Here is a 144,179-nt window from a genome sequence, read left to right on the forward strand (position 1 = left end):
TGACTTATAAGTTACTTAAGTGCAGTGAAAATGGCTGTGAAATAATGTGGGCATTATTTCACTCAGGCTGCAGTGGCAGGCCTGTGTAAGAATTGTCAGAGCTCCCTATGGGTGGCAAAAGAAATGCTGCAGCCCATAGGGATCTCCTGGAACCCCAATACCCCGGGTACCTCAGTACCATATACTAGGGAATTATAAGGGTGTTCCAGTAAGCCAATGTGAATTGGTAAAATTGGTCACTAGCCTGTTAGTGACAATTTGTACAGAGAGAGCATAACCACTGAGGTTCTGGTTAGCAGAGCCTCAGTGAGACAGTTAGGCACCACACAGGGAACACATACATGCACACTTATGAGCACTGGGGCCCTGTGTGACAGGGTCCCAGTGACACATACATATAGGCCACAAACCTATGAGCACTGGGGTCCTGACCAGCAGGGTCCCAGTGACACATAACAAACATACTGAAAACATAGGGTTTTCACTATGAGCACTGGGCCCTGGCTATCAGGATCCCAGTGAGACAGCGAAAACAGTGAAAAACACCCTGACATACACTCACAAACAGACCAAAAGTGGGGGTAACAAGGCTAGAAAGAGGCTACTTTCTCACACAACCCCCCCCAAACGAAGGACAATAATGCTAACCTTGGCCAGTTGAGACTTTATTGTCTAAGTGGTGATAAGTAGAGAGTAGCTCTGCAATAGACTGGTTACTCCCTTTATCATCCACTATATGGTTACTTCCCTGTGGGGATGTGAACCACCCTGTTTGAAGTTTTTCAGCTAAGCTACAATGTGAAGATGTATTTTCAGAGTTTCTATCAGTAAGTTTTAGTTTAGAGCAGTGGGAATTGTCCACTGAACCTATTTGTAGTGATGGAAATGCCAGACAGGGATGCTGCCTCAGTAAAGCCATAGCTGGACAAAAACTTTGTTCATATGGTTGAAAGAGAGAACAGGGATGCTGTTTCTCTTTAGTTGGAGCAGGGCAGGGATGCTGTCCTATGAGCTCCACACTAGGGCAGGGATGCTGTCCTAAGTGTTGTGAGGCAGTGCAGGGTTTCTGCACTAAAGTTTCTCTGGGAGGGTTGGAGGGATGCTCCATGTTAACTAAAATGGTGCTCTTTTTCTCACCAATGTTAGTTATCCCACAGAGAGGTACTTCTACCTCAGGGAGTCCAGCTTTGCCAGCTGATGATTCCCTTGGAACAGGTGCCACCCCAGGAGAGGTTTCTCCCACCACAGGAATGGTATCCTGAATGGTAGGGTGGTTAGGGGATACTATGATACCCTTTTTACCTGTTGATGGAGAGGGATCCTGAGTTTTCAGGACTTCTCTCCTTTGCTTTTTCATTTCACTTGAAATGAGAGGGAACAATTCCTCAGGGATGCCCAGTATGGCTGCATGGGCATAAAACTCTACATCAGCCCAACCTGAGGCCTCTAGGTCATTACCTAAGAGACAGTCTACAGGTAAGCTAGGTGATACCACCACCTGCTTAGGGCCAGTAACTCCACCCCAACTAAACTGAATTATAGCTAAGGGAAGAAACTTAGTGGAGTTATGGACATCAATAATCTTATACTGTTGTCCAATGATGTGTTGTTCAGGAGCCACTAGGTTTTCAGTCACCAAAGTGAAACTGGCACCTGTGTCCCTGTAGGCCAAGGCCTCAAAACCATTTATTGAAACTGTCTGCCTGTACTTATCCATTGTAAGGGGACAAGCAGCCAGTGTGGCAAGGCCAGTGCCACTAGGTGTGACAGAAACTGTCTTGGGACTGACTACCCCAGTTTCTACTATGGACCCATAAGTGAACCCAACTACACCCTTAACTTGACTGTTGCCAGCAGTCCCACCACTAGTACCACTACTGCTAGGGGCACTAGAGCTTGATGTATTAGTGGTGGTAGGCTCAGGGGGTTTACCTGGACAGGACTTATCCCCTGGCCTATTGCCTCTATTTTTACACACAAAGCACCAAGGCTTTTTAAATTGTGTAGGTTGAGAAGAAGAGGAAGAATTTGTTTTATCTCCACCCCCTGAAGAGTGTTTAAGATTTGAAGTGGAATCTTTGGTTTTACCCTTATCCCCTTGCTTATCTTGAGATTTTTCACCATCTTTCTCTGAAGGCTTACCATCCTTCTTCTTGCCATCTTTGTCACCCCCTGTATGAACTTTTCTGTTCACCCTTGTTCTGACCCATTTGTCTGCCTTCTTTCCCAATTCTTGGGGAGAGGTCAGATCAGAGTCTACCAAGTACTGGTGCAACAAATCTGACACACAATTATTAAGAATATGCTCTCTCAGGATTAAGTTGTACAGGCTTTCATAGTCAGTCACTTTACTGCCATGTAACCACCCTTCCAAGGACTTCACTGAATGGTCAATGAAATCAACCCAATCTTGTGAAGACTCCTTTTTGGTCTCTCTGAACTTTATCCTGTATTGTTCAGTGGTTAAGCCATAAACCATCAAGGAGTGCACTCTTAAGAATAGTGAAACTGTTGGCATCACTTTCTTTCACAGTAAGGAGTCTGTCTCTACCCTTTCCACTAAATGATAGCCATAGGATAGCAGCCCACTGCCTTTGAGGGACCTCCTGAACTTTACAGGCCCTCTCAAGTGCAGCAAACCACTTGTTAATGTTATCCCCCTCCTTATAAGGGGGAACTATCTTGTGCAGATTCCTGGAATCATGCTCTTTTACAGGATGACTATGGGGAATACTGCTGCTGCCACCACGGGTATCTAAACCCAGCTTCTGTCTTTCTTTTTCTATCTCTAGAGATTGTCTATCTAAATCCAGCTGTTGCTTCTTGAGCTTCAGTCTGGATGTCTCCACTCTCAATTTATTGAGTTCCCTTTCTAACATTCTGTCATCAGGGTGGGTGGGAGGGACATGCCTAGAAACAGAAGTGTGATGAGAATGGACAGAAGGAGACCTGTCCCTAACAGATGGAACCTTAACAAGTTTACTAACAGTATAATGTGAGAGCACACCATCTGAATGATGTGAATGCCTACTTCTACTGTGATGAGAGACCACACTATCTGTGTGGTGTGACTCTGCATCATCTTCAACCCTGCTAGGCTGTCTGATACTGGGCAGGCTAGGAAGTTTCCTTACTGAATCTATCTGCAGGGGTGTCCCTGGATCAGACTGAGAACCATCAACTACTTTTTCAACAGATTGGGCACTTATGGCCTTATCTTGTTCTCTAAGCATGTTAAGTAACAGTTCTAAAGAAGGATTCTTCCCTACACTCAAACCTCTTTCTATGCAGAGACTCCTTGCTCCTTTCCAGCTAAGGTGATCATATGCAAGTTTGGACAGATCAACATTTTGGCCTGTGCCAGACATTTTTAGAAAGAGTTAAGTGATAGAAAAAGTGAAGAAAAAGTTTTTCAGAACTTTTAGAAAGACAGAAAAAAAAACTTTTAAAACTTTTTAGAACTTTTTAGAAAGTTTAGAAGTACTTTTCAGCACTTAGAAAAGAGTGAAAAGAGTGAAAGCAAAACTTTTTAGTTATGTGTACATACACTGAACTTGTTTTGTATATTTTTCTCTTATGAAAAGTACAATGTCAAGAGTGGTAAGTAGTCTCAAAGCACTTATCCCACCACTGCACAACCAATGTAGGAGGCTGGACTGGCTTGTAGTGAGTACCAAGGGGTACTTACACCTTGCACCAGGCCCAGGTATCCCTTATTAGTGTAGAGGGTGTCTAGCAGCTTAGGCTGATAGATAATGGTAGCTTAGCAGAGCAGCTTAGGCTGAACTAGGAGACGTGTGAAGCTTCTACAGTACCACTAATGCCATATGCACAATATCATAAGAAAACACAATACACAGTTATACTAAAAATAAAGGTACTTTATTTTTATGACAATATGCCAAAAGTATCTCAGTGAGTACCCTCAGTATGAGAATAAGAAATATACACAAGATATATGTACACAATACCAAAAATATGCAGTATAGTCTTAGAAAACAGTGCATACAGTGTAAAATTACAATAGGATGCAATGGGAGCACATAGGGATAGGGGCAACACAAACCATATACTCCAAAAGTGGAATGTGAATCACGAATGGACCCCAAACCTATGTGACCTTGTAGAGGGTCGCTGGGACTATTTGAAAATAGTAAGGGTTAGAAAAATACCCCACCCCAAGACCCTGAAAAGTGAGTGCAAAGTGCACTAAAGTTCCCCCAAAGACACAGAAGTCGTGATAGAGGAATAATGCAAGGAAAACACAAATCAGCAATGCAACAACGATGGATTTTTGACTGAGGGTACCTGTGGAACAAGGGGACCAAGTCCAAAAGTCACAAGCAAGTCGGAGATGGGCAGATGCCCAAGAAATGCCAGCTGTTGGTGCAAAGAAGCTTCTACTGGACTGAAGAAGCTAGGAATTCTGCAGGAACGACAAGGGCTAGAGACTTCCCCTTTGGAGGATGGATCCCCCACGCCGTGGAGAGTCGTGCAAAAGTGTTTTCCCGCCAATTGGACGCCAACAAGCCTTGCTAGCTGCAAGTCGAGTGGTTAGCGTTTTTGGATGCTGCTGTGGCCCAGGAGGGACCAGGATGTCGCAAATTGGACCAGGAGGTAGAGGGGACGTCGAGCAAGACAAGGAGCCCGCTCAGCAGCAGGTAGCACCCAGAGAAGTGCCAGAAACAGGCACTACAAGGATGCGTGAAACGGTGCTCACCTGAAGTTACACAAAGGAGTCCCACGTCGCCGGAGACCAACTTAGGAAGTCGTGCATTGCAGGTTAGAGTGCTGGGGACCCAGGCTTGGGTGTGCACAAAGGATTTCCACCGGAAGTGCACGGGAGCTGGAGAAGTTGCAAAAGTCATGAAAACCAACAATGCAGTCTGGCGTGGGGAGGCAAGGACTTACCTCCACCAAACTTGGACTGAAGAGTCACTGGACCGTGGGGGTCACTTGGACAGTCTTGCTGGATTCGTGGGACCTCGCTCGTCATTGTGAGAGGAGACCCAAGGGACCGTGACGCAGCTTTTTGGTGCCTGCGGTTGCAGGGGGAAGATTCCGTCGACCCACGGGAGATTTCTTCGCAGCTTCTGATGCAGAGAGGAGGCAGACTACCCCCACAGGATGCACCACCAGGAAAACAGTCGAGAAGGCGGCTGGATCAGCGTTACAGTGTTGCAGTAGTCGTCTTAGCTACTTTGTTGCAGTTTTGTAGGCTTCCAGCGCGGTCAGCAGTCGATTCCTTGGCAGAAGGTGAAGAGGGAGATGCAGAGGAACTCTGATGAGCTCTTGCATTCGTTATCTGAGGAATCCCCAAAGAAAGAGACCCTAAATAGCCAGAAAAGAGGGTTTGGCTACTTAGGACAAAGGATAGGCTAGCAACACCTGCAGGAGCCTATCAAAAGGAGTCTCTGACGTCAGCTGAGGGCACTGGCCACTCAGAGCAGTCCAGTGTGCCAGCAGCACCTCTGTTTCCAAGATGGCTGAGGTCTGGAGCACACTGGAGGAGCTCTGGGCACCTCCCAGGGGAGGTGCAGGTCAGGGGAGTGGTCACTCCCCTTTCCTTTGTCCAGTTTCGCGCCCAGGGAAGGCTGAGGGGTCCCTGAACCGGTGTAAACTGGCTTATGCAGAATTGGGCACCTTTGTGCCCAACAAAGCATTTCCAGAGGCTGGGGGAGGCTACTCCTCCCCTGCCTTCACACCATTTTCCAAAGGGAGAGGGTGTAACACCCCCTCTCTGAGAAAGTCCTTTGTTCTGCCATCCTGGGCCAGGCCTGGCTGGACCCCAGGAGGGCAGAAGCCTGTCTGTGGGGTTGGCAGCAGCAGCAGCTGCAGTGTAACCCCAGAAAAGGCAGTTTGGCAGTACCAGGGTCTTTGCTACAGACCACTGGGAGCATGGAATTGGGCCAACTATGCCAGGATGGTATAGAGGGGGCAATTCCATGATCTTAGACATGTTACATGGCCATATTCGGAGTTACCATTGTGAAGCTACACATAGGTAGTGACCTATGTGTAGTACACGCATATAATGGTGACTCCAGCACTCACAAAGTCGGGGAATTTGCCCTGAACAATGTGGGGGCACCTTGGCTAGTGCCAGGGTGCCCACACACTAAGTAACTTTGCACCTAACCTTTACCAGGTAAAGGTTAGACATATAGGTGACTTATAAGTTACTTAAGTGCAGTGAAAATGGCTGTGAAATAATGTGGGCATTATTTCACTCAGGCTGCAGTGGCAGGCCTGTGTAAGAATTGTCAGAGCTCCCTATGGGTGGCAAAAGAAATGCTGCAGCCCATAGGGATCTCCTGGAACCCCAATACCCTGGGTACCTCAGTACCATATACTAGGGAATTATAAGGGTGTTCCAGTAAGCCAATGTGAATTGGTAAAATTGGTCACTAGCCTGTTAGTGACAATTTGTACAGAGAGAGCATAACCACTGAGGTTCTGGTTAGCAGAGCCTCAATGAGACAGTTAGGCACCACACAGGGAACACATACATGCACACTTATGAGCACTGGGGCCCTGTGTGACAGGGTCCCAGTGACACATACATATAGGCCACAAACCTATGAGCACTGGGGTCCTGACCAGCAGGGTCCCAGTGACACATAACAAACATACTGAAAACATAGGGTTTTCACTATGAGCACTGGGCCCTGGCTATCAGGATCCCAGTGAGACAGCGAAAACAGTGAAAAACACCCTGACATACACTCACAAACAGACCAAAAGTGGGGGTAACAAGGCTAGAAAGAGGCTACTTTCTCACACACAGGAGTCCCACAGCATGGAGACAAAGGAAAGATACAAACGGAGGCCCATGCAGCACTACGACAAAGGCTCCCACGCCGCCGGAGAACCACTCAGGAAGATGTGCGTCGAGTGCTGGGGGTGGGAGCTGCACGGTGCATGAAGAACTTAATGGAAGGATGCCAAAAAGCCTTGGCAACTGCAAAACATGTGGTGCAATGGGGGCACTGTCTTGTGTGGGGGGGGGTAAGCTCTTACCTCCACCAAAGTTGGACAGTAGGACGTCAGGACCGTCGGGACCACTTCAGTCCACCACCTGTTATGGAGGATCCACACAGCTCAGGAGGTGAGGGGATCCACACAGCCGGTTGTCGTTGCAGTAGTTGCCTGCAGAAGCAGGGGAGTGACTCCTTCACCCCAAGGAAGATTCCTTCACTCTTCTGGTGCAGGCTGAAGACAGGCTGTTCTCTGAGGATGCAGTTGCAGTTGCTGGCAGGAGCTGAAGATACAATGTTGCAAAAGTCATCTTTGCTTCTTTGTTGCAGTTTGTAGAGATCCTGGAGGGTTTCGATGCTGTTTTTTCTGTGTGAAAGTGAAGTGGTGGGTGCAGAGGATTCCTGCTGGAGTCTTGCAATCCGAATCTGAAGAACTACCCAAGAGAGAGACCCTAAATAGCCCTGAAAGGGGGATTGGTCAGCTAACTAGGTAAGCACCTATCAGGAGAGGGCTCTGACATCACTGCTGGCACTGGCCACTTAGATGCTCCCAGAGTTCTCTGCCAACTTGGAATCCAAGATGGCAAAGCCCAGGGACCCTCTGGAGGAGCTCTGAGCCCCACCCCTTGGGTGGTAATGGACAGGGGAGGGGGTCACTCCCCTTTCCTTTTTCCAGTTTCTTGCCACAGCAGGGTCTGGTGGTTCCTGAACCTGTGTTGAGTGGATTATGCAAGGAGGGCACCAAATGTGCCCTTCAAAGTATTTCCAGTGGCTTGGGAAGGCTACCCCTCCCAAGCCTGTAACACTTATTTCCAAAGGAAATCCTTTGTACGGCCTTCCTGGGCTCAAGCTTTTCAAGCAACAGGAGGGCAGAAACCGGTCTGTTAGGTGGCACCAGCTGGCGCTGCCTGGAAAACCTCCGAAGGCTGTAATGGCAGTACTGGGGGTCCCCTAAGGAGCCCCCAGAGTGCATGGGATCATACAACCAATGCTTGCAAAAGTTTGGAATATGATTCCAAAATGTTTGATACCAATCATGCCTATGTTTGGAGTTTCCATTATGTAGCTGGACATAGGTAGTGACCTATGTCCAGTACACACGTAAAATGCCCCCCCGCACTCACGAAGTCCAGGAAAATGGTCCTGAAGGTCGTGGGGGCACCTCTGCTAGTGCAGGGGTGCCCTCACACACAGGTACTCTGCATCCTGCCCTCTGGGCTGGAGAGCCTGCTATAGGGGTGACTTGTAAGTGACCTGGTGCAGTGTAAATGGCAGTGAAAGGTTGCATGCACCTTTTCACGCAGGCTGCAATGGCAGTCCTGCAGAAGCCTTTGCATGGGCTCCTTGCGGGTCGCAAAAGATATGCTGCAGCCCATAGGGATCCCTTGGGAACCCAATGCCTTGGGTACCTAAGTACCATATTCTAGGGACTTATAAGGGGGCACCAGTATGCCAATTGTGGGTGAAATACTGGGTTACCAGTATGCAAGAACCATAATTTAAGGGAGAGAGCATAGCTACTAGGGTCCTGTTTAGCCAGAACCCAGTAGACAGTCAAACACACTGAGAAACAGGCCAAAAGTGGGGGTAACCAAGCTAGAAAGAGGCTACTTTCCTACACGTGGTCTCAGCCAAATGCTTCTCTGGGCTTTAGTTTGCCTTCTTTGCAACCAAGCTATCTTAAGGTAACCCTTCCCCTTCTGGATCCAGCAGACTTAGGTGTAGCTTCTGAGAGTCAGGTCCTTGGTGCTGCATGATGATGGGGATCGGTGATCTGGTGGTCTGGGCTACCACTTGCCCTTAGCAGAGCTGTTGTTGCTCTTTAAGCAGGCTGATGCTTTAAATCTCTTGCTTTGGCTGGGCTTGGGAAACAAATTCTTTATCAGCAGAACACATCAGGCACAGTCCCTTCTCGTTTGCTAGTCACCAGGTGCAGCCTCTCTTCACTGTATACCTGGTGCAGCAGAACAGTCCTTCTACTTCCCCAGTTGAGGTCAGAGTTCAGGGTGCCAGGAGTGCCCTATATATCTTAAGAAAATGCCCTCACTGTAGGATGCGGTTGGTAGCCAATGGGCTACCAGGTTCTCTCCCTCCTGATTACCACTCCCTATGAAGTGTGACATCTGGCAATCCAAATCCACCCACTTCTAACATGGTGTCCAGAGCTCCCTAGCTCAGCCCAGAGTCGTGGCTACCAAGGAGCTACCTGCCCCTGGAAAATCAGTTTGGCAAATGGTTTCCCCTTTTCTGTGCCTAGTGTCAGCCTGTCTACACAGACAATACAGCAGCCCCTCTCCTAAGTGTTTCCCATTTGCCCTTCAAAGGTGGATTTTCCTTTGAAGCTCACCTTTTGGACCAACACCTGTGTGGCTTCCTACAGGAGGGAGATAATGTCTCCTTCCACTATCCTTTCCTGGGAGTCGTTAGCATGTTTCCCCAGGAGAGCAAAAAGCTATCTCAGCGACAAGACCCGAAGTGCAACTGTAGAAAGCACAGGGGATTAAAAACAACACAAAGGCAACTTGGTAAAAGCACACCACAACTGGTTACATTAATTTCAACTTGAGAATCAAGTTGAGCTCAATGTAATGATTGTTTGACACCTTGGAGTGTCAACTTTGTGGTCGCACCTTCCACAGTTAGCACAGCTGAGGGCTCTTCGTGTAACTCTGCACTCGCCACTTGGGTGACTGAGACTTACCACAGTAAAAACGTCAGATTCACATTTTTACTGTCAAAACATACATGCTCTACCCATGAAATATGCTACACCCTGGCTTGGGGCTCACTAGGCCTGCCATAGGGGTGACTTACACATAGGACGGGGGACGATTTGGCTTTGCCATTATTTCAAATGACAAAAGGTGGGCCAGCAGTTTAAAACTGCTCCTCCAGTCTGCAATGGTGGACTGGGAAGAATCGTTTTACTTGTGTCACACCCAGGGTGGCACAACTAGTGCTGCAATCTCTGGGGTGACCCTCTAACTTACAAGCCCTGGGTACCATATACAAGGCACTTACAGCTAAGTTAGATTATGCCAATTGGGTACAAGCCAATTCAACATACACGTTTTGGGGTCAGGGCACTGGCAAGGAGGTCTTAGTTAGCAGGCCTCAGTGCACTCCTGAGTCGAAAAAGCACCAGCCTCAGTCAAAAAACTTGGTGGTGGCCATACAAAAAGAGGCGTTACCTTAGTGTGGTTTGAGTGGTTGTATAGCAGATAGGGACAGTTGGAAGGAGGATGGGACCCTGACAGGACCCATCTGCTGTTCCTATAACATAAGAACCTAACATGAAATAAAGAAGATATCTCCTACCTGTATGACTCTTGTATGAAGACCCTACTCTCCGACAACAACATAGATCTTGACACAGAAGTGAGGGGAGTGGAGGCAGGGCTCCTTCTGTTAGTCCATGAGGCATTTTAGTTAGTTAGGATCTGCTCATTGGTCTTCCACAGAACTATCATTTGGTGGATGGTAGGAGTGATGGGTGGGACAGCAGACTGTGTTGTGAAAGAGGAGAAAACCCTTTGGCAATTCCTACCTATTGGTATTTTCCTGATTACACCTTTGATGGGCTGATTATAGTCAGGTGAGAAACCTCACACCTCTTTGTGTCTCTGGTGTGGGTTCTCCAGAAAGAAGATGACTCTGCGGTGAGGAGCATCACTCTACACAACACCTGTATCTGTAGAACCGCCTGGAATGGACAAAACTTTAAGGGCTGGATGCCCAAGTCCTTCTTCCACCAGGGTTGGGGGAGATCCAAGCTACCCTTTCCAGTAGGCACAGTGCCGTCCAAAGAAAGCAGTCTCACTGGACCACTGGCATCTTCCACAATGAGGCCCCCAAGAAGAAGGTAAATTGCACAAGTACACCAGCATACCTATCTAGAAATTCTACTGTCCACTGCACCACCGAATTCTAGCCTATTTAGGGCTATATTCTCACTCTAGCAATGATATCTTTAGCTCATGGCATGACGGTCTATCTCTCAGCAAACCTAATATACTGTGAAATAAAGTTGGGGCCATACTTATTGAGCCCAGCAAACCCTGCACAACCACACAGCGGCCCTCTACATCACAGAATGTGTCGAGAGGCCTAAAATACAAACCTCGTTCAACCAATATGGCCACTTCCCTAGCGAAGGAGGAATAGGAATAGAAATAGAGGTACTGTAGGAAGCTGGCTCTCTATATAGTGTACAAAAACAATGTACACTGGCAGAGATTCAGAGCAACCACTCCCTTGTATCCAGAGGCAAAAATAGATCACCTAATGCTCTATTTGTGTGGTAGCTTGGTCGAGCAGTTAGGCTAATCCAGGAGATTTGCTAAGCAATTGTTATACTCACAGCATCAATTAATGTGGACACACCCTCATAAGAGTAAATCAAGACCAATTTAGAAAACTACATCAGATTTTTATAACATTTTAAGACCAAGATCATCAAAATCAGGTAAGTACTTTTTAAGTTATGGTTTTTCAAAGTTTAGAAAATGTTCTTTTTATGTGCGTAATCACACACCATAGGAATAAATGAGAGAAAACTTTAAAATTGCATTTAAAATCAGGCAATGCTCTCACAAGTGTCACCTTTTGTTTCTCAGTCAAGGTTATTGAGATGTCCTGTAGCCCAGCCGGAGAAGTTAAGGCAAATCCCGGTTCTGGCAGGAGCAGTGGCTGAATGTCTTGGAGTTTGTGAGCCACAGGGAAGAGAACCATTTAGAAACAGACTGCACAGGGGGACCTAGAGGTAAGTTCAGTGGGTCCCCTTGGAGAGTCGAGATCACAAGGGGTTAGCAACCCCAGCACAACTGGGTCTCCGATGCAGGGACCAGAGAGGCTGGGTGCAAAGCAGGTAGGTCAGCTAAGTGTTGTGCGTCAAGGAGTTTCTGTAGCCAGGTGTAGGTCACTGAGGTTGTACTGTAGGACAGCAGGACCACGCTGGGAGATGTTCTTGGGTGTCCTGACGTCCTTTGACTGGTGCTTGCTTCTGGTTCTCGGAGAGTCCAGAGTGGACTTTTCTTCTGGGTGTCCGGCATTGAGGTTCCAGTTCCCCAGCGTATGGCACATCTCTGCCATTGGAGGTCGCAGTGCCACCAAACTTGGCACACTTGCATGGTTTGTCCACCGAGTCTGTGGGGTGGAAGTTGGTCAGGCTGCTAAGTTCGGTTCATTGGTCAGGTGCCGGTCAGTGAACTGGACTTCACTGGTTTCTTTCCTGCAGGTTGCAGTGAGTGATGCCTTCACTTGAAGGTTCTTGGTGATTTTTAGAAAGGTGGAGATCCTCTGGGGTTTCTTAGAGTCTGTCCAATGTCCAGTCGACCCCTTAGTGGCAATTTTTGAGTCCTGGGTGTAGAAGACAGGGTTTGGTGCCTTTTCAGGACTTCTGTTCTCGAGAAGTCTTGGTCTTCTTTGTCGCTGGCCTTCTTGTGTCCATGGAATCTGATTTCCATGTCTAGGGATGCCTACTAAATTAATGTATTTAGTGGATGTTAGGGGGAGTTCCTGGTAACGACCAATGAGCCACTTACCTCTGAGTGGCTACACCCACTATGTGACCGCTTCCTGTGGGAAAGGGTCACATCCCTAACCCTGGTTGGCTATTTTCCTGCCATCCAAGATGGAGGAAAATGAAATGGAGTGGCCACTTCATCTGAGGGTGGTCACTCCCCTTAACCTTTGTGGGTTTTACCACCAATCCTCTCGCAAAAAGTGGGGTGGCCATCTGCTGCTAGCAGCAAATGGCTGGAATGGTGCTTCAAAGGCGGCATGGACTTTGAAGCTTCCTGGCAGTGCAGGGCACACTCCTGGGGGAGCAGGTGTGACACCTCCACCCAGGAAAGGCTTTGTGTTCTGGTCCCAGAGGGCAGAAGCACTCACCCCGGGGATCCAGAATCGTGTCTGGTCGTGGCAGGCCAGTTTGGACTAGCCAGCAACCCTGCCAGGGTGGTGTAGGTTTTAAAGGAGCACCTCTAAGGTGGCCCTGGGTACATGGTATAATAAATCCAGCACTGAGGACTTCTTATTCTGAGCTGTTTGGTACCAAACAAACCTAGGGTTAAGAGTAGCCATCATGTAACTGGGGAACTCATAACAACCAGTGTCCAGCACATGTGCTTGCTATGGCTCCCCTGTACACTTAGTATGCCTTTAGGTTTGGTAAAGACACAGAAGGGGCATATTTGGTCCTGCAAATATATCCCCTCACATGCATTATAGTGAACCCTTCCTTAGTGCCGCAAGGCGTGCTAGAAGGGTGACTTACCTATAGTGCATGCAGTGTTAGTAGATGAGGCACTCTTGGTGAGTGCCATTTTGAGGATTTAACTTTTAAATAGACCTGGTCATATACCTGCAATGGAGGTCTGCATGAGGCTGGTGTGGGGCCTCTTAGAGTGTCGCAATGGGTGCAGCAGCTCTGGGGGTCCTCTTCAGTACCCATACCCTAGGTACCAGGGGTACAATTTACTAGGGACTTACAGAGAGGACTGAAGTGCCAATACATATTACAGTTTTAGGGAAGAGATCTGGTCCAGGGAACCTGTTTAACAGGGGCCTAGGGCACTTACAATTTTGAAACCACATCATTTTCCAGGCAAAAGGTTGGGGGCTAACCATGCAAAAAGAGGCCTCTCTCATAGGTATGAGCTCCAGATTTTTGAAAAATTATTAACTCTCACATAAGCAGCATGCATCTCCTGAATTAATGTAAAATCCATCTCAAGTCTATTGAGGTATGCAATCACCAGTTGGGCCTTGTGATGGTCATTCACCCCTCTCAAGTTCCAGGCAAGCAGCCTCATCGTACGTCCAGGGCCGGCCCCAGCCATATGTGCTGTATTTGCAGTTTTGACCCTCTCTTTCTGCTAAGCTGACCTGTCAGATCAGAAGGATTTCTGACATCAAACCCTGGGCCACCTGTTTTCTAGTAATAGTCGCCCGAACAGCCCTTCCAACAAACCCCTACACACATGAGTAACCTTAGCAGAGCATTACAGTCTAGCCTCAGGGTGGATGAACTGGCATCAATCACATTGTTGCCCAGACTCATGTGATGCTCCGCAGTGTTGGGTATAACAGTAGTGTTAGACGTCCATACTTTCATATCGATGAGAGATGTAACTTGTCTTTAGAGTGTGGGTGGTTATTCGAGGATTAGCAGCTGGTGAATGGTGGGGGGGGACCTTTTCTAACACACACTGAGTGCCTCCCTCTTTTACAATCTTTAAAGCACAAGAGAAAGCCTTGTTCACTGTGGAATTAACAACAGTTCGCCTTTCATAAACAAGTGAAGAGAAGCTTCCAGTTTTTAACAGTTTCTATCCAAGTATCAATGTCTTCAGGAATGTGAAACAATGACCTATCAATTGCCCCTTCTGTCCATTCATGGCCTGAGGATTCATCTTTGTATTCTTCCGACTGTGGCTCTACGGTCACCAGATCGGCCCATTCAGTTCTGTAATATTTTGTTTTTTATCATTGTTACTAGGTGGGTGCCTAGTTAGATACCAGTTCGGACAGGAGTGTGGTACAGCGCTGTTTGTCATGACAGTTAACTGTAGTTGGATCTGGAACAGGAAACAGGAAAAGGGCTTTGTCAAGCTGCACAGTGACCATGAGTCAGCTTTGTAAACAGGAGAAATCACTGGAAATGTTATTCCCATCACCACACTCAGCAGTGACATTGTAGACCCCTCAATCTAAGTTCGTGGGCATAGAGTTGATAACATTAATACAATGCCTCTCTTGCAGTGCGCCTGATTCACAAAGGTAAACTTGCACTTTTGGTCCAAGTTTAGAACAAAAGTTTAAGTTTACAAATTTTAGGTATTCACAAAGGTAAGTTACAAGTAGTATCTTTACGTCCACACTCAGGGCTGAATCTCGCCACCCAGAGCTGAAATCCGCCCCGAGTGCAGAGATTCACTCCGAGTGAGGAGAGTACACTCTGGCCCCGAATGGAATCTCTGCACTCGGAGTGGAGATTCTGTCCTGAGTGCAGACGGAAGTGAATCTGACCCAGTGTGTTTATGGTTGAGAAGTGGTTTGGCAGAGGGGATTACTCGATCCCAAATGTGGCGGATATCCAGTCTGCCATGTTAAAAGTTCCATAGGATATAATGGAACTTGTAATAAGGCGGACGGAATATCCGTCACATTTGGGGCGGAGTAATCGCCTACGCCAAGGTTGTAATCAGGCTCAAAACCTTTGATTGCTCTTTCCCTATTCAGGAAAACAGATTTATTCATTTGTTTTGTTTCTACTGTGCGGGCATGGCCTGAATGAACATTAGAGTGTGTTAAAGTAACTAACTACTTACACAGTACGGTATAAGAAGGTTTACAGCGTTCAAACATCTAAGATTGCTGCCAGTACTTTCAGCAGATGTTCATTTTATTACAGATCAGCAAGTTAAGAAAATACACTGTACAGAAGCAGAAAGAGTACTGTTGTTGCCTACACGTGATATGGGAGATTGTAATCACTGCTCTAAGTAGAGGCCTCTTATTCACAGGTTGTCCAGCAAACTGTCCTGCAAAGTCTGTACAAATGGTGGCAGCTCCTGTCACCCATGAAACCATAAACCGGATGCACACAAACTTCAGGGGCTGCAAACCTCTAAGGCCAGTGGCTTCTAACTTCCAACCAACCCCAAAACTCCACTTGTCCTCCCCCAGGCAGTAATGTTAATGAAAGAAATAAAATATCAGCCATAAACAGCAAGAACATAAGATCCTAAATAACACACAATGTCCCCAAAACTGTGGATATGAGGACCTTGCAAAACAAATCACACATAACTGAGGAAATAGGCAGAGCCAGATCTTATCACTACGAAGCCAAAATAGTCCTTATTCCATAGTAGACTAGGAACAGAGAAAGAAATCTGGCTGTTGCTTTCTGTAACATCTGCATTCTGTCGAAGTTTAATACTCTCTGAAAGTTGCACGTCACCTCTGTGGGAAAGAGGTAAGTTGTCCTGGGACCTTTTCCTGACTAATCCTTTGGCACCTATGATGACTGTCTATTTCTGTTCCTTTGTTTCACATTTTGTTCAGGTATTTCATCTCCTATATCTGTGTGCAGGTGTGGATTTTTTGACAGAGCAACTGGTGACTGTTTCACATGAAAGACATTCCAATCAGTACATCTTAAACACTGGTGGTCTTTTCATGCCTCAGACTGTCTGGTAGGAAATGCCTTTTCACATTTATAATTTCCAAATGGCTTCTCCTTTGTGTATAATTTCTGATCAAGCGTTAATTATTCCTTTGTAATGAATGTCTTGTCACAATAAAGACAGATACAATTTCTCCCTGGAATGCATGTTGACACGTTAGGTTTCTCCTGTGAAAAAATGCTTTGCAAGAAAATTTTGTATCTGCCAATATGACTATCTGATCAGCACCTGGTCACATTTATTGCATCAGTTACTTCCCAGCGTGGATTTTTAGATGTTGCATTAATAGTCCCTTTGTAATGATTGCTTTGTCACATTCAGTACATTCCTATGGGGTCGCTCCTGTGTGGGGGACACATGTCCCACTAGTAATGACTTTCCGATGTTGCATTAGCTTTGACTTTGTAAAGGATGCCTTGCCACATTGAGTGCAGTGATATTCATTCTCCATCGCCATGACTTTCTCCTCTATCATGACTTATTGTTATTGTGTCAGATGGGCCCTGCAAATGAATGAATTGTCACATTCAGTACATTTATATGGTTCTTCCCCAGGGTGGAGTTTCTGATGGTACATTGGTTGTGCCCTTCTTATAAATGCCTTGTCACTTTCTGTACATTCATATGGTTACTTCATTAAGTACACTTTGCCATTCTACAGGAGCTCACCCCAGGTTCTGCCATGCCACCTCGGACTTCATCGCCCAGCTCGCCACAGTCTCTGAACACTACGTATTTTTAGCAGATCTGAACTTCCACATGGACGACCTTAGAGACAACAGCACCGACAACCTTATAGAAGACATGAGCAACATCAGCCTCCACCAACTCGTTACTGACCCAACACACATCACAGGGCACACGCCTGACCCAAACTTCACCTCCAGCGAAAGAATCAATTAACACCATGTCACAGAACTCACCTGGACCGACCACTCCATCGTCCACTTCATCATCACAGAACACAACGCCACGGAAACCAAAGCCAAACCACGCAAGGCACCTCAGCACAACTGGAAGACTGTCTCAGAGGAGAACTGGAACAACACTCTCCATGCCAATCGACCGAACATAGCTCCCGACCTGAAACAGGCCATCAGGAATTTCTCGGACCCGATCACAGACTGCGTCGGCGGTTACCCCCACCAAGTCGACGAAGATCAGAAGATCCTCAAAGAGGGTCAACTAGTTTACCCCGTAACTTCAGAACTCTAAATGAGAATGTCATTGGCTAGAAAGAAGATGGTACAGCTGTAAGGATCCAGAGCAGTACACCTCCTTCAGGACATCGATCAACCAGTACCACCTCCTCCTTAAACAAGCAAAGAAAAGCGCACTCACACGCCACATAGAGACCAGCTCAAACCACAGCAAGGAGCTCTTTGCCATCATTATGGAATTCAGCAACCCAGTGGCCACCGAGAATATCATCACTCCCTCCCAGGATCTGTACGACACACTCGCTGACTACTTCCACAACAAGATCACAGTCATCTACAGGGGCTTCAAACCTCAACTATCTGCCAATGACAGCCTTGACATCCTCATACACTCTGACACTAACCCTGACCTCAGACTCGCTACCTGGAACCTCCTCACCACGCAAGATATAACCACCATCATGAACTCTATGCACTCGGGGGTACCCAACAATCCATGCCCCCACCATATCTTCAACCTCAGGAGCAAGACGATCAGCTTGGCGATCACAAACTTCCAGACCACATCCATCACCATGCCTCCTTCGCGGAACAGTGGAAACACGAAGAAGTGAAACCCCTCCTGAAAAAACCTTTGGCAGACCCAGAACAACTGAGGAACTACGGACCAATATCCCTGCTCTTGTTCCCAGCCAAAGTCCTCAAGAGGATGATCAACAGTCAGCTGACAAGACACCTGGAGCACAACAACCTCCTGAACTCCTCCCAGTCCAGCTTCAAACCAATCCCAGCACGAATACCGCCCTGATAGAAGCCGATGACGACATCAGAGCCCTCTTGGACCTTAGTGAGACTTCAGCCCTTATCCTCTTTGACCTCTCGGCCACCTTCGGAACAGACTCCACCAGATCAGAATCCAAGGAGATGCTCTCAAATGGATCACCTCCTACCTTACCGGAAGAATTCAGAAAAATCTGATTCCCTCCCTACTATTTGAAGCCCAAGAACATCATCTGTGGCATCCCACAAGGATCCTCCCTCAGCTCCACCCTCTTCAACACTTGCATGAACCGCCCCCACCAGCCAACATCATCAGCTCACCCAGGCTGAAGATCATCTCCTATGCCAACGACACTCGCCTGTAGTGCTTTTGCTCTTATCTAGTTTTCAGCACTTACATAACATATCAAGAATGCACTTCTGAGTTCAAAGAAGACTTTTATTGTTGTTAATTCCTCTTAACCCGCGATTTTCGTGGATGACGAATTATTAGATTTCAAGCACAATTTAATACACAGTTTTTATATACACAGCAGGTTATAGTTATAAGATATTGAATGCAAAGCAAAACAAATACATCACTGTGTGAGAAACTATTTACAGCTTCATCTTTCTAAGATCTGCACGTTGCTGCCCCCTTTTTCAACGGCGAGAAAGAGATTTATCTACCCACACGGGAAGACTGGCAACTGGCGCCAAGTTCCAGTCCGAAGGCAGGGAGACTCCAATCTCATTCTCTGAAGCCTGTGACATCCCTTACAAAGGTGTGCCCCCTCCTCTCAGACTCGGGAAAACTACGCAAGCCTTTGGAGACTGGCCAGATCTCCTAGACTGCTCCTCTTCCCAAGCTCAAGCAGAGAGAACAACACTCAATGTACCCTCTCTTATCAGGTCTAGTCTACTGTGAGAAGAAAACAGCTTGGTTCATCTTGTGCAAAAACACAGCTTGGAAAAATACAGCTTGGATTCTCAACTGCAATGTCTAACTCCACGTTAAAGGCAATAGGCAGCTAACCTAAATAGACAATGCAATGTCTAATGTCATATCAAAGCCAATAGGCAGCTGAGCTGAATACAAAATGCAATGTCTAATATCATGTCAAAGCCAATAGGCAGCTGAACTGAATACAAGATGCAATGAATAATATCATGTCAAAGCCAATAGGCAGCTGAGCTGAATACAAAATGCAATGTCTAATAGCATGTCAAAGTCAATAGGCAGCTGAACTGAGTACAGCATGTAATATCTAATAGCATGTCAAAGCCAATAGGCAACTGAGCTGAATACAGAATGTAATATCTAATAGCATGTCAAAGCCAATAGGCAGCTAGACTGAATACAACATGTCAAAGCCAATAGGCGGCTAAACTGGATACAGAAAGTCATGGCTAATGCCATGTCAAAGCCAATAGGCGGCTAAACTGAACAAAACATACAATGTGCTACTGGTGAACATTGAGCAACTAATATGCGCAGTGGTGAAACACAAAGTCATTGGTCAAACTCCATTAATCAATGGCAGGACATTCCACCCTTTGACCAATTAATTTTTGTTTCACATATCTCTTATTTCAAAGCAAACAAAAAAAAAAAAAAAAAAAAAATCAGCACAAAAAAAAAACATTATTCACATTTGAATGATCAAAGCAATCCCTGTAAAACAATAGAAGTGGATTAACATATAGATCTCATAACCTTTCACATCAGATACATCTACATAGAAAAGATTGCAACTTTTGTACTCTGATTGTGATTATAGTGTCTCTAATTCAACAGTGTTAGCAATTTGATGTGGCATGAGTTCTACTCATGTAAAGGTGCACGGTCCACCTGAAAGGTTTGCTGGAAGTTAAGCGAAAGTCAAAGTTCCATACGAAAAAACACAGACAGTTAGCTGTTAAGGTTGATTAGTTCCAGTGGAAGAATGCAATCAAACAAGTTGAACTTGAGCTGAAGGCGCATTTTGCGCAAAATGGATCCATGGTGCTGGCACTTTACTCAGCCAGGTTCAGGTTGGGGGTTCGGTCCCTTCCCCGACCCCACACGCACACACCGGAAGGGGGACCACACAGCACACTCAGGGACAGTGGCGAAACGTGATAGGATCTGCAAAAGAAAAAAGTATGACTTTTCTTGCAAATAACATTTTTCATTTAAAATGTGCTCTTCCTCTTTCTTTCCCTGTTTTATTATCAGCAGGACGTTTTTGGGGCCCTTTGTTATTTTTTCTGCAGATTCTGGAGGATTATCTGGGACTTTAACCCACACATCAGCACTGAGGTTTTTATCTGCTGCACCACAGCTTCCCTTTTCTTGCACTGTCAAAAGGGCTGGGGCAGACTCATTCTTTACCAAACCTCCATTCACTGCATTTTTGCCAATTTGGGCCATTCTGTCTCCAATTTGTATGAATAAATCAGATTCTTTTCTAGGTATCAGCATAATTTCGATTTTTCCTTGGTAATCTGCAGCAATCACTCTCCCTAAAACCTGATCCATTTGCCATTTCTGTCCTGGTAACTTTCCTCTCCCCAACTGCTCTATGACTGCTTGCATGACAGATTGCTTTTGTGCGTGCTGCACAGTTTTTATCAAATCTAGGGGAATGTGCATCTCTCTCATCTCTGCCCACCTGTAAGTGGCTTTTTCTCCCAGCTGTTCACATTTCTGGGGCACCCACTTAGCCATGCCCACTAAGGCAGAATTCTGGGTGTACACTTCTCTCTCTGAATTTTTCTCATTAACATCTGCAAGGAAATTGAACCAGTTAGGTGCAAGCCATGTGAAAAACCAAACGGCTAAACCATTGGCAGTGAACCAAGAATCAGTGTAAAAATGACACATCTCACGTAGCTCTTGCTTTAAAATCTGACACACATTGTACAACTCTGTTCCTTCCCCTGCGCCATAAAACAACATTTCAGTCAATGAATCATCAGTAAAACAAACATGCTTTTTATCCTCAGTGGACACGAGTTCAAATGGTGCACACAATATCACTAGTGACTCTTTTACCTGTGATACTCTAGCTCTGTCTTGCAAGTACCAGGTCCAGTGTATGATTCTAGCTAGGGGCACTATTTTCTTCCCTTGTTCTTGAATTACATGTACATCAGTTTTTGCACTCAATTTCACTGCGCAGAAACCTAAAGTCTGAATTATTTCATTTGCAGAATCACAAGCGCGCAGCTGCATATTATTTTTCACAGTGACCATATACCAAAGTGTTAGGATTTCACTCAAATGAGGGCTATTCAGTTTCCAAAAATCAAACAAGCTAATGAAACTCGGTGTCTCTTGCTTAGTACAAACAATTAAAATCTTTCGTTTTACTTGTGCATTTTGCAACGGTAACTCGTACATCACATTCTGAATTCTCTCATCGTTCTCGTCCGTGTTATCAGTTAAGGAATGCATTTTGTCTGCCAAAAACCCTGGCTCACACAGAGGCTCAGTGCAGCTGGAAGCTGTCTTAACCCCCTCATTACTGGAATGGGAAAAGAAAGATTCTTCTAAAACAGCATTTTTATAACTTTCAGCATTATCTTGAATTAATGTATTCTGGCTAAGTTGCTCACGTAAATTCTCATTTTCATGTTCCAACTGCCTACATTTCTCCTGCATTTCTCTGTAAGCAGATAAAGGTATCCAAACATTTCTGTCATCATTACTTCCAAAAGGCACATTTTCTACATCATAACAAATATTTCTCAAAGCACCATCAGGCAGTTTAGCTACACATGCATTTTCAAACATGGTCTGCCGTGCTTCTGTAATTCTCCATACAACAAAAAACAATTCCTGTAATTCTCCAAACAACAAAAACAATTACACTTTTAAAGTGTGCACATAGAAATCTATTAATTCGTCAAACCCCACTCCTGGTACCAAATGTAGTGCTTTTGCTCTTATCTAGTTTTCAGCACTTACATAACATATCAAGAATGCACTTCTGAGTTCAAAGAAGACTTTTATTGTTGTTAATTCCTCTTAACCCGCGATTTTCGTGGATGACGAATTATTAGATTTCAAGCACACTTTAATACACAGTTTTTATATACACAGCAGGTTATAGTTATAAGATATTGAATGCAAAGCAAAACAAATACTTCACCGTGTGAGAAACTATTTACAGCTTCATCTTTCTAAGATCTGCACGTTGCTGCCCCCTTTTTCAACGGCGAGAAAGAGATTTATCTACCCACACGGGAAGACTGGCAACTGGCGCCAAGTTCCAGTCCGAAGGCACGGAGACTCCAATCTCATTCTCTGAAGCCTGTGACATCCCTTACAAAGGTGTGCCCCCTCCTCTCAGACTCGGGAAAACTACGCAAGCCTTTGGAGACTGGCCAGATCTCCTAGACTGCTCCTCTTCCCAAGCTCAAGCAGAGAGAACAACACTCAATGTACCCTCTCTTATCAGGTCTAGTCTACTGCGAGAAGAAAACAGCTTGGTTCATCTTGTGCAAAAACACAGCTTGGAAAAATACAGCTTGGATTCTCAACTGCAATGTCTAACTCAACGTTAAAGGCAATAGGCAGCTAACCTAAATAAACAATGCAATGTCTAATGTCATATCAAAGCCAATAGGCAGCTGAGCTGAATACAAAATGCAATGTCTAATATCATGTCAAAGCCAATAGGCAGCTGAACTGAATACAAGATGCAATGAATAATATCATGTCAAAGCCAATAGGCAGCTGAGCTGAATACAAAATGCAATGTCTAATAGCATGTCAAAGTCAATAGGCAGCTGAACTGAGTACAGCATGTAATATCTAATAGCATGTCAAAGCCAATAGGCAACTGAGCTGAATACAGAATGTAATATCTAATAGCATGTCAAAGCCAATAGGCAGCTAGACTGAATACAACATGTCAAAGCCAATAGGCGGCTAAACTGGATACAGAAAGTCATGGCTAATGCCATGTCAAAGCCAATAGGCGGCTAAACTGAACAAAACATACAATGTGCTACTGGTGAACATTGAGCAACTAATATGCGCAGTGGTGAAACACAAAGTCATTGGTCAAACTCCATTAATCAATGGCAGGACACCGCCTCATTCATTCTTTGTTAGAAGCCTCACTACCTCCAGAGGCAACTTCCATAGGTGCAGGGCCAATGTCGCCGACTGGTTGAAGCGCAACTGCCTCAAACTGAACACAGACAAGACAGAAGTCTTCATCTTCGGTAACTACGTCTCTCCTTGAAGCAACGCAAGGTCGCTGGCAGAAATTGGACCCTTCCCCACCCCTACCAACCCCGCCTGTAACACCTGCATCGTCCTGGAAAACAAGCTCTCCATTAAGAAGCAAATCAACACAATCTCCACCGCCTGCTTCCTCATACTGCCCATGCTTGGCAAGATCTTCAGATGGCTCCCTGCCAGCACCAGACAAATGATCACCCAGGCCCTTGTGATCAGCTGGTTTGACTACAGTAACTCTATGTACGTAGGGATCACCGATCACCTCCAGCAACGAATGCAGATAAAACAGAACTCAGCAACAAAGCTAGTCCACCACCTCCCGAAGCAGAGCTACATCACGCCCCACCTCAGGAAACTCCACTGTCTCCCAGTCCAGAAGAGATGCAAGTTCAAGATGCTACCTACGGTTACAAGGCACTCCACAAGGAAGAACCGGCCTACATCAACGAATGCTTATTCTTTCACCAACCCACCAGACACCTGCATTCTGCCTCCCTCTTCCTCACTTACACTCCTAGAGTCAGACACATCAGGCACAGTGGCTTCTTCTCCCACCTGGTCACAAAGATCTGTAACAAACTTCCTCTGCACCTGGGAGCCACCTCATCGTTGCATCTGTTCAGGAAAGGACTCAAAACTTGGCTGTTCAATTGATTGCTCCCTCCAGACACCAGCTTCTTCCCCAGTGCCTTGAGACCCTTGTGGGTGACTTGCCATGCTTAATAAATACCTAATGATTGATTCTGTACATTCATATAGATTTTCCCTAATGTGGACTTTCTGATGTTGTTTTAACTCTTCCTTGCTAATAAATGCCTTGCCACAGTCAGTGCAATCTTCAGGGTGGACTTTTGATGTTGCATTAACTCTCTATTTCTTATGATTGCATTGTCACATTCAGTACATTTATATAGTTTCTCTCCTGTGTGAACATTCTGATGTCAAAATAAATGTTGTTTTGCATAAAATCCCTAGTCGCATTCTGTACATTAAAATGGTTTCTCCCTCGTGTGGATTTTTTGATGCTACATTAGCTTATTTTTCCTGCAGAAGACTTTATAACATTCTGTGCGTACTTAGGATTTCTCTACATGTGGATTGTCTGATGTTGCTTCAGCCCTCCATTTTTGTTATAAATGCTTTGTGAGATTCAATACATTGATATGGTTTCTCCCCTGTGTGGACTTTCTGATGTCGCTTCAGCTCCCCATTTGTTCTCAATGCCTTGCCATATTCAGTGCAGTTAAATGGTCTCTCTCCAATGTGAACTTTTTGATGTCGCTTTAGATTTCCATTAATTACAAATGCTTTGTCACATTCTGTACATTGATATGGTTTCTCCCCAGTGTGGATTTTCTGATGTTGCTTCAGCTCTCCATTTGTTATAAATGCCTTGTCACATTCTGTACATTGATATGGTTTCTCCCCAGTGTGGATTGTCTGATGTTGCTTCAGCTCTCCATTTGTTATAAATCCCTAGTCGCATTCTGTACATTAAAATGGTTTCTCCCCAGTGTGGATTGTCTGATGTTGCTTCAGCTCTCCATTTGTTATAAATCCCTTGTCACATTCTGTACATTGATATGGTTTCTCCCCAGTGTGGGTTTTCTGATGTTGCTTTAGCGCTCCATTTGTTATAAATGCTTTGCCACATTCTGTACATTGATATGGTTTCTCCGCAGTGTGGACTTTTTGATGTCGCTTTAGCTTTCCATTAGTTACAAATGCTTTGTCACATTCAGTGCATTCATATGGTTTTTCCCCTGTGTGGATTTTCTGATGACATTTTAGCTCTCCATTTGTTATAAATGCTTTGTCACATTCAATGCATTCATAGGGTTTCTCCCCAGTGTGGACTTTCTGATGTTGTGTTAGATGTGACTTTCTAATAAATGATTTGTCACATTCAGTGCAGCTGAATGGTTCCTCTCCAGTGTGGACTTTTTGATGCCTTTTTAGCTCTCCATTTGTTATAAATCCCTTGTCACATTCTATACATTGATATGGTTTCTCCCCAGTGTGGATTGTCTGATGTTGCTTCAGCTCTCCATTTGTTATAAATGCCTTGTCACATTCTGTACATTGATATGGTTTCTCCCCAGTGTGGATTTTCTGGTGTCGCAATAGTTGTCGATTGATAATAAACGCCTTGTCACATTCTGTACATTCATATGGTTTCTCACCAGTGTGAATTTGTTGATGCTGTTTTAGAGTCTTCTTCAATCCGAACACTTTATAACATTCTGTACATTTATATGGTTTCTCCCCAGTGTGGATCTTTTGATGCTGCTTTAGATTCTTCTTCCATCCGAACACTTTATTACATTCTGTACATTTATAAGGTTTCTCCCCAGTGTGGATTTTCTGATGTCGTTTTAGCTGTCTATTTGTTTTAAATGCTTTGTCACATTCAGTGCATTCATAAGGTTTCTCCCCAGTGTGGACTTTCTGATGTTGTGTTCGGTGTCCATTGGTAATAAATCCTTTGTCACATTCTGTACATTTACACGGATTCTCACCAGTGAGAATTTGTTGATGCTGCTTTAGAGACTTCTTCAATCCGAACACTTTATTACATTCTGTACATGGATATGGTTTCTCCCCAGTGTGGATTTTCTGATGTCGCTTTAGCTCTCCATTTGTTATAAATGCTTTGGCACATTCTGAACATTCATAGGGTTTCTCTCCGGAGTGGATTGGTTCATGATGCTTTTGAGTCTGCTTCCTTCCGAACACTTCATTACATTCTGTACATTCATACGGGTCCTCACCAGTGTGGATTCGTTGATGATGCTTCAGAGTTTGCTTCAATCCGAACACTTTATTACATTCTGTACATGTATGTGGTTTCTCCTCTACGTGGACACTCTGATGCTGCATTAGGTCGTTCATTACAAAGAACACCTTTCCACAGTCAGTCCATCGATATGGTGTTTCTCCAGTATGTAGTTTCTGATGTCTCTCTTGCTCTTTCTCTGCCTAATAAATGTGTTGCCACATTCTAGATATTCATACGGTTTCTCTCCTGTGTGTTCTTTCTGATGCCAGGTTAGCTCTTCCTTCATAATGAGCAGCTCACCAGACTTGCTTCAGTATGTCAACGTGTTATGTCTTCTACGTATATCATCTGATGCCTGAGAGCCAAGTACAGACCTTGTTGGGCAGTTTGGGTTTTCTGCTGTAGAAGAAGACTTTGGCGAGGCATTAGCCTTCAAAGGAAGAGATTTCGAGGTATTCTGTTTTTACATCACTTCCTACATAAGTGAAGCTTAATGGCTTTAACTTTTTCATTTATTACTGCATTTATTTCACCTGTTACAATAAGAAAAAGAAACACTGAATAAGCTTAAATGCAGAATCCACCACAAAAATCTATTGCCATTTAATAAGACATTTAATTGTCCTAATAGACAAGTACGCTGAAGAAATTCTAGATTACACTTTCAATGTAAAGATGCAAAAGGCAGAGAGTAAGGGCATACGATCCTTCCGTGATCTCCTTCTAGCGCGGAGTGTGGACTCAAGAAGTAACCAAGACACCAGAGAAGGTTCAACGTTCAGTGAGTAAGACCCTCTCCCCAACACACTACAATGTTAAATCCATAGCGACAAGATGTCTCCCTTCTTCTCTGTATGTATTTTAATTGAAGACTATTGCTGTGCTTGTAAACCAGCTAAATCTGTATGTCTCGCAAGTTTGCTTTCACTGCTTGTTTGTCGTGCTTATATAGATATTTAACTATTATATTCAATACAGTCAACCATCCAGCATTACTGGAGACACTCAATAACCGCACCGGTATCAATGGTAATATCCTGAGATCATTCTCAACAAATATAAATCCACAGCCGTCTCTCGAAGCCTGCACCAGTTCCACAAGGAGTACCGCAAGGTTTAATCCTCTCTCCAGCCCCATGTAATCTCCCATTTAAGCTGACCCTCACAGTTATTCTGATCTACCTGGAGTCAAATATCACCTGAATGCTGATGACACACAACTCTACTACAAAACATCACCCAGAAACATCAGGCATTTGATTCCACACTAAATAAGATACAAACACCTCAAGAAAATCTAACCATTTATTCCCCCGACGATCGTAAAACCGTAGTACAATCCCCAGTCCTCCCGATACTTGACTACAGTAACGCCATCATCACTGGAACCCTAAAGACACCTTGCGCTTCCAAGAACAATTCTTAATGCGGATACCAGATTCCTCACAGGAATTAAACGGTCTGACAACATCTCACGTGCACTCAAGAGCCTCAATTGGCTCCCCACTGAAGGAAGATGCATCTTCAAGACCGCATGTATCACCCACAAAAAGCTTCATATAAGAACGCCAAATACCAAGAAACCAAACTATCGAGAGCAGGAAGAGTCCGGGCTGACAAGCTCCTACTCACTTCTTCTCATACCTTCAAATGTGAAGAGGGAATCCTCCCAGGCGCACTCTCTCTCAGGAAATGCTCAGAGGATTTGGAACTCATTCCCTAAGGACCTCCGCAGAAACCCCTCCTTTTCTTGCTTCAAACAGGACCTCAATTCTTTACTGCTTAACAACTCAACTTGCCCACAAGCTGATCCACGTTTCCCAAATATCCAACCCCCAGCGACACGATCCTCCAATGCGGGCACCTGACTCATGTAGGTTATAATTTGTCACTTACGCCATTACCTTAACGCTGTATTGTTATTTACTTTTTATTGACTGTGACTACCCTAATGCTGTATTGTTATGTACGTTTTATTGTCTGTTTGACTACCTTAATGCTGTATTATTACTTACTTTTTATTGTGTGACTACTTTAACGCTGTATTGTTATTTACTTTTTATTGTCTGACTAGTTTAATCCTGTGTTGTTTTTTTATTATTTCTTGTTTGACTACCTTAATGCTGCATTGTTTTATACGTTTTCTTGTCTGATTACCTTAATGCTGTATTGTTATATACTTTTTCTTGTCTGACTACCTTAATGTTGTATAGTTATTTACTTTTTGTCTGTTTGACTACCTTAATGCTGTATTGTTATTTACTTTTTGTCTGTTTGACTACCTTAATGCTGCATTATTATTCACTTTTTATTGACAGTGACTACCTTAATGCTGTATTGTTATATACTTTTTCTTGTCTGACTACCTACAGAAAGTAACAGCTAAAATAAAAAAATATTGAAATTGAGGTAAAAAAAAAAAAAAAAAAAAGAGTCATTTCTGTCCACGTTTTCTTCTATAACTTTTTCCAGCTATGGCAGATTCTTGAAATCAATATACCGTTACGTCTACTGGACTCTTCTGGCTGCGGGGATATATAGTGCTTGTAGGTTCTTCAAGAACCCTAGGTACCCAGAGCCAATAAACGAGCTGCACCTTGCAATGGGTTTTCATTCTGTATCCGGTATACAGCAATTCATTTGGTAAAATATAAAAAGTGAAAAATAGGTATCAAGAAAACCTTTGTATTTCCAAAATGGGCACAAGATAAGGTGTTGAGGAGCAGTGGTTATTTGCACATCTCAATTCTGGGGTGCCCAAAGTAGCATGTGAATTACAGGGCATTTCTCAAATAGACATCTTTTTTACACACTGTGTTACATTTGGAAGGAAAAAATGTAGAGAAAGACAAGGGGCAATAACACTTGTTCTTCTATTCTGTGTTCCCCCAAGTCTCCCAATATAAATGGTACCTCAGTTGCGTGGGTATGCCTAGTGCCCCCGAGAGGAAACACAACATGGACACATCACATTTTTACATTGAAATCTGACGTGTTTTTTGGAAAGTGCCTAGCTGTGGATTTTGGCTTCTAGCTCAGCCAACACCTAGGGAAACCTACCAAACCTGTGCATTTTTGAAAACTAGAAATCTAGGGAAACCCAGGATGGGGGTGTCTTGTGGGGCTCTCGCTAGGTTCTGTTACCCAGAATCCTTTGCAAACCTCGACATTTGGGGGGGAGAAACACTTTTTCCTCACATTTTGGTGATAGAAACTTCTGGAATCAGAGAGGAGCCGCAAACTTCCTTCCAACCAGCATTCTTTCAAGTCTCCCGATAAAAATGGTACTTCACTTGTGTGGGTAGGTCTAGTGCCCGCGACAGGAAATGCCCCAAAACACAACATGGACACAACACATACAACACATTTTCCTAAAGAAAACTGAACAGTTTTTTGCAAAATGCCTAGCTGTGGATTTTGCCCTCTAGCTCAGCCAGCACCAAGGGAAACCTACCAAACCTGTGCATTTCTGAAAACTAGACACCTAGGGGAACCCAGGATGGGGTAACTTGTGGCCCTCTCACCAGGTTCTGTTACCCAGAATCCTTAGCAAACCTCAAAATTTGGCAAAAAAAAAACAATTTCCTCATATTTCAGTGCTGCAAAGTTATGGAATCTGAGGGGAGCCACAAACCCTCTTCCACCCAGCATTCCCCCAGGTCTCCCGATAAAAATGGTACCTCACTTGTGGGGGTAGGCCTAGTGCCCGCAATAGGAAATGCCCCAAAACGCTACGTAAACACATCGAAATTATCAAATACAAAACTACCTGTTTTTTCTGGGGGGTGGGGGGTCGGACCTGCGTTTTTGGTTCTGGGCTCAGCAGCCATCTAGGGAAACCTACCAAACCCAGACATGTCTGAAAACTAGACATCTGGGGGAGTCCAGGGAGGTGTGATTTGCGTGGATCCCCCAGTGTTTTCTTACCCAGAATCCTCAGCAAACCTCAAATTTAGCTAAAACAAATTCCCACATTTCTGTGTGGGATCACCGCATCGGCACACATTTCCTACCACCCAACATTCCCCTCAGTCTCCCAATAAAAATGATGCCTCGCTTGTGTAGGTGGGCCAAGTGCCTGTGACAGGAAAGAGCCAAAAACATGTCAAAATTGAGGGGGAACCAAAGCGGTTCCAAAAGGGCACTTTGTAAAAAAACGTTTTTAGGCTGACAAGTGGGACAGAATTTTTATCAGTATAGATGCAACAATGCTGGATAATAGGAATTTTGTGGATTCCTGCAGATTCCGGAAGGTTCCCTCACAAAAATGCTTGGAAAATGGGTGATTTCAAGCAAAGTTGGAGGTTTGAAAGGCATTGGGGTTGGAAAATGGCGCGGGGTGCTTGTGAAGCACACCACCCTGGACTCACCCAGATGTTTATTTTTCAGGTGTGTCTTGTAGATTTTTCTACATGGCAGTGTCCCAAAATCCAAAAAGTGCAGCCCTCACCGTTCCAAGTGGGACGATTTTGAGAGTTAGACTAGCTCTCATGGCCCAAATGTAAAACCAAAACCCAAAATAATGAAATGTCCTTTTGCTTGCCGTTGGCCTTTTCTTTCATGTCCTCTGCCTGGCCCCACCCCTCCGATCGGAAGAGAAATCCAAAGCATTTATATATGCATATATATATATGAGACTCTATAGAGGAGAAAAATCTCATCATATATATATATATATATATATATATATATATATATACACACACACACATATACACATATATGTACATATACATACACACACACACACATACATACATATATGTACATATACATACACACACACATACATATATATATATATATATATATATATATATATATATACACACATACACAATTTAAAAAATGTTCCTTCCGGGTTTGAGGGGTGGTGCAGAGCAGACCGGTAGTAAATCCAAATGATCACGTGAACAAGGCTACTGCCAAAACGCGTTCTGTGTTTGTTGATTAAACTTTTCACTTTTCTGCAACTCTGACATCCTGAGTGTGCGTTTGTACTGTGTTTTGTTTGGATCTATAATATTAAGGCACAAAATTCCCCGAACAGCAGTCTCTTCCACCTCGCGGGACTGGTGCGATACGCAGGAACGGGGAACCCACTAATATACAAAATTGGGCACCATGCTAATGTGCACAATCCTTAAATAAAATGCTTTATTAGCAACGTGTTTCGATCTAAAAGATCTTCTTCAAAAGCCATTATGGAACCAGAGCCCAACCTCCCTTAAAAACCATTTCCTTGCATCATAGAGGGAAAGGGTCAGACTAACAAATTCCATGGTGTAAAAGAAAGACTCTTCACATGATGCGCATTTAAAGACAAACATGATATAAATTCATGAATTTCTGTCAATAAAAATTATTTTTAAGCAAGTAAGGTTAATAATTCAAATGGAATAAATACCACTCCTCATTATCCCAACACACAGTTGATTTACAATGCCTTGTAAAATGAAATATATATATATATATATATATATATATATATCTATCTATATATAAAAAGTAAAAAGATAATACTCGCACACTCAGGACTCAGGGAAAATCAAAAATTAGTTTAATACAAACACAACGCGTTTCGGCTGACCAAGGCTGCTGTGTTTGTATTAAACTCATTTTTGATTTTCCCTGAGTCCTGAGTGTGCGAGTATTATCTTTTTACTTTTTGATTGACCGTCTTACTCGTGCCGGTTCTCGCACCACCCCTCTTGGGCCGATGGAGTTCTACTTCGAGCATGTGGAGATATATATATATATATATATATATATATCATTTAGCCAGCTTAACATTCAAGTTGAAGATGCCGCACTCAGTGCGGCATCTTTAACTTGAATGTTAAGCTGGCTAAATGATTTACGGGAATAGGTCCTTCCCTGATGCCTGCACCGACGAGCAGAGCGCACCTCTTTCTGTGGATCTGTTGGAGCTTTATATATATATATATATATATATATATAAATATATACATACACTTTTGTTTCTTTCACATGTGTTACAAAACCAGAAATAAATTGTATGTGCCATTTACTTCGGATTACAATCATTCAATATATAAAACAAAGATCACATAAAGGCCAAGTGGCCATTGCACAGTCCTGTCTCATGATACACTTCTAACTCATAAACCACGTAAAGTCCAAGTGGCCTTGTAAACCACTCCTCTCTCATTCTGTCCCTTGCATCCTATTTGGCCTTTATGTGATGCCACTTGGCCTTTATGACACACAGATATAGAAGTGATCTCTTTACATAAGGATATAGAGAGAGAGCGAGAGAAAATATATATATATATATAAAATCGTCACTGGTTGTCTCACAGAGCGCCTCTTCAAAGCAATGCACATACTCCAACTGATGCATTTCAACCCTAGCTTTTAGCCAGCAATAAAAATGTCAAGGTATATTTGGTGATTATGTTCCTGCTAGAGAAAATGAAAGATCGGACTTTTGTCTAGTGGCAGTTTTGATTCAATGAAGTAGCGCAGAAGGTTTATATGCTTACTGAAAAGAACAGATCTCTATTTTATGTGAATAGCTGTTTGATTAGTCAAGCTGTTACATTTCATTTGTTTTAAAGTGCAGGTTTGTGTTAGGGCGGCTATGAAGAGATGAAGGGCACTTTTGCTGGGTGGAAGTGAGGGAATCCAAGGAGGAGGTCATGGGAAGGGAAGAGGCAAAAATGATTGCTGGACTGGGCGCCACCAGTGCTGAAAGCACGAATGATGGGTATGTGGCAAGTTGAAGTAATAGTGTGCGTCTTTTGTATTTTTCAGTGTCTTTAAAGAACGTGCTGATTGAGGGAAGAAGCGAAGGTAAAGGGGCTGACACTGTTGACCACATCACTCACTCTCACTAGCAATTTTGTTACCATATCTGCCTTCTACATAGGCTAGTGTTTTAGAGGAACAGTTCAGCCAGCAGCAGAGATGACGGCTCGTTGGATGACTGCTTCTCAAGCCCTAACTCGGCTTATGGAGGACAACTCTGTAATGCTATCTGTATTTACCAATGACTCCATTTTGACCATGGACTCCATTTTGTACTTAGCTTCAGACACCGTCATATCTGTGGCGCAGGTATTTTTCCAAGCACAGCTTGTTTTCTATACAGAACGTTTTTATGTTCTTCTTCCTAGCACAAGGTTACACTGTGTTGGAACAAAACTTGGGGGATGTGGAAGGTACATGATAAGAGAAGGCTTTAGCCTGGGAATGTTTCCCTCAAGGGAAAGTGCAGCTTCTCTGTCTCGAGAATGCGCATTGTGGCACAGCCTATTCCTCTGCATGGTTTCGACAAAGACCGAGCACAGCCAGCACTTGAATTTCATAACTTACGCGAAGGGAGGAGGAGGCTGCCAGAACCTTCCTCTTGGGTTTGTTTAAGGAATATAAAGTGGGAAGGCTTGGTACTGAGTTTGAAGGCGTTCTCCTGACGTGAACGCACGGTTCAGGGTAAAATATCCCATGTTGAAAGGATCTCCTACTGCCTCAGCTGTCCAGGATCCCTCTGCTTGATGTTGGCAAGGATGAAGAAGTTAGCCCCCATGGTGATGCATTTTAATTCTTAATTATCTAGCTTTGCTGTGCGCATACATATATATATATATATATATATATATATATATATATATATATATTCACTTCATACATATTGTTGTTGATGTATTGCACTTTTTCTGTCAATCATCGTTTAACTGCTGTGATTATTTTGGCATCTACACGTGTTTTAGTGCATTCAAGTGAAATACCCATGTTCATATTTTTGTGTGCTTTCGTTTGAGACCTGGGAAGTGCCTTAATAAATTCATTACTCAGACAAAGAGTGCTGCATTCTTTGGCTTCGTTCCCTCTTAGTTTAAAGCTCAGCAGAACAATTTGGCGTGGTCGTTTGCAGGATACAAAGTGAAAGATTTAAAAGTGAAACTGTTTGGCAAAAAGTCAAAGGCAGTGTCCCAGGTGCCAAATGACATACCAGGGTGAAAAAAAGTACCTCATGATGTTCTTGCGAATGAATGGTCTTGTGGAGCAGGGTTATGTGAGAATTGGGGTGGATGTCTATTTGATGTTGAACCAAAAATAGTTTCACTCTGTTTACAGAAAGTGCCAGTAAAACAGGGATGTGATTTATCTAATGAGGCAGAAGGGGCTGGATTCTGATATCTGCCTATAGAAAAATGCATGAAAAGTGTGCTCAGTTAGAACAAGAAAATCAGCAATTTGCGAGGCAGCTAGTTGAAGCTAAAAATAATGTAACCATGCTGGCTTTTCCGAATAAGTTATTGCAGGTTAAAATGGAAACTTTTCAATCTGTCACAGCAAAGGCAGCTGTTCGCGTTGCCCAATATAGATGCCGTAAATGTAGGGGTAGAGTCAATCAAAATAAAGTAAATTTAGCCATTGCTAAAGCAGGGATAAATTGGGACCCTGATTTTTGGGATTCCACCAATATTTCCGATTCCAGTGATGAGTCAGTTAAAAAAGGTGGGGTCCAGCTTGAGCCAGACAAAGTGGCTTGTGCACAGCCTATATTTAGATGGAAAATCCAGGGCACTCCACAAAACCCAGGAGGGGGTTGAGATGCACTCATTAGAAGATTATTCTAAGCAGGAGATTAACAACATTATGGATAGGTTTCATCAAAAACCTGGGGAAGCATTGCTTACATGGATGGTGCGGTTTTTTGATACAAGAGCTTTTGGGGTAGCATGGATGAGGGAGATGCGAGGATGTTTTGCACTCCTAGTACTAACCTCATAATACAAGAGCAGTTTAGAGGTTATGGGAATCAAGGAGCGACTAACTTGTTGCAATTGGCAGTTGTGGGATGTAGCCAGAAATATCGTACTGAATCAGACGGGCAGCCAAATGATAAGCCTTGGTACATGTTGAGAGATTTTATGCAGAGAATTAGAAAAAAGTATGAAAACTGATATTCTCTTGGATGAGGCTCACAATTTGTTAGATGCTCCACTGACAGTTTCAGTACTAAAGAAAAATCATTTGTTTGGCTCCCCCAGCTTACAAGCAGGTAATAATGACTCTCCTAATTAATCAGACAGGGGAGGCATTAAAAAATTTACTGGAGGCAGTTTGTGAGTTAGGAGAGCTTGGAGCCTGGACAAAACCTCAGAGAGCCTCTAGGTCTGAGGGTCACACAGACCCTACATAGTATCTAGGAGAGATATGTTTATGGTGTTGCTGAAGGATGGTGTCAACAAAGAGCAGATAGATGGGATGGATACTAAGAGTCTGTGGGAGATGTACTATAAGCGAGGGCTGGACAGAAAGGAGGGCAGCAGAAAAGTAAATAAGCAGAATAACTATATAAGTGACTCAGGGCAAGTGACAGATGCAGGAGGGAGGAACAGAGAGGGAGAAAAATGTTTCTTTACCGGGGAAGGAAGAGGAAGATTTGGACACCGATTGGTTAACTGCTGAAAACAGGGAAGTTGAGGAAGCTCCTCGCAGATATGAGAGCATATTTCCAGACCTGACTTGGGCAAAAGTTGACAGGTTTAAATCATATTAGGAAACAGGCCAAGCTCCGGTACAGGGATGGGCTTGTAAAGATAACAGACCCCATGTTGATTTAGAAATTCACTGGAAGCCTAAAAATGTTCAAAGGGCCCGGGCTTTAGTTGACAAAAGAGCAGAGGCCTCTTTGGTCTATGGAAATCCAAAAAGGTTTACAGGTCAGCACTACACAATCACAGGGCTGGGTGGAAATCAAACCCCTGCAGTGCAGACTACTGTTCAAATGAAAATAGGGAGCACGCAAAAAGAGAATATAGTGTTTTGATTTTGCCCCTCCTAAAGTATATACTGGGAATTGACATTCTGAAGGGGATGACTTCTGGATGATGGCTATCAGTTTGGATCAAAGAGATACATTTCAGTGGCAGCCGTGAGGATGGGTCATCTAAAGATACTCCTAGTGAAAGTGCCCCCAGCAACCAGCATGGTTCACTTGAAACAGTACCGGGAGGGCATGAGGAAATAAGGAAGACTGTAAAGGTTTTGATGGAGACAGGTGTGGTGGCCCCAGTCACCACTGAGTGGAACAATCCTTTGCGGCCGGTTGTTAAATCTGATGGGAGCTATAGAATAACTATTGATTACCAAAAATTAAACAAATAGGCATATGGTCCCTGACACCATCACTTTGATTGAGAGAATGCAAAAGCATAAAGGGACCTGGTATGCCACCATTGATATTGCCAATGTTTTATTTTCTATATCATTGGCTCCTGAGAGTCAGGAGCAATTTAGCTTCTCCCATGGCAGACAATTCAAGATGTTTAAGGCTCCCCCCAAGGGTATGTACATAGCCCCACCAACTGTCACCGGCTGGTGGCAGAACACCTGGATTAAGTATCCATCATTCCAGGAGTACAATTATCTCATTATACTGATGATATGATGATTCAGGGAGAGACACAAGAACAGGTGCAGAATCAACTGGACAGGGTTGTGGAACTCTTGCAGAACAAAGGGTAGATTATCAGTCCAGATAAGACACAAGGACCCTCTCAAAATGTGAAGTTTCTAGGAATTCACTGAAATAAGGGACTTAGAGAGGTGCTGCCACAGGTAAAACAAAATATATTGGAATTTGCCACACCCCATAACAAGCAAGAGACTCAGCGATTTTTTGGACTGTTTGGCTTTTAGAGACAGCATATCCCTCACTTGAGTCAGATTTTGGCCCTTTTGTACATAGTGACAAGAATGAAGCATGAATTTGAATGGGGAGAGCAGCAGCAGTGTACGTTTGAAATGGCAAAGGAGGTGAATCAACAGGCGTTAGACCTATGGCCAGTACAAGAAGAAGACATTGAGTTACATGTAACCGTTCAGGGGCAATATGCAAATTGGAGGATGTAGCAAAAACATGGAAGAAAGATGGTGCTGCTGGGCTTTTGGACCAAAACATTACCAGATGCTGGAGAGCGATATACTCCCTTCGAGAAACTGCTACTAGCGTTTTACTGGGCTCTAGTGGATACTAAGCAATTGACCCTAGGTCATAATGTAATTCTGAGACCTAAGATCCTAATAATGTAGAGGGTGATGAGTTCACCTAAAACTCAAGGACATGCACAGAAATCTAGTGGTATAAGATGGAAGTGGTACATACAGGACAGGGCCCAAGTGGGACCAGAAGGAACAGCAGCCCTGTGTAACAAGCCCTGTACAGGACGATCAGGAGATGCAGGAGGTATCCAAGATAAGAGTCACCAGTTAGGTGGGGTGAGGCATTTGAATCCTTGTCCCCTGAGGATAGGAAGCATGTATGGTTTACCGATGGTTCAGCCAAGTATGGGGGAGGGCAAAAGACATTAGAAGGCAGTGTCCTATAACCCAGTCACCAGGAAGTTGCTGTCCACTACAGAAGGGAAGAGTAGCCAATATACAGAATTGTATGCTGTATATCAGGCACTGAAAGAAGAATTGCCTGGGACTTGTCACATTTATACTGATTCTTGGTCTACCGCCAATGGGCTAGCGATCTGGCTTCCCACATGACATGCACATAACTGGCAAATACATTCCAAGAAGGTGTGGGGCAAAGAATTGTGGCAAAAAATTGGGGAAATGCTAGAGGAAAGTACCATTACTGTGTATCATGTAGATGCCCAATGTCCCACCGACTCACTAGAACAATGGTTTAGTTCCCTTGCAGACGACAAAGCCAAAATCTCAGAGGCACAAGTGGTGGCACAGGATTCTGACTTGGTGGGGATGGCTAAGTGGGCGCACCAAAAATGTAGACATCTGGGAGAGAAAGCCACTAACAGGTGGTCAGAGATTAGAGGGATGCACATTCCCCTAGACTTGATAAAAACTGTGATCATGCAGTGTCCTATTTGTCAACACACACAAAAGAGATCTGTCCCTTAAACTGTCAAAGGTCAGTTGGGGAGAGGGAAGTTGCTGGGGCAGATATGGCAGGTTGATTACATTGGGCCACTACCGAATAATCATGGGTGTCAACACGCCTACACAGTAGTGGACACTTAGGCCCTGCTTACAACCCTTCCGGTTGGTGTTAAAGTGGCGGTAATACTGCCAACAGGCTGGCGGTGACTACTGCCAAATTATGACCATGGCAGTGTTATCTCCGATAGACAGCCAATGTACCACACTGACCGCCAGGGCGGAAACAACAGCTACCACGGCAGTAGCCACCTACAGCTAGACGGAAGTCAATGTTCTGCCCACCATATTAAGACACTGCAAACCGCCACCTCTTCCGGGGTGGTACCAATGACATCAAAAGCCTGGCGGAAACAGACCTTAGAAGTAAAGGAACTCACCATTGGAGACACTGGGAACAACCATGCCGTCATGGAACCAGAACTGCATGTCTTCTCCATGATTTTCTACGTTCTGCTCCACCACGAACACCAACGCCGGTGAAGACGACGACGGTGAGTTCAGCCATCTAGCACACAAGGGAGGGGGGGGGAGGAAAACAAGAGTGACACACACACACACGCACCACACACACCCCATGCGCACAACCAGATGCATCATAAAAATAATTTTACCCCGTAACTCGGATGAATAATGCAAGGACAAAACGATTTCGGAAAAGTGAATGTAATGACATCAACACAGCATGAGAAATAAGTTAGTCAAGATAAAAGATATAAACATATGTACACAAAAAGGGACACAGCCCAGTCCACAATGTTCGTAGGCCACATGGCCACAGGCCAAAATCCAAGGCTACACATGTCACCTGCATCAACACGGAGGGAACACTGCAGTGGCATCAGTTGGTAAATAGGCAGGCCCCTTGGGGGGACAAGGGGGCACCTCAGCCGGGAGATGGAACAAGACCTCTGGATCCTGAGGGGGCTACATGCCCTGTACTTGGTCCTGGGGAGTTCAAGGACACAGTCTGTCGAGTGGGTGACTTGCCCACTTGCTCTGGAGGGGGCAACATGCCATGTGCTTCGTCCTGGGGAGTGTTGGGCATGTGGGTGTCTTACCCACTGGTTCTGGAGGGGGCCTCGTGCCCTGTGCTCTTAATCTTGGGGAGTGTTGGCCATGTGGGTGTCTTACCCACTGGTTCTGGAGGGAGGGGACCTCATGCCCTGTGCTCTTGATCCTGGGGAGTGTTGGCCATGTGGGTGTCTTACCCAATGGTTGTGGAGGGTGCCTTGTGCCCTGTGCTCTTGATCCTAGAGAGTGTTGGGCATGTGGGTGTCTTACCCACTGGTTCTGGAGGGGGCCTTATGCCCTGTGGTCTTGATCTTGGTGAGTGCAAGGGCACAGTCTCTCAGGTGGGTGTCATACCTACTGGATTTGCAGGGGGCAGGCCGCACATTAACCCATGGAGGCAGGCTCCTGCCCATCCCCTGCAACCTTGGATAGCTGCTCAGTGGAGGTGGTGATGCTGCTGGGGGGGGGGGGAAGGCTTCTGCCCCTCCCCTGCATCCTCGGACGGCTGCACAACCATGGTTGGTGGTGGGGGCTCTGTCACAGTTCCTGCCCCAGGCCCTTTGGCCTTCCTGGCAGCTGGGGAAGGCTCCTTTCCCTTCTTGGCTGCTGGGGCAGGCTCCTTGCTCTTTCTGGCAGCTGGGGCATGCTCCTTTCCTTTGAGGCTGCCTGGTGCAGGCTCCATCACCTTCAGGACATGTGGCCTGGATCCCTTTCCACCACGAGTGGGTGTAGTGAAGACTGGGCCCGTCGACTGGGTGGCTGAGGTGCTTGGATGGGTTTGTGATACCCTGACCATACGTGCAAGACGGGGGGGTTAGGGAAGAGGTCAATGGTGGATAGGAACAGTTTCTTTAGGGACATTGGGGCGGGAAGAGGGAGAAGGAATGGTAGTGGAGGAAGAGGGAGTGGTTGTTGGAGGTGTCCGTCAGCTGCTTTTGGCTTTTAGGTGCCTGGCCTGTATGCTGTTGTGAGGTGGATGGCTGTTGGGTGTCTGAGTGCTTGTGTTTGTGTACCTTAGGAGGGGGGGGGACAGACACAGTGGGAGAGGACACAGGGGACGTGTGCATGGCTGTTGTGAAGGTGTCTGCTTGTGAGGTGTGTGTTCTGCTTGGTGTGGTGATGATGCTGGTAGTGGATGATGATGTAGTGCATGCAGGTGTGACTGTAGACAGAACTGGAAGGGAGGTGGAGGAGGAGGAGACAGTGGAAATAGTGGATGTTGGTGTGGCTGCATCTGGATGGTGTTTGTGTGAGTGCCTGTGGGATGAAGTGTGGTGCTTGTGTTTGCCTGTACGACGCTTGTGTGTTGTCTTGTGAGCATGCTTGTCTGGCTGTATGCTTTGGATGGGTTGGAGTTGAGGAGAAAGGGACTGGGCAGTGGAAGTTGGAGGGGGGAGGGTAGAAACATGGACAATGGCTGCCATCAGAGAGGAGGCCAGAGTCTGGGTCAATCTCTGTTAGGCCGCCAAGCCAGTGTGACTGCCCTCCAGGAATGCATTAGTCTTTTGCATCTTGGCTGCCAGCCCCTGGATGGCATTCACAATGGTTGACTGCCCTACAGAGATGGATCTCAGGAGGTCAATAGCCTCCTCCATCAGGGCAGCAGGGCTCACTGGGGCAGGACCCGAATAGCCTGGGGCGAAGGAGATGCCCATCTTCCTGGGTGAGCGGGCACGGGCAACTCGATGAGGGGCTGCTGGGAGGGGGTGGCGGTGGTATCTGTAGCTGGGGTGGTCACAGAAGTGTCCGCCACCACCAGGGAGCTTCCATCGGAGGAGGTATCAGTGTAAGAACTGTCACCTCCAGTCTCCGCCGTGGTGCTCCCCTCACCCTCCATTCCACTGGTGCCCTCAGTGTCAGTGGACTCTGCCTCCTGGGTCCTGTGGGATGCAGCTCCCTCCGTCGACAGTGCGTCTGCTCCTCCACCAGATGATGCTAATGCACAGGAAAGGATGACAAAACAAAAAGGGGGGGGTGGAGACAAATGATTCACTTGGTCAATGGCTGCACCAACACCACCGTTGGCGTACACAGCACCCTCACACACACCACACAGGGAACAGCCCTATACAATATGCGATAGCACTACCAGAGAAATTGTTAGCAGCCAAGGCATGGGGAGGGTCACACAACGCTAATTGCAGCATACCTGGGTCCCATGCAGCCCTGACCAGTAGTGGATGCCTACGAGCTAGGTTGCAAGATTTTCCCTTCTGAACCCCAGCTGCCAGGGGACCTACGCTGCAATGTCAAGCCTGGCCTAGGGGCACCCACTGAAACATCCGCCACCCGGATAACACCCTACCATGCGTAAGTTGTAATGATGGGCACTGTACTCACCCCCTTGTGGCTGCTGTGATGCCCTCAAGCACCCATCCAGCTCAGAATAGGCCACCGCCAGTATGCAGGCCATATGGGGGGTCAGGGTTTGACGGGCACCCCTTCCTTGTTGGGAGGCCATCCCCAGCTGGGCCTCTGCCGTCTTCCGTGCCCAGCGTCTCAGGTCCTCCTACCAATTGCGACAGTGGGTGCTCTGTGTGCCATAGTCCCCCAGGGTCCGTACCTCCTTGGCGACGGCACGCCATATACCCTTCTTTTGATGGTTGCTCACCTGCAGAGGCAATACACACAGGAAAATAGAATTAGTCAAACAGTTCTGCCTGTTACACTTATGGCCCACCATACCCCTTCACATCACCATTTACACACACATGGCTCAGCACACAACCTATACGCCGCCCAGAGGACATCCACCCACCCCTCTTCCACGAGGCCTTCACACACACCACTCCATGCATTCCTGCCACATGCATCGTGCCCACATTGTACTCACCTGTTGGTCTGGAGGCCCATACAGCAGTCCGTACTGGGGTAGGACCCCATCCACCAGTCTCTCTAACTCCTCCGAAGTGAAGGCTGGGGCCCTTTCCCCAGTCACACAGGCCATGGTAGGTTCCAGACACAGGTCACAACAGCACATGAAGTGTAGGTCCTTTCCTGTTGAAGATCAGGTAGCAAGTGAGGGATCAGAGAGAAAATGGCGGTCATGTCCGCGGCGGTGCATACCATCACCGCTGGCATACATCACCATTGGCCACTGTACCCCATAGCGCCAATGATAACCAATGAGGAATTGCACGGCGGTTCCCGACCACCTCCCGCAACGGCGCACAACGGCAGCGGAATTACCTCACTTCCAACTGTCCCTCCACATATGACAGGCGGACGCCATTTCATGGGTGGGTGTGGCACAGGCCCTGAAAATTGCTGCGTCACTGGTGAAATTAGGACATACTAGACAAATCACACTTATCCATTAAAAGTTAACAGCATGCAAAGTTCTGTTGTAGCTCCATTGTTTAGTTTGTCACCGGTTCCTAACTCTTTTGCCCCATAGATTCCTACCACTGCAGATGAATAGGAGATGGAGACAGACCCCAGGTGGACTTGGCAACAATGGAGGACAGGCACATCATCCTCACCTATAGACTGGACATGGCCACAATCACAGAGCTGTGTGCCCAATTGGAGCAGGTTGTGCAAGCTGGCAGTTAGAGAGCACCTTGGGGCAAGTCATCAGTATTAGAAAAGACCTAGTGAACACTTCCACTGCTTACCCTCAGCCTGTCCAAACTGAAGGACCCCTCGAGCAGACTATTCCACTACCCTGTATACAGACTGACCAATCAGGAAAAGGAGTATGAGGTCAGGTAAAGCACGAAACAATGCCACCAACCAACCCACAAATCAAACAAAGAGGAAAAGGAAAAGAGAATTGGCTTTGGATGAAGCAGTAGCAAAAAGGAGAGCGAGTAGTGACTTGGATCACCCCACTCCGTGCAGGAGGCAGACCCTAACCAACGAAATAGGTAGGCCCTCGGCTGAGCAAAACTCCAGCGTGGAAGAAACAAACTGCCCCACTCAATCAACGTAAGATAACTATTTCACTGCTGTAAGAACCCATGCAGCTGAAAGAAGGACTGAATCGCCGGCACCAACCCTACTAAACTCAGGGGGTGGCACATCACCCATCCACGAACTGCAAACTCAAGCAAGCTCTGGAAAGAAAACCAGAGTAAATCTACCTGCCCCCTTCCTCTATCACCAACAGTAGTGATTATGAGAAAGCAGCCTTTGAAAGTAGATGCACCGAGCATAGCCCAAATAGCCCCTACTCCCGCAATAGGAGCTCTCCACATCCTCTGAGAAGAGAAAATCATAAGGAACACCTGCTCAGATCCCGCTAAGTACCACTGGACATCCAGTCCAGCTAATCTATCTATTCTGGATTAAAGAGATGGTAGCAACTGCGGAAAACCTAGAACAAGATTCCCAGCAAGGCGGCCCTTTGTGTCAAAGCCCCAAACTCCACTCCTTTCCAATGTATGGATGTGAAAGCGAGGAACAGGAGCTCTGGGATACAGAACGGGTTTTTCCAAATAGAACATCAAAGGAAGAAATAGTGATAGCCTCACAGAATGATCTCCATAAAGCAATACAAATTGAAGGAGCTTCAAGCGGGGACCACAAACCCAACTCACAATCACAACGCCTGGTGGCAATCACAGCAGACGATATGTGGGCCGCAATCCTGAATTCAATGCAAGCAACGGTAATAGTTATATGCAGTTCCATTCAAACAAAATGGACATCCAAGTAGACTTGTTAAATACAATGGCGGTGTTTGTTTCCGGAATTGACAGCAAGCTGGAAGAATTAAATGCCTTGATAAGAAGGGCGCAAGCTAAACAAACTAATGACTTTACTATCTGCTCCTGCGAGGAGGTGGTAGATAAATGATCTCATCTGCCACTAATCCTAGAAGGAATATTGAAAGAAATTTGTTCCGCCTGAAATGATGATCACACATATATTAACCCCCTCGCTACTATGCTAACATCTGTACCGCTTGCTCAGAAACAAGAGGAGATGCTCCACTCCACTCAAATGCCCTCATCGTCAACCATAAGAGAGAAAATAATGTTTGCAGAAAGTAATACTTCAGCAAGCCTCAGTATGGAAACCATGGAGAATCATTTTCTGTCACAAGCTGCCAACAAGACCGGGAACTCTGAGAAACCCTTAACTCGGATTTTATCAAAAAGAGAACAAAAACGGGCAAGAAAAGGAAGGAAGTCTGCACGATCTCACCAACTAACTATCTTAAAAGCCACCGAAATCATCTCAAATGAACCAAGCAAGGAGCACACAGCATCAAGTGGAAGGTACAATAGAGGCATCTCTATCCATGCAAGTACAAGTACCGACACAAAAGCAGACGTAAAGACTCCCCTTGATTTAGCAGGTGCCGCTCAGTCAAGAAGGTCCCCTTTGAGGTTGCCCGCAGCATATGGCAAATATCCAGACAAAAGAACAAACCCCCCAAGGGGCCAGCGTCGTATAAAGCCAAAAACTACTATGCCTGGACATTTCAGCCAACTATCACAGGCCAATTTAAGCAGTAAGAGAAATGAACATGGTGCCAGACAGTGTGAAGCTGGCTACCAGTCCTCTCAAACATGTACGAATAATTACGAACCAAATTAACAGCTGCTTTGGATTCCGGAATTCACCTCAAGGTCCCCCATAGATGTTGTCAATCGCTCTACTATCTTAAAACTTATAAAAGCACTTCCAGACCTACAGCACTTGGCCATGGATGACATTGCTGCAATAAAATGTATTCAAGCAAGAGGCAACCAGCATACGGACCCAACACTTACTATCTTTTCAGCGCCGGACCACCCCACACAGATTATGGAGAGGAAGGACCTATTGAAAGCCTGGGATATTCAGGTGGTCATCTATAAAGGCGAGCGATAACCATCCCCACCACTAGACTCAACACCCGGAAATGCCTAAAGGCACGTGGTCTGTCTTGCATTGAGCACACGCTGCCATCCATCACAGCAGAGTCACTGAAGAAATTATTAGTGAGAAGAGACCAGCCGAGACTCCGTTGAGAGTTCAAATATGGAAAGAAGAAGGGAGGAAAAGATTGGATTTAGGTCAGAGATCTCAGCCTGAAAGGGAATGGGCAGCGACGGCATCACCCCCAGGAGTGGTGGGCAAGAGCTAAATAGCTAAAGGCCTGCGGGCAAAGATGGAGGATCCAGCAGTAACAACATTTTTTAGTTCTTTTGATATTATACTCCTACCGAATCCTGGGTGATGGAATCAATACCGTTAATAGGATTTATGAAATATCTCAACAAAGACTCCTCAGGAAATACAAGAAAGGGAGTACAATTGAATTATCACAAACGTTTACACTTACCGCAGCCAGTCTGTAGAAGCAAAGCAGTTGTAGGTAAACTACTAAGACAACTGCGTAAATTCCCAAACAATGGATCATTATTCACCGCCTTGCGAGAGCAAAGGAAACCGCTTAAAAGGGAACTATGGACCTTTTAAAAAAAACATCAGCAGGAGACAATTTGGGCCAAACTACACTTTGCGTCCAAAACATCTGACTCCAAAAGATTCTGGAAAATCATTAATACAATGGATAAGGGTCCAAAGGCAGCTAATAATGCAACCATAACAGAGGAAGCATGGGTGTGCTGCTTAAAGTCTCATCTAAAAGAGTTGCCCACCGAAGAAGGTCAGTGAACCCAGGTGTTCACTAAAAATCGGGAACCCTATGTTTTGGAAAGTTTGAAGATCACGGCATCAGAATTAATCAAATCATCGGGAAGTTGCGAACTGACTGTGCACCTGGCCCAAACGGTTTACCCCAGGCACTGTTTAAACAGGAAACAGAAAGATGGGCCAATTTCCTGGCTCCAATGTTCAATTGTGTGCTCACAACAGAAATTGTTCCGGCAACCTGGAGAGGCTCAATAATCCACCCTATATACAAGGGAAGGAAAAAGGCTTCCCCAAGCAATTACAGATTAATCGCTTTTTTAGACGTTGACCTCAAGTATTTCTTATCTTGTGTGCTAAAACACTTAGAGACTTGGATTGCAGGTAAAAACTTACTGCCTTTAACTCAAAGTGGCTTCACCAAGCATCAAGGAATGCTAATGAACCTCATGGCACTGGGACTGATCACCAACAGAGAAAAGCAACCGGGACTCCCACCTATTTGTGCTTTGTTGACTTTAAAGCTGCCTTTGATTGTGTCCCACGTGGCATACTGCGGGCCAAAGTACAGCTTTGGGGGTTACCAGCTACTATTTTAAATGCCATTGAAATGATTTACTCTGATACATGGGTGAAGGTTAAACTGGGGGGGGGGCTCACACCTATCTAGGGCAGTTAAAACAACAGTCAGTGTTAAACAAGGCTGTGTATTGGCCCCAACATTCTTTAACTTGTACATAGCAGATCATTCTGCCAAGTTAAACAATCAATCATCCCATTCCCCCTCTCTGGGTGGCCGACAACTATCTAATATGTTATATGCAGATGACCTATTACTAATTAGCAACACCAGAATAGGCATGCACAAACTGCTAAACAAATTAGAAGAGTATGCAAGAACAAACAAATTAGAAATCAACCATAACAAATCTAAAATGATTACTCTAAATCGCAGACCCACTAGTCAGCGTAAATGGTACCTGAATGGAAAGACTCTGGAGGAAGTAAGCTCCTATAGATACCTAGGAGTCATGGTTGACGCCAGATGTAACTATGCGCTACAAAAAGAAGCAATAAAAAATAAGGCACGCACACTTGCTCACCCCTTTGGCAAGCTCTCAAATTCAATCTGTGGCCATGCTCTGAACCCATTGACAGCCATAATGAGAGCAAAATTACTGCCAACCCTCACTTATGGGGCAGAAATAATGAGGGGGTGAAGGTAGCTCTCCTGGATAAGCTTCTGATAAAGACATATAAGCATGTCTTTCGGTTACCAGGGCATGCCTCCCCAGCCCAGGTTAGACTGGAATTTATGTTGGTTAAGCAGTCGCTGGCCCGTCCTGCGGAATATATCAAATGTTGTTACAAACTGAGCTGCGCTTCAAAAGGGTCATTAGCTAATCTAGTCTGGCAGGAAATTATTTTAGAAAGAGGGAATAGCAATTACAAAAGGTATCTGGAAAAGAGTATAAGTCTTTTGAACTAAGGTGATGTATGGGACCAGTCGCTTCCCACCCAGGCTTTTAACAAAGCAGTGAATAAATCAAGTAAATTACACAGCTGGCTAGAAGACAGGGAGGTTCTGGCTAAAAGGTTGCATGGCTAGTTGATTCTTAACTCATATAAAACTTTCAAAGAATCACCACTTATGGCTGCCCCCTACTCACGGAAAATTAAGCCACACTTTCTAAGGCTTAGGCTGGGTGAAGGTCCATCGCTAGACCTCATGCCAAACTAGAAGAAGGGGCCGCGAGCAGGCACCCATGAGTGCCGCCTATGTCATCTGGCAGAAGAAAACCTGGTGCATGTGGTCTGAATTTGCCCTGCTTTGGCTGTTGAAAGAAGATGTTTACTGAAAAAAGAACTAAATGGCTTAGGGATCAGATCCTGTAGATAGACGAGCACTAACTGAAGCATTCAATCCACAAAACACCATATTGAATATTAGGCTGGTTCAATTTTTGGAAATTTGTTCCTCAAATATTACATCTGCTGAAACAAGCCAGTGATAGGGAGGGTGCCAATGGAAACAAAATCCATCTACCACAAATGAATACATCATAGAAAGGAAGACTCTTAGGTAACATTGCTGGGTATACAGCCAGCCCGGTAATAAAGACTTGTACCAGCAACCGGAATTAAGTAGGGGCATATCAAATCTGTAGAATGTATTAATCTATTTGTACTTTATAACTTTTATTGTAATATAAATGTCTTAATGCACCAATATTTTTCTGTTAAATTTTATGTTGAAGGAATATTTTGATGGTTGTAATTAACTAATAAAATAAACATTCATTCAATTGGAGCCTGGCCTGATATCTGCTATCCGTCATCCCACTAGGATCCCCCCTCTTGTGCAAGTTCTATCAGTGCTCCATTTCCTGACAACTGGTTATTTCCAAGTGACAATGGGCTAGGGCAGCAGGAATGTCACAGCCAATGTTCTCAATAGTGCTGACAAGAGTGTTGTCTGCCCTGATCAAACACATGTGCAGCTACATTGTATTTTCCCAGGTTGAAGATTTGGCCACAGTGAAGGCCAAGTTCTATGCAATGGAACATATCCCCAACATATCTGGGGCGATTGATGGAACACATATTGCATTTGTCCCCCCCCCCTGTCAGAATGAACCGGTTTTCAGAAATTGGAAGAGTTACCGCTCTATGAATGTACGGATGGTGTGCTTGGCGGGCCAGTACATCTCCCACGTCAATGCTAAGTATCCTGGGTCGGTACATGATGGCTTTGTCCTGAGGAATAGCAGCATCCCAAATGTGATGGGCCAACTACAGAGGCACAGGGTGTGGCTAATAGGTAAGCCCTGGTCCCCACCCAGTAGATGTTGGCATATGGGTATCATGTGGGCCATATGGGATAGTGTGTGGCTAAATGTTGTCCCTCAATATTTGTAGGTGACTCTGGTTACCCCAACCTATCATGGCTGCTGACCCCAGTGAGGAATGCCAGGACAAGGTCAGAAGAACATTATAATGAGGCACATGGGCGAAGGATAATTGAAAGAACCTTTGGCCTCCTGAAGGCCAGGTTCCGGGGCCTCCATCTAACAGGTGATTCCCTGTGCTACTCACCCAAGAAGGTCTGCCAGATAGTAGTGGCATGCTGCATGTTGCATAACCTGGCCCTCAGACGACATATCCCTGTTCTGCAGGAGGAGGAGGCTGGAGACGCTGTGTGCCAGCAGTGGACCATGTGGACAGTGAGGATGAGGAGGCAGAGGATGAGGACACCAGAACATCAGTGATCAGACAGTACTTCCAATGACACACAGGTAGGACAGTGTTACTTCACATTTCAATGAAATTTGTTTGAATTTCTGTGGCACTGGCATGCGGATATTTCCCACTTCTACGCCCACTTACTGTTCCCTCTGGCAATTAATTTTGCAGATGTTGGTGACTTCACATATACTCCTGGTGTGATCACTGCAGCCAGCTACAGGTCATTAATCTATGCTCATTTTCAGTACAGTTGAGTTGCAATGTTTGGACCTGTTTCAATGAATACATATTTGAAAAATATGACATACCCCATCCTTCTTTTATTTCCAAGGGTGCTTATTGAAGTGCTAAAATAGAGAGGCAAGTGCAATGGGATGGGATGATGGAGGAAAGTCCAGGGTATTGTTCCAGTCTGTTTGTAGCACAGGTGCATTGTCCAAAGGGACATAGGAAGGGGAGCAATGGCAGTTCAAGGTGGACAGGGTGACTGAGTGGGACACAAGGGTGACAGTCAGGAGAGTCTAATTTCTTGGCGGGGGTCTTGGCAAGTGTCTCTGGCTTCTGTCTGGATCGCAGGGAACATTTGCGGAGTGGTTCTCCTTCTGCATGGGGAGGGGCGCTGGTGGCCTGTGAGTCCTGTGACGGGCCTCCTGGTCACTGGCAGCAGCAGAGGTGGAAGGCTGTTCAGATGTCTGGCTAGTGGCAATGGGCCGCTGTTGTTTGACTGCCTTCCTCATAATGTTGGCCATGTCTGCCAGAAACCCTGCTATGGAGATCAGGGTGTTGTTGATGGCCTGCAAGTCCTCCCTGATCCCCTGGTACTGTCCCTCCTGCAGCCGCCTGTTCTCCAAACATTGTCCAGGATCGGGCCCATTGTGTCCTGGGAATGTTGGTAGGCTCCCAGGATCTCTGCAAGTGCATCCTGTAGAGTGTGTTCCTGTGGCCTGTCCTCCCCTTGGCACACAGCAGTCCTCCCAATTTCCCTGTTGGCCTGTTCCTCTGTCCCCTGAACCGTGTGCTCACTGTCACTGACCCCAGGTCCCTGATTGTCTTGTGTGTGAAGTGTGCCCTGAGGTCCCTGTAGAGGTGGACACACTGCTGATTGATGTGTCCTGAGGACGGAGGTGTGGGTACGCTGGGAGGGTGCTGTGGTGGTGTTACCTGATGGGGGAGACTCTGTGGTGGTGTGTGACTGGGCCTGGGTAACCGCCTGTCCAGAGGTCCCTGATGGGCCAGGTTGGTCATTTAGATCTTCAAGACCAGAGTTCCTGTCATCATTGTGGGCCTCTTCAGTTGGGCGATATTGCTGGCACCTCCTCTCCACTGACATTGGCTGGCATACTTGTGGGGATGTAAAGGATGTGGTATGGTTTCTGTGTCTGACATTTTGTGCATCCATGGCTTGCCCTCTTTGGCTGTATTGCCCTGCCAGCTTTCACTTGTGTATGTTGCTGTAAGGTGGGGTTGTTAGTTGTCTATGGGGTGAATGCTTTAGTGATGAGTGTCCAGGCAGCGCTGTGAGGGGTGTCCATGCATTGGTAGAGCATGCAGGCCTTAGCATTGGGATAATTGATATGTGATGTTGGGGTGTGTGGGAGGTGGTGGAGTGATGGGAGTAAGGGTGAGGGTGGGGGTGGGGGTATGTGATAGCATGCAGGTAAGGGGGTGGTAGTAGTAGAGAGTTGACTTACGAGAGTCCAGTCCTCCTCCTACTCTGGCCAGGTCCTCAGGATGCAGGATTGCCAAGACTTGCTCCTCCCATGCCGTTAGTTGTGGGAGAGGAGGTGGGGGTCCACCGCCAGTCCTGGTGTCTTGATGCAATGGAACGTACCTTCCCTCATAGGTCATTCCACCGCTTCCTGATGTCATCCCTAGTTCTGGGGTACTGTCCCACGGCGTTGACCCTGTCCACGATTCTCCGCCATAGCTCCATCTTCCTAGCTATGGATATCTGCTGCACATGTGCTCCAAATAGCTGTGGCTCTACCCTGATGATTTCCTCCACCATGACCCTTAGCTCCTCCTCCGTGAAGTGGGGGTGTCTTTGTGGTGCCATGGATGTTGTGTGAGGTGTGTAGGTGACTGTGTATTGGGTAAAGTGTTAGGGTGTGTGATGTGGGGTGCCTGAGTGGTGTATAGGTGTGTATAGTGTGTGGCTCTGGTTGTGTCTGTGGTCTTGGTGTCTCTCCGCTGGCAATTGTTTGTAATGGTAAAGGGTTGAGGGTAATGTGGGTGTGTGTTTTATAGTGGTGTGGGTGTGGTGTGTGTATGGGTGTCAGGTGTGTGTTGTTTCAATTGTCCAATGTGGTGGTGTTTTGTTTGTGTGTGTTGATTTTGGGCGCGGTGGTATGTACCGCCAATGGTTTACCACTGTGGGTCATTATGTGGCTAACGGTGTGGGTTTGGATGCCGCCAGTTTATCACTGACCTTTGGTGTGGAGGATTTGTGTGTGTTGCAAAATACTGACGGATTGGTGTGTGTGGAGGATTTTTGTGTGTGGCAGAATACTGACGGATTGGTGTGTGTGGAGGATTTGTGTGTGTGGCAGAATACTGACGGATGGGGGGGCGTGTGTGTGTGTGTCAGTCATAACATGGTGAACAGATATCCTCCACTGCGGCGGTAAGTTGGCGGCAGTCAGCGTGGCGGTAAGTGGGATTTACCACCAGTGTCATAATGAGGGCCTTAGTTTGGCTACCTGATTGACATCCATTGCAAACATGCCACCCACTCAGTTTAACACTCTCATAATACTGGACTTGTTAATGTTGTATTAGAGTCCCACTCCAAGTCCAAAGTGACAACGGGCCACCTTTCAAAGGTAAATTGGTGCAAGGTTACTGTTCGGAACACAATATTGAGTGGATTTATCACATTCCATATTACCCACAAGCTGCAGTACTGATCGAGAGAATGAACGGCTTACTGAAAGCCCAATTATGTAAATTATCAGATGGAACTTTGAGAAACTGGAGAAAGCATTTAAATGAATCCAAATTTTTAATAATAGACCTTTGACAAATGCAGAGACTCCTCTAATGTGAATGTTGACCCCAGCATTACAGATACAACCACATGTAGTAACAAATACCATCATCTTTTGAGAAATAAAACCAGGAGCCTTAGCTCCTTACCGAACTACACCAGAATCTGTAGGCCTTGATTTACATGCTTTGATTATGTATAATGTGAAACTAAGGGCCATATGTACAAACACTTTTTCACATAGACACAGAATGGGTAAAAACCTTTGCTACATCTGGCCCTAAGAGAGATGGCACTTCTTGAAACAGTTGCTGGAATACAGATTCCTCTGGAGCACTTCAGATTGATTGCTCCCACATCTGGGTTGGCACTCAAAAGGTACTCAGGTCTTGGGGGGAGTGATCGATGCAGACTATCAAGGAGAACTTAAGGTTATCCTTTTGAATAGTGGAGACACTGACTTGATAATACAACCTAGAGACAGAATTGCGCAGATCGTCATTATTCCAGTGTATGGAGGAATAGTTAAAAAGGGACTGCCACACCCTCTCAGAGTGTGTGGGGCGGAAGGTTTTGGATCAACTGACAAAAAGCCTGGTGCTAACGTGTGAGTAGAATTCCCAAATCGTCCTCCTGAACCAACAGAATTTATAGCAAAGGGCAGGGACAATATATTGTTAGTCATGAAACCTGAACAGGACAAGTGGGAACATGTACCAGCAGATAAATGTTATTTGTGAGAATGATCATACGTGTTTCTTTTACAGATCATACTGCAAGGTGTCTTTGTGCTTCTTGTACCTCCTGGTCGGTATTCAGGCGTGTGCGTAAAGCGTCGGGAGGGACTGAAAGCCCCCAGCTCTGAAGTGATTAATTGACACCTTTACTGCATTTAAATAAAAATATCTGGATCCATCTGGCATGAGCCGTGCTCAACAGATTGGATTTCTACATGACAAATATGAAAAGTACTGTTGATGTTATCTCAACTTGCTTGGTCACCATAGCGACTCCTGACAGCGTTTTGCAGCGAATCTTTAATGACACCAACAAAGATGGAGTGGGTCAAGAAAGTGACGTGTCGTCACACTTTACAGCTTATCAGTACTGCAGGTTTTGCCAAGAGGTAACGGATGAAAAATGGGACAATCTGACCCACATGATTACTTACAATATTACTACTGGTGATGTCGGCTACAACTTAACTTGTGATACTTACAAAATCAGAACCTTTGCTCCAATGTGCCTTGAAACAACAACAACGGGGTTTCCACATGAGGTTCCATGGGAACAACGAGTACTGTGTCAGCATAGAAATGATAAAAAGTGTAAACATATAAATAATAGCATGTCTTATTATATTTCTATAGTAGAGTATGAGTTCCAGGATTAGCTGTTTATAATACTCAAGTTATTACCAAGTTAGCATGTTTGATGGTTAAGAACATCAATCATACCTCCATTGCCTTAGTCGAACTACTGTTCGAGGGACTAGAAAAAGTGCACTGCCAAACAGGGCGACATTGACTATTTACTGTTAAAGCATGTTCATGACTGTTCAGAGTTTGAAGACATGTGCTGCTTTAACCTGTCATACCACTCTAAATCTATTGAGTCTCATATTGACACTTTACATGAATTGAGGAAATGAGAAAGACAAGATGTTGACAAAGGATAGTGGGATTGGTTATTTAACTGGTTGCCTGATTTTGGGCAACTGCACACTATTTTAGGTGGAATTCACCAAGTGATGTGTATTATAATAATGCTATGTTGCTGTGTACAATGCATACCTAACTTACTTACAATGTTTAGACCAAAAAGGGTTACTTTTAGACCAGTATGTTATGAGAGTCACTGGTCAAAGGGTCGAGTATAATGCTATCTGTATTTAACCACTGACTCTAGGTATTTTTCCACACACAGCTTGATTTCTACACAGAACATTTTTATGTTCTTCTTCCTAGAACAAGGTTACACTGTGTGGAAACAAAACATGGGGGATGTGGAAGGTACATGGTAAGAGAAGGCTTCAGATGAAGAAGTCAACCCCCATGGAGAAGCATTTTAATTCTTAACGATCTAGCTTTGCTCAGCGCATACATAATATATATATATATATATATATATATATATATATATAATGCAAATATTGTTTATTGTGAGACAACCACAGGAAGACCCGTGTCTTTCCTTGACTTCCAGTTGTCTGCAATTGAAAGCCTCACCAATGTTACAGAAGCAGCAGCAGCCTCCACCTCAAATATTCTGGAGGATGTGGCAAGCCTGCAGGAGTGACACTTTGGGGATCGCATTCCGAAAACACCCCAAAAAGGATTGTCCATGTCGTCGATGTGTGCTCTAAGCATGGAAAGCGGCAGGAGAGACAGTATTACTGTCCCCAGTGCCCATCACAACCGGGCCTCTGTGTCCCTACTTGCTTTATGCTGTATCATACTAAAGCAAAGTTCTGGGAAATCAACTGAGGTGGAGCTGCCGTTGGGTAACCCTTTCAGTGTCTGTGCATGGATACCGAACGTCCATGGGCCACTGCTTCATTAGGCAAGAAACCACAGACTTATACTTCATCTACTTCAGTAAATCATGTACTTACCTATGGCCTGCTTGACACCTATATCCACAGTCAGAACGTGATAGGTGATCTGTTCAATTGAAGTGCATTATATTCCCCATACAGCATATACTAATGGACAGAACATATGCCACATTGTCAAGGTGGCAGAATGTTAAAAGCATGACTGAATTTTGAAGTGCTTGTTAGGGAACTTATGTATGCTACACAAGGACCACCATGATTGCCAACGAGAACCAGAGTAAGTGTAATAAGCCAAACAAATGTCCTGTCGGACATAATCACCAACATTTCTACTTGTTTGAAAGTGTGTAAACTCAATTTGTAGCTTCACTTTCAAAGAAAAAAGTAGAAGTGTTGGTGAATGAGTCCCACAGGATATTTGTTTGACTTTTTACTTTGTAGACCTTAGGATTTCTTCACCAGCATGTCTGCCTTAGTTTTAATGGTAGATATGCTCGCTCATTTCGAGGAATAGGCCTCCCAAGGCATACTCGGACACCCCCAACTTGCATCCACAAACTAGCATAGGTTCACTTGGGAATTATACAGGATTAGTCTGGACTCTCATGAGAACAGAGACATGAATGGGTAAGAAAAGCTTATGGTAAGTGTGCCTTCACATGGGATATTGCACAGGTAGAAGGCAGACAGTAAAGTTAGTACAGATGTACATCATCTACACCTATGGATTCAAACCCATTGGTGTCACCCTGGCACTGAAGGACAATGACACGTATGGGTCAGTGTTTGACCTGCTTTTCATGTTCATCCTCTGTCAGAACTTTGTAGATGTTCAATTTGCTGTATGATAAGTGCATTACAGTCTCAGCACCGCACATAACATTAGCTGGGACATGTGCTACGTCTTCACAGACTACCCTGTGTGCCAAACACTACCCTTTTCTATAGCCTATGACCTTCTCTTTAGGGAACATCACAAGAATTCCCCAGCGTGTCTGCCTTAGTTTCAAAGGTAGATATGCTCGCTCAATTTGAGGAATTGCTTTGTACGGCATACTCGGACACCCCCAACTTGCATCCACAAACTGGAAGGAGTTGGATTTAGCACACTGAGTGCACTAAAGGCGCATGAAAAACATGTCTTCCTAAGCCTCGGGTGGCTGTCATGGGAATCATTAGTAAAGGTTTGTTACGCATGCCTTCGGTAGTGTTCAGGAAGAAGGAGGCAGTTACTTGACAGGTGGTAAATGTAGTCAAATTAATTTTGTCCTGTGGCGTAGGAATGTGATGGGCCTTTGTCTGGCAGAGGTAAATTAATGTGAGTCCAGTGATTGGTTGGATTGGGTCCCTGGCCGGCGGTATGAAAGGGTTGGTTGTTGAGCGTGAATGGCGTGTCAATGGACTATAAAGAGGTCGGTGCCTGGACGTGGCTTTATGGCCCACTTTTAGAAGGCTTGGTTTCAATATTCAGATACTTTGATAAGTATTCATGTTTTGAAACCATGATTTCTGGAGGTGCTAAATCCAACCAGTGTAGGTGGTGGATTAACTTTAACATACTAGTGCCAGGGGAGTCCAAGGGTGCAGGACTTGCGTGGCTCTCACCAGGTTTACTTCACCCAGAATCCCCTTGAAATCACAAACTTTCCTTAAAAACACTTTTGCCTTGCATTTCAGTGAGGGGACATCTTGGAATCTGTAAAGCAGTCACAAATTTTCTACCACTCAGCCTTCCACTAAGTCTCCAGAGAAACACGTTGCCTCACTTTAGTGGGTGGGCAAGTAACCGCAACAGAAGTGCCCAAAACGGATTGTGGAGACATCAAAATTACCTACCACAAAACAACCTGGTTTTGTAAGACAGTCACCTAAGTATTTGGTCCTGGGCTCAGCAGCCATAATGGGAAACCTACCAAACCCAGACCTTTCTGAAAACTAGGCACCCGGGGCAGTCCACGGAAGTGTAGCATGTTTGCATTTCACAAAGTTTTCATACCCAGAATACCCTGCAAAAGTGAAACGTTGATTAAAAACACTATTTTTCCTTGCTTTTTCATCACAGAAACTACAGGAATGTGCAGGGATCCACAAAATTGCCATCACCCAGTGTTTCTTCACTTGTCCTGATAAAAACACAACCTCACTTGTGTGCCTGTGCCTAGTGCCTGCGTCAGGAATGGATCGCTCTAAGGTTAACAGTAGCCCTCATGCAAGAACTACCACTGATCCTGTTGTGATCCATTCCTGTCATGGGCACTAGCCTACCCACACAAGTGAGGTACCATTTTTATCGGGAGACATGGGGGAAACACAGAATAGAAGAACAAATGTTACTACCCAGTGTCTTTCTCTACATTTTATCCTTCAAAATGTAAGACAGTGTGTAATAAAGAAGTGTATTTGAAAAATGCCCTGTAATTCACATGCTACTATGGGGTCCCCAGAATTCAGAGATGTGCAAATAACCACGGCTTCTCAACACCTTATCTTGTGCCAATTTTGGAAATACAAAGGTTTCCTGGATACCTATTTTTCACTTTTTATATTTCAGCAAATGAATTGCTGTATACCCGGTATAGAATGAAAACTCATTGTAAGGTGCACCTCATTTATTGGCTCTGGGTACCTATGGTTCTTGATGAACCTATAAGCCCTATGTATCCCCGTAACCAGAACGGTCGAGCAGGCGTAGCGGTATATTGCTTCAAAAATTTGCCATCGCTGGAAAAAGTTATAGAAGAGAAAGTGGACAGAAATGGCTCTTTTTTCTTTAGCTCAATTTAAATATTTTTTTATGTTAGCTGTTACTTTCTGTAGGGAAACCATGAAGGATCTAAACATTTTGTCTAATTTTCAGAAATGCTTAGCTGTCCGGGATCCAGCATTGGTTTCACACCCATTTCTGTTACTAATTGAAAGGATAACTTATAGGTGAGGGTAAATGTGGGGTAATGGCGCTACCTACTCTATTTATATGTTGTGCTGCATCAAATTACACGGTGCAAATGACAGGGGTCCTACCCTCTCACTCCCCTATAAAGACAACTACCGGTTGTCTAATAACATTCCAATCTATGCAAATGCACACGTGATAATAATTCTATACGAAAAACAATGAGTTCATTAGAGTATTTAGAATCTATTATGTGCATAACATAAACATAAACCACTCAATATATACAGTTGAAACATCAAACAAGATTCTAATCCAGAAATCTAAATTATAAGTCATCAATCAAAATTAGGATCCAATTCTTTGCTGAGTTCATAATGGTATCCATGAGTCCCAATCCTATAATTTTGTATGCATATTCCGCAAGTTCATAGTTCATATCCTCTTGTTCAAAAGAAATTAGTTCATTTCGCAACTTCCAAGGGGTGTCCCAAATCAGAATTTGTTGCTATAGTCCAGCAACTCCCATGCAGTGTCGCTTATAAGATCCTTTAAATACTGAATATCCTTGGAATAACTGGAATGTCTTTAAATACCGAATATCCTTAGTATGTCTGGAATATCCTTAGTATGTCTTGAATGTCAACACGTGTTTCAGTATTGTAACCAATACAATACTGAAACGGCGTACTCGCGGCCAGTTGAAATTAGAATATCTGGAATAAGCTACGGGACAACAGTGATTTGAGGATCTACATGTTTGATAAGTTATTAGGAAGTCCTGAGGAAATCCGGGGGGTATTTTGCTGTATTTTGGCTAATTTCTTGGTCTCCCCCAGGGGAATCCACAAACTCTGGGTACCTTTAGAATCCCTAGGATGTTGGGGGAAAAAAAAGGACATAAATTTGGTGTGGGTAGCTTATGAAGGCCTAAGCGTGAACTACCCAAAAAAGGGCTCAGCACTGAGGGGAGGAAAGAAAAAGCAGCTAAGGGGTTAATGCTGCATTTATTTCCTTTTTCTTGAATGTTTGACTACCTTAATGCTGTGTTGTTATTTTTTATTTATTGTCTGACTACCTTAATGCTGTATTGTTATTTACTCTTTCTTGACTGCTTGACCTCATTAACCCCATTGGTGTGGGCGCGCACACTCTCCCTGGTGCGGGTCACAACCAGTGGCTGACACCAGGGAGGGGTTAGAAAAATCCTACGGTGTGTCACATCGTAGTATTTTTTTTTTATTTAAATACCCCTTGGGAGACATGGAAGAGCTTCCGTGTCTCCCGGCGCACCCTACCCACCCCTTTGTGACGTCAGCGACCTGACGTCACACTTCGTTTTCCCCACCGGAGCAGGAAGCAGGTAACGCCCCCAGGGAAACCACACACACATATAAAAGTGAATTATATATATATTTGCCAATAGTTCCTTTGCATTTGCAGCTTGCATCTTCAAAGCAATGTACATACTTCAAGTGACGTGTTTCAACTGTAGCTTTTAGGCAGCAATAGAAAAGTCAAGTAACTCTTTTGATTATGTTTCTGCTAGAAAAAGATCTAACTCGTCTAGTGGCAATTTGGATGCCATAAAGTAGCGCAGATGGTTTATATGCCTACTGCAAATATCAAATCTGTATTTTAAGTGATAGTTGAGTGGATTAGTAAAGCCAGCCATTATCCCGTCCCCTGCCGCAAGATCCCCTAGATACAGGTACATTGGGTTTCCGACAGAGGAGGGGGGTCAGGGGTGTGTGTATGTATGTGTGAGGGTGTGCGTGAATGCGAGTGTGAGGTTGGTGTTGTTTGCATGCGTGTATGGATGTTTGTGAGTGTGTTTATGACTGGAAATGTGAATGCATGTCAGTTTGGATGTGTGCGTGGGTGAATGAATGCATGCGTGTATGTATGCATGTATGTATGCCCGAGTGGATGCGTGCGCGTGTGTGATTGGGGGGAGGTTGGAAGGGAGAGGAAGCATGGATGAGGGCCTACAGCCATGGTTTTCATGGCATTACGAACACAACGAAAACCATGGCAGTAGACAGGGTCGTAATACCGGCGGCAGCACAATAGCAGCAGCTGGGCTAGAGATGGTTATCTCCAGCCCGGCGGCTGCTACCGCTGTGGCGGTCGGAGTGGTACATTGGCAGGTTGGCTTCAGCCAACCCGCCAATTTCATAATGGGGCATTTGGTACCGCCAGCCTTTGGTGGTACTACCGCCACATTAACTGCGATCACCGTGGTCATAATGACCTCCAGTGTGTATTTTTTGGAGTGTCTTGAAAGAACGTGCTGATTGAGGGAAGAAGCAAAGGTAAAGTGACCTTTACTGTTGTACGCATCACACACACACCCACCAGCAATCTTGTGACTGTCAGTGTTTAGAGCGAAAAATTAAGCCAGTAGCAGAGATGGCGTCTCATTGAATGGCTGCTGCTCATGCCCTAACTCGGGTTATAGAGGACAGTTCTGGCGGAGGATCAGGGACTGAGACAGCAGATACTGAGACACCATCTGAGGGATATGACAATGGAGCAGACTCTGCGTAGGAAAGTGCCCTCTTTCTTGGCATGGTTACCCCCATTTCCTGCCTGTTGTCAGTATGTTTGATAGGGTTTGTCATTGTGTTTGACTGTGCCTACTGGGATCCTGCTCTCTCCCCTAAATGTAGTTGTTGGTAACTGTTACCACAGTAGTTCACCCACGAATGGCACACTGGTGCCCCTTCATAAGCCCCTAGTATATGGTACCTAGGTACCCAGGGCATTTGGGTTCCAAGGGATCCCTATGGGCTACAGCAGTTATTCTGCTACCCATAGGGAGCCCATGCAAAGGGTTCTGCATGCCTGCCATTGCAATCTGCATGAACCGGGTGCATGCACTCGGTTTCACTACAAGTCACTACACCAGGTCACTGTAAGTCACCCCTATAGTAGGCACTCTCAGCCCGAGAGCGCAAGCTGCAGGAACCTGTGTGTAAGGGCACCCCTGTACTAGCAGAGGTGCCCCCACAAACTCCAGTCCCATTTTACTGGATTTCGTGAGTCCAGGGATGCCAATTTATATGTGTACTGGACATGGGTCACCACCTATGTCCAGCTACATAATAGTAACTCCGAACCTGGGCATGTTTTGTGTGAAACATGTCGGAATCATACCCCAATACTGATTTGGAAGTATGATTCCATGCACTCTGGGGACTCCTTAGACGACACCCAGCATTGCTACTGCCAGTCTTACAGGGGTTTTTGGGCAGCCCAGCTGCTGCCACCCCTCAGACAGGTTTCTGCCCTCCTGCAGCTTGAGAAGCTCAAGCCCAAGAAGGCAGAGCCACTGGCCATGCAGATGCTCCCAGAGTTCCCTCCCAACTTGAAATCCAAGATGGGCAAACCCAGGGACCCTCTGAAGGAGTTCTGAGCACCACCCCTGAGGTGGTGATGGACAGGGGAATGGTCACTCCCCTTTCCTTTGTCCAGTCCCACGCCACAGTAGGGACTTGGGGTCCCTTAACCGGTGTAGACTGGATTATGCAAGACGGGCACATTTACAATGCATTTCCAGTGACTTGGGAGTCTACCCCTCCCAAGCCTGTAACACCTATTTCTAAAGGGAGAGGGTGTAACACCCCTCTCCAAGGAAAATAATTTGTTCTGCCTTCCTGGGCCTGAGCTGCTCAAGCAACAGGAGGGCAGAAACCTGTCTGGGAGGTGGCAGCAGCCCTGTCCTGGCATTGGAAGTGGATGTAGTAGTGGTGGTAGGCTCAGGGGCTTTACCTGGACAGGATTTGTCCCCTGGCCTATGGCCTGTACCTCTGCACACATAGATTGTGCAGAAGATGAAGAAGAGGAAAGGGTTTTATTCCCAACCCAGAGGAGTTTTGTGGACCTGAGGAGGAGTCTTTACTTTTGTTTTTGTCCCCACCCTTGTCCTGATACTTATCACCTTCTTTCTTCTTGTCCTTGTCACCCCCTGAATGAGCTTTTCTGCTCACTCTTGTTCTGACCCATTTGTCTGCTGTCTTTCCCAATTCTGGGGGCAGATGTGAGTCTACCAAGTACTGGTGCAACAAGTCAGACACACAGTTATTCAAAATATGCTCTCTCAAAAGAAGATTGTATAAGCCCTCATAATCAGACACTTTGCTACCCTGTAACCAGCCTTCTAAAGCCTTAACAGAACAGTCCACAAAGTCAGCCCAATCTTGTGAGGATTCTTTTCTGGTCTCTGTCACAGTGCCCTTTCCTCAGGATCTACACGCTGCTGAACAAAAGGCCCACCTCCCGGCGTCACCAACTCTGAAGGCTATTATAGCACAGAGTTATGATGAAGGCAGGTGGGGGGGGGGAGGGAATTAAGGTACGGAACTGCAGGGAGAGAGAGATCTGAAAACATACGGTTAGAACAAATATGCATACATTCATTCATAACAGTATAACTCACCGATAGATTCTTGAATAAAGGCGTCTCTGTGATATCAGATTGAGACCCTTTGTGAACTGGGCGTAGCCCCTTCTTTGAATAATGGAACAAGAACAAACTGCAACCTCTAAACCTAGAGTTGGCAAGAGCTTTGGACGATGGTCATACTCTAAATATCAATCATGTAACAATTATGCATTCATAAGAAACTTTTGATCTAAGCCTAGCAATTCTCAAATACTTAAATATGTATCTCACATATTATGTTTTTCCAAAATCCGATGAAACTGTAATTTGCTTATCTCTGAAAAGTTTTCTCATTTACTACCTGGGCCTGAAAGTTTACTCATTGAACTTGAAGCATTTTTTTTTGTTCATTGGTCATAAGCGCCTTGCTTGTTATTCATGAAGCGCTTTGATCATCATACATGAAGCACCTTTTTCATTATGCCAGAGAGCGCTTTTTCTTGCTTTGTCTGAAGCGCTACGCTTGTTATGCCAAGGGGTGCTTTACTCATGTGGCCTGAAGCCTTTTTTATACTCGTGCCTAGATTGCTTTACTCATGTAGCCTGAAACGCTTTGATTGTTATACCAAGGGCGCTATACTCTTGTACTCTGAAGCGCTTTGCTCGTTGTGCTAAGGGGGCGTGTTATAATGAAAAAAGATCAATGGTTCTTTAGAATCACGCTTTATTTTCATCTCCACTTTTCCTCATCAGCTCTTCACATCTCCTCTTCTCTCAGCTCTCTCTCCCAACATTCTATTGTGAACTCCTCTACGTAACAGTCAGAACATTCCATTCTAAAGGGAAGGTGGGGGGGGAACGTACCACTTATATTTAAATATGTCATAACCTCTAATCTAACAAAATCTGCCTATATGTAATTACATGTTGCTACCTTTAAATATTACAACTAAATTACAACACATCTTCCCTTCCACACACAATATATACAAAGTGATCAAAAATATATACATTCAATAATAATTTGACATACCTACATTGATGTCTTAAATATATACATTCAATAGATAATTTGACATACACTACATCGATGTTTTAAAAGAAGTTCTATTGGTACTCTCTGTACCGACGTCACGTCTCTGCTGAATCTCCTCACTCTCGCCATTCTCCATGGAATTTCCTTCACTCCTCACGAGGGCTGATGGCTGTTGGACAATCCTGTCCATACTCCAACACTGACCATTTGTTAACGTAACCACATTGTTTTTCACTTTGGCAATATCAAAAGGACCGGAAAATTTAGTGCCTCGCATATTCGGACAAAAACCTCTTACAGGATTTTTTACATAAACCTTATCCCCCACTTTCCACTGTTGTTGTTTAGTACCATGTTTAGTATTGTATCTTTTTTTGTAATTGTTTTGATGATTTTCTATTCTAAGTCTGAATTGTGGAGTTATGGCATCACTTTTTCCTCCTCCACCTAACCATGAAGGGAAGAATTTGGTACTTGGTTTCCTGCCCTTTAGAGCAGGAAATGGAGAAATTTTTGTAACTGAATTTGGAGTAGAATGGTACGCCCATAACATGTCTCGAATAGCATTTTCAATGATTATTTGGTTTACACTAGCTAACTGGATGCACTCTTTAATCATGCGGTTGGTCCTTTCGACTAAACCGTTTGCCCTGGGACAATATAGCGCTGTAGTGAGGTGGTGTATGTTTAAAGAGTTAAGAAAATCTTTCATTTTTGATGAAGTTAATTGAACTCCATTGTCAGTGATCAAGGTGGCGGGTATTCCTTCCATAGCAAAAGCATCTTTAAGGAAATTTATAACTGATTCAGTGGTGATTTGGCTTACCATTTTTACATTAATCCAATGCGAGTAATAATCAATCAGTACTAAAGCAAAACTTTTCACAACACCTTTCATGTTGATAGGCCCTGTGATGTCTAATGCCAATTTTGTCCAAGGCTTGTCTGGTACAGCCACAGGATATGTAGGAGTTTTACTAATAATTTTAGTTTTTTCACTGCACGCACATTTAATGCAATTTTTAACTTCATTTTCTATCATAGAGTCCATATTAGGAAACCAATATCTTTCTCTAACACAAGCTTTTGTGAGGCTCCTGCCTAAATGACCTTCATGAGCCAGATTGATAATTTTGTGTATCAATCCTGCCGGTGGTATTATCTTATCATTTCTTAAAACAAAATCTCTGTTTTCATTTATTTCATGTCTAACCTCCCAATAGTTTTTTCAGTGTTTCGTCCAGATCCCTCCTAAATTCCAGCCATCCCTCCTTCGCTAATGTTCTCAATAAGGATAGGGATTCATCCTTATGGTCGGCCAACTTCCATTCTTCTTCACTGATAGCCAGAGTACAAACAACCATTACTGGGTATTCCGGGGTCTCATAGTCTTCATTTATAGTCAACGGTACTCTAAATAGAAAATCCGCAGCACAATTATTATTACCCGGTAGGTACTCAATCTTAAAACAAAATCTCTCCAGGCCTAAAATCCATCTAGCAATTCTAGGTGTACAGTTTTAGAAACGTTTTGTAGAGAAAACATAAACTAGTGGTTTGTGGTCTGTACGTAAAGTAAATTGTGTACCCCAAAGGAAGAATTTAAAATGTTTTATAGCCCAGAAACAAGCCAGAGCTTCTCTTTCAATTACTGAGCAATTGGATTCTGCCATATTTAAAGCCGTAGAAGCAAATGCTACAATTTTCTCTTTACCATCAACCACTTGGGATAAAGTGGCTCCCAAACCTTTTTTGCTCGCGTCAGTAGTAAGAATAGTCTTCCTTTCATGATTGAAAGTACCCAGGAATGGTGCTGTTACAATGGCTTGTTTAATCCTTTGAAATGCAGATTCATGACATTCTATCCATTTGTAAGGTGTGTGGTTTTTTTAGTAACTCTCTTAGGTCATATGATATCTCTGAGAATCCCTTGACATATTTTGTCATATACTCAGCAAGGCCTAGAAAAGATTTTAATTCTTCTTTGTTTTTTGGTGCCTCTGCCTTCTTAACAGCTTCCACTAGTGAAGTTTTAGGTTTGAACCCATCTTTAGAAATAGTGTGCCCTAAATAATCAACTGAATCTACTCTAATTTGACACTTATCCTTTCTCAATGTCAAACCCGCCATTTTTAGTTTACTAAGTACCTTTTTTAAATTTGTATCATGTTCCTCTACATTTGCTCCATATATTAAAATGTCATCCTGAAAATATAGAGTCTTAGGGGTATCTTCCAAAACACGTTGCATGATTTTTTTAAATACGGCCGCAGCTGATGCAAGCCCGAATGGCATTCTATTGAACATATACGATCCTAGGGGTGTAGTGAAAGCTGTGAGCCATTTGGAATCTGGGTGAAGTTCAACCTGGTGGTATGCGCTGGAGAGATCCAGCACGGAAAAACATGCTGCCTCCCCCATGGTGCTTAATATTTCATGAATAACAGGAGGCGGATGTCTTTCCACCCAAATGTTTCTGTTCAAATCTCTCAAATCAATGCACACCCTAATGTCATCACAATTATGTTTCTTGGCAATTACGATGGGAGATAACCATTCTGAACTCTCAATTGGTTGAATAATTCCTAGAGATTCTAGTCTCTTAAATTCCTTTTTAAGAGGGTCTCTAAGTAAGTGTGGAATTTGTCTAGTTTTATGTACTATCGGTTTAGCCTTAGGTTTTAATTTAATTTTATGTTGGAAGCCTGCCAGTAGACCTAACTTTTCAGTAAAAATCTCAGGAAATTCCTGGAAAATCAACTCATTAGAGTTATTTTTGTCCATGAGCAGCACTTGTTCCGGATTATTAGGGTCCAGTTTGATTCCCAACTCCTTCTAATGCTGCCAACCCAGTAAACTGGATCCTTTTTCAACTACATAAACTTTCCCTACAGTGGTACGACCCTTAAATGATATTAAAGCCTTGAACATCCCTTTAAGAGGGATGGGGTCTTTGTTATAACCCTTGGGATTAATGTCTGGTTTTGACAATCTGGCGGACATTTCTTTACCAATACCTTTAAAATCCAGTTCATTTATGATTGTAAAGGGTGAGCAAGAGTCAGCGAAAACTGTTACTGGACTGCCATCAAGGGAAATATTACACTGAGGATATTGAAAAGAATTTTCCTGTTCCTTTTTAACCTGCAGTATTATCTTTTTAACTTCTTGAGAATCATCTACCTTTTTATGCTCATATTGTTTATCAAATTTAGACACCTCCCTACACACTCTGGCAAAATGGCCTTTTTTATTACATTTTCTACATATGGCTGCCCTGGCTTGACAAAAGGTAGAGTTCGCCAAATGAGTGCTGCTCCCACAGCGGTAACATTTTAATCCTGTTGTAGGGTTAGTGGTTTTTATAGTTTGTTTACCTCCAGTTTTTATTTTCATAACTTTTTCTTCTTCTGCATTTACCTTAATCTCTGCAACTTGATCAGAAGAAGCAGAAGGAGATCTGATTTCTTGTAAACATAGCTGTGTGTGCTCAATGGATTTTGCTATTTCCACTGCTTCCTGCAGATCAGGTTGTTTTTGTAGTAATTTTTCCTGAATTTTTACATTACTAGTACAACGGGCTATTTGGTCTCGAATTAGTGAGTCATTAAGATTCCCAATGTTACATAATGTACTCAATCCCCTTAGAGCAGCAACGTAATTAGTCACACTCTCTTGTTTGCCTTGGGAACGACAGAAAAATTTATGACGTTCCAAGACCACATTTACTCTGTCTCCAAACTGTTTTTCAATTTCATATATGTGGTGACATAATCATCCTGTACTTGTCCATCTGGAAAATCAGGTTCAGGTAACGTATCATAAATTTTTCTGCTGTGCGTCCCTAAATTGTGTAACAATATGTGTTGTTTCCTGAGTAGGTTAAATTTATCTCCACCAATGGCAATTAAATATGATTCAAAAATTTTGAACCATTCTTTCCATGGGATGTTAGGTTCTCCAGTTTCATTTAAAAATGGAATTGGCTGGGACATGCCCGCTGCAGCCATTTCTAAAGGATAGTGTGATTTAAATAGTTATGTATGTATAAAATATAGCAATTACTATGTACTATCAAGTGTATTCTCAAAGTGCAACTATAAACATTAAAAAGTTAGAAAATAAATATAGCAATCATCACATGTTATTAAATCTAAATAGTAACAGTTGAATGCATATTTATTAAGACATTAAAGAAAATGCACAGTCTAGTGTTGCAGCCGATTTAGAGGAAAAGCCCTGAGAACAGTAAATTTCCCACAATGCCACAAGCAGGAAAGAGCTGTGCCTGTCAGCGTTACCACCAACAGGCTAATATCATTACCAATGCTTCTTAAACGTTCATGCTGTGCCTGTCAGCGTCAACAATATGCAGGTCCAATTGCTGGAGTAAGACAATTCAGTGAAACTGCATTTGAAACCGAAGTACAGATGATCCTCAACCGTTTCAAAAACTCCACTAAAGCTGAGGTAATTAGCAAAGTACAACCTCTTGTGGATTAAAAGTTAATGAGATATGCTCCTCATGTAATTGTGCGCGCTTCCACACAGTTAAATATAATACGAATGTTCTGTTTCAGAGCTGCCTTTCATAAAATGTCATCAGAAAAAGACCTGTTTATTTTCTTGTGCATTCATTTTGCATTATTGTCAGTATAGACGATTAACTTGTGTTATTTAAAAATAGATCCTTATAGATGAAATACTTGTGTGTGATAGATTGATTTTCTTGACCTTCCCTCTCAGAAAAGGTCGCTGTTCATAACCTGTGCTTGCCTCTCATGAAATAATGCTGGTAAAAGACAAGTTTATTTTCCTTTCCTTCCAGGAATATCTGTCATGTGATTGATTGTGTCTTCTTGACCTTTCCTCTCAGAAAAGGTTCATAATGTGTGCTTTATATTTTTTTCCTTGTAAAATTATTGTTGAATTGAAAGGCTAACCTTATGAACTCTTCTTGCAGGTTTAGCTCTTCTTTCTAAATTAAGGGCCATATTTATACTTTTTGACGCAAAACTGCGCCCACGCAGTTTTGCGTCAAAATATTTACCGCCGTCTAACGCCATTTGGATGCGCCGTGCGGGCGTCAAATTTATACTTTGACGTACGGCGGCGCAACCAACAGGTGGGCGTCAGGATATTGTGACGCACACAGCGGCGTCAAGTCGTAAAGAAAAACCACGTAAAGGCGACGCACATCACTGTGGGTCGATTTACGACAGCGCAATCCTGAAAGCGCTGGTTTTTTTCACGCAATTGCGTCAACTTTTAGCGCGGAAACTGCACTTGCACCAGAGAGCCAAAATGGATCCCAGTGGACACAACAGAGCCCAGGAGGATGACAGCACACCAGGAACCAGCCAAGAGGTCCCACAAACAAACCAGGAAAACCCAAAAAAGAAAAGAAAGTGTCGCTTCAGCGAAGAGGAGCAGGAAATCCTGGTGAAAGAGGTGACGGAACACCAGCACCAACTTTTCATAACATCTAAATTGCCACTCAGTAGGAGAGAGGCCATATGGAAACAAATAGTGGACAAGATCAACAGTGTGGCTGAAGAACGCCGCACAGTCACTGAGTGTAAGAAACGCTGGCATGACTGTAAACGCAGGACCAAAGAGAAAATGGCCAGGAACAGGAAGGCAGCAATGCAGACTGGAGGTGGGAGTCCAGCACAACAGGAGGCCCTGGACCACATGGAGGAGATGGTTGCAGCCGTCATCCCCGAGGAGATCGTCACAGGGATTCAAGGACAGGACAGTGCAGACTACCACGACACAATGCACATGCAGGGTAAGTCGCATGGGGAATTCAAAAGCACTAATGTTAACTGCAACCGGGGGGGGAATACCTACTACACAATGCATGTAAGTCAGCATATACATAGAGTGGCATGGGTAAAGGGCCACAGTAGGGGGGCATGCCCAGCACACACTGAAGCTGGGGCACCACAAAACACAGCAACAACTACAGCCCCATGGGGACATCCTGTAAGTACAACAATAGAGCCAAGGGAAAGCAGCGACAGGTGGGAAGGCCACTACCGCAAACTCACATCCAGGCACTTGTTTTGTAAAATCTATCCTACATCAACTAGGTCCCTATCAGTAACCCAGTAGCCAAAGCAACAACTGCAATGTAACTGCCACAAAACCTTACAATAACGCCTCTCATCTCTGTGCAGCTACAGTACCAAATGGCAGGAACCTCCCCATGGAATATACATACCCAAATTAGGGGGTGAGATTGACATCCGCAACAAGTCAGTGTAAAAATACAAACGCACCAGTACACTCAAATGCACAATGTCCATACCTGACACATACATAAGCCAAAGTAAACAGCAATAGGAGCCACACAGCACCAACCACACACACATGCTGCATACGTCAGGGTCCCTCACGTGCCTGGATAACAAGGCTACATCACTAATGTCATACTGCTCAGACAACACCTGAGGAGGAGACATAGGCAACTGGTCACTCAAACACACCTGCAAAGTCTGACAAACAAATAGGACCTTCATACGATAAACAGGCTTATACAATCAAATACACATGACCCAACTTCATCTTCAAACATCAACAATGTTTACATCCACACCACATCCGAACATGAACATGCATAGGTAATGCCACGTAACATGTACACTTCATGCAATGTGAATCAAAAGTGAATGAGGCAGGTCCTGAGAGGCAAGTGTGCTGGCAGGGCACTCACAACACCCACAGTCAGTCAAAGTGTATTCTGGCAAGTGTAACGTATACTTTGCGCATTAGCCTCAGGCTGTAGGCCTTGCTGCACCTTACCCTGAATGTACTCTTACGCATTTGCTCACATCTAAGAGCCTCTGAGCACTTTGCACTACGTGCTTCTCATTGGCCTTCCTATCAGGAAATAAACCAAATAGCCAGTCCTAGGGTGTTGTTAATAAGTCCAATCACACTGTTTTGCCTACTTCTGCACTGGAGTGTGCCAGAACAGATACACTCTGTGCCCCAGTCAAGGATACAGTCTGGTACTTTGGGGATAGATGTGGTAGGGGTTCAGATTTGGCATTCCTGCGTAGGGAAACTATGTCATCACCATGACATATGACTTATAAAATCACTTCCTTGTCCCAAGACAGACAAGAGGGAGTCTCCAAACAGAGAAACACCAGACGCTGCCTGCCTTGCTGCAGATGCAAAACCAGATCACAGGCCATTGCTTGAGGGATGAAGTCTCCCCAGTGATTCAGACAGGCAAGCTAGAAGCTTAACATGCTGTGCTATAAATAGAACAAGCAGAGGGAGAGTACAAACTGTTAGGCACCATGATAGCTTTCGACCAATGTCTTACTCTCCTGCTGACTATTTCAAGTCTACCATGTTGTAGTTTATGCGTTATTGTGGCTCACACCTAAATATAGACAAGTCAGTTGTTCAAAGAGATCATCATATGAAACAAATACTGTCTTTGACTTTTGTGTATGAGTTCATACTGGAAAAGAGTGAAGATGTTGGGATCTGAGTGACCACAACTTCCCTGAAAAGTTCCAAAGATGTCATGCGCTTGGATGTCTAATCATTCCTTTGCCGTGGGAGACATGAGCCAATGCTAGTTAGCTAGAGCAAAATGAAAGAATCAGGGTGACAGAGTTAATTAAAAGTGGGTCAGACTCAGTCCACCACACCATTAGCTATCCTGCTGCCTCGTAAGCAAGTCATCTCAGGTAGGATAATGAGAGCCCACCCAAAAAAATGTCTCTCCATAAGAATAGTTAAACACGGAGGGACTAGTAGGACAAAAAGATGCCTATTCACAAAATGTTACAAAGCAACACCTAGAGGCAATTAGGCAGACAAGTCTGATAGCTCCATATCACACATGTGACACACAGGTGGGCCATAGGCCTACAACAATGCCCATATGAAGGACAGCAGATACCAAGAAAAAAACAGAGACCAAAGATAAGGCATCCAAACGCCTGTAACTGTTTGCAAACTTGTTACAACACAGACACACTAATTGTACCCTGTTTCATTGCAGAGGAACATGGATCTCCTGCCGATATGCCTGACCCTGATTTCCCTGATGACATCGATGACGAGCCCATCAACATCTCCCCAAAAACCCTCAACATGGTCTTTGAAAGCCTCCAAACCCCACCTTTAGTCACAAGGAGGAGCACAGAAGAAGCAGCCACCCCAGTAGACCCACCTGCCACCCCAATTGTAATACCTGCCAGCTCCAACACAGCTGAGGACTCTGACGACACTGGAACCAGCTTTGAAAGAACCGTCGTTGGGGTCCAGCGGGAGCTGGCCAAGGAGGTGCGGGTGGGGATGCAAACTATGGCAGCCAGCCTTGAGGGGGTGCGTTCGTGCATGATCCCTCCTGCTGATCAGACAGCTGTGATGCAAGCCCTAACATCGCACATGCAGGAACTTGTACAAACCCAAAAGCAAATCTGCACAGCTGTCATCCAGTTGACGGAACAACTAAGAATGCAAGCCAGTCAACGGGTGCACGAATGCAACATAGAACCCCTCAGGGCCGACCTGGCTGCCTACCATCGGGATGTGGCTGCCATTCTGAAAAACCAGCAGGCCCTCCTTGCTGCAGTATTGCCCTTCCTAAGTCCACAGGGACTAGCCCCCGGGATGTCTGCCTCCATGTGTTCTAACACTGAGGTGTGTGTTGCCCCTTCACAACCAACAACAACAAGAACAGAGGAGGCAACACACACATCAGAAGAAGAAGACATGGAACAGATAACCTTCACACAGAGGAGTACCCGGAAGCCCTAGTCCCTGCACCATGGCCTACTCTGACCAAGGTCCTACGTTTAGTCAAAGCCCAGTTTCTGAACAACTACACTCAATGACTGTTTGGCAATCCACTGTTTGACTTGTCCACATTGTAGGAGAGAGACATTCACTGGCAATTTGTTAATCCTGTCCCTCTGCACTGACACCTTCTACAGGATCACCAAGAAATGATGCCCCAGAACGGACTCAGCTAAAATGTTGAATGGACAATTTGCACTACAACACCTGTAAATAAATAGCACTTGCTCACCTATTGTGTCTCTGTGTCATTTCACACTTCAACTGTGCAGTACCTAACTCCAAAGTGGCTGTGTGTCAACCATGTTGAATCTCTATACTACTGTCCTGATGTCATATATTCAGATCCATCTGTGCATTGGCCAGGATTGCATCATAGCCTTACCATACTGAGGGAAATAACTGAGGAAGGAACTAAGCACACACAATCATGCTGTGTATGACAGAATGATGCACCATCTATCGCTATTCCAGAGAGCAAATGGTGCCTGGGAAATGTAGGCTCCATGCAATACTTAAATAAGAATGAATGCCGCTTAATGTAATGAATCGTGTACAAATTACACTGCATCAACTTCCCTTACGGAGTAGGCTTCCATGAAGGAAATTCATGCTGCTTCAGTACACACATGATGTAGCTCATCAATGAAAGCAGCAATACATGAGTGTGAAAAACTCCTCATCTACAAAGATCTCCCTGAGCTTCACATTGCTGTCCGACCTAACAATTAACCCACATTAACATGTAATGAAGCACTCTTTGTGAAGTAGGATACATATCATAACAAAAGCTTGGTGTACAATGCACACTACCAATGGGGAGTCTCCCAATTTGAAGATACTTAACAAGTGAGCACACGGGTAGATGGGATGTTAAACATCCATTCCCAGGGGATGCTGAGCATAGGACACAAATGTCACACTAAAACATTCTGCAACATGGATGTCAAGGCCATGATAAAGTAGCACCTAACGCATCAAGTAAAGGGTTAACAAAATATTTATTTCTATCTAGTACTACAAGAGGCAACTAAGGGAAAGGTACACCTACACTAATCTAACCTGACTACTAATAACCCACAACTGTCCCTATCTAACCTAAGCTAAACTTACTCTACACATGTAACGAAACGATCTAAACATCAACCCCCCACCCACCATTATGAGACAGGACACATGCAGGACAACACATGCTAACCTACACACATACTACACTATCCTAAACAAGCATATATTTTTTTGTAATTTTTTTTTTTTTTTTTTTTTTTTTTAATAAACATGAATCCCAACATTGCCCCCCATACACACAAATATTAGAGATAAATGACAAGGACCCCCCACCCTCATCCCTAACACTAACTAAGCTACATACCTATCCTTATCCTAATACTAATCCCCAAAACCCAACTAACAGGATAAAAAAAGGAAAGAGGTGAGAGGGGAGGGGTAAAAGTTTAAGAGGGCAAACGTACTATAGGTTTGCCCTCCTTAGTGTGCGCCTGATGGAGCGGACCCGGGTCTTGACATAGTTCATGTCGTCTGTCAGGTTGTCCACCTTTCTCAAAAGTCTGTCCACTTTCCGGGACAATGCCTGGAAGGCTGCAGGGTCCACTGGAGGGTCTGTGGGGATGGTTTGTGTGCCAGCCGAGGTCGAGCTAGTGGCAGGTGTTGGTGGGACATGTGAGTGTCCTGCTGCCAGCACACGGCTGGGTCCAGGTCGTGATGCATGCGCCGGGTCCATGGCAGACGAAGTAGATGGGACCACTGGGCCAGACCTGGTGGCTGTGTCGTCGGTGGCTGTAGGTGGCACACTTGTTGGAGGCTGTGGTGTGGCCCACCACGCCCCGGAGGCCCTTTCAGAGTGATACCTGCGGCCCATCCGCCGATACCCACACTGCACCTGCAGGATGTGCTTGTAACGCATGGCACGCCGCTCAAAATGTATGCGATCGGCCGCCCTCATGTTAGCAGCTGTGAAGAGAAAAGGCAGATATTTACCTTTGGATTTGCATTGGGTGGGATAGCACAATGGGTTATTTGTACATTACTAGAAATGTATAGGTTGCAGCAATTGTCACAACATAGTTCACAGAAGGGCTCAGAGGAAGTACATGTGAAGCATGCATACATAAGGGCATATCACACCTAGCATATCCAGGTCTCTACATGATGGATGACATCACCCTACACTACTCATCCTAATCATCCCTAAGGTTTTGTACATCATGGCTGCACCTCTTCCGCATACTTACTTCACTACATATGTCACTATATGTGATAACTATCACACTCCTCACTCTAAGCCATCTAGAATTGGTTGTGTGCTAAGATTGAACCAATGGGCCATAACCCAATGTCTACACTAGGGACCAGATGTAGGAAGATGGGAAATGGGACGAGCAATCTGCAATGCAGAATGGGGTATCTGACACCGTCTGCGAGTTGCTATGGGGTTGCTAAGAGCCACCTCATTAACATCAATGATGTGGGTTGCAAGTTGCTCCACCTTTGCAACTATGGGCACTCACGGGATGGAGGCCTACTGGGAACAGCAGACCTCCATGGCCGTGACCGCTTGGAAATAACGCAGGACATGTTCCCCAAGTGTAGGCTGTTTACCTCAACGGGAAATGAGCAGCACTTAGAAATAAATTACGACAATTTCAATCTTGAATAATTTAAGGCACTTAGTGGTCCCTTGGACCACTGCCTGTTCTGTACAGGATTATTTAGGTCCACTCGGAAAGGTGATGGGTTACAATGGGGACCCCTTACAGTTAGCAAGTGGGTTACCATCCACTTCAAGTGGATGATAACAGCGACTCACTTAGCAACCACAAACTCCGTAGCAAATGGACTTGCATACCACTGTCAGTTGCAAATAGGACTGGAAAAAGCCTTCATATTTAGGATTAGGAATAAAATCTTGCTTATATTTTCATGATCACCTAATACATTTCGGAATAGGAAACAGATGTTTGCAACTCACACACAAAAATTATGAGTTTACCAACTTGTACACAGTTTGGGACATCTGGCCCTAGGTACTGACTCAAGACACAAAAGGTGTCAAGTACGTGTAACATACTGGTTGCTACAGTCCAAGGTACCCTGTTTCACATTAACATCCCAGTCGTTGAGGGTGGTGTGGGAAGAACAACCAACAATCCCATGTTAAATGCACACCCAGGAGTGTATTGAACGTTCACCAAGTATGTGCCTTCACACACAACACCTATGAATGGCTAGCAACACGTTGGACTTAGGCAAACATTGTGACATCCATGGACCACACATGTCACAATGATATGACTTTGGCCAACATGACATACTATCAGTGAGGCATGTTTTACTACACACACAGAGGAGGTGGAACACCCATTCTCATGATTCAACAGAACACCTAGGCCATTGCACTCAAGTCACACACACTTCTAGTTCACCTTGTGGAAGTACATGCCCCCGGAAGATCCAACCTACAGTGTGCACAGTCCATCCTCAACTAGGAAGATGCACTTGTCATCAAAGCCATGTGCCTAAGCTATATGGGAGACTGTCAGTCTGATATGCAGACTCAGTTCATGTCAAGTCCCCGACCAAGTCTTACTTTGACCAGTGTATTCAAAATAACTCATCCCATTCCCCATTGCGGCCCAACTGGAATGACCTACAGCCCCTCAATCTCAGAGATGGCTAGGTGTTGCTTAACAGAAACATAAGTCCAATTTGATATCTCACTAAAACGACAATGGCAATGAACGGCCAGCGCATCAAATCATGATTTCTCTTGAACACACAGTAGTCCATCTTGCGTCATTGGCAAAAAAAATATCAAATAGCACTCAGGCAACACTCACTGTAGGTATCGGGGTCGTCGAAATGTGCCACCTCTCCCACGGTGTAAGGCTCTGGTCCACCTGTAAAGCATGACAGGAAGAATATACTCAGACTGGGTGGACTGACAAAATATTTCAGTTACAATGACACTGTGAGAATATGACATGGTAATGATACACTTTCACACATGCTCATACTGCATGGATGACTTTGTATTCAACATTAACATTGGATGAGTCTCCTGCTACAGTTACACACCCTACTACACACATGCAGTGGCCAGGACAGTCAGGTGTCGTCCAAGTTTACTCTCAATTATTATGCCCCAACAATATTGTTATCCATAAATCTCAGCATGTGCATCCCAGAGAGACATCCAGACACTTGTTCCATGAGGACTGCATGACCACTCACAATCAAACAGCCTATGTGGACATGTTCAACACACAGCAACCACACACACATGTGACATATCTGTGGAAAACATATCGAACTACATGTGACGTGAAGAAAACACACATGTATATCATCATCATGGGATTCAAATTTGCTTTCGAGCTATGGCGTCTACATATGTAGGTATGTTGTTTCGACATGACTTACTCATTGTCCATTATGACATGTAGAGTCCAAATAGAGCCATTAACGTGTTGCTTGACTGACACAAATGCTACACTACATTACATACAGCCATCTGGTATGTGTAGAACAACTGAGCCATCTGACTGCTAGCATAGGTCTTCATACACATTGTGCAACACGTACACATTAGGGCACATATGTAAACATTAGTAAGGCAGCATTTGCATCATTGTGTCACGCAGAGACGGGGCAAACCAGCCAAATACAGATATATGTTGTAAGTTTCTGCTGTTTGAGGGAGAAAAAGTGTTGCCAAATTGGGGATATCAATATGTATTGACAAGGGCCTAGGTTTCCCTAGCATTACACATAGGCAGCTACTTATCTAGCAGATTGGGTAACATTCATCACATGTTCACACACAGATTACTATTATGTCCATGTAATTGATTGCTACTCACCAACATGGCCACCAATCCTGACTCCCAGGTGGTCCAGCAGGTCCTGTTCCCTCGTGATCAGATCTGCCCAGCGGTGTTTCAACTGATGACATTCCGCATGCTCCCATGGACCCGGACCAGGTGATGGCGCACCTTCTCTCAGCGAATTTTCCTGGCCTCCGTGTGATACCCCTGTATCACACGGCCCCCAGCCTCCAGCATCAGTGGGAGGAAACGGCACACTAGCCAGATGAATCCCCCCAATTCATCTTCGCCCATCCTGGACAGGCGAGGCCTCCCTGACATATTGACTTATGAAAAAAATAAAAATTAAACTAGGAAATGGGGAAAGGTAGAGGTGTGAAGGTAAGAAAAAAAAGGAGAAAATAGCCCAACTAACCCCAATAACTACGCTACCCACAACAGACTCCCACAGACAAATACAGTAATGGACAAAACTAGACTTAACAGACTGAGACAATGATACACAACAATATTAGAATCAACAAAGTACAAAAGACAAGGTACACAGGACAACAAAGCAGTAATACACAGGACAACACTCTTCACTGAACCACACAGTCTAGAATAATCTGAGACTGCAAAGTGAAAGTGAAAGTTAACTTCCAATACAGATTTGGTAAACAGGATATCCTATTACATCACTTCCTGCATAAAATGGCCGCCGTTTTTTAATCCCGGTATGCGTCATATTTTCACGCATACATAATTTTGCGTCATTTTTTTTGACGCATAATATTGCACATGCCGCTGAGTGAAAAAATATGATATGAATATTAATATTTCTTTACTGTACGAGATGTCCAACAAAATGTCCATGTTGCGTCAATTTTTCCGACGCATACATGATGGGCGTCATATTTTATCCACCTACAGGAGTGCTCATGCTGCTGAGTCAAAAAATATGATATGAATATTAATATTTCTTTACTGTACGAGATGTCCAACAATATGTCCATGTTGCGTCAATTTTTCCGACGCATACATGATGGGCGTCATATTTTATCCACCTACAGGAGTGCTCATGCTGCTGAGTCAAAAAATATGATATGAATATTAATATTTCTTTACTGTACGAGATGTCCAACAATATGTCCATGTTGCGTCAATTTTTCCGACGCATACATGATGGGCGTCATATTTTTGAAACGTACAGGAATGCACATGCTGCTGAGTCAAATATTAAATATGATGTAAATTATATATTGCTGGCTAAATCTGTGAAAATCTTGGATACATTAAGATTTGACTCTGCATTCTGTGCACTCATGTACGTGACCAAAATATGACGCCCATGCTGTATGCGTAGAATAGTGCTCTAATTTTATTTTGACTTCTTCATGTCGTTAACTTGGGGAAGGTGATTTAGCATGGTCAAACGGTGCTATGTGATACACATTTGTGTTTGGATATGACACATGTCCATTGTTGTATGTATAGCAGGCATTCACACAGTAATGGTTCGGATACGTTACATAATGTCTTTGCCATTTTTGTCAACATATTTGTGGCAATTGCTGATGGCTGTTTGGAAATGATGGATGGTATACCATGATGTATTCCTTCTCCAAAATTTGTCCACACTTATGATGGTGATGCTTTTATCTGTAGTCCTAACAGGGAGTGCAATAGTCACTTACAGTTATTATGGGGATAAACATGTCCTATTCTCATTTTGTGTTTGTGCTTGACTTTTGACACGTAGGCCACACATGTGCCTTATGCATGTGTTTGGTTCACAAGTACAGGATTTGTGTATGTTTGGGGGCCCGTAGAAGTGGACTTAGGCCCCCAGCACCCTAGGATTTGACCATCCTGATTAGTTACAGTATCCATGGCTTGGATTAAGATTTTATGGCAAACCTGCAGCAGCAGGCTAATGTAAGGCCATATGGTATGTATGACTGTTGACCATTCATTCATCTCATTAGCCCATTAGAAGTTTGCAGTAATGATGATTTGGAGCTAACATGCCTACCATTTTCCAATGACTATGTTTGGAAGACTCTGAGCGTTCCGGATGTGCTGATGATTATTATTTAGTGGTTGTCTGTGTCCCTTTCTGCATTAACTGGTTAAGTGGCATGTCACATTCTTCCTGCTAGGTTCAAACTGGGACACAACTGTGATGGTCTACTTTCAATAATTTGGTTGATTGTATGACATATGTGTACATGTGTGTTGGTATGTGGATCCACTATCACCTGTCTGGGTGTATGTTGTCACTGTGACATCCAGGTCTCCTCCTGAGTTAGTGGCAGCTAATGTTGTCCCAATTGTGTTTTGCTCATATCACCCACTGGAGAGAAGCCATTGATGACATGGTGACGTACACATGGATGGTCCCACCCTGTCTCTGAACACATGTGATGTGACTTTCACATGATCTACTTTTTTTGTCTGGGTGCAAGACTGTCTCAGGTGTTTTGATCTAGCATGTGGATTTGCACATTTGTACTCATGTGGGCCTCTGTGTATGGCAATGTCTCATGTCACATCCTACCCTCTGTGCATACATTTGTAATGTTCTTTTTTGTTGTGATGATTGTTATGGCATTGTTGGTCAAGGAGACGAAAGTCTTCGTCAGCATTTTATAAGTAAAGGTGCTCAGTAATGCATGGACCAAAGCATGATGTGGTGTTTCATATCTGTGTTTATTTACAATAGTGGAATACAAGTGATTATGTAACATTATGAAAAAAAATTATTTACAAGCTGCTGGCGCCTACGCAGTCCTGCTGCCGTGTTGGGTTGTTCCCCCTCCTGTTGCGGGCCAGCATCCTCCTCTTCGTCATCCTCAGGCATGCCTGGGTCCAGTTCAAGGAGGGGAATGTTCCTTTGGACACATATATTGTGCAATATGGCACAAGTGAGGATGATTTTGCAGACCATCTCTGGGGAATAGAGTAGGCTCCCGCCAGTGATGTCAAGGCAGCGGAACCTAGACTTTAGGATCCCAAAGGTCCTCTCCACAATGCTGCGTGTCCTCTTGTGGGCGTCATTGTATGCCCGCTCAGCAGCAGTGATTGGGTTCCCGAATGCTGTCATGACCCAAGGCTGGATGCCATACCCCTGATCAGCTGAAAGAGAAAGACAGAATGGATTGAATTAGATGTAGGAGGCACTGTTGTACGGATCTTTGATGGCTGTAGTTGTCTTGTGTTGTCTGTGACTCTTTTGTGTACTAATGTGCCAACCTATGGTTGTTGGTGACAAGTTTGCTTTGATATATTTTCCCTTGGCTGAGCAAGTGTTTGTTGGCTAACCGTTTGTCAGAAGGACTGTTTTTGTTTTTCCGGTAGAGTGTTCCCTCCATAGCATTGTGACTAGTGATACAGTTGTCTGTGTGTCCTCACTGGGGGTGTGATGATAGTACCATGCAGAGTTAAAACGTGAAAGTGTATTTGACACCTTCATGTGTAAAAACCCAGGCCATCCCATACCTTTCGACTTATGCATTGTATTAGTGTACAGGTTATTGTGAGACTTCCAATCTGCAAAGTGATATTTCCGCAACCACAGTCATTGCTGTCTTCACATTAGGCTGTGGAGTAAATTCCAATGTGTGACAGGTTAAATGTTGACTTCTGAAACATGGCGAGTGATGTGAGTACCTCAGTGTGTTCCTGGCTTGGTGTTGCTATTGTGGTGCATGTGTTGTTTGTCCTAGAGGGTTTGTGTGCGGTGTGTATATGGGTTTGTTTTTTGTCCTTACCAACAAGTAGTCCATTGCCATAGCGTCCATCCTGGAAGTGTTGGTTGATGGTGGAGTGACGGAAGATGAATGAGTCATGTACACTCCCAGGATATTTGGCCACGATGTTGGTGATCAGTCCTTGGTGATCGACTATGGCCTGCACGTTGATTGAATGTGTGTGCTTCCTGTTGCGGTAGAGGTGTTCTGTAGCAGCAGGTGGCACAAGGCGTACGTGTGTGCAGTCGATTGCACCAAGGACGTGCGGGAAGCCACTGATGGCGTAGAACCCCTGTTTAATTTCCTGCTGCTTCTGCAGTGTGTTAGGGAAGCAGATGTGGCGGGGTGTCAGGCGAATGATGGCATCCAGGACTTTAGGCAGGAATGCGGAGAATGATGGTTGTGAAATTCCACCAACCAGGGCACCAGTTGTCTGAAAGGAGCCACTTGCCAGCAGGTGAAGTACGGCAAGCAGCTTTGTTTCAGTTGGGATAGTGCGGGGTGTCACTAATGTGGGGGCCAACTGTTGTTCGATATTTCCCAGCAGCTGCTGAATGGCCTGCCATTTCAACCGGTACCTCTGGATGATGTCCCGTTCCCTGAGGCCATGCAGGGTTGTTCTTGGGTGGAATATCCTGTCCTGCCTTCTGCGCTGTCTTTGGGGTCCCTGCTGTTGTTGTTGTAGCTGCTGTTGTTGCTGCAGGGCTCTGCGTCTACGTGCACGTTGAAGAAAAAGCACCTCCATGGCTCCCTGTTGCTGCTCTGCTGCTCTGTTGTTTGTTCTGTGTGTTCTGATTAAGTACAGGTGTGTTTGCCCCATTTTAACGCCTGCCCTGACCCAGGCGTTAAAATTTCACGATATTCGTGCTTTGCGTAATTTTTTTGCGCCGCCTAAGGCCCGGGAGTCATTTTTGCCCGGAAGCATAAATACGACGCACCGCTATATGCGTGTGTTTTTGGACGGGAAAGCCTACCCTGCATGTCATTAACGCAGGGCGGGGTGCCGCTTCCAAAAACTCACGCACATAGCGCCATTACCCTTGTGCGCCACCTCGGGCGTCAGGGTATAAATATGGGGCATCGTTTGCGCTGAATGTGCGTCCAAAATTTTGACGCACATTCGGCGCAGACAGAGTATAAATATGGCCCTAACTTTGCCAATATCAGGTTTCGTTTTGTTTTGTCAACACTATGCTTAATATTTTAAGACTTGAAAAATCAGTAATAGTGCTATCTGCATAGCTGCATTTTGTAGTAAAGTACTTGTTGAATAAACAAGATGATCCTTATGACTCCTAGATTATCCAGTCATTTAATTAAGAATAACAGTACCTTAAGTAAATGGTGGTCACTTTGATGAGGTTGCATCACAAGGGGTAGAGATGAAAGTGCCCCCTTTCGCACTCCAATCGTCGCCAGTGTTATAATGAAAAAAGATCAATGGTTCTTTAGAATCACGCTTTATTTTCATCTCCACTTCTCCTCATCAGCTCTTCACATCTCCTCTTCTCTCAGCTCTCTCTCCCAACATTCTATTGTGAACTCCTCTACCTAACAGTCAGAACATTCCATTCTAAAGGGAAGGTGGGGGGGGGAACGTACCACTTATATTTAAAAATGTCATAACCTCTAATCTAACAAAATCTGCCTATATGTAATTACATGTTGCTACCTTAAAATATTAAAACTAAATTACAACAGGGCGCTTTTACTTATGTGGACTAAAGCATTTTGATCCTCGTGCCAAGACCGCTTTACTCATGTGGCTTGAAACGCTTTGATTGTCGTGCCAAGGGCACTTTACACGAATGGCCTGAAGCGCTTTGCTCGTTGTGCTAAGGGGCGCTTTACTCCTGTGATCCGAAGCGCTTTGATCGTTGCGCCAAGGCAGCTTTACTCTTAGAACTGGAAACGCTTTGCTCGTTGAGCTAAGGGGCGCTGTACTTTTGGAAGTCACCACTTCCTTCAAGATTGGGCTCATAAAGACCTTACCGCTACGAGTACAACCTACTCATATCTGAATTCACCATGGAAACAAGGATACTCTGACTTGCTGTCAATCTGCCATGCAGGAAATCTGCTCTTCTTCAGAGAAACCCCCACGTGGTCTGACTGCATCAAAGTCTTCAAAATAGTGAGCAAGGTGCTTGGGTGTGGCTGGGCTTTATAGGCCTGCCACACCCCAAGATGGCCGCTGCCTCTAAAAACCTGGGATTTGTAGTCCCTTCATAGAATATCACTGATGAGTGCATCTTGTCCACCAATGTCCTGACCCTGCAGCTACATGAGCTTTACTACAGGGCAGGCAATGCTGATGACCACTTTTAGAACAGGAAGGTATGACAAGTGGTGTGCATGAAGCGCTGCAAATACGCACAGCGGAGTTTCGGGAGGGACCTGGACCGCGCACACCTTAGTCCTGACATTACACCCCTCTCCCAAGCGCAGTCCAGGGCCAGTCTTATCACGATGGAGGAGATGAAAGCGTTGCACCAAACGTGGTGCACGGACATGTCTTGCAGGTTCCCAGGAGTAATTTTCCGGTCTGTATCCTTTCCAGGACACTAAGTACCAAAGGGAAGACCCACGATGTCTGGAGTCTGAGATAGATTGCACCTCATACTCTCAATGCCCTTGGACTAATAGAGGAGCAGGTTGTGTGACACTTGAGGGCGAAGCAGGTTTAAGAAGTGAAGTGTGAAACACCGGATGAATTTTCAAAGATGATGGCAATTTTAGTTTATATGTTACTGGGTTCACTTGTCGCAGAACTTCATAGGGCCGTAGGAATTTTGGATGAAACATATTTTTATTTTTGAATACAAAGTTTTTCGTGGATAACCAAACTCTATCTTTGTCTGCATACTGAGGACGAGGCTGGTGTTTTTTGTCATAATACATTTTATATTTTGTCTTTGCTTGATGTAGATTTGTTTGCAATTGTGAATGTACTTTTTTCATGTGTGTTAACATGTCCATACTGCTGGAGTGGTTTGAGTAGAAACAGGTAGCGTAACTGGCAAAATGTGCGGATGACGCCCATATAAACCATAGAAAGGAGTTGAGTTTATTGAAGAGTGGTGAGAGTTGTTATAAGCCAGTTCTGCAAGCCACAAAAGATCCAGCCATGTTTTAGGAGACTTTGTTGTATAACATCATAAGTATTGTTTTAGAGTTTGATTTAATCTCTCTGTTTGACCATCCGTTTGTGGATGATAACTGGTGGAAAAAAGTCGAATCAATTCGTAAAGCCTTGCAACATTGCTGCCAAAAACGTGCAGAAAATTGTGTGTTCCTCTATCAGAGAGGATGACTCTTGGAAGTCCATAAAGGCAACCAATGTTTTCTAAGATGATAGTTGCTAAGGTGTCAGAGGTTGGGAGACCTTTACAGGCAATGAAATAAGCATATTTGGTAAGACTATCCACCACCACTAAAATGGTTGTAAATTGCTTTACTTGAGGAAGACCAGTAATAAAATCCATAGAGATTTGTTCCCATGGATGATTGGGAACGGGTAGAGGTATCAATAGACCTTTGGGCTTGTTATGTTCGCTTTTGCACCTTGCACATACTTCACATGATTGTAGCATTTGTAATGTAGGCCACCAAATATACCTTTTCATGTGTTCTAGTGTTTTTGAGATCCTGGATGACCTGCCAGAGGATGACTATGCAACCAATAAAAACTGTCTCTCTTAACTCCTCAGTGGGCAGGAATACTCGAGATTCATGTAGAGGTAGACCTTGATGAATGGACCTTTTAGTGTCTTGCTGTAACCACTCTTGCCACTTGGTGATGGGAAAATGATTACGAATAAGATCAAAGAACGTCTCGGCTGCTATTAAACACAACACTTTTGAAGGCGTTATAATAGGCATGGGTTTTTGTTCAGTATGTGTGATCGAAGAATCTTGTCTAGACAATGCGTCGGCCTTACGATTATCTACTCCTGGTCTAAAAGTCACTATGAAATAAAATTCTGCAAAGAATAGCATCCATCTCAGTTGCCTGGGATTTAGTAGTCTGGCGGAGTTCATAAATTGTAAGTTTCTATGATCAGAGTATACAGTTATGGTGTGTTTTGCTCCCAATAAATAATGTCTCCATTCCTTAAAAGCATGGTAAATTGCTAGTAATTCTTTTTAATGCTATGGTGTAATTTTGTTCTGCTTCATTCAGGTTTCTTGACACATATGCTATGGGGTGCAACTGTCCAGTTTTTCTGTGACTTTGGGATAGGATGGCCCCAACAGTGACCTCAGATGCATCGGCTTCCCCAATGAATGGTTCCTCCACATTGGGATGAGCTAGAATGGGAGCTGAAGTAAAAGCCTTTTTTAAGTCTTGAAATGCTTCCTCTGTCTCTTGGGACCAGTTGAAGATGGCTTTTTTCCTTAGCAATTTGGTAATTGGCGCCACCTTTTGGGAGAAGTGATGGATGAAGCGTTGATAAAAATTCGCAAAACCCAAAAAACATTGGATGTCATGTACTGATTTTGGTGTTTTGCCATTCTGATACTGCTTGAATTTTTCTTTCAGTCATTTGCATGCCATCAGGTATTAAAATGACTCCCAAAAATTCAACTTCTTTGGTATGGGATCCGTATTTACTTAATTTGCAAAACAAATTATGGTTTTGTAGAGTTTGTAATACCTTTTTTACATGTTCTTCATTTATTTCTTCAGAGTTTGAATAGATCAATATATCGTCAATATAAACAATGACAAAGATGTTGAGGTATTCTCTCAGAACATTGTTTCGGAAATATTGGAAAGCTGCTGGAGCATTAAATAGACCAAACAGCATCCCTAGATACTCAAAGAGACCATAACAAGTCTTAAAAGCCGTTTTCCAGTCATCTCCCTCTCGAATTCGAACTAGGTGATAAGAACCTAGTAAGTCAGGTTTGGTGTAAATAACGGCAGATTTCACCTGGTCTAACACGACTGGTATGAGAGGTAGTGGATATTTATTTTTTACAGTGATCTTGTTTATCACTCTAAAGTCAAGGTCTCAATTCGCCATTAGCTTTGGTGACGAAAAACAGCAGAGAAGCCGCTGGAGATCGTGATGGACGAATTAGCTCGTTGGCTAAGCATTGATCAAGGTATTCTCGTAGGACTCGATTTTCTTTCTCTGATAGTGCATAGATTCTACAATTTGGCATATTTGCGCATGGTACATGGTGGATCTGGCTGTTGTACGGCCTGTGAGGTGGTAAGGAGCTCGCTTTCTTTTCACAGAAAACATCAGTATATTCTGAATACTGTGGTGGCAGCTCAATTTCCTTCTCGACTGCAGTAGCAATAGATTGTTGAAGATTTCCTTTTTGTCTCGTCTTGGCTGAAGACAGTTTTTTTGAACAGGAAGAAGAAAAACGCAAAACCTGGTTGCGCCAGTCTATGCATGGATTGTGTAACATTAACCACGGCATTCCTAAGATAAAACCATATTGGGGTCCTTGGATTATATTGAAGCGAATTATCTCACAGTGGTTCAGATTCTCATCATCTTGCAAATCATTTGTATTCGTGAGGTTTGTTTATTAACGGGGCTTCCTGCCAATTCACTACCATCAACTACATAAACAACTTCAGGAACCTTTTTCTTGACATTGTGTATATGTATATCTAGTGCAGTTTGTTGGTCCAGAAAATTTCCGGTTGCCCCTGAATCAATTAGAACTTGTACATTAAGGCCCTCATTCCAACCTTGGCGGTCGGTGTTAAAGCCGCGGCCATACCGCCGACAGGCTGGCGGTCCAAAAAAAGGAATTCTGACCCTGGCGGTTACCGCCAACAGAGACCGCCGCTGCAACACTCCGACCGCCACGGCGGTACAAACAAACAGTCTGGCGGTCACCGCCAACAGACCGGCGGGAGACAATGTACCGCCTACCCGATAACGACCCACCAATCCGCCACCTTTTCCGGGGCGGGAGCCCCGCCGATAAAAACACGGCGGAAACAGACTTCAAACGGGAAAACGCTCACCTCCACATACTCCACGCGTGATCCCGACAGCATGGAACCCGAGTTATAGGTCCTCCCCGCACTCCTATACCTGCTCCTGTACCAGGAGCACGGCCGGCGGCGCGGAAGACATCGGTGAGTACTGCACCTACGACACAGGGGAGGGAAAAAATTACCGGCACACACCCACCCACCCACACCCACTACAACACACACATCAATGCATTCCCACAGATCACTGTCACAACCCACAAACCCCCCCCCCTCCGAAATAATGCAAAGACCAAAGCAATAGATCATAAACAGTCAGATATATTGAAAAATGTACTGCAAAATTCTAAATGAATAAATAAACTATGTACAAAATATATACAGCTACTATCAGTAGTCCAACGACTGTCCGTGGACCACAGGGGTCCTGAGCAAATGGGCAAGGCCCAGTCCGAATACAAGAACTCCACGGAGAGAACACTGCAGGGGCATCAGATAGAAAAAAGGACAGGCACCTCAGGGGGAAGGGAAGGGGGGGCACCTCAGCCACTTGAGTACACAACGCCAGATCCACGAGGGGACTCCACGACCACTGGCCCATCCTGGGGAGTGCAAAGCCACAGTCCATACAGTCCATACAGTGGGTGGCCTGCCCACTGGGCCATCCTGGGGAGTGCAAAGCCACAGTCTCTACAGTCCATAGAGTGGGTGGCCTGCCCACTGGGCCATCCTGGGGAGAGCAAAGCCACAGTCTCTACAGTCCATACAGTGGGTGGCCTGCCCACTGGGCCATCCTGGGGAGAGCAAAGGCACAGTCCATACAGTCCATACAGTGGGTGGCCTGCCCACTGGCCCATCCTGGGAGAGCAAAGCCACAGTCTCTACAGTCCATACAGTGGGTGGCCTGCCCACTGGGCCATCCTGGGGAGAGCAAAGGCACAGTCCATACAGTCCATACAGTGGGTGACCTGCCCACTGGCCCATCCTGGGGAGAGCAAAGCCACAGTCCATACAGTCCATACAGTGGGTGGCCTGCCCACTGGGCCATCCTGGGGAGAGCAAAGCCACAGTCCATACAGTGGGTGGCCTGCCCACTGGGCCATCCTGGGGAGAGCAAAGCCACAGTCCATACAGTGGGTGGCCTGCCCACTGGGCCATCCTGGGGAGTGCAAAGCCACAGTCCATACAGTGGGTGGCCTGCCCACTGGGCCATCCTGGGGAGTGCAAAGCCACAGTCTCTACAGTCCATACAGTGGGTGGCCTGCCCACTGGGCCATCCTGGGGAGAGCAAAGCCACAGTCTCTACAGTCCATACAGTGGGTGGCCTGCCCACTGGGCCATCCTGGGGAGAGCAAAGCCACAGTCTCTACAGTCCATACAGTGGGTGGCCTGCCCACTGGGCCATCCTGGGGAGAGCAAAGGCACAGTCCATACAGTCCATACAGTGGGTGACCTGCCCACTGGCCCATCCTGGGGAGAGCAAAGCCACAGTCCATACAGTCCATACAGTGGGTGGCCTGCCCACTGGGCCATCCTGGGGAGAGCAAAGCCACAGTCCATACAGTGGGTGGCCTGCCCACTGGGCCATCCTGGGGAGAGCAAAGCCACAGTCCATACAGTCCATAACAGACTCCACTGCCACTGGAGGAGGCATGTTGCCCAGAGGACATCCTGCAGCCCTGCCCGAGACAGATCCTGCCCTGTCACGTCTGCCAAAGGGCCAGCGGTGCATGACTTGAAGGGCCCAGTTCAGCGGTGCTTGACTTGAAGGGCCCAGTTCAGCGGTGCTTGACTTGAAGGGCCCAGTTCAGCGGTGCTGGACTTGAAGGGCCCAGTTCAGCGGTGCTTGAGACGGCGGGGCCCAGTTCAGCGGTGCTTGAGACGGCGGGGCCCAGTTCAGCGGTGCTTGAGACGGCGGGGCCCAGTTCAGCGGTGCTTGAGACGGCGGGGCCCAGTTCAGCGGTGCTTGAGACGGCGGGGCCCAGTTCAGCGGTGCTTGACTTGAAGGGCCCAGTTCAGCGGTGCTTGACTTGAAGGGCCCAGTTCAGCGGTGCTTGAGACGGCGGGGCCCAGTTCAGCGGTGCTTGAGACGGCGGCCGTTCTATGGCCAACTGCCCATTGCCTGGTGGTGCCCTCCTGGGTAGCGGGGAAGGGGCTCCTTCAATGCCCACCTGGGCTGTGGGTGGTGGGGCCCTCCTGGCCAGCTGCGCTGGGTCCTCCCTGGGCAGCGGCAATGGTGGTGGTGGGGCTCTCCTGGGCAGCTGTGACGGGTCCTCCCTGGGCAGCGGCTATGGGGGTGGTGGGCTCCTCCTGGGCAGCTGTGACGGGTCCTCCCTGGGCAGCGGGCCTGCTGCCTGACTTCTCCGCCTTGCTGCCCTTGCCCTCCTTGCATGAGGGTCTGTGGCCCTTTCCTCCCTTTGGAGCTGTGGCTGGTGACGGTGGCTGGGTAGTGTCCTTGGGGGATGTTGAACCAGGGCTCCTGCGCCGGCCCTTCCGCCTCCTGCTCCTCTTCCCAGGGGGTGGGCTGCCTGTCCCCTTGCTGCTGGGCGAAGATCTGGACCTGCGGGCTGGTGGACTCCAATACCCCTGCACCTTTGTCAAGGGTGCTGCAGGGCTGGTGGTGGCTGAGGTGCTCTTTTTACCTCGACGAGATGGAGGGGGGGGCTCAGGGTCAGGAAAGAAGTTAGCAGTAGAGAGAAAGATTTTCTTGGGACAATGGATAGTGGTAGGTACAGTGGGAATGGGAGTGGAGGGGAGGATGTGGTTGTAGGTGAGTCTAGTTTGCTGTCTTTGGGTGCAGGTGCAGGAGCGGTAGGCTGTCGTGAGGTGGATGGCTGTTGGGTGGGTGGGTGGCTGCGTTTGTGTGGTGTGGAAGAGGGGGTGACAGACACAGTGGGAGAGGACACAGGGGACGTGTATATGGCAGTGGGGGTGGTGACTGCACGTGTGCGGACTGTACTGGAGGGTGTGCTGGTGATGGAAACACTGGCTGATGGTGAGGTGCATGAAGGTGTGAGTGTAGACGTCACAGGGAGGGAGGAGGGAGACGAGGAGGTGGGGGTCACAGAGGTGGTAGTGACTGTTGGCATGTCTGCATCTGGATGTTGCTTGTGTGAATGCCTGCGTGATCTGTGGTGCTTATGTTTGGATGAGCTGCTCTTGGGTGTTGAGGTGTGTGCAGGCTGGTCTGATGGTGTGGCTGGGACAGGCAGAGGAACAGGAGACTGGGAGGAGGGAGTTAGTAGAGGGAGGCAGGAGACAGGGACAATGGCTGCCGTCAGTTCTGAGGCCAGAGCCTGGAACGATCGCTGATGGGCAGCCTGACCCGAATGAATGCCCTCCAGGTACGCATTGCTGCGATGAACCTCCCTCTCCACCCCCTGGATGGCATTCAAAAGGGTTGACTGCCCAACAATGAGCGTTCGGAGGAGGTCAATGACCTCCTCACTGAGGGCAGCAGGGGCAACAGGGGCAGGGCCTGAGGTGCCTGGGGCGAAGGAGATGCCGGCCTTGGTGTGCGAGCGGGCACGGGGCGAACGCGGAGGGGCTGCATGGAGGGCGGAGCTGGTGCGCTGGGTGGCGGCTGTACCTGTAAGTGCGGGGGGCACGGATGTTGCCGCCACCGCAAGGGAGCTCCCTTCCGAGGACGTGTCCGTGTCGCTGCAGGCTTCAGTCGTCCCCGTTGTGGAGCTCCCCTCGCCCTCCGTCTCACTGGTCCAGTCTGACTCTGTGGCATGGCCCTCCTGGGCCATGTGAGATGCAGCTCCCTCCTGCCCCGATGCCAAATCTCCTCCGCCTGATGATGCTGATGCACACAAGCACAGAAAGACAAATAATGAGGGGGGGGGAGAGAGAAATAAAGATATTTTGAGTACATGGATCACCGGTACAGTTAGCGGACATGACAGACACAGATGCCCCCTGCACTAAGTCGCGCACTTGGGGTCCGCTACGCATTCCGTGGAACATGCCCTACACGCCTAGAGATGACAACTGCACACATGGATGACACAGGCCCAGGGATGGCTGTACTGGCACACTACTGAGGGGGGTGGGTGGGGACACAGGGGCTTACGGAGGGGCCTAGCCTACAGATTTCGCCCTGGCCTAGGGGGACCCACAGCCCTCCTCCCCCACCCAGACACCTCCACTGCGCGACAACAGAGTAGATTGTGCTTGTACTCATCCCCTTGTGTCTGCTGTGCTGCCCTCACGCGCCCATCCAAATCAGGGTAGGCCACCGCCAGGATCCGGAACATCAGGGGGGTCAGTTGACGGCTGGCACCCCGCCTATGTTGGGAGGCCATCCCCAGCAGAGACTCGGCGGTCTTCTTGGTCCCGCGGCGGATGTCCTCCCACCTCTTGCGGCAGTGGGTGCCCCGTCGATGGTGGACCCCCAGGGTCCGGACGTCCTTGGCGATGGGCACGCCAAATCCCGATCTTCTCTTGGGCACGGACCTATGTGACACGTACAGGGAGGGAGAAATACCACGTTCAAGTTTGTCTGCGTTTTTGTTGCCAGTGGCCCACCGCCCCCCATCCCCGCCATGTGCCCCCCGCCAGGCCCAACATGCCCCCCGCCAGGCCCGCCATGCCCCCCGCCAGGCCCAACATGCCCCCCGCCAGGCCCAACATGCCCCCCCCCAGGCCCAACATGCGCCCCCCAGCCCCCAAGCCAGCCAGTGCCCACAAATCCATATTGAATTAAACTCGTAGCGCATACTGGGGGAGGACCCCATCCACAAGTTTCTCCAACTCTTCTCCAGTGAAGGCAGGGGCCCTTTCCCCAGTCGCAGCAGCCATTGTCCCTTCCAGACCGAGGTCACAGCAGCACTTGCAGTATAGGTCCTCTCCTGTGAAAGTTCAAGTCTCGAGTGATTAAGTAGATAGAAAATGGCGGTCATGCCCGCGGCGGGACGTACCGCGGCGGTGCGTACCGCCACCGCCGGCGCCCTTCGCCATTGGCTCCTGAAACCCATAGGCTTCAATGGTAACCAATGCGGCTTCGCGCCGCGGTCTTCGCCCGCCGACCGCCGCGGTGTGCCACGCCAGCGCATTGACCTCACATCCCATTGTCACACTTGCCAGGTCAGGCAGCCGCCATTTCAAGGGCCCTCATGGCTTAGTTTCTACTGCGTCACACAGGCCTAGGCCTTGCATAGCCACTCATACAAGCCATTCACTGCATAGAGAATCGTGTACTGTGCAAGCTGTGAGTACGTACCTGTGGGTTGCTTGACTCTGTGCTCCATGTTGTCCTTCCTAGGCACCGTCCGCTGGGTTTGGCGAGGAGAAGGAGGAATCCTCCCGTGTACAGACCGCTGGTGGACCTGTCGACAATGGAAGAACGCCACATTATAGTGACCTACCGGCTTTACCGTGCCACTGTACATGAACTGTGTGCCCAGCTGGAGCCAGACCTGATGTCCCCCATCCGCCAACCCACAGGGATTCCCCCTCTGGTGCAGGTCCTGTCAGTACTCCATTTCTTGGCAAGTGGGTCATTTCAGACAACAGTGGGAATTGCTTCTGGGATGTCCCAGCCTATGTTTTCCAAGGTGTTATCCAGAGTGTTGTCTGCCCTGATGAAATACATGAGGAGCTACATCGTTTTCCCTGAGGTGGGCGAATTGGCTACAGTGAAGGGTGATTTCTATGCCCTTGGACATATTCCCAACATCATTGGTGCCATTAATGGGACCCATGTGGCTTTGGTTCCCCCCCAAGAAAGTGAGCAGGTGTACAGGAACAGAAAAAGTTACCATTCAATGAACATCCAGGTGGTGTGTTTGGCTGACCAGTACATCTCGCATGTAAATGCCAAGTTCCCTGGGTCAGTGCATGACGCCTACATCCTAAGGAATAGCAGCATCCCTTACGTGATGGAACAGCTAGAGAGACACCGTGTATGGCTATTGGGGGACTCTGGTTACCCCAACCTGTCGTGGCTACTGACCCCAGTAAGGAATCCCCGGACCAGGGCAGAGGAACGGTACAATGAGGCCCATGGGCGTACTAGGAGGGTGATCGAACGCACCTTTGGCCTCCTAAAGGCCAGGTTTAGGTGCCTGCATATGACAGGTGGATCCCTAATGTACTCACCAAAGAAGGTGTGTCATATCATCGTGGCCTGCTGCATGCTTCACAACCTGGCTTTGCGACGCCAGGTGCCTTTCCTGCAGGAGGATGGTCGAGACGGTGGTGTAGTGGCAGCTGTGGAACCTGTGGAGAGTGACGAGGAGGAAGACGACGGGGCTGAAACAGACAACAGGGACAGAGTGATTGCACAGTACTTCCAATAGGACACAGGTAACAATTCAAACATTATTTAGTAAATGTAAACTACTCTACTGCATCTCTGCTTCCTGTCTATTTGCCCCAGTGTATGATGACTGAGTTGTGGCTTTTCCCTCCCTATTTCAGATCTGTGGTCCCCACTACGAGTCCTGTGCTTCGTTTCCCCATGGACTACAGCTGTGTGGCAGCAGTTTGTTGACTTCACTATGTACAAGGACATATTTGCACTGTCATGTCAAATACAATATTTTGAAATCACAGGCAGACTCCTGATAGTTTTGTGCAAAACTGGTGTTTATTGAAGTGCTCAAAATGGGATGGGTGGTTTTAAGTGGGTGGGGGCTATGGTGAAGGAATGTCCATGGCAGAGTCCAGAGTAACAGTCACACAGGTGCATTGTCCATAGGCCTGTGGAGAGATGGAGCAGGGGCAGTTCAACGATGGACAGGGTGACAATGTGGGACAGTGGGATGACATCAGGTGGTATCCTTTGCTGGCGGGGGTCTTGACATCCTACTCTGTCTTCTTGCGTGATCTCAGGGCCCTCTTGCGGGGTGGTTCTTCTTCTGTAGGAGGTGGGGGTCTGGTGGGCTGCTGTTGTGCGGGGGCCTCCTGTCCACTAGCGCCGGCGGAGGTGGTTGGCAGTTCTTGTTCGAGGCTAGTGGCAGGGGACCTTTGTTGTTGGTGAGTGTCCGTCCTGGTGGTGATGAGTTCCTGCAGCAGCCCTACCATGGTGACCAGGGTGGAGGTGAGGGCTCTGATGTCCTCCCTGTACCCCCGATACTGTTCCTCCTGCAGGACCTGGATCTCCTGGAACCTGGCTTGTACCGTCGCCATCGTCTTCTGGGAGCGGTTGTATGCTCCCATGATGGTGGTGAGGGCCTCGTGGAGAGTGGGTTCCCTGGGCCCCTCCCCCCCCTGTCGCACAGCTGCCCTCCCAGTTCCCGTGTTTCCCTGGGCCTCTGTCCCCTGGACGGTGTGCCCACTACCACTGCCCCCAGGTCCCTGTTGTTGTTGGGGTGTTGGGTTATCCTGGGTGCCCTGTAGTGGTAGACACACCGCTGATTGACGCGTCCTGGAGACAGAGGCATGGGCCCGCTGGGTGGGAGCTGTGCTGGTGTTCCCAGAGGGGGTTGGGTCTGGTGTGGCCTGTGGCTGTCTGGGGGGAACCGACTGTCCCGAGGTCCCCGACGGGCCGGGCTGGACATCAGGCTCCAGGTCGACAGAGCTGCTGTCATCGCTGACGGCCTCTTGGGTGGGGGTTGTGGAGAATTCTGGGCCCTCCGTGGCGGTGTGGTGGCGGTCGGGTCCTGCAGGGGTATAGAGGTATGGTTATAGTTTCAATGTGTGCCATATGGGTGAATGTGTGGGTTCCCGTGTCCCCCAGTGCTGGCATTCGTGTGTGGGGGCTTTGGTGAGGGTGGCTTGTGGGGGGGATGTGTATATGCATTGGGCATGCTTTGGTGATGGCTGTCCATGCTTTGTGGACGCATGCAGGCCTAGGTTTTGGGATGTGTGGGTTGTGATGGTGAGACATTGGCAGGGAATAGGTGTGCTGGGGGTGGGGGTGAGGATGGTGTTGGGTGTGGGGATGGGGGTGGGGGTGAGGGTGGGGATGGGGGTGTGGGTTGGGGTATGATTTGGCATGCAGGTGGGGGGGAAGTAGTATTGAGGATTCAACTTACCAGAGTCCATTCCTCCGCCGACTCCTGCGAGGCCGTCAGGATGCAGGATGTTCAAGACTTCCTCCTCCCATGTTGTAAATTGTGGGGGTTGAGGTGGGGGTCCTCCGCCAGTCTTCTGCACGGCGATGTTGTGCCTGGATACCATGGAACGCACCTTCCCCCGTAGGTCGTTCCATCGCTTCCTGATGTCTTCCCTATTTCTGGGGTGCTGTCCCACAGCGTTGACCCTGTCGACAATCCTTTGCCATAGCTCCATCTTCCGGGCAATGCTGGTGTGTTGGACCTGTGTGCCGAAGAGCTGGGGCTCCACACGTACGATTTCCTCCACGATGACCCCGAGTTCTTCGTCAGAGAAGCGGGGGTGTCTTTGGGGTGCCATGGAGGGGTGTGTATGTTGGGTGGGGTGTGTGTTGTTAAGTGTTTGGAGATGGTGTTGGTGATGTTGTGATGTATCTCTGTGTGATGGTGTACTATAGGCTATGCAGTGGTGTCTGTGTATGTCTCGGGGTTCAAATTTTGGTCGTAGGGGTTTGTGGGTGATGTGGGTGTGTGTTTTATATTGTGTTGTGTGTGTGGGAGTGGTGTGTGTATGTGTATCTGGTGTGTGAAATTCGAATGGGCCAATGTGGCTGTGTTTTGTTCGTTTGTTTGTATTCTGACCGCGGCGGTGTGTACCGCCAATGGAATACCGCGTTTGAAAGACCGCCGCGTGGATTCGTGGGTCGTAATGGCATGGGCGTATTTCTGTTGCCGTGACGGTGGAGGTTTGGTCATCTCCACTTTTTCGCCGACCGCTGGTCTGGCGGTCTGTTGTGGATGTCGGATTTTCGGCGGTTTGGCTGCTGCGGGTCAGAATGGCCGTGGCGGATTACCGCGACTGCGGCGGGATTATGGCGGATTTCTGACCGGCGGTAAGCGCCTTTTACCGCCGAGGTCAGAATGACCACCTATGTCTTTTTCCCTGTACAGTTAGTTGTACTAAAATTCAAAAATGTTTGACATAGCGATTTGTGCAAGAACACACTGAAGGGATTGTCAATTTGCCCAAGAGGTACCCTACATTTTTTCTTGGGCACTTTAGTGTTCTTGTGAATTTTCCAAAGCAATCGCTATCTTTTTCTTTGTCACAAAAGTTGGATCAATTTTACCTTTGGGTTTCTTTTGACATTCCTTTCCGAAATGACCCTTCTTTCCACAATACAGACACTGTCCATTTCTTCGTCTCATGTCTTTCTCTTCTTTGGTCATTAATGGGCGAACAGTTCGGATATCCATCGGTTCTATAATAGGATCTGAGGACAACTGAAGGTGCCTGGACCTTTCCATTCGGCAGTTGGGTTTTTCCCATTTTTTCCTTACTCCTTTACTCTCTGAGAATCTATGATCGATCTGCAGGTTTTTTTTAATTAAATCAGTACAGGTTTTTGGTTGCGGTTCAACTTGGGCCAATATGTCTTTCAGTTCGTCTTTTAGTCCAGGATAAAATACTGCTGACCTTTTTTCCTCTGGCCAAGCGGTTTCCACTACTAACCAGTTGAAGTGTGACAAATACGTTATCAAGCCTTTGTTTCCTTGACGTAGTTCTAGTAACTCTTTGTCTGCAGACATAGTTATTGTGCGCCTGTCAAATAGCTTTACAAATTCTTCTACAAAACAACGCCAATTATACAAAAGGGGACTGTCTAATCAGACTAATGGCACTGCCCAAGTAGCTGCATCGCCATTCAGATATGATATAAGGAATGCAATTCTAGATTGTGCGTCCAGAAAGGCACTGGGACGACATGTAAAATATAATTCCACCCGTGTGAGAAAAACCTGAACCTTATTTGGGTCCCCAGAAAATCTTTCTGGTGCAGCTAGAGGAATCTTTGTTCACGTTCACAGCTATGTTATTAGGTGTGGAAAGCGTAGGACGAGACTCAGATTCAGAACCATCCACCTTACTCTGTAACTGGGTTACTTTGTTAACTAAATCGGCTGTAACATTTTTTGAGTCTGTCAAATCCCTTTGCATTTGAGTGACTACTTGCATAAGGGTGTCTAAGGTGCCCATTTTGCGCAGCTCACGTACAGACCAAGAGGAAAGTATAAACTTGTGGGCTCACTATTCTGTCACAGTGCCCTTTCCTTGGGATCTGCACGCTGCTGAACAAAAGGCCCACCTCCCGGCGTCATCAACTCTGAAGGCTATTATAGCACAGAGTTATGATGAAGCCAGGAGGGGGGAAAGGAGTTAGGGTAGGGAACTGCAGGGAGAGAGATCTGAAAAGAAACAGTTAGAACAAACATGCATACATTCATTCATAACAGTATAACTCACCGATAGACTCTTGAATAAAGGCGTCTCTGTGATATCAGATTGAGACCCTTTGTGAATTGGGCGTAGCCCCTTCTTTGAATCATGGAACAAGAACAAACTGCAACCTCTAAACCTAGAGATGGCAAGAGCTTTGGACAATGGTCATACTCTAAATATCAATCATGCAACAATTATGCATTCATAAGATAAACTTTTGATCTAAGCCTAGCAATTCTCAAATACTTAAATATGTATCTCGCATATTATGTTTTCCAAAAAGCAATGAAACTATAATTTGCTTATCTCTGAAACGTTTTCACATTTACTACCTAGGCCTGAAAGTTTACTCATTGAACTTGAAGCGTTTTTTTTGTTAATTGGTCATAGGCGCCTTGTTTGGTATTCATGAAGCACTTTGAACATCATACATGAAGCGCCTTTTTCATTATGCCAGAGAGCGCTTTTACTTGCTTTGTCTGAAGCGATATGCTCGTTATGCCAAGGGGTGCTTTACTCATGTGGCCTGAAGCGTTTTGATACTCGTGGTCAGATCGCCTTAATCATGTAGCCTGAAACGCTTTGTCGTACCAAGGGCGCTTTACTCTTGTACCTTGAAGCGCTTTGCTCGTTGTGCTCAGGGGGTGCTTTTACTTATGTGGACTAAAGCGTTTTGATCCTGGTGCCAAGACCGCTTTACTCATGTGGCCTCAAACGCTTTGATTATCGTGCCAAGGGCGCTTTGCTCATGTGGACTGAAACGCTTTGATTGTTGTGCCAAGGGCGCTTTACTCATGTGGACTGAAACGCTTTGATTGTCGTGCCAAGGACGCTTTACTCATGTGGACTGAAACGCTTTGATTGTCGTGCCAAGGACGCTTTACTCATGTGGACTGAAACGCTTTGATTGTCGTGCCAAGGACGCTTTACTCATGTGGACTGAAACGCTTTGATTGTCGTGCCAAGGGCGCTTTACTCATGTAGACTGAAACACTTTGATTATTGTGCCAAGTGCACTCTACACGTGTGGCCTGAAGCGCTTTGCTCGTTGTGCTAAGGGGCGCTTTACTTCTTTGATCCGAAGCGCTTTGATCATCGAGCCAAGGTCGCTTTACTCTTAGAACTGGAAACACTTTGCTCGTTGTGCTAAGAGGTGCTGTACTTTTGGAAGTAACCACTTCCTTGAAGATTGGGCTCATCAAGACCTTACCGCTACGAGTACGACCTACTCATATCTGAATTCACCGTGGAAACAAGGATACTCCGACTTGCTATCAATCTGCCATGCAGGAAATCTGCTCTTCTTCAGGGGAACCCCCACGAGGTCTGACTGCATCGAAGTCTTCAAAATAGTGAGCAAGGTGTTTGGGTGTGGCTGGGCTTTATAGGCCTGCCACACCCCAAGATGGCCGCTGCCTCTAAAAACCTGGGAATTGTAGTCCCTTCATAGAATAGCACTGATAAGTGCATCTTGTCCACCAATGTCCTGACCCTGCAGCTACATGAGCTTTACCACAGGGCTGGCGATGCTGACAACCACTTTTAGAACAGGAAGGGATGACAAGTGGTGAGTTTCAAGCGCTGCAAATACACGCAGCGGAGTTTCGGGCGGGACCTGGACCGCGCACAGCCTTATTCCTGACAGTCTCCCTGAACTTTATCCTGTACTTTTCAGTGATCAGACCAAACCCATCTAGGAGTGCAGTCTTAAGAATACTGTAGTTGTCCGAATCTTCTTCTCTGACAGCGAGAAGACCCCATAATTCCTGAAACTGCTGCTGCTGCCACCACGGGGTAGTAACCCCAACCCCTGCCTTTCCCTTTCCACAGCCAAGGCTTCCCTATCTAGTGCTAGCTGTTGAAGCCTCAGCCTGGCCTCCCCCAGTCTCAGTTTCCTGAGCTCCCTATCTATGAAGTCATCACCTGGAGTTGTACCATGGGATCCCTCAGACACTGAGGTGATATAGGAACGTGCCGAGGTAGACCTTTCCCTAACTTTTGTGACCCTAGTAACTTAACCTCTGGGTGTGAAGGGGGCCGTTAGACCTGGCAGCTTTTTGGCATGTCTCCCCTGTCTTTTTGCCTTCTGACCTCCTGGTTTTGGACTCTGTTTTTGCTGGTTTATTGTCTCTGCGCACTTTACCACTGCTAATCAGTGCTAAAGTGCAAGTGCTCCCCATATAAATTGTACTGTGGATTGGTTTATCCATAATTGGCATACTTGATTTACTGGTAAGTCCCTAGTAAAGTGCACTAGAGGTGCCCAGGGCCTGTAAATAAAATGCTACTAGTGGGCCTGCAGCACTGGTTGTGCCACCCACATAAGTAGCTCTGTAATCATGTCTCAGACCTGCCACTGCAGTGTCTGTGTGTGCAGTTTTGACTGTAACTTCGACTTGGCAAGTGTACCCACTTGCCAGGCCTAAACCTTCCCTTACATGTAAGGCACCCCTAAGGTATGCCCTAGGTAGCCCAAAGGGCAGGGTGCACTGTATGGTTAAGGTAGGACATATAGTAATGTGTTTTATATGTCCTGACAGTGAAATATTGCTAAATTCGTTTTTCACTGTTGCAAGGCCTGTCCCTCTCATGGGTTAACATGGGGGCTACCTTTAAATCTGATTGAAGTGTAGATTCCCTTTGGGAGCGGATGGACATGTGGAGTTTGGGGTCTCTGAGCTCACAATTTAAAAATACATCTTTTAGTAAAGTTGATTTTAAGATTGTGCGTTTGAAAATGCCACTTTTGAAAAGTAGGCATTTTCTTGCTTAATCCATTCTGTGACTCTGCCTGTTTGTGGATTCCCCGTCTGGGTCAGTTTGACAGTTGGGCTGTTCACACCTCTCTTCTAGACAGTGACACAAAGGGGGCTGGGGTGTAGCATGTATATCTTGATTAGCCATCTGTGCTGGAGGGGAGGGGAGGAGTGGTCACTCACACCTGAAAGGACTGTGCCTGCCCTCACACAATGCGGTCTCCGACCCCCTGGTGAATGTCTGGGGCATGGCCTGGACAAGGAAGGATCTTGCAAACACTTGAAACTTTGCTTTGAAGTTTGCAAACTTCAAAGGCAGAACTGGGTATAAGAAGCAGACCCAAAACCCCAGACTTTTAGAATCTTTCGGGAATCAAGAGGAACCTCAGCCCAGGAGGAGAGCTGAAGAGCTGAAGGAGGAGTACTTTCCCTTTGCTGTGTTGCTTTGCTGGACTTGCCTGCAGTTGCTGCTTCTGCCTGAAAAGAGTGCAAAGGGTGAACTTTGCTGTGTTTCCTGCTTGAGAAAATTCTCAAAGGGCTTGGAGTAGAGCTTGCCTCCTGTTGGAAGTCTCAGGGACACCAAAGACTTCAGTTTCCTCAACCTGCAGCACTGGGAACTGTGTGTTTAGTGCTGTCCAAGAGGAGAAACCACTGCGACGCCAACAACGATGCCGCTAGCCTGCACTGTGACCTGCAGACGCCGCACGGAGTAGCATTGCCCGCTCCGCACCGCGACCCTGGTCTCACTGACGCCGTCATCGGACGACTTTACTGAGCCGCTGTTTGCACCGCGACCTGTGGGCCCCGCACTCCGGCGTCACCTGCTCACACCGCAGCCTGGGCATCCCCGACAACGTCGCTCCTGCTGACACCGGCGCCGCTGCCTGCACCGTGGCCTGTGGACACCGCTCATGAGGAGCACAAAGCACCATCCCGTCCCGCGCCGCAGTCCCGGTCCACCGACGCCAGCACCATCGGCTCCAGTGTCATCACCAGGCATCCTTGCCTGCACCGTGGCCTGTGGACACTGCTCGTGAGGGTCACGAAGAACCGTCCCGTCCCAATCCTCTGGCTTGGGCCTACGGACGGCAGCGCTTCCACCACGACGATGCCGGTGCCTGCACCGTGACCTGTGGACACCGCACATTGCACCGCCCTGCTTCTCACCGCAGCCCTGGTCTCACCGATGCCGCTGGATGCCGTCAATGAGCCGTTGCCTGCACCGTGACCTGTGGGCACCGCGTGTCGCATCGTCCCGCTTCGCACCACAGCCCTGACGCCATCCCCGCCAGCGCACCTGATTTCATCAGCCCGGAGTTCGATCCCCGAGGATAGTGACTTCAAGGGCCCGACGACTCCTGCACCGACTCCAGAACCGACGCCAGCGACGCCGCTCTCCTGAGCTCACCACGAGGATCACGACGCCCTGCGCATCCAAGGTACTGTTTGTGGGTCTTCCCAACACCGCAGCTGGCCCGCGACGCCGAGGCCAGCCTGAACTTTTGGTTTTGTTGTTCACAACACCGTGATAGCCCCAGGTGGAGTTATCGACTTCAAGGAACTGTATTGTTAAGTACATCTTGCAGCATTAATATTTTTATTACTGTATGTTGGATTTTTATCATATCTGGTCTTGTTTTAAATAGATAAATATTGGCTATTTTTCTAAAACTGGTGTGGTGTCCTTTTGTAGTGTCTTCACTTACTACTGTGTGTTATGTGCAAATGCTTTACACATTGCTTCTGAGATAAGCCTGACTGCTCATGCCAAGCTACCAAAGGGGGTGAGCAGGGGTTATCTGAGCGGGTATCTCCCTTATCCTGACTAGAGTGAGGGTCCCTACTTGGACAGGGTGCAAATCGACTGCAATCTAGAGACCCCATTTCTAACAGGGGCCCTACCTGAGTGTCTACCCCTCCCACTACCAGCTACACTAGTAGGTCTGCTGGGTGAAAGATCTTTGGAAGAGCCCTCCCCTGAACCTAAACAAAGATTTTCTGATTCTAAGGGGTCAGACTGTCCCGCTACCTCCTCCTATTCCTGGCTACCAGCATGCTCCTAGACATCCTGGAAATTCTTGTTGGGGTTCTTCCCCACATCTAGTTTTCTGTCTGTGCAAAGCCCCTTCAATTCCTTGGAGATCATTCACTCAATGGGAGTACCCATGACCTCAGAGCTAGGCCCAGCAGTAGACATGATGGGTGTGTGTTAGTGTAGTGTAGGGGAAACCAGCTCTAGGTATAGAGTATTGTTTTCTGTGGAAAGCACTGGTGACAGAGAGATAAGGCAACTGCAAGTACTTATCCCACCACTGCACCACCAATGTATGAGGCTGTCCTGGTTTGTAGTGGGTACCTAAGGTACTTACACCTTATACCAGGTCCAGTTATCCCTTATTAGCCAAATGTAGGCAGTGTCTAGAAGCCAGGCTCTCTACGGGTAGCTGAGCAGCCAAGGCTTATCAAGGAGACATGTTGTGGGCACTAGGCCTACCCACACAAGTGAGGTACCATTTTTATCGGGCGACTTGGGAGAACGCCGAGTGGAAGGAAATTTATGGCTCCTTTCAGATTCCTGAACTTTGTTTCACCAAAATATGAGGAAAAAGTGGGTTTTTTGGCTAAATTTTGAGGTTTGCAAAGGATTCTGGGTAACAGAACCTGGTGAGAGCCCCACAAGTCACCCCATTCTGAATTCCTGAGGTGTCTAGTTTAAAAAAATGTACGGGTTTGCTAGGTTTCCTGAGGTGCCAGCTGAGCTAGAGGCTAAAATCCACAGATAGGCACAGGTTCGTTATCTTAGGGAAAATGTGATGTGTCCATGTTGTGTTTTGGGGCATTTCCTCTCGCAGGCACTAGGCCTACCCACACAAGTGAGGTACCATTTGTATTGGGAGACATGGGGAACACAGAATAGAAGAACAAATGTTACTCCCCATTGTCTTTCTCTACATTTCTCCTTCCAAATGTAAGACAGTGTGTAATAAAGAAGTGTATTTGAGAAATGCCGTGTAATTCACATGCTAGTATGGGGACCCTCGAATTCAGAGATGTGCAAATAACCACTGCTACTCAACACCTTATCTTGTGCCCAATTTGGAAATACAAAAGTTGCCTGATACCTATTTTGACTCTTTATATTTTTAACCAAATAAATTGCTGTATAGCCGGTATACAATGAAAACCCATTGCAAGGTGCAGCTCCTTTATTGGCTCTGGGTACCTAGGATTCTGGATGATCCTAGAAGCCCTATATGTCTCCACAACCAGAAGAGTCTAGCAGACGTAATGGTATATTGCTTTCAAAAATCTGCCTTAGCTGGAAAAAGTTCTAGAAGAAAATGTGGACAGAAATTGCACTTTTTTCACCTCAATTTCAATATTTCTTTTATTTCAGCTTTTATTTTCTGTAGGAAACCCTTGTAGAATCTACACAAATCACCACTTGCTGAATTTAGAATTTTGTCTACTTTTCAGAAATATTTAGCTTTCCAGGATCCACCATTTATTTCACACCCATTTCTGTCACTAAATGGAAGGAGGCTGAAAACACAAAGAAATAGTAGAAATGGGGTATGTCCCAGTTAAACACCAAAATTGTGTTGAAAAATTTGGTTTTCTGATTCAAGTCTTCCAGTTCCTGGAAGCTGGAAGATAGTGATCTTAGCACTGCAAACCCTTTGTTGATGCCATTTTCAGGGAAAAAACACAAGCATTCTTCTGTAGCCCTTTTTCCCCATTTATTTCTTAAAAAAACGAAATGTTAGCTGTATTTTGGCTAATTTCTTGGTGTCCTCCAGGGGGACCCACAACGTCTGGGTACCTCTGGTATCCCTAGAATGTTGGAAAAAAAGGATGCAAATTTGGCGTGGGTAGCTTATGTGGACAAAAAGTTATGAGGGCCTAAGCGCAAACTGACCCAAACAGCCAAAACAAGCATTTGCAATGCAACGGGTCTTGCGTTTGCTCGTGTTAGATCTGATAGTGTTGTAAGCTCCTAACCGGACTTTTCACTTATCGGCAAAAGTGCATTTATGTACGTAACCCGAAAAAGTGCAATTAACTGTGTAAAGCGCTTGACTTCTGCCAAGCAAAATCGTGCTAGGAAAATGGAGAAAAAGTAGTCCACGAGCTGGACAGAAAACAGCGAGCCTCGCATGTTTTCTGTACTTGGTCGATGCGCTCGAGGAGGGCTATCCACCGGAAAAGGCATGACATGTGCATGCCTTACACTAATGAAATCAAGCAGATTCTAACAGGCAAGCCCACAAGCCAATGACAGACACTACTGTGACGTGGACAGGGCTCAGAGCCCTTTTTAATTACTAAAGCGTCTCGCTTAGCGAAACGCATGCGCAAGCGCATGCGACGCAGGCTCGACCCTAAAAAAGGCTCAGCACTGTGGAGTGGGGAAAAGGCCTGGCAGCTAAGGGGTTAATGCTGTATTGTTATTTACTTTTTCTTGACTATTACTACCTTAACTGCAGTAATTTACTTTTTCTTGTCTGTTTGACTACATTAATGCTGCATTATTTACTTTTTCTTGTCTGTTTGACTACATTAATGCTGTATTGTTATTTACTTTTTCTTGTCTGTGACTACATTAACGCTGTATTTTTATTTACGTTTTCTTATCCGTTTGACTACATTAATGCTGCATTGTTTTTGACTTTTTCTTGTCTGTGACTACGTTAACGCTGTATTTTTATTTACTTTTTCTTCTCTGTTTGACTACATTAACACTGTATTTCATTTACTTTTTCTTGTCTGACTACATTAACGCTGCATGGTTATTTACTTTTTCTTGTATGTGACTACATTAACGCTGCATTGTTATTTACTTTTTCTTGTCTGTGACTACATTAACGCTGCATTGTTATTTACTTTTTCTTGTCTGTTGGACTACATTAACGCTGTATTTTTATTTACTTTTTCTTCTCTGACTACATTAACGCTGTGTTATTTACTTTTTCATGTCTGTTGGACTACATTAGTGCTGTATTGTTATTTACTCTTTCTTGTCTGTTTGACTAACACTATTTTGTTATTTACTTTTTCTTGTCTGTTTGACTGCATTAATGCTGTACTGCTATTTACTTTTTCTTGTATGTTTGACTACCTTAATGAAAAGCAATATATCCAAACATTGAAAAAAATGATAGTGGATAGGAATAGGCTGGAATGCAAGTGAAACACAGTTGAAACAGAGTGCTTGCCTGGTGTTTTGCTTCACTAATGACCGAGGAGCTGAAACACTCATGTAATGACAAAAATCTCTGGAATGTGTTTGTTAGTAAAGGAGACATTTATTAAATCACTTTGCAAGGTTCGTAAAGGAGATTAGCATGCTGAAAGCACACGTTTAAAAATGGTCACAGCAATGAAATGAAAACATACACAAATGATTCTCCGCTGCAATATACACAGCAAATATATGTATCTATATTACAATGCAAAGAAAATAATGAATTAAAAAATGCATCACCATGAGGCACAGGCAAATCTGCTTCATCTCCCTCTTACTGCATAAGTTTATTATTAAAAAAATGCTGGTTACTTTAGGTCAGCTTTGAAAAGAACACGTCGGGAACTGGTCAAAATCCCAATGTGGCCTCTATCAAAACAAAACTGTTCCCTGCTGCCCTAGTACATTCTTATCAGCCTAAGCCCTTGGTGAGAAAGAACATTACATTACAGCTGTGAATGTTGACTCGTTCACTACAGCTGTTCTGTCACAGTGATTTAGAGGTCTCTCAGAACACCTAGGGGTGCAGTGCGTAGGCACCATCAGGCACCACCCCCACTGCAAGAACTGATGCCCCAGCAGTTATGGAGACCGGTTGGGTCTGTAACCCACTGATGCCCAGAACCTTTCACATTTTAAAGGTTTGTTTCTGGCACTCCCTGTGCTGAAAATAGTGGAGGTGGCCTCATTTCATCATGTGATTGTGGGCGAGATGATGCAGTTCCAGGTACGCAAAACTGTACATTTTTGTAAGGTAAAGTAATTTTCATAGTGTGATTTCAACCAGACTCCCTCATACACATGTTCAGCAGGTGCATAAACCAACCAGGCTATCCTACTGGCTTTAGCACAAGTGGCCTGCTTGTTATCTACAGACCACCCCAGCAGGCACTGGACTTCCTACCTCTCAGGGGCACTGGACTGTGGAAGCTGCAGGTGACAGTTTGTGGCAAGGGCTCCACTCACCTGTTCATTGACAGCTTCTCAGCCTCTTTGTGTACAACTCACAGACCTCAATACTGGGGGAGGTTTGAAGAATGATTCTACCTTTTCCACTACAGTCCACCCTGACACTTGTCTGATCCCCCACAACTTACTCTCAGCTGCATCTGCTTTTGTTTCTCCCATTCTTGGGTGTTTGGTGCTGCACATACAATAAAAGCATGGAGAGTAAACACTGAAATACAGTGTTGTGTGTCTTGGAGAGAAAGGAGGCAGATATGAAGAGAGAAGAGAGAGGGAGGCAGGGAGAGAGGGAGGCAGAGGAGAAGGGAGGGCGGGGGGCAGAAGGGAGAGAGAGGGGGCAGAGGAGAGAAAGAGGGGGCAGAGGAGAGAAAGAGGGGGCAGAGGAGAGAAAGAGGGGGCAGAGGAGAGAAAGAGGGGGCAGAGGAGAGAAAGAGGGGGCAGAGGAGAGAAAGAGGGGGCAGAGGAGAGAGATGGGGAGAAAGAGTGGAGAGGGGAGCGAGGGGGAGAAAGTGTGGAGAGGGAGTGTGGGGGAGAGGTGGCAGCAGGGGGAACAGAGGGGGAGAGGGAGCAGTGGGAGGCACAGGAAAGGGATGGGCAGATTTTTAAAGCTCTCTCCAGCCCAAAGCCAACCAAAAAGTAGCTCCTATGTAGCCCAATGCTGCTACTCCTAGGAAGGAGGGGCAGGGGCAGAGTCAAGCAGGCAGTAAATGGAGATTTGTGCCCGGGCCCTTCCACAGAGGGGGTGGGCCCAGAATGCCTGCTCCTGCTAACTGCTTACTTTCTCTCTGAGTCCTCATGGGGGGCATTTTCAGGGAGCTGATGCTCGACCCGGGGGTACTGGGGGGCTTTGCTTGACACTAGTTACGTTACACAAGGGCACATTATTCATTTATTGTATGCACAGGGCAATTAAGTGATCTGCCCAGGATCACAGGATGTTGAGCCAGCGCCGAGACTGGATCCTGACTCCCCAGTTCTAAGTCACCAGCTCTGGCGAATTTTAAGCAAAGTTGTCAAAGGAGATTGTTAATGTGAGGAGCTGAGATTTCTTTCCATGGACTCGGTTACCTTCCTCCCCCCTGGAAACTGTCCAACAAACTGTGGAATAAACAAGCAGGGCTTTCATGCTGGCAAATCACGGGGTCCCGCGCCCACAAAGGGGATTTAAATGGTGTCGAGGCGCTATCTGCCGCGCTGTATAATACAGGTTTATGTTGTTAAACTCCCATTGTTCAGGGAAGCTTCTGGAAGTGCAGATGTGCGGGGGGGGAGGGGTGCGGGGGGGGCTGCTGAAATGCAGGTGACCCCGCTGCACTTCTAAAGTTTCTTCACTTCTCACCTTACAGGGGCTCCGAGCTCAGGGGTACAACCCACAAAAGACTGATCCTGTAACCCACACACATTTCTAAATTCCAGCCCAATATGCTAAAAATAGCGGAAAGTCATTTATAAAACAGTCCAATATTTACCAATCCTCAACACCGGGAAAATGTGGCCCAACTGTGCGTGATGTGGACCAACCTGGCCCCTTCCCAGGACAGAGGTCACTTTTATACCAACATAGACCAGTGTCAGGGGTCACCGGCCTGAGACCCCCGGGAGGGGTCGGGGAGAAGGAAACCATTCACCGTTTTTATTCCACTAATTACACTGTAAACAGGAGGAGGGAGCAAACCCCCTTACTCAGTGACTTCCCGGCTCCGACCCTCCCACCCCGATAACTCACCCGCAGCCGATCACACGGCGACAACTCACTCACCCGCAGCAGATCACACGGCCACAACTCACTCACCTGCAGCAGATCACACGGCCACAACTCACTCACCTGCAGCAGATCACACGGCGACAACTCACCTGCAGCAGATCACACGGCGACAACTCACTCACCTGCAACAGATCACACGGCCACAACTCACTCACCTGCAGCAGATCACACGGCCACAACTCACTCACCTGCAGCAGATCACACGGCCACAACTCACTCACCTGCAGCAGATCACTCGGCGACAACTCACTCACCCGCAGCAGATCACGCGGCGACAACTCACTCACCCGCAGCAGATCACGCGGCGACAACTCACTCACCCGCAGCAGATCACTCACCCGCAGCAGGTCACGCGGCGACAGCTCACTCACCCGCAGCAGATCACGCGGCGACAGCTCACTCACCCGCAGCAGATCACACGGCGACAGCTCACTCACCCGCAGCAGATCACACGGCGACAACTCACCCACAGCAGATCACACAGCGACAACTCACCCACAGCAGATCACACTACCACAACTCACCTGCAGCAGTTCACACGGCCACAACTCACTCACCTGCAGCAGATCACACGGCCACAACCCACCCGCAGAAGATCACACTGCAACAACTCACCCGCAGAAGATCACACTGCAACAACTCACCTGCAGCACATCACAGGGCGACAACTCACTCACCTGCAGCACATCACACAGCGACAGCTCACCTGCAGCAGATCACACCGCGACAACTCACTCACCTGCAGCAGATCACACCGCGACAACTCACTCACCTGCAGCACATCACACGGCGACAACTCACTCACCTGCAGCACATCATACGGCGACTACTCACCTGCAGCGAATCACACGGCGACAACTCACTCACCTACAGCAGATCACACGGCGCGCTCCCTTCACACGGCACTTCTGGGTGATAATAATTCACTGTCTGTGTCCATCCAGGGCTTGTGTAATCGCCCCTCACTTCTGCCATTAGGAGGGACTCCGGAAGTGCTTCGTCCAGTGGGGGTGGTCAGCACCCCACAATTACCCCCACCCGAGGGATGGTGAAAGGAGGGAGGGATATGGGGCGCTATCCTCTCTCTCTCTCCTCACACGATAAATGTGACCCCCGTGAGATCTGTGGTGCAGCCTCCTGTAGAGATGAGTGAACTACCTCCCACAGCTGGTGCTTACACCCCTGTCCTGGCTGCACCCCTCACACCTGGTGCTTGCGCCCCGGTCCTGTTTGCACCCCCTCACAGCTGGTGCTTGCACCCCTGTCCTGGCTGCACCCCTTAGACTACAGTACAACTCTTCCCACCAACCCTGGGCCCTTCCCTTCTCTTGCAGACTCCTCCCCCTCCCACAAATTCCTGCGGGAGGGGCTGTTATTCTTTTCTCCCCCTCCCTCCCTCTAAGCACAGTCCAGAATCTGGACCTCGTCACCCCCAAACCTGACACAGCCTCGCCCCACGGCCATGTAAACCCTCCTCCTCTGATGAAATATTCCTCTTGTAAAGCGCTTCAGCACCTTTCGGTAATGTCAGCGCTATATGATTGTGCAAAAATGTACAAATAATAAAAACCCTGTAACTCTTCTGGCCGCCCCCATTCGTGCCCCCTGCGGACTCACCCTCCTGCCCCCTCCACGAATGCTTCAGATGGGGGCTGTTATAGTTATCGTTCCCCAGGAGCTCCTCTCTTCACAGGTAGTGCTTCGCAGCGCTCTGCTGTGGGAGGGGCCATCTAGAGGGCCTGGGAGGGGGCAGGAGCCCCCACTGAGGCCTGGCTACCCGTGTCTGCATGGGGGTCTCTTGGAACCACCCCCGGCTCCGTTTCTGCCATTTGTAAGCACATAGACGAATGGTAGATGAAACTACAAGTCCCAGAATGCAACTTTAAATGTGAAGGGTGCAGTACAAATCATACAGTGTTGTGCGTGTATTTTTGAAGACCTACGGACAGCGAAGGCTGACTGAAGATGTGGGGTGATGAGTGGTGGGTGGGGGCTCCCTTGGACAGGGGGGGCAGAGGGGAGTATGTGGCCTCCAACCCCAGAGCACACTGCACAATGCACTGCATTTATTTAATACCAGATCTATGTGAATATTGGGAGCAAACTAACTCAGCCGCAGATAAAACCAGTGGAGACAAAACTCCTGGCTTGCCCTGCACTGGGTTTGTAATCACGTGTCCTGTGAGTGTTCATGTGATGGGCAGTTTCTTATTGGCTTCATGACAAGAGACATGAGTGAATCTGGAATAACTGCTCAAAAAACGCAGAGAAAGTCTTACAGTGAAAGATTTTTTAATTTAAGCTACAGCTCTCTGGCATACACGGCGCTTATTTACACAGTCATGAGGAATACTCCAGTGTAAATGTGTGTACGTTTCGTATCCCCTTGTGTGTGTACTTTTTGTATAGCAGTGTAAGTGTACGTGTGTACTTTTCATATGGCAGTGACTGTGTGTACTTTTCATATGGCAGTGTATGTGTGCACTTTTCATATGGCAGTGACTGTGTGTACTTTTCATATGGCAGTGTATGTGTGCACTTTTCATATGGCAGTGTATGTGTGTACTTTTCATATGGCAGTGTATCTGTGTACTTTACATATGTCAGCGGCTGTGTGTACTTTTCATATGTCAGTGTGTGTGTGCACTTTTCATATGGCAGTGTATGTGTGCACTTTTCATATGGCAGTGTATGTGTGCACTTTTCATATGGCAGTGTATGTGTGCACTTTTCATATGGCAGGGTATGTGTGTACTTTTCATATGTCAGTGTGTGTGTGTGTGCACTTTTCATATGGCAGTGTATGTGTGCACTTTTCATATGGCAGTGTATGTGTGCACTTTTCATATGGCAGTGACTGTGTGCACTTTTCATATGTCAGTGTATGTGTGCACTTTTCGTATGGCAGTGACTGTGTGTACTTTTCATATGTCAGTGACTGTGTGCACTTTTCATATGGCAGGGTATGTGTGTACTTTTCATATGTCAGTGTGTATGTGTGCACTTTTCATATGTCAGTGTATGTGTGCACTGTTCATATGGCAGGGTATGTGTGTACTTTTCATATGGCAGTGTATGTGTGCACTTTTCATATGGCAGTGTATGTGTGCACTTTTCATATGTCAGTGACTGTGTGCACTTTTCATGTCAGTGTATGTGTGCACTTTTCGTATGGCAGTGACTGTGTGTACTTTTCATATGTCAGTGACTGTGTGCACTTTTCATATGGCAGGGTATGTGTGTACTTTTCATATGTCAGTGTGTATGTGTGCACTTTTCATATGTCAGTGTATGTGTGCACTGTTCATATGGCAGGGTATGTGTGTACTTTTCATATGGCAGTGTATGTGTGCACTTTTCATATGGCAGTGTATGTGTGCACTTTTCATATGTCAGTGACTGTGTGTACTTTTCATATGTCAGTGTATGTGTGCACTGTTCATATGGCAGGGTATGTGTGTACTTTTCATATGGCAGTGTATGTGTGCACTTTTCATATGTCAGTGTATGTGTGCACTTTTCATATGTCAGTGTATGTGTGCACTGTTCATATGGCAGGGTATGTGTGTACTTTTCATATGGCTGTGTATGTGTGCACTTTTCATATGGCAGTGTATGTGTGCACTTTTCATATGTCAGTGTATGTGTGCACTTTTCATATGTCAGTGTATGTGTGCACTGTTCATATGGCAGGGTATGTGTGTACTTTTCATATGGCAGTGTATGTGTGCACTTTTCATATGGCAGTGTATGTGTGCACTTTTCATATGTCAGTGACTGTGTGTACTTTTCATATGTCAGTGTATGTGTGCACTGTTCATATGGCAGGGTATGTGTGTACTTTTCATATGTCAGTGACTGTGTGCACTTTTCATATGTCAGTGTATGTGTGCACTTTTCGTATGGCAGTGACTGTGTGTACTTTTCATATGTCAGTGACTGTGTGCACTTTTCATATGGCAGGGTATGTGTGTACTTTTCATATGTCAGTGTGTATGTGTGCACTTTTCATATGTCAGTGTATGTGTGCACTTTTCATATGTCAGTGTATGTGTGCACTGTTCATATGGCAGGGTATGTGTGTACTTTTCATATGGCAGTGTATGTGTGCACTTTTCATATGGCAGTGTATGTGTGCACTTTTCATATGTCAGTGACTGTGTGTACTTTTCATATGTCAGTGTATGTGTGCACTGTTCATATGGCAGGGTATGTGTGTACTTTTCATATGGCAGTGTATGTGTGCACTTTTCATATGTCAGTGACTGTGTGTACTTTTCATATGTCAGTGTATGTGTGCACTGTTCATATGGCAGGGTATGTGTGTACTTTTCATATGGCAGGGTATGTGTGTACTTTTCATATGGCAGTGTATGTGTGCACTTTTCATATGTCAGTGTATGTGTGCACTTTTCATATGTCAGTGTGTGTGTGTACTTTTTGTATAGCAGTGTAAGTGTACGTGTGCACTTTTCATATGTTAATTGCACTTTTGCCGATAGGTTTCATTACGAGTGAACTGTAGCAGCGCGATTGTTTTTCTTGTTTCTAACCATTCAGTGAAATGTCTGACATGCTGCCTCTATGTAGGAAGGTACCCCCTTTCTAGCCTTGTTACCCCCACTTTTGGCCTGTTTGTGAGTATATGTCAGGGTGTTTTCACTGTCTCACTAGGATCCTGCTAGACAGGGCCCAGTGCTCATAGTGAAAACCCTCTGTTGTCAGTGTGTTTGTTATGTGTCACTGGGATCCTTCTAACCAGGACCCCAGTGCTCATAAGTGTGCCCTGTATGTGTTCCCTGTGTGGTGCCTAACTGTCTCACTGAGACTCTGCTAAGCAGAACCTCAGTGTTTATGCTCTCTCTGCTTTCCAAATTTGTCACTGCAGACTAGTGACTAAATTTACCAATTCACATTGGTACACCCATATAATCCCCTTGTATATGGTACTTAGGTACCCAGGGTATTGGGGTTCCAGGAGATCCCTATGGGCTGCAGCATTTCTTTTTCCACCCATAGGGAGCTCTGACAATTCGTACACAGGCCTGCCACTGCAGCCTGAGTGAAATAACGTCCACGTTATTTCACAGCCATTTTTCACTGCACATAAGTAACTTATAAGCCACCTATATGTCTGACCCTCACTTAGTGAAGGTTGGGTGCCAAGTTACTTAGTGTGTGGGCACCCTGGCACTAGCCAAGGTGCCCCTACATCATTCAGGAAAAATTCCCCGATCTTTGTGAGTGCGGGGACACCATTACACACGTGCACTATACATAGGTCACTACCTATGTACAGCGTCACAATGGTAACTCCGAACATGGCCATGTAACATGTCTAAGATCATGGAATTGTCACTCCAATACCATTCTGGTATTGGGGAACAAATCCATGACCCCCCCGGGTCTCTAGCACAGAACCCGAGTACTGCTAAACTGCCTTTCCGGGGTTTCCACTGCAGCTGCTGCTGCCAACCCCTCAGACAGGATTCTGCCCTCCGGGGGGCAGGCAGCCCTGGCCCAGGAAGGCAGAACAAAGGATTTCCTCTGAGAGAGCGTGTTACATCCTCTCCCTTTGGAAATAGGTGTGATGGGCTGGGGAGGAGTAGCCTCCCCCAGCCCCTGGAAATGCTTTGATGGGCACAGATGGTGGCCATCTCTGCATAAGCCAGTCTACACCGGTTCAGGGATCCCCCAGCCCTGCTCTGGCGCAAAACTGGACAAAGGAAAGGGGAGTGACTACTCCCCTGATCAGTACCTCCCAGGGGAGGTGCCCAGAGCTCCTCCAGTGTGTCCCAACCTCTGCCATCTTGGAAACAGAGGTGTTGGGGGCACACTGGACTGCTCTGAGTGGCCAGTGCCAGCAGGTGACGTCAGAGACCCCCTCTGATAGGCTGTTACCTCTCTAGGTAGCCAATCCTCCTTTCTTGGTAGCCAAACCTCCTTTTCTGGCTATTTAGGGTCTCTCCTCCTGGGAATTCTTCAGATAACGAATGCAAGAGCTCACCAGAGTTCCTCTGCATCTCCCTCTTCGACTTCTGCCAAGGATTGACCTCTGACTGCTCCAGGACGCTTGCAAAACCACAACAAAGTAGCAAGACAACTACCAGCAACATTGTAGCGCCTCATCCTGCCGGCTTTCTCGACTGTTTCCTTGTGGTGCATGCTCTGGGGGTCATCTGCCTTCACCCTGCACAGGAAGCCAAGAAGAAATCTCCCGTGGGTCGACAGAATCTTCCCCCTGCTAACGCAGGCACCAAAAGACTGCATCACCGGTCCTCTGGGTCCCCTCTCACCCTGACAAGTGTGGTCCCTGGAACACAGGAACTCTATCCAAGTGACTCCCACACTCGCCAAGGATTCCTTCGTGCACAGCCTAGCCTGGGTCCCCAGCACTCCGTCCTGCAGTGCTCAACCCTCTGAGTTGGCCTCCGACATAGTGGGACCCTCCTTTGTGTACTCTGAGCCAGCTCCGGTTCACAAATCTTCTAAGTGCCTGCTCTGGTACTTCTGCGGGTGCTGCCTGCTTCTGTAGGGGCTCTCTGAGTTGCTGAGCGCCCCCTCTGTCTCCTCCTCCAAGGGGCGACATCCTAATCCTTCCTGGTCCCCAGCAGCACCCAAAAACCTCTACCGTGACCCTTGCAGCTAGCAAGGCTTGTTTACAGTATTTCTGCGTGGGAACACTTCTGCAACCTTCAGCACGACGTGGGACATCTTCCATCCAGAGGAGAAGTTCCTAGTCCTCTTCGTTGTTTCAGAATCTTAAGCTTCTTCCATCCGGAGGCAGCTTCGTTGCACCTTCATCCGGGGTTTTCTGGGCTCCTGCCCCCCCTGGACACTATCGCAACTCTTGGACTTGGTCCCCTTGCCTTGCAGGTCCTCAGGTCCAGGAATCCGTCTTCAGTGCTTTGCTGGTGTTTGTGGTTCTTGCAGAATCCCCCTATCACGACTATTGTGTCCTATTGGGGTAGTAGGTGTACTTTACTCCTACTTTTCAGGGTCTTGGGGTGGGATATCTTGGACACCCTGACTGTTTTCTCACAGTCCCAGCGACCCTCTACAAGCTCCCATAGGTCTGGGGTCCATTTGTGATTCACATTCCACTTTTGGTGTATATGGTTTGTGTTGCCCCTAGACCTATGTTCACCTATTGCATCCTATTGTAATTCTACACTGTTTGCATTACTTTTCTTACTCTTACTTATCTGTTTTGGGTTTGTGTACATATAACTTGTGTATAGTACTTGCCCTCTTACTGAGGGTACTCACTGAGATACTTGTGGCATATTGTCATAAAAATAAAGTACCTTTATTTGTAGTAACTCTGAGTATTGTGTTTCTTATGATATAGTGCTATATTATATAAGTGGTATAGTAGGAGCTTTGCATGTCTCCTAGTTCAGCCTAAGCTGCTTTGCCATAGCTACCTCTAACAGCCTAAGCTCCTAGAAACACCTTTATTCTACTAATAAGGGATAACTGGACCTGGCACAGGGTGTAAGCACCACAGGGTACCCACTATAAGCCAGGCCAGCCTCCTACACTTTACAAACAACAGGCGGTTTGTAGTCTGAAAACAATGCGTGCAGATCACAGGATGCCCAGGGTTTAATTTGTGAACTCTGGCACTTTTGTGTGTACATAAAACCAGGAAATGAAATGTGATGTTGAGGGCATCAGTTTGTTTTTTTCACTTAGCTACAAGGACCCGGAAGTAAAGAATGTAAGGTTGGCATTAATGCACTGTCTTGTGATTTGGGGCAAGAGTGTGGAAATGGAGTTAGAGTGAACATTCAAATGTACAATTATTTAGGAAGTCAAGAGGGATGTGAAAAAGGTGGAAAGTAATATATATTTTAAGAAGTTTTACTGCATGTCAATTTAAGTGATACACATTTTTTAAACTGATATGTTCTCACAATCCTATTTCACTCAACAGAAGCCATAAATTTTTCTGTACATTTTTTATTCTTATGCCAATATTACAAACAACACGGAAAGCAGAAAAAGTAATTAGGTTCGCCAATGTGAAATTAACAGCACTTTGTTACCATATTCCGAAAACATTCAAACATGTCTGTATGTGACTTTTCGGAATGAAAGAAATGTCTATCTAACAACTGATTTATTCAGGTCGGCATACATTTAAATGTACATATTTATACATAAACATATATCCTTAGTAACTCCCTATGCTTATTTTACCAATATGGGATTTGGAAAAGGATGTGTGACGCACTCCCCCACATTATTCATACTGCTAAACTGCACCAAAAGTAGTGGTTTTTTGCTGCAAAAGGTTAAACATGTTAAACAGTTAAGTGTGCATCCATTGGATAATCACAGATATTTCATACTTTATTTTGGGTACAAATCAAAACAAGTCAGTATATATTTTATAAACATAACGATCAGGCATTAAATTGACTCTCATGAAAAGTAAATCAAATTAGCCTAAGGGAAATGTTTTACCTCTATTGACTGTCTCCATTCAAGCCCCACATATATGACAATAATGTACTTGTAGGCAGAGGGATGTACATGGGTTGCCAGCTAGAATGCTAGGCCTTTCTGTGTGCCAGCAGGAGGGCAGAACCCTGTCTGTCATCCGAAAGCCAAACAGCAAAGATCTTTCCTAGTGCTGTCAGAGTCTTAGAATCTATCAATTGGGGCAAATGAAGTGGACATGACAAACATACTCCAGAGACTGTAGGCCGTCTTGCACACTGATTGGACAAGGTGGTGCTTAGCTCTGTTTTGGAGGAAACTTTTTGTGATGTAGCCACCGGCTCTTCTGAGTGTTTCAGAATTATAGATATAAAGATCCTATTTAGGGCATTGCTGGCATGTCGATGTAGACATTGCGCAGGTGCTTGAAATATTCGCAGTAGTACGCGGTCATATGTTCAGGAATAATGCAAGGATTATTGACATTATAGGCAAACAATGCATGTGGAACCTAATCTTTGGCAGCAAGATGGGCTTTAGTTGCAATATAGCACACCTGCTGCACCTCCTGCTGATGGAGTTGTAAGACAAAATCATTTCTGATTTGAACTTAACTTCTGTATGTTTGGCTGGGGAAAATGTATTGGGATATCTCTTGTTCAAACTTTTTACCTATTTTCTCCCCTGTTTTTTTAAAAAACTTTTTTTCCTGTCTTCCTTTCGTTCTCTCATTCTATGTATCCTTTTTTCAAAACCTTCTTCATAAACGTGCTGAGCATTTAAAAGTTTTTTTTGTACCTTCAATTTTGTAGACCTTTGAATGGACAATTCTCTAGAATTGAGGTAACATCTTCTCCATCTCACCCATTCCGTTGTTTTTCACATTTGTTTGCCTTGATGAGTAAGAGTCATTAAGCTTAATTTAACAAACGTTGCTGTTTTAGGGGCAAGCGCAAAGCGCTCCGTCCCTCTTCTAATCTCTCTTTAGGGGATTTTAACCACGGCCATGTTACGTCAGTCACTTTCATTCTCCTAGGCGACCTCAACTTCCATCTGGAACAAAACAACGACCCCAACACCACCACCCTGCTCGACAACCTCGCCAACCTCGGCCTCAAACAACTGGTGAACACCGCCACCCACATCGCCGGACACACGCTCGACCCTATCTTCTCCGCCAGCAAACACGTCTTCTTCAGCCACGCCTCCGCCCTACACTGGACCGACCACAGCTGCGTCCACTTCACATTCCGACGCGAGACCTCCCACCTCCGCACTCAACCCATCCCTCATCGACAGTGGAACAAGATCCCTGAAGAGCAACTCTTCTCCGCTCTCGCCGCCAACCAACCCACCCCCACCACCGACCCCAACGACGCAGCTCTCAACCTCACAAACTGGATCTCCAACTGCGCTGACAACCTTGCTCCCCTCAAACGCACGCATCGACAGACCAACACCAAAAAACCTCTCTGGTTCTCTGACACCCTCAAAGAATCAAAGAAAACTTGTCGCGCCCTTGAGAAGGCCTGGCGCAAGGACCACACCGCTGACAACATGACCGCCCTCAAGAACGCTACACGCGAACACCACCACCTGATCGGCACTGCCAAAAGGAACTTTTTCACCGACAGACTGGACAAAAACAGCCACAACAGCAGAGAACTCTTCAACATCGTTAAAGAGTTCTCCAACCCCAGCGCCAACGCCAACGCCGTCACGCCCTCACAGGATTTGTGCGAATCCCTCGCCACTTTCTTCCATCGCAAGATCAACGACTTCCACGACAGCTTCGGACACCAGACCCAACCAAACACCACCGAACCCGCATCCCCGGCCATCACCCTCAACAACTGGACCCACATCAACACGGAAGAAACCAAATCCATCATGAACTCTATCCACTCCGGCGCCCCTTCGGACCCCTGCCCGCACTTCATCTTTAACAAAGCCGACGACATCATCGCCCCGCACCTCCAGACCGTCATCAACTCTTCTTTTTCTTCTGCTACCTTCCCCGAATGCTGGAAACACGCTGAAGTCAACGCCCTACTAAAGAAACCTACGGCTGACCTGAGCGACCTGAAAAACTTCCGCCCCATCTCTCTTCTACCTTTCCCAGCCAAAGTAATAGAAAAGACCGTCAACAAACAGCTGACCACCTTCCTGGAAGACAACAACCTGCTCGACCCTTCACAAACCGGATTCTGAACCAACCACAGCACAGAAACCGCCCTCATCTCAGTCACAGACGACATCAGAACCCTGATGGACAACGGTGAAACAGTCGCCCTCATTCTCCTCGACCTCTCGGCTGCCTTTGACACCGTCTGTCACCGCACCCTAATCACCCGCCTCTGCTCCACCGGGATCCAAGGCCAGGCCCTGGACTGGATCGCCTCCTTCCTCGCAAATCGTTCCCAAAGAGTTTACCTCCCTCCGTTTCGCTCAGAAACCACCGAGATCATCTGTGGCGTACCTCAAAGCTCATCGCTCAGCCCAACACTCTTCAATGTCTACATGAGCCCCCTCGCCGACATCGTACGCAAGCACGACATCATCATCACCTCCTACGCCGACGACACCCAACTTATACCCTCCCTCACCAAGGACCCCGCCAGCGCCAAGACCAACCTACAAGAGGGTATGAAGGACGTCGCAGATTGGATGAGGCTCAGCCGCCTAAAGCTGAACTCTGAAAAAATGGAAGTCCTCATCCTCAGCAACACCCCGTCCGCCTGGGACGACTCCTGGTGGCCCACGGCCCTCGGCACCGCACCGACCCCCGCAGACCACACCCGCAAACTCGGCTTCATCTTGGACCCTCTTCTCACCATGACCAAGCAAGTCAACGCCGTGTCCTCCGCCTGCTTCCTCACCCTCCGCATGCTCCGCAAGATCTTCCGTTGGATCCCCGCCGACACCAGAAAAACCGTGACCCACGCCCTCGTCACGAGCCGCCTGGACTACGGCAACACCCTCTACGCCGGGACCACAGCCAAACTCCAAAATCGCCTGCAACGCATTCAAAACGCCTCGGCCCACCTCATCCTCGACGTACCCCGCAACAGCCACATCTCCGCACACCTGAGACACCTGCATTGGCTCCCAGTCAGCAAAAGGATCACCTTCCGTCTTCTCACCCACGCACACAAAGCCCTCCACAACAAGGGACCGGAATACCTCAACAGACGCCTCAGCTTCTACGTCCCCACCCGCCTCCTCCGCTCCGCTGGCCCCGCACTCACTGCCGTCCCTCGCATCCGCCGCTCCACGGCGGGTGGGAGATCTTTCTCCTTCCTGGCGGGCAAGACCTGGAACTCCCTCCCCACCAGCCTCAGGACCACCCAGGACCACTCCACTTTCCGGAGACTCCTAAAGACTTGGCTGTTCGAGCAGCGATAACCCCCCCTTCCTCCCCTAGCGCCTTGAGACCCGCACGGGTGAGTAGCGCGCTTTATAAATGTTAATGATTTGATTTGATTTGATTCGTGGGCTTGCCTTTTAAAATCCGCTTGTTTTCATTCGTGAAAGGCATGCACACGCCATGCCTTTTCCGGTGTTTAGCCCTCCTCGAGAGCACCGGTAAACTACTGGAAACATACGATGCTCCATGTTTTCTGTATGGTTTCTGGACTGCTTTTTCTCTTTACCCTGCAGCAACAAGAAAGGGCACAAAATGCTGCTGTGGCTTAACCTGAAAACAGACTCATCTCATCTCCCCCTTTTTCCATCATGCAAAAGAGGATGAGAGAGGGACCGCCTGCACCAGAGAATAGACTCGCCGAGTGAACCAAGTGACCCGAGAGCCAGGCCTGCCTCTGAAGACTCTCTTCGGAAAGGCACGTCAAAGGCAGCTCAAAAAAGAAAGTAAGCGTGAAACAGTAAGGAAACTCGTCCTGCAAACAAAGGTAAAACACAAACTTCATGAGCCAGTTTTACTCACAGTGACTCCCCCGCCTGCAGACTCGGCAGTGACCTCTGACTGCAGCTGGCCTTTGAAGACAAAAATGAACAGGCTGTTTCCAGGTAAGCCAAAGCTATATGTACCAGCAGGGAGAGGTGGGGTTGTGTTAAGTACATTTTGTACAGGAATTTGGGCTTCGGAAAGTGTCTGTGGAGGCATGAATGCCTCATCTCGTAATTATCGTAACAGGGAAGGGGACGAGGAGGTAATGTATACGTTTCATATGGCAGTGTATGTGTGCACTTTTCATGTGGCAGTATATGTGTGTATGTTTCATATGGCAGTAGATGCGTTTATGTTTCGGATGGCAGTGTATGTGTGTACTTTTCGTATGGCAGTGTAAGTGAGTACGTTTTGTATGGCAGTGCATGTGTGTACTTTTCATACGCCAGTAACTGTGTACTTTTCATATGGCAGTGTATGTGTGTACTTTTCATATGGCAGTGACTGTGTGTAGTTTTCATATGGCAGTGTATGTGTGTACTTTTCTTTCTTTTAAAAAAAAAAAAGATTTTTATTGTAAACAATATAAAGTGACATAATAAAATAATCCAAGAGGGATCAAAGTCCCAACATTTGTAAACAGTCATACATAATAGGTCAAGATATATAGACAATGGGTGGTGCAATGATACATTGACAGTTGCTCTTCAAAACTGTTGCCATGGTGATCACAGTAATTATGCTGGTAAAGTAATAGTGACAATCATTAGAGAAAGCGGGAGAGAGAGCAAAGGATGGGGGGAAATAGGAATATAAGTCGGGGTTGGGGAAGACGCAGTACTTTGTACTATAAGACATCTTTGTGCAGGGGGAGGGGCGGGGGAAGGAAATAGACCCTTATATGGGATGGTGGGGGCTGGGTTATAGTGTCGTCTATCCCTTCGGATATGGGGGGTTCGCTCCTCGCAGTGCTGGTATTCAGCTTGTAGGCTAGTCGCAGCATCTGCATATGGTGTGTTATCAGATTACGGTCAGGCATCTTTACAGTGGGGGGTGGCCTATCGGGGTAGTAGTAGCGTGCGCCTGGCTAGTGAGTTGCCAGGGTAACAGATCAATCTGGGTGTGATGACCTGGGTTCCTTAGTTTCTCTCGGTGACGCTCATGCTTGCAACTTAACGTTCTTATGCCGACTCTGATGTGAGAGTCTGTGATCGCAGGTTACTGAAAAGAGTGTGGGAAGCCTGGGGTACGCCCATGATGGAGCTGAGGAAGGGAGAAGGGAGGGGGGGAGGCAGAAAAAGAAGAAAGAAGTTAAGGAGAAGGGAAGAAAAAACTAATGGAAAGAGAGAAGGAGAGAGGGGGCAATCTGTCACGGGGAGGACAAGAAGCTGGGGTGGGAGATAGGAAAGGGAAGGGGGGTATGGGAGTGAGAATGTGAGACTGGAGGGGGAGGATGGAGTGGCCGAACACCTGGGCTTGGTCTTGTAGGTTATAGATGATTCTCTCATGCGTGGCATTGCGAATCATAGCTGTAATCCATTCCTCCGGGGTCGGAGGAGCGCCCGATCGCCAGTGGCGTAGTATGCAGATTTTTGCAGTGGCTAGTTCTGTGTGGAGCAACCTCTTGTGCGGTCTGGCTAGGTCTGGGAGAGAGGTCATATCGTGTAGAAGTGTGAGGGAGAGGGGAAGTGGTGCCAGAAGTACCATAGATTCAGCTAGGGTAGAGCCCACCGTATCCCACACTAGTCGGACCGTTGGGCAATCTATTAGGATATGTTAAGGTCACAGTATGGCTCTGGGCATCGCCAACATTTCGCGTGCGGGAGGAGTCCTGTCCTGTGCAGTTTTACCGGGGACCAGTAACAATCATGTAAGACTTTGAAGAGGCAGAACTTTAATCGTGCCTCTTGGGTGCCTCTGTCCAGGGCCTCTAGGATGTCCTCCCAATCCTCCAGGTCTAGTGTCTGGTGCAGTCGGGTTTGCCATTTTAGACGTAGTGTGTCTGCAAGGGGTTGAGAATAGAGCTGTCGCATAATTAGGTCATAGAGGCCCGCCATGACTCCCTTGTGTTGCCCCCATGGTTGTAGGTAGGTCACTATGGGTGAGGACCGGGATCGCCATTGGGTGACCCCGGCCCCCTGATAGATGCAGTGTTTAAGTTGCAGATATCGCCACTCTTGGCTCAGCTGAAGGTTGAATTCCTCCCTTAATCTGGGAAAAGATTTAAGCGTGTCATTTTCCAGAATCTGGGAGATGGTATGGATACCAGCTCCCCTCCATCGTGGCCAGTCCAGCACTTCACCGCCTATCCGGAGTCCGCTATTGCGCCATAGGGGTGCTTGGGCGTGGAGAAGAGGATGGACCCCGAGCAGGAGGTGGACCCTGCGCCAGGCTGCCCGTGTCGCCTTCAGAATGGGGTTCACCGGTCCCGTGGGTGGGAGGTCGTCACGGTAAGGCCCTCCGAGTCCCCCCTCCGCAGACAGCAGTAATGTCTCCACAGCTATCCATTGGGGTGGGTCTGGTACTTCGGACAGAGTGTGTGACAGCTGGGATAGGTGTAGTGCAAGTGAATAATGCTCTACTGATGGAAGTCCCATGCCCCCGTGGGAGCGTCGGGCTAGGATTTTGGCAGGTGATAGGCGTGGTCGCATAGAACCCCATACAAATGATCTTATAAGCGCATCTATGTTTCTCAGTGTTTGAATAGACGCACCTGCAGGGGGAGGAGCCCTAGAATATGAGTGAAACGGGGCACCGTTACCATCCTTACTGCTTGTACTCCGCCCCACATGGAAAGGCCCAGTTGGCTCCATTTTGCGAAATCAAGCTTCATCCGCGCAATAAGGGGGTCAATGTTGTCCGCCACCATGTGCGTTAGGCCCGGATTGACCAACACACCCAGGTATTTGAGGCGTTTTGGTGTCCAACGGAACGGGAAGCCCAGGAGGGCTGCTCTTGTGGTCATCCGCCAGAGGGGGAGCGCTTTGCTTTGGTCCCAGTTTATGCTATAGCCAGAGAGGATTGCGAATCCATCGATTATCTCTAGCAAGGCAGGTATGGATCTTTCTAGGTCCGTAAGAGTTAGTAGGATGTCGTCGGTGTATAGATAGATTTTAGAGTTGCCGACCGGGAGTGTTAAACCCGTGATGGAGGGGGAGGAACGAATAGCCGCATCAAGTGGTTCCATTGCTAACAGGAACAGGAGGGTGAAAGGGGGCAGCCCTGTCGAGTACCTCTTCGGATAGGGAAGGGGTCAGAGAGAAAGCCTCCGCAATTGACTCTTGCCGCAGGTTGCTCGTAGAGTAGCCGTATCATTGAAATAAAACTGTCTCCCAGACCGAATCTCTCCAGCGTTGTGAACAGGTAAGACCACTCTATACAGTCTAATGCCTTTTCCGCGTCCAGAGACAGAGCCAGTGCCTCCTCTTGTAGGTCTCTAGAGGCCCAAAGGGTATGGCATAGGATGCGCAGGTGGTTCCTTGAGGTGCGCCCTGGTACAAACCCCACTTGTGTGTGGTGGATCAGAGACGGTATAACTTTGCGCAATCTATTGGCCAGGATACTCGCTAGGATTTTGATGTCACTGTTTAAGAGGGATATGGGTCGATAGCTGCCGCACAGCAGGGAGTCTCCCCCGGGTTTTGGTATGACAGCTATCATGGAATTGTTGGATATGATCCCGAGGGTTTGTGTTGAACATGCTTCGTTCAGGGCCTCGTGTAGTATGTCAATTGCGTCTCCCCCTATCCATTTATAAAACTCCGCCGGGAATCCATCCTCCCCCGGTGATTTGTGGTAAGGGAGGTCAGAGATGGCTTTTTCTACTTCCTGCCTGCTTATTTTCCCTTCTAGAAGGCTACGTCCCTCCTCGGATAGGGAGGGTAGATCAATGCCCGCCAAGAAGGTTGTACACTGTGCTGAGCTGGGCGTGTTCTCCGATGTGTAGAGATGTTTATAGAAGGACGCAAATTCATTAGCAATGGCTTGCGGGTGCGTTAGTATTCCTCCAGAGGGGGCACGAATGGCAGGGATAGCGAGGGCAGCTGCCCTCTGCCGAAGCTGGGCTGCCAGCAAGTGCCCTGCCTTCTCTCCCTGTTCGTAATGTCTTCCCTGTAATCTCTGTAGGGCATACTCGGCCTGAGAGGTATACAGCTCATTGAGGGCCATTTGGGCACGCTCTAAGTTTCGGCGCCCCGTAAGGGAGGGGTGCGTAGTATATTGCCTGGTGAACCGGGGTATATCAAGTTCTAGAGCTGCCTGTTTCTCTTTTCTATCTCTATTCGCCAGTGCTGCGTCTCGCATAAGTTTTCCCCGCACTGAGGCCTTGGCTGCGGCCCACATTATTCGGCTGGAATCCACGGAGCCTAAGTTATTTTGGGCGAAGGAGGCAATATGATCCTGTAGTTGCAGTTTGCCCTGGGGCGAGCGATAGCGGTGGGTCGCAAATCTCCAGGGTTTACGACCCGGGGACACAAGGCCCAGGTGGATGGCTATGCAAATCGGGGAGTGGTCCGAGAGGCCGCCCTCCAGTATGCAGGTCTCGTGGGTGCGAGCCACGAGGTTGTGGGACAGAAGGAAATAGTCAAGGCGGGATTGGGTGCCATGTACCGGTGAGATGAAAGTGAATTCTCGCTCTGCGGGGTGGGTCAGCCTCCAGTGGTCTACCAGGCCATTGTCCGAAAGTATGTTGGTCTGTAGGGCTCTATCTGCATTGTTGCTAACATATATGGGGCCTGTTCTATTGAGTATTGGGTCTCTTGCTATGTTCCAGTCCCCTCCTATCACGTAGCGGGATGCCCATATCTCAGTCAGGAGTCGATTGATTTGTAAGAAAAAGAGGCGTTTCAGGCCCGTTGGTGCGTAGATCGAACCCACGCACAAGATGCCCGTGTTAAACCCGTGATGGAGGGGAAGGAATGAATAGCCGCAGCAAGTGGTTCCATTGCTAACAGGAACAGGAGGGGTGAAAGGGGGCAGCCCTGTCGAGTACCTCTTCGGATAGGGAAGGGGTCAGAGAGAAAGCCTCCGCAATTGACTCTTGCCGCAGGTTGCTCGTAGAGTAGCCGTATCATTGAAATAAAACTGTCTCCCAGACCGAATCTCTCCAGCGTTGTGAACAGGTAAGACCACTCTATACGGTCGAATGCCTTTTCCGCGTCCAGAGACAGAGCCAGTGCCTCCTCTTGTAGGTCTCTAGAGGCCCAAAGGGTATGGCATAGGGTGCATAGGTGGTTCCTTGAGGTGCGCCCTGGTACAAACCCCACTTGTGTGTGGTGGATCAGAGACGGTATAACTTTGCGCAATCTATTGGCCAGGATACTCGCTAGGATTTTGATGTCACTGTTTAAGAGGGATATGGGTCGATAGCTGCCGCACAGCAGTGGGTCTCCCCCAGGTTTTGGTATGACAGCTATCATGGAATTGTTGGATATGATCCCCAGGGTTTGTGTTGAACATGCTTCGTTCAGGGCCTCGTGTAGTATGTCAATTTCGTCTCCCCCTATCCATTTATAAAACTCCGCCGGGAATCCATCCTCCCCCGGTGATTTGTGGTAAGGGAGGTCAGAGATGGCTTTTTCTACTTCCGGCCTGCTTATTTTCCCTTCTAGAAGGCTACGTCCCTTCTCGGATAGGGAGGGTAGATCAATGCCCGCCAAGAAGGTTGTACACTGTGCTGAGCTGGGCATGTTCTCCGATGTGTAGAGATGTTTATAGAAGGACCCAAATTCATTAGCAATGGCTTGCAGGTGCGTTAGTATTTCTCCAGAGGGGGCACGAATGGCAGGGATAGCGAGGGCAGCTGCCCTCTGCCGAAGCTAGGCTGCCAGCAAGTGTCCTGCCTTCTCTCCCTGTTCGTAATGTCTTCCCTGTAATCTCTGTAGGGCATACTCGGCCTGAGAGGTATACAGCTCATTGAGGACCATTTGGGCACGCTCTAAGTTTCGGCGCCCCGTAAGGGAGGGGTGCGTAGTATATTGCCTAGTGAACCGGCGTATATCAAGTTCTAGAGCTGCCTGTTTCTCTTTTCTATCTCTATTCGCCAGTGCTGCGTCTCGCATAAGTTTCCCCCGCACTGAGACCTTGGCTGCGGCCCACATGATTCGGCTGGAATCCACGGAGCCTAAGTTATTTTGGGCGAAGGAGGCAATATGATCCTGTAGTTGCAGTTTGCCCTGGGGTGAGCGATAGCGGTGGGTCGCATATCTCCAGGGTTTACGACCCGGGGACACAAGGCCCAGGTGGATGGCTATGCAAATCGGGGAGTGGTCCGAGAGGCCGCCCTCCAGTAGGCAGGTCTCGTGGGTGCGAGCCACGAGGTTGTGGGACAGAAGGAAATAGTCAAGGCGGGATTGGGTGCCATGTACCGGTGAGATGAAAGTGAATTCTCGCTCTGCGGGGTGGGTCAGCCTCCAGTGGTCTACCAGGCCATTGTCCGAAAGTATGTTGGTCTGTAGGGCTCTATCTGCATTGTTGCTAACATATATGGGGCCTGTTCTATCGAGTATTGGGTCTCTTGCTATGTTCCAGTCCCCCCCTATCACGTAGCGGGATGCCCCTATCTCAGTCAGGAGTCGATTGATTTGTAAGAAAAAGAGGCATTTCGGGCCCGTTGGTGCGTAGATCGAACCCACGCACAGCGAAGAGGCACCCAGCTTCAGTTTGGCAAACACGTAACGGCCATCGGGGTCGGTCCATGACTTAAGAATGGTATGCGGGAGGGTTTTACGTATTAGTAGCGCCACACCGCGTTTTCTAGGGGTGGCCTCTGTGCTAGGGGAGGAGGGGGTACAACTAAACAAGGCAGTGCCCACCCAATCGCGTCTCAGTTTGTCAGACTCCGGGCCATCCAGGTGCGTCTCTTGTAAAAGGGCAATGTCAGTCTGTTTGGAGTTGAGATAGGATAGGACCTTTTTCTGCTTTATGAAGTGGATAAGGCCGTTTACGTTCCAGGATGTGATTCGCAAAGGTGGTGCTGGTCTTCCGGCTGTGTCGGACATCCGTGCGCTTTTTTAGGGGGGTCTGCCCGGGTATGGGAGCACTAGGGGCAGGGAAGGAAAAGGGTGTCGTAGGAAGGTTGGGTTGAGGAGGGGAAGGGGGGAGGGGTTCGACAGAGGATCTGAAGCTGGGGGGTAATGTATGAAAGGGAGGGGTGGGGGGGTGAACAGAAAGCAAGTGGGAAGTTAGTGAGGGGAAGAGAAAGAAATTAACTTCTAAAGGATAAAACAGGCAAGCAGGGCTGATATGAAGAGGGGGAGTTAAGAAAAAAAAGGAAAAGGAAGAGAAGAGAGAACAGGACAGCAGTCCCGGCGATCTAGGGCTGTAACCTGCGGGTCTAGTACCCAGACCTATCGAGCTCCATTGCCTGACCAGCGGGCCCCGGACCGAGGGAGGCAGCGCACGCGCGACGCCTCGGCCCCGGTGGCATGGTTCTCCCCTCTACCCGTGGATCCGGATGGCGTGTAAGGGCAAGGGGGCGGGGGGCAAAGGGGGAAGTCAGCACCGCGTGGGTCTTTGGCTGTTTTGGGGGATAGTGTCTATATCATGCTGGCGTTCGGGAGAAGGGGGCCGCTAGGAGGTGTAGGCCAATTTTATCGGTTCATTCGGGTTTTGTCGGAACCGGGGAAGGGGAGGCGGGGGGTAGAGGTGCGGTCAGGCAGCTGTTGTTGTGGGAGAGAGGGGTGTCACACTGCTGTTGTGAATCACTCAACACAAATATGATGATACTTTGTACATCTTAATAGACACTTAGCAACCGTTATTGACAGTAATCTAAGTTAAGAAAAATTATTAGAGTGAGTGAGAACAGTGGGACAGTTCTGATGGTATGCTCGAAATCTATATAAACAATGAACAGGAGTTATACTATTGAGAGGTTGTTTCACCTAGTCTGTAAAAAGGGGGAGGGGGCAAAAGAGAGCACGCTGAAACATATAGTAGCAAACAAAAATATTCGAACACTATCTAGGGCGAGCAGAGGTTATAGCCTCTTGTGACATTATGTCTATGAGTTCACGAAAAGAAACAGGTACTCATCTCTCCCCCTTGTCCTCTCCAGCGCCAGGGTCCGTCGGTGCGGTCATGCCGGTACTTGATTGGTTGTAGGGAGGGTCCTAAGGGGATTGTTGCTCTTTTGGTCCTCAGGAGGGGTCCATCGTGGGCTTCAGAGGAGAGCGAGATTTGTCCATTTCTGAAAGTTGCGTGTGCATCACCACCGCTTGGAGTACTTGGCCCCTATCATCATAGCTTTTCGCGAGTCTCTCAAAGTCTCTTCCTCTACTATGGGGATCTGTGATGGAGCGCATTTCAGGTTCAGGTGCGGGTACTAGATGCCTAGTACTCTGGAGTGGGCTCCGCAAGGGCTGAAGGGGGTGGGCAGTCACTTCCATGGACTGGTTTTGATCTTGTAGTCCTTCCAAGAATGTTCTCAACTCCTCCGGGTCGTAGAAGTTCTATGATTCCCCATTTTTGGTGATCCACATCCTGGCCGACTCAAATAGACCAAATTTCACTTCTAGGCGACGGAGTTGGGTGCGGAAGGACAGGAAGGCCTTCCTCCGATCAGCGGTTTCCTTGGAGAAGTTAGCCGTCATCCGGATCTCCAGGTTACCCGATCGAAGCAACCCTTGTGTGCGAGCCGTCTGCAGCAATTGGCGGGCCTGCGTGTGTCTCAGCATGCAGGCTATGATTGGGCGGGGCGGCTATTTCCATCTTGTCTCCTGGGGCCCAGCCTGTGTGCCCTCTGGAACTCTAAGGGGGGGTCGAATGTGACATCTGTTAGCTTGGGAAGTATGTCCCGTAAGTAGAAGAATATGTCTGCGCCCTCCATGCCTTCCGGAAATCCAAGGAGGCGAACATTGTTCCGGCGGCTCTTGTCCTCTAAGTCTGTTAGTTTGCTACGAAGGTGTGAGAGTTCCAGGTCTCTGTCGGTCCAAGAGGCTACCTGAGTTTCCACCGTGGCCACACGTTGGTCAAGCACGGACATCTATGACTGAAAACCGGCTGTGTCCAGCCGCATAGATCTCGTCTCTGCTGTCAGCGCCACCATGGCATTGTCCATACCCTACAGCTTACGGCTCACCGACGATATCTCCTGCAGAATGCGGTCCATTGTCGCCCCTTGTGTGTCTTCTGTCATGTTGGTGCAAGGAAGGGGCGGAGAGTTCTCAGCTGAGGGGTGTTTCTGCTGTTGGAGGGCTTCAGAGAATAGTAGTTGGCGGGTTGATTTACCCGTTACTTTGCCCGTCGTCTTGCCCCTGGCACAGTGTACAACCTTCAGTTGGGAGGGGGGGGCGAGCGGGGTGCCGCTCGCGATGTTCCCCACCCCCCAGAAGCGGCAGCAGTCCTAGGGTTGTGTGTGCCGGTGGCGGGAGGGGTGAGGGAGGCCCCCGTGGCCTGAGCCTCGCGGTCGCAGGAGGAAGGGGAGAGGCCGCGCAGCACTGATGAGGCACTCCCTCTCCCCGCAGGCCACCTCGATCTCCGGTGCGCCTGCGTGGGGGGCTCCCGTCCCTAGGGGAGGGGAGAGGCGAGAGGAGCAAGGCAGACGGCTGAGGTCGTCCGTCACCCGCTTCTCCCGGCGAGCAGAGGGGGGAGAGGCACGGTCCCGGGCCCGAGGTTGCCAGGTAACTGAGGCCGCGGCTCAGTCCTCCGCTGTAGGCCTCGGCGCCATTTTCCATGGTCGTGCAAGGGGGGCGATCGCGCTCCCCTTGCGACCGACACGCCGTCCGCTCGTCTCACGGCGCTGGTCCTCTGCCCTCGGTATTTATCAGTGGTTTGGAGGGCTCTCGGCGCCCCCACGGCACCGCCGTCCATGGCCCGCGGCCCGCCGCCCGGCAGAGCTCAGCTCCTAGGCGGCCATCTCCGTTCGTGGCCAGATCACGCCCCCTGTGTGTATTTTTCTTATGGCAGGGGATGTGTGTACTTTTCATATGTCAGTGTATGTGTGTACTTTTTGTATGGAAGTGAATGTGTGTACGTTTCGTATGGCAATGTATGTGTGTACTTCTCATATGGCAGTGAATGTGTACTTTTCATATGGCAGTGTATGTGTGTACTTTTTCGTATGGCAGTGTATGTGTGTACTTTTTGTATGGCAGTGAATGTGTGTACTTTTTGTATGGGAGTGACTGTGTGTCCTTTTTCATATGGCAATGTATATATGTACTTTTCATGTGGCAGTGTATATCTGTAGTTCTCATATGACAGTGTATATGTGTACATTTCATATGTCAATGTATGTATGTGTGAGAAAAGGCCTCTTTTTGACATGGTTAGCCCCCACTTTTTCCCTGGGCCATTGCTCTTTCCCTAAAACTGTTGTGATGCATTACCACACTTGGATACACCTTTAGCTACCACTATAGGTCCCTAGTAAAAGGTACTTAGATACCCCGGTCATCGAGTACTAGGGGTTGGCCCCTAAGGGAAGCAGCGCTGATTGTGCCATCCTTTAGGGCCCTGCATCCAGATGCTCCCAGCACTGCCATTACAGGCTGGTTGTCCTGGTGCAAACCTAAAACACAAACTCGACATGGCACACTGCCTGTGAAGGCATAGCTGTATGAGCAATATACCCCCACTGTGTCCTTATCAAACCAGGGACACAGTGAGGGAACAGAGTAGCCATTTTAATACATGTGCTGGACACTGGTCAATATGAGTTTCCCAGCTACATGATGGCCACTCTGAACCTTGGGTTGTTTGGTATCAAACAACTCAGAATGACAGATCCAAACTGGTACAAGTACTGGATGTATCCCTATATGTACCCAGGGGGCACGTTAGAGGTTCCCCTGCAAAAGCTAACTACCCTGGCATGGTTGCTGACTGGTTCTATCCAGCCTGCCACTTCCAGACACCCAACCTACAAAGCTTGGGGTAGAGATCCATCTCTCTGGCTTGTGGAACGAAGCCCTTCCTGGCTGGAGGTGCCAACCCCTTCTCCTTTAGGAATGTGCACTGCCCTGGCGGCGGTCTTCAATGGGATAACCTCCTTTGAAACTCCACCCCGAGGCCTGTTGCTAGCAGCAGATGGTAACCTCTATGCAAACCCCCACTTTTGGTGGATGCAACAGCGGGAAACTCAAACAAAGAGTAGGAGGAGTGGTACGAGCTGGCATGCACCACCATTAAGGTGTTGCCTGCAAGGTGGGCACTGCATTTCATTTTCCTCCATCTTGGATGGAAGGAAAATAGCCAATTAGTGGTAGGGAAGTGATCTTTCCCACAGGAAGTGGTCACTTTCGTGGGTATAGGCACCCAAAGGTAGGTGACCCATTGGTCACTACCAGGTTCCCCCTAAAATGCCCACTAAATACAGTATTTAGTGGGCTCCCCTGGACCAAGAAATCAGATTTGGAAGGGGCGTGGCTAGGTTCACTCGGAGATGGCCGCCATCTAAAGGAGCTCCGCGGCTCCAAACTGCCTAAATCCGTCATCTGGCAAAATCCAGCAGCTTCCCGCATAGCCAACAAGGGTGGAAAAGAGAGCAGAGCCGCCGGGGCCACGGAAACCTGAGAGGATCGTGCCAGGGACCCTGGAAGGGTGGTCCGCCATCTCCAGCCGCGGGTGCGTGTAAAATCCGATCGGGCTGGGAGCCGGAGACAGGGCTCACCCATTCAGAGTCTGAGGTACCCCGGGATCTGGGCCTGCAGTCAAGACGGGGGACCGTGGCCTATGCCCCGAGTCGGGAACCAAGGGAAAGAGCGGCCTGGGCTGCGACCCTGCAGGGACTACCAGTAAGTGAGTCAGCAGCTCTCGTGCACAACCAGTGCAGTGACCGGCTGGAGGCGTGGTGAGGGGTGGCCTCAGAGGTGATTGCGGCCAGCCACCTAACGATCAGAGAGTGGAGGAGCCCAGACAGACAGAAGGTGCATGGCGGGACCCGGCCTGATGCAGGCAGCAGAGCGGAGGCGAGAGGTGCCTGCAGACGGGCCTAGCAGCAAAGGCCCTGGCAATAGAGGCCGCAACGAAGCGCAAGGCAAGGAGTGAGTACGGCCAGGAATGGGCTCCCTGGGGCTGAGGCTGAGAGTGCAGTGGAGGTCCGGGCCCGTAGTGAGACCCTTTTGACTTGCGTGGACTCACAGAAGGGAGGCCAACGGGCCAACAACAGGGATGAGAGGAGGCGAGACATCAGCTGCGGCCAGGATCTGTGGGTGAGTGGGCTGGACAGTAGGGCCCTGATGGGAAGAAAGGGTCAGAGGGGACTGTAGTTCGGACCAATGGAGTGAGGAGGGTGAGAGCCCTGGCCCCCTGGCCGCAGGGTGGTGTTAGTGGAGATGGCCCACGACAACAGGAACGCAGGGGAGGAAGATCTGCCACTGAGAGCCTCCACAGAAGAGAGAGGGTCCCCTCGCCGTTGTTAACATCAAGATGAAGCCAAAGGTCCAGGACCCCACACACTACAACAAAATGGACGAATATGCAGTGCAAAAGCAATCTCCCACATCTAATGGATCAGGGGCGACCACACCGGAGGAAGGAGAACCTTCACTGAAGGCCATCATGGCGGCGATATCGGACTTAAAAAGCGCACTGGAGCCTAAACTAGATACTGTGACAGAGGATGTCTTGCGAGCGGACTTCCAAAAAATTTCCGATAAAATATCAACTGCAGAATCAGACATTAAGGTATTGCAAACCGCGTCCAAGAAGCTTGAAGAACAAGTGAAATACCTCACAAAGCAGACTGGAGTGCTGGCCGCCAGACAGGAAGATCAAGAAGGGCGAGCACGAAGAAACAACATCAGGGTCTTTGGAGTCCCGGAGAAGACAGAAGGACCTAGTGTGGATCTATTTCTGGAGGACCTCATTGTTAACATACTCCCTCCAAAGCACCTATCCAAATTCTTTTCTGTAGAAAGGGCACATAGGGCACCGATTCCTCTGCCGAAACCGCCCCCGAGAACAATCTTAGCGAGAATTTTCAATCATAGAGACCATGATGCTATACTACACGCTGCCCGTACGCATGGAGATGTACGCCTAGACAACGCCACAGTGCAGTTTTCCCAGACTTTAACCTCCAGGTGCAAAGACGCAGTTTTGATGAAGTGAAAAAAGCCCTCTGAACAAAAGAACTGAAATATATGATGCTCTTCCTGGCAAAGCTGCATGTTCTAGAAGAGGGCAGGTCATGATTCTTCACATCCCCAGAAGAGACATGGGGCTGGATGGAGGGATGGCGCCCAGTGGAACTACAAGACAGGAGAGGAGAGCCAAGAGGATGACTAAAGGCGCTGAAATCGGACAAACCCCCAGAGAGTGATCTGGCCGATTTTGGCAATAGAAATAAATGGACATTGGCCCTGCAATTTCTCCGTAGACATGCACCAGACGTGGCCCTCATACAAGAAAAGCATCTGCAAGGGAACCACTGCAAGGTGTTAGACAGCATGGGCTACTGCTTGGGGGCGCATGCGGGATTCACTTCTAGCGCCAGAGAAGTGGGTATTTTACTTAAAAGGTCAACACCCTTAGAACCAGGGCTGGTGAAGACTTGCAAACTAGGGAGATTCGTGGTGATGACTGGGATCTGGAACGGGCAGATGGTGAATTTCTGTTCAGTGTACATACCACTGAAATGACATGCTGACACCTTATCAGCACTGGGAGCCATACTGCTGGAACTGCCCCCGGTGCCCTTATCCTGAGGGGAAACATGAACGACACTATGGACCCGACTATAGATAGGTTGTCTGGGGGCAAGGGAGGGGTGAAACTGGGAACCTGACGACCTTTGCCAACTCGTTAGGCCTGACAGATCTATGGAGAGCCCACAACCCGCATTAGAGGCAATATACATTTTTATCTGCAGCACACAAAAGTTTCTCACGTATCAACTACCTATTTACACAACATATGAGAGAGGGATGCTCTAGGGATGTGGCACAGCTCGCATGTGGTGTGTCTGATTATTCCCCGGTGATGGCCATTCTCGTTGCTATTGTTAGAGACACAGGATTGCCGCCCAGAATAGACCCCTGGTATCTCAAGAAGGGAGACTTCCCTGACAGGCTCCGCGAGGGGGCTAAGAGATATTTTGATGACAACTTGGGAAGTGTGACCTCAGAAGGAATACTCTTGGAGGCCTTCAAGACAGTCATTAGAGGACAAACACAGGCATTAATAGGGGGTCTTAAGAAGGAGCGTTGTCTCAAATGTGAGACAATAGAAGGTGAGGTCAGTGAGTTGGAGGCCGAAATGCTAGCTGGGGGCCCGATACAGCTGCACCAATATCACAATTTCTTACTTAAACAGCAGGAGGTGAGAGACTTAGAGGGAAATAAGGCATGCACCCACACTCTGGCCATGTAGCGTCTTCTTTACTACATAGGGGACAAGGCAAATAAGCTACTGGCTTGGCTTGAAAAACAAGACCGGGATAGGAGTTGGGTGACGGAGATTAGAAACTAAATGGGCGAGCGATGTATTGCAGGAGATGATATAGCTGAGGCTTTTGCCACATATTATGAGCATGTCTATTCAGCGAAGATGGACCAGACATACGAGAACTGCATGGAACTCCTTGGGGACCTGCCGCTGGTGGTGCTCCAAGCGGACGATAGGTAGGTACTGGACCAAGAAATAACAGTAGAAGAGGTACAAGGGGCAATTATGGTGACTAGGTTGGGGAAAGCGGTGGGCCCCAATGGGGCTACCGGTAGAGCTCTACAAGTGTTGGACAAATATTGTAGCGCCACATATGTTGGCAAAGTTCCAAGCAGCTAAGACAGAAGGTGTCTTACCTCTGGATCAAAGGATAGCAACTATTGTCGTAATACATAAAAGGGGTAAGCTCCCACGGAGTGTGGCTCACACAGGCCTATATCGCTGTTAAAACTAGAAGGTAAAGTATTGGCTAAAATTATAGTGAATAGACTTCGACCAGTAATGGGTTACCTGATCAGTCGTGACCAAACGGGTTTTATTCAGCACAGGAACACTGGACTAAATCTGCGAGGTCTATGTGGGATCCTACATGAGACCGGTGCCCCGGGGACAGAGGAGGCAGCACTGCTCATGCTAGACGCGAGGATGGCCTTTGACAGCATAGAATTGGCCTACCTTAGGGCAGCCCTAACTAGATTGGGCTTTGGCCCCACAAATATGTACATGGATCCAACTGTTGTACAGCAACCCGCGAGCGCGAGTGAGGGTCAATAGGGTGACATCTTGCGCATCTGCCTTACACAGGGGCACAAGACAGGGCTGCCCACTGTCCCGTGGCTGTTTGCTCTGGCACCAGAGCTGTTGGCCACCTGGGTGCAACAGGACCTACTTGTGTGGGGTATTCCAGAAGGTAGGGAGTGGTAAGCGAGGATCTCCCTGTATGCTGATGACATCCTTTTATACATAACGAAACCCCGTCACTCCATAGCCAGATTGATGCAAATTTTTCAGCTTTTTGGAACATATTCAGGGTATCAAATAAACTGGGAGAAGTTGAAAGTATACCCATTAACGGGCGGAGAGTTGAGCATCCCAGTGGGATGTGTAGCCCCGCTGGAAAGGGAGGGATTCTCCTACTTGGGAGTTTATGTTACAAGGTACCCTGAGGAATTTTATGAAAGAATCATATACCCACAACTTGATCGTCTTCGTGGAGATGTGTCACACTGACGGACGCTGCCGCTTTCTCTGATGGGTCGTGCTGCTCTTTTTAAAATGATGTCCCTGCCACTGTTACTGTACGTGCTCCAGAACATGCCATATAAAATACCGCCGACCTTCTTTGCCCAGGTCAATAAAGAGTTGCGCACATTGCTGTGGGATGGAGGCAGCCCTCGAATAGCACTAAGTAAATTGCAGAAAGGGGTATTTGAAGGGGGCCTAGTGATACCTAACATCTAAGCATACTATTGGCTGGCTCAATTGGTATCTGTGAACGGGTGGGGATTTGCAGATAGAGATAAGCCGGCCTATAGAGTAGATCTAGCGGCCATGGGAGGGGGGGCACGTATCGGTACTATATGAAAGGGAAAAAGAGGGCCGACTCCCGAGTCACACAGAGTCAGTGATACTGCGTGGTGAGAGGACTCCAGGTTTCTAGGATGGGAGGACAGGCTCACAGACATGACCCCTCTCTGGACTAGCGACCAGCTTAGCGAACTCCGTGGTTTGAGAGGGCTCTGTCGCTTAGGTCTTATAGGAATAGACCATCTAGGGTACATATGGAGGGCTTGGAATCTGGTTTGGGAGGGTGACTTAGGAGAAATAGAAGAGGAGGACTGGCTGGAGGCCCTACAGAGTCCGCGTGTGGTGGGAATTAGGGCTCAATTCTGTCTAATACAACTCAGAATCCTACATAGATCATACTACTCGAGCTCCTTGCTATTCCGAATGGGCCAAAGTGAGTCGGCATTGTGTAAGAGGGGGTGTGGCATGGAAGGCTCCTTTTTTCATATCCTGTGGAGCTGCCCGTGTATACAAGACTTCTGGCAGCGAGTGGCCTGCATCATGACTAAAGTCTCGGGCATGACAATTCCACTGGAGGCCCGTTCGTTAATCCTACACATAGCAGACGAATAGAGGTGGCAGCAATGTCAGCAGATGTGGCTAATGCTAGCGGCAGAAGTAGCTAAAAGAGATATAGCGAGGGCATGGGGTGCGACCTCAACACCAGAGATACAGGAATGGGAAAACAACTTGGACTGGTGCCAGCGAGCAGGACAGGTGATTTCTTTGAGCCGGGGTTGCCCCCAGAAGTATAGCAAAATCTGGTCTCAATGGGAGGCCTATAGGAACAAGTGAAGGGCCGAAGCCACTGGGGAGGGCGTGGGAAAGGAGCGGGGACTTATCACTCATTATTACAGATGTGAGACACAGCATATAGTATAGATTGCTGAAGGGAAAAGGGCATACATCCAAACTGTGATATTGTATTGTTGATACAGTGACGACTGATCTGTAACTGTGAGACACAACGTGATCCTCTGCAAATCTTTGTGTAAAATGTAATGTGATGAACAATTGTTGATTCCAATAAAAGGAATTACAATAAAAACAAAGTCAGATTCAAAGGACAAAAGAAGACCAGCCCCAAGAAGATCCAAGGCACGAGAACTGTGGATCTGCTGCAACAAAGGTAAGGCACCAAACCATGCCTGCTGCACCCAGGACCCAACAATTGCCACTGAGGAGCTGCTGGACAACTGGAAAAACTCTAAAGATCCCCAGATTCCCTCCAGGCCTCAGAAATCACCATAGAACTCCCTCCAGAGTGGAGGTACCACTCTACAATATTCAAGAAATCAGTAAGCCAGTGAGGGTCACTTCACTGATCAGCCGCTACTTCCTGAACCAGAAAGCGCAGCTGGACCAAATGACACACTGACGATCGAATGGAAAAACCCTGCAAGTTTGCCAAGTTTGGTGGCACTGCACCCTCCAGTGGTCAAACCGTACCTTTACTCTGGGTAATGGCCATCTAATGTCAGAAACCAAGAAAACCAGCTCACCGGGGGCTGAAAAAGGACCAGGAGGAAGCCCCAGTCGAGGGACTTCAGGAACACCCTAGACCTCCCTACAGAGTGCCTCCGTTGTCCTGCTAACGACTCTTGAACCAACTTACCTCCTGCTCCAGAGGGCATCCTTGCGCAGGGTTACTGGCCCACCGACTCGCTGTGCGCCCGGCCGCCCTGTAACAAAGAACCTGCTGTGCCCTAAGGGTCCCCCAACCCTGCCGACCTCGACACTCCAAAGGGATCTTTAAACTTACCTGTGCAGCGGTTTTGCAAGTGGTACCCCACAGTGGCCCTGCACCAGCTCCAAAGACCTTTCATCACTGCTCCTGCCGAAACGGGGAGCCACCTGAACTTCTCCAACTGGCAGAGGGCGCCCATCAATGACCTCGACCATCCTGCCAAAGAAGAAGTTGGTAAATCAACTGTTCTATTATATATGTATTTTTAAAAGTGATCTTTTATTGACTTCTATGGTGCTTAATTATGCACAAAACGACTAATTTTATTAAACTTCAAGAATTAATATCTCAAAAAAGTACTTAACCAATTTTGATAATCTTCATCTTAAAAATTACATAAAAATATGAAGTGTTTTTATAAATTGGTCTCGAATTATTCCTTTGAGTGTGGGAGTTGCAAGATTGATGCTATGAGTACAACAAATGCTTTGCACTTCTCCAAGACTGACCTAATTGCTCGACCAAGCTACCTTAAAATTAGAACATTAAGTGAGCTAGATTTTCTCCCTGTAAACCAACATGTGGTTGCCTGGACCCCCTTCACAGTGTGCCCAGCTTTGCCCACTACATAGAGGGCCAGCCTCCTATAGTGTGTACATTTCGTATAGCTCTGTATGTGTGTGTACTTTCTGTTTAGCAGTGTATGTGTGTACTTTTTGTATGGTAGGGGACAAGTGTACTTTTCGTATGGCAGTGTATGTGTGTAATTTCTGTTTGTCAGTATATGTGTGTACTTTCTGTTTGGCAGTGTGTATGTGTCCTTTTGGTATGTTAGTGTGTGTGTGTCTTTTTCGTATGCAAGTGTATGTGTGTAGATTTCGCTTGGCAGTGGATGTATGTGCTTTTGTATGGCAGTAACTGTGTGTACTTTTCGTATGGCAGTGTGTGTATGTACTTTTTGTATGGCAGTGTACATGCGCACTTTCTGTTTGGCAGTGTGTGTGTGTACTTTTCATATGGCAGTGTATATGTGTACTTTTCATATGGCATTGTATGTGCGTACTTTACGTATGGCAGTGTATATGTGTACTTTTCACATGGAAGGGTATGTCTGTACTCTTTGTATGTCAGGGTATGTGTGTACATTTTGTATGGCAAGGTATGTGTGTACGTTCTGTTTAGCAGTGCATGTGTGTACTTTTTATATGGCAGGGTATGTGTGTACTTTTCACTTGGCAGTATATGTGTGCATTTTTCATAAGACGGTGTATGTGTGTACTTTTCGTATGGCAGTATATGTGTGTATTTTTCCAATGGCAGTGTATATGTGTACTTTTGGTATGGCAGTGTATATGTGTACTTTTCATATGGCTGTGAATGTGTGCACTTTTCGTAAGGCAGTGTATGTGTGTACTTTCTGTTTGGCACTGTACAGGTGGACTTTTGGTATGGCAGTGTATGTGTGTACTTTTCGTAAGGCAGTGTATCTGTGTACTTTTGGTATGGCGGTGTATGTGTCTACGTTTCGTATGGCATTGTATGTGTGTACTTATATGGCAGTGTCTGTGTATACTTTATGTTTGGCAGTGTATGTGTACTTTTGTATGGCAGTGTATGTGTGTACTTTTCGTAAGGCAGTGTATATTTTTAATTTATGTTTGGCAGTGTATGTGTGTACTTTTCATTTGGCAGTGTATGTGTGTACTTTTTGTTTACCACAGTATGTGGGTACATTTCGTATGGCATTGGATGTGTGTACTTTTCTTTTGGAAGTGTATGCGTGTACTTTTCATTTGGCTGTGTATGTGTGTACCTTTCGTATGCCAGTGAATGTGTGTACTTTCTGTTTGGCAGTGTATGTGTTTACTTTTCATATGGCAGTGTGTTTGTGTCCTTTTTGTATGGCAGTGTATTTGTGTACTTTTCATATGGCAGTGTATGAGTGTACTTTTTGATTAGCAGTGGATGTATTTTTCATATGGCAGTGACTGTGTGGACGTTTCGTATAGCAGTGTATGTGTGTACCTTCTGTCTGGCAGTGTATGTGTTTACTTTTCGCTTGGCAATGTATGCATGTATTTTTCATATGGCAGTGTATATGTGTACTTTTCGTATGGCACTGTATGTGTGTACTTTTCATGTGGCAGTGTATGTGTGTACTTTTAATATGACAGTGTATGTGTGAACTTTTTGAATGGCAGTGTATGTGTGTACGTTTTGTATGGCAGTGTATGTGTGTACTTTTCACTTGGCAGTGTATGTGTGTACTTTATGTATGGCAGTGTATGTGTGTACCTGCTGTATGGCAGTGTGTGTGTGTACTTTTCGAATGGCAGTCTATGTGTGTACTTTTCCTATGCAGTGTATGTGTGTACTTTACGTATGGCAGTGCAAGCGCGTACTTGTATGTCAAGGTATATGTGTGCTTTTTGTATGGCAGTGTATGTGTGTACTTTTCATATGGCAGTGTATGTGTGTACTTTTCGCTTGGCAGCGTATGTGTGGCCTTTTCGTATGGCAGTGTATGTGTGTACTTTTCACATGGCAGTGTATATTTGCATTTTTCATATGGCAGTGTATACGTGTACTTTTTACTTGGCAGTGTATGTGTGTACTTTTCGCTTGGAAGTATATGCGTGCATTTTTCATATGGCAGTGTATGTCTTTACCTCTTGTTTTGCAGTATATGTGTGTACTTTTCCTATGGCAGTGTATATGTGTACTTTTTGTATGGCAGCGTATGTGTGTACGTTTCGTATGGCAGTGAATGTGTGTACTTTTCGTATGGCAGTGTATGTGTGTACTTTCTGTTTGGCAGTGTATAAGTGTACTTTTCGTATGACAGTGAATGTGTGTACTTTTCGAAGGGCAGGGTGTATGTGTACTTTAGGTATGGCAGTGTATTTGTGTAGCTTTCAAATGGCAGTGCATGTGTGTTCTCTTTGTATGGCAGTGCATGTGTGTACTTTCTGTTTGGCAGTGTATGTGTACTTTTTGTATGACAGTGTATGTGTGTACTTTTAGTTTGGCAGTGCATGTGTGTACTTTTCGTATGGCAGTGTATGTGTGCACTTTTCTTATGCCAGTTTATGTGTGTACTTTCTGTTTGGCACTGTATTTGTGTACTTTTCACACAGCAGTTTATGTGTGTACATTACGTTTCGCAGTGTATGTGTGTACTCTTTTTAGGGTAGTGTACATGCCAGTGTATGTGTGTACCTTCCGTACCGCAGTTTACATATGTACCTTACATATGGCAGTGTATGTGTGTACTTTTCTTTTGGGAGTTTAGGTGTGTACTTCTGTATTGCAGTGTATGTGTGTACTTTTCTTATGGCAGTGTATGTGTGTGCTTTTCGTATGGCAGTCTATGTTTACACTTTTCATATGGCAGTATATGTGTGTACTTTTCAAATTGCAGTGTATGTGTATGTGTGCCATGTGTTTTGAATGGCAGTGTATGTGTGTACGTTTTGTATGGCAGTGTATGTGTGTACTTTTCACTTGGCAGTGTATGTGTGTACTTTATGTATGGCAGTGTATGTGTGTACCTGCTGTATGGCAGTGTATGTGTGTACTTTTCGAATGGCAGTCTATGTGTGTACTTTTCCTATGCAGTGTATGTGTGTACTTTACGTATGGCAGTGCAAGCGCGTACTTGTATGTCAAGGTATATGTGTGCTTTTTGTATGGCAGTGTATGTGTGTACTTTTCATATGGCAGTGTATGTGTGTACTTTTTGCTTGGCAGCGTATGTGTGGCCTTTTCACATGGCAGTGTATATTTGCATTTTTCATATGGCAGTGTATACGTGTACTTTTTACTTGGCAGTGTATGTGTGTACTTTTCGCTTGGAAGTATATGCGTGCATTTTTCATATGGCAGTGTATGTCTTTACCTCTTGTTTTGCAGTATATGTGTGTACTTTTCCTATGGCAGTGTATATGTGTACTTTCTGTTTGGCAGTGTATAAGTGTACTTTTCGTATGACAGTGAATGTGTGTACTTTTCGAAGGGCAGGGTGTATGTGTACTTTAGGTATGGCAGTGTATTTGTGTAGCTTTCAAATGGCAGTGCATGTGTGTTCTCTTTGTATGGCAGTGTATGTGTGTACTTTTAGTTTGGCAGTGCATGTGTACTTTTTGTATGACAGTGTATGTGTGCACTTTTCTTATGCCAGTTTATGTGTGTACTTTCTGTTTGGCACTGTATTTGTGTACTTTTCACACAGCAGTTTATGTGTGTACATTACGTTTCGCAGAGTATGTGTGTACTCTTTTTAGGGTAGTGTACATGCCAGTGTATGTGTGTACCTTCCGTACCGCAGTGTACATATGTACCTTACATATGGCAGTGTATGTGTGTACTTTTCTTTTGGGAGTTTAGGTGTGTACTTCTGTATTGCAGTGTTTGTGTGTACTTTTCTTATGGCAGTGTATGTGTGTGCTTTTCGTATGGCAGTCTATGTTTACACTTTTCATATGGCAGTATATGTGTGTACTTTTCATATTGCAGTGTATGTGTGTACTATTCTTTTGGCTGTGTATGTGTGTACGTTTCATATTGCAGTGCATGAATGTACTTTTCATTTGGCAGTGAATGTGTGTCCTTTACATATGGCAGTGTATGTGTGTCATTTTCATATGGCAGTGTATGTGTATACTTTTCACTTGGCAGTGGATGTATTTTTCGTATGGCAGTGACTGTGTGTACTTTTCGTTTGGCAGTGTATGTGTGTACTTTTCATATGGCAGTATATGTGTGTACTTTTCATATTGCAGTGTATGTGTGTACTTTTCGCTTGGCAGTTTATGCGTGCATTTTTCATATGGCAGTGTAGGTCTGTACTTTTTTGTATTGTAGTATATGTGTGTACTTTTCCTATGGCAGTGTATGCATGTATTTTTCATATGGCAGTGTATGTGTGTACTTTTCGTATGGCAATGTATGTGTGTATTTTCCATATACAGTGTAGGTGTGTACTTTCGTATGGCAGTGCAAGTGTGTACTTGTAAGTCAGTATATATATATACTTTTCAGATGGCAGTATATATATGTACTTTCTTTAGGGCATTGTATGTGCAGACTTTTAGCTTGGCAGAGTATGCATGTATTTGTCATGTGGCAGTCTATATGTGTACTTTTCGTATGGCAGTGTATGTGCATATGTTTCATATGTCAGTGTATATGTGTACGTTTCACATGGCAGTGTATGTGTTTACTTTTCGTATGGCAGTTATGTGTGTACATTTCGTACGCCACTGTATGTGTGTGTTTTCTCTTTGGCAGTGTATGTGTGTACTTCTCTTATGGCAGTTTATATGTGTACTTTTCGTAGGGCAGTGTATGTGTATACTTTTTGTATGGCAGTGTGTGTGTACTTTTCGTTTGGCAGAGTATGTGTGTACTTTTTGTATGGCAGTGTAGATGTGTACTTTGTGTTTGGCAGTGAATGTATGTACTTTTCTATGGCAGTGTATGTGTGTATGTTAGAAATTGGGCCTTTGGTTGGCAGTCAGGTTACCCCCCTATCTAAGCAAGAACCCTCACTCTAGTCAGGGTAAAGGAGAATCAGCCTCTGCTAACCCCCGCTCACCCCCTTGGTAGCTCTGTACGAGCAGGTTGGCTAAACTTCAGAAGAAATGTGTAAAGTATTTGTACCAGCACATAGTAATACAGTGAACCACTACAAAATGGCACAACACAGGTTTAGAAACATAGGCAATATTTATCTAAACAAGACAAGACCAAACCAACAAAAATCCAACATACACAAGTCAAGATATGAATTGTCAAAAGAATAAGAGTATTAATCCTTAGAAAACAGTGGGAAGGCTGTTGTTACATAAAGTACCTGGTTAGCGTCACAAATAAATCTGTACAGGCGAGCGTGCATCTGAAAAGTCAGCAATGTGTCGATTCCTTACTCACAAGTGAGGCCGTGCGTCATTTCTTTCTCAGGTCGAGTTGGCGATGTGTCGTTTTTCTCCCTCGCAAGAGAGCAATGAGTCAAATTCTGAACGGGCACCTCGGATACGCGCAGAGTCGGGGTTGACTTGGACGTCCAGGGACGATGTGTGGATAATCCGGTTGCACAGTGTTAGAAAATCACTCTGCATGGAGTTTGTTTCATCAGCCTCTGTAAGCAGGTGTTGCACATTGTTTCTCCATCTGCGATGTGTCGATCTCCCAGCTGCAATGCAGGTGGAGTGTTGATTTCAGCCGCGAAGCCGGCGGTGCATCATTTATCAGCCGCGTCGTGGAAGGTGCATCGTAAATTTCCCTGCACAGCATTCTGTGGATGGATTTTCAGTTCTTGTCTGCCAGCTTCACCTCTCAAGGGCCCAGGGACTGGAAAAGGCACCACTCGGCAGGGCAGGAGTCTTAGCAGAGAGTCCAGGTGCTAGCAGGGGAAGTCCTTGATGGCCCAGAGACTTCAACAAAAGGAGGCAAGCTCAATTCAAGCCCTTGGAGATTCCTCTCAAGCAGGAATGTACAACAAAGTCCAGTCTTTGACCCATTTCACAGGCAGAAGCAGCAACTGCAGGATAGCCCAACAAAGCACAGTCAGAGGCAGAGGCAGCACTTCTCTTCAGCTCTTCTCCTTGGCAGAGGTTCCTCTTGTTTCCAGAAATGATCTTATTTTCAGGGGTTTTGGGGTCCACTACTTACACCCCTTTCTGCCTTTGAAGTAGGCAAACTTCAAATTAAAGTCTCTCTTGTTTGTCAAATTCTGTCTTGCCCAGGCCAGGACCGAGACACAGATGAGGGGGTTGGAGACTGCATTGTGTGAGGGCAGGTACAGCCCTTTCAGTCAGGTGTGGGTGACCTCTCCCCCTCCCTCCCAGCACAGGTGGCTCATCAGGATATGAAGGCTACACCCCAGCTCCCTTTGTGTCACTGTCTACAGGAGAGGTGCAAACAGCCCAGCTGTCAAACTGACCCACACAGGGCATCCACAGACAGGAAGAGTCACAGAATGGTTTAAGCAAGAAAATGCCTACTTTCCAAAAGTGGCATTTTCAAACACACAGTTTAAAAAC

General features: G+C 46.6%; 1 protein-coding gene and 1 pseudogene across 1 annotated transcript; both read right to left on the reverse strand.

The window, feature by feature from the left end:
* Positions 1 to 20,085: 20,085 nt before the first annotated feature.
* Positions 20,086 to 21,868, reverse strand: LOC138295247 (uncharacterized). Its single transcript, XM_069233441.1, has 2 exons — positions 20,745 to 21,868; positions 20,086 to 20,218 (listed from the first exon to the last, which is right to left on the reverse strand). Exons 1-2 carry the CDS (start codon positions 21,866 to 21,868, stop codon positions 20,107 to 20,109), a joined length of 1,236 nt encoding a protein of 411 aa, XP_069089542.1. The 3' UTR covers positions 20,086 to 20,106.
* A 2,571-nt stretch (positions 21,869 to 24,439) lies between these two features.
* Positions 24,440 to 108,460, reverse strand: LOC138295243 (zinc finger protein 420-like; annotated as a pseudogene).
* Positions 108,461 to 144,179: the final 35,719 nt, after the last annotated feature.

This window comes from Pleurodeles waltl, chromosome 5 (assembly GCF_031143425.1).
Source record: "Pleurodeles waltl isolate 20211129_DDA chromosome 5, aPleWal1.hap1.20221129, whole genome shotgun sequence".
NCBI lineage: Eukaryota > Metazoa > Chordata > Amphibia > Caudata > Salamandridae > Pleurodeles > Pleurodeles waltl.

Bases quoted from the DNA above. Each gene is read 5' to 3' on its own strand.
- LOC138295247 (XM_069233441.1), bottom strand. From the start codon at position 21,868: ATGTTTGAAAATGCATGTGTAGCTAAACTGCCTGATGGTGCTTTGAGA. The intron at 20,219-20,744 runs GTGGGCAGAGAT...TTTCTTTTGCAG, and splicing joins GGAGAAAAAGCCACTTACAG to ATCCTATCACGTTTCGCCAC.